The sequence below is a fragment of the Oncorhynchus masou genome, chromosome 8 (genome assembly GCF_036934945.1).
Source record: "Oncorhynchus masou masou isolate Uvic2021 chromosome 8, UVic_Omas_1.1, whole genome shotgun sequence".
Taxonomy (NCBI): domain Eukaryota; kingdom Metazoa; phylum Chordata; class Actinopteri; order Salmoniformes; family Salmonidae; genus Oncorhynchus; species Oncorhynchus masou.
In genome coordinates, this window is record NC_088219.1 from 24,930,259 (window position 1) to 25,066,974 (window position 136,716).

At 42.9% G+C, this 136,716-nt stretch overlaps 2 protein-coding genes across 5 annotated transcripts; both read left to right on the forward strand.

The window, feature by feature from the left end:
• The first annotated feature begins 23,668 nt into the window (after positions 1–23,668).
• Positions 23,669–106,478, forward strand: LOC135544446 (G-protein-signaling modulator 1-like). The gene is made up of 14 exons (XM_064972054.1): positions 23,669–23,875; positions 41,160–41,381; positions 42,077–42,212; positions 42,430–42,572; positions 48,038–48,161; positions 49,994–50,109; positions 50,442–50,597; positions 51,010–51,118; positions 51,907–52,021; positions 71,780–71,850; positions 71,970–72,134; positions 101,730–101,892; positions 102,208–102,413; positions 102,636–106,478. Exons 1-14 carry the CDS (start codon positions 23,817–23,819, stop codon positions 102,822–102,824), a joined length of 1,974 nt encoding a protein of 657 aa, XP_064828126.1. The 5' UTR covers positions 23,669–23,816; the 3' UTR covers positions 102,825–106,478.
• A 1,071-nt stretch (positions 106,479–107,549) lies between these two features.
• On the forward strand, positions 107,550–118,753 carry LOC135544447 (adenylate kinase isoenzyme 1-like). Of its 4 annotated transcripts, none has more exons than XM_064972056.1 (7): positions 107,550–107,661; positions 113,160–113,194; positions 115,539–115,574; positions 115,824–115,987; positions 117,472–117,588; positions 117,879–118,070; positions 118,522–118,753. In XM_064972056.1, exons 2-7 carry the CDS (start codon positions 113,188–113,190, stop codon positions 118,588–118,590), a joined length of 585 nt encoding a protein of 194 aa, XP_064828128.1. In that variant the 5' UTR covers positions 107,550–107,661; positions 113,160–113,187; the 3' UTR covers positions 118,591–118,753. The 4 variants fall into 4 exon arrangements, with proteins under 4 accessions (XP_064828128.1, XP_064828130.1, XP_064828129.1 ...); XM_064972058.1 differs by lacking the exon at positions 107,550–107,661 and adding an exon at positions 112,304–112,375; XM_064972057.1 differs by lacking the exon at positions 107,550–107,661 and adding an exon at positions 112,311–112,380.
• The last annotated feature ends 17,963 nt before the right edge of the window (positions 118,754–136,716 follow it).

Here is a 136,716-nt window from a genome sequence, read left to right on the forward strand (position 1 = left end):
GTTAGAGGCAGATGCTTGGAATTTAGAGTGGAAGAAAGTGGCTTTAGCAGCAGAGACAGAGGAGGAAAATGTAGAGAGGAGGGAGTGAAAGGATGCCAGGTCCGCAGGGAGGCGAGTTTTCCTCCATTTCCGCTCGGCTGCCCGGAGCACTGTTCTGTGAGCTTGCAATGAGTCGTCGAGCCACGGAGCGGGAGGGGAGGACCGAGCCGGCCTGGAGGATAGGGGACATAGAGAGTCAAAGGATGCAGAAAGGGAAGAGAGGAGGGTTGAGGAGGCAGAATCAGGACATAGGTTGGAGAAGGTATGAGCAGAGGGAAGAGATGATAGGATGGAAGAGGAGAGAGTAGCGGGGGAGAGAGAGCGAAGGTTGGGACGGCGCGATACCATCCGAGTAGGGGCAGTGTGGGAAGTGTTGGATGAGAGCGAGAGGGAAAAGGATACAAGGTAGTGGTCGGAGACTTGGAGGGGAGTTGCAATGAGGTTAGTGGAAGAACAGCATCTAGTAAAGATGAGGTCGAGCGTATTGCCTGCCTTGTGAGTAGGGGGGAAGGTGAGAGGGTGAGGTCAAAAGAGGAGAGGAGTGGAAAGAAGGAGGCAGAGAGGAATGAGTCAAAGGTAGACGTGGGGAGGTTAAAGTCGCCCAGGACTGTGAGAGGTGAGCCGTCCTCAGGAAAGGAGCTTATCAAGGCATCGAGCTCATTGATGAACTCTCCGAGGGAACCTGGAGGGCGATAAATGATAAGGATGTTAAGCTTGAAAGGGCTGGTAACTGTGACAGCATGGAATTCAAAGGAGGCGATAGACAGATGGGTAAGGGGAGAGAGAGAGAATGACCACTTGGGAGAGATGAGGATCCCGGTGCCACCACCCCGCTGACCAGAAGCTCTCGGGGTGTGCGAGAACACGTGGGCGGACGAAGAGAGAGCAGTAGGAGTAGCAGTGTTGTCTGTGGTGATCCATGTTTCCGTCAGTGCCAAGAAGTCGAGGGACTGGAGGGAGGCATAGGCTGAGATGAACTCTGCCTTGTTGGCCGCAGATCGGCAGTTCCAGAGGCTACCGGAGACCTGGAACTCCACGTGGGTCGTGCGCGCTGGGACCACCAGATTAGGGTGGCCGCGGCCACGCGGTGTGGAGCGTTTGTATGGTCTGTGCAGAGAGGAGAGAACAGGGATAGATAGACACATAGTTGACAGGCTACAGAAGAGGCTACGCTAATGCAAAGGAGATTGGAATGACAAGTGGACTACACTTATCGAATGTTCAGAACGTTAAGCTTACGTAGCAAGAATCTTATTGACTAAAATGATTGAAATGATACAGTACTGCTGGAGTAGGCTAGCTGGCAGTGGCTACGTTGTTGACACTACACTAATCAAGTCGTTCCGTTGAGTGTAATAGTTTCTACAGTGCTGCTATTCGGGGGCTAGCTGGCTAGCTAGCAGTGTTGATTACGTAATGTTACGTTAAAAGAACGACAATAGCTGGCTAGCTAACCTAGAAAATCGCTCCAGACTACACAATTGTCTTAGATACAAAGACGGCTATGTAGCTAGCTAGCTACGATCAAACAAATCAAACCGTTGGACTGTAATGAAGTGAAATGAAAATGTGATACTACCTGTGGAGCGAGGCGGAATGTTGACCGGGTTGTTGAAGTTCAATTCGGAAGACGTTGGCTAGCTGTTGGCTAGCTAGCTAGCAGTGACTCCTACGTTAAGGACGACAAATAGTTGGCTAGCTAACCTCGGTAAATTAAGATAATCACTCTAAGTCTACAAACTTCTCTTCTCTTTGTTGCTTTATTGAGTAAGGCAGCTCAAAAATGCAGGTGTTTGTGGTGTTAAACGCAACCTAGATGTCACTGTGTCCATTTCAGCTTATGTTCCGAAATAGTATGAATGCTTAGTTCTAAATGTGGTCCTTGGTCATTATGCACTATTAACGCTAGCGGGAGTTTATCGCCCACCCTCTGCTCCGGTATCTGCACTAAGCAAATAGTTTGAGTTAATGCCTAATTATGTAAACTCTGAATTATGGATTATCGGAGATCTCAATCTGGACTGGCTGATGCCAGCATTGTTTAAATTAAAAGATATTTGTAACAAACTAAATCTTACTCAACTAATAACTATACCTACCCGTCCTAATCCAAAAGACCCCCAAAAATCTACATTAATAGACCTTATCTTAACAAATACACCACACAAATATATAGCTAGTGGTATATATAGCTTGCTAATGACATCAGTGATCACTGCCCTATTGCATGTATCAGAGATACTAGGCTAAAAAACCCTGACCCACGTATAATTTTAAAGAGACACTATAAACACTTCTCAGAGCAAGCCTTTATCCATGACCTTTATTATTCAGAGCTTTTATCCGTAAACTGCATAATGGACCCAGTTTTAGCCTTCTCTTTCTTTTCATCAATTTTTACCTCCATGGCTGATAAACATGCCACCGTTAAAGCGACTTAGGGTAAAAAATCGAACTAATCCTTGGTTCTCCTGTGGTTTGAAAAGCTTTTTCTGCAAAAGAATCAAGCATGGTGTTACGCCCGTCGTCGGAATGAGACCAAAGCGCAGCGTGGACAGCTGCCTCTGATTGGGAACCATACCCGGCCAACAAAGAAATAGAACCATACCCGGCCAACAAAGAAATAGAAACAAAGAAATCGCTGGAGACTCTGGACTGCCGACAGTCGCTGGAGACTCTGGACTTCCGACAGTCGCTGGAGACTCTGGACTTTGGATCATTACTGGAGGCTTCGGGCTATGGATCATCACTGGAGCCTTTGTGCCATGGATCATCACTGAAGGCTTCAGGCCATGGATTATCACTGGAGACTTCTTGCCATGGATCATCACTGCAGACTCCAGGCGATGGATCATCACTGCAGGCTTCTTGCCATGGATCATCACTGGAGGCTTCGTGCCATGGATCATCACTGCAGGCTCCGGGCCGTGGATCATCACTGCAGCCTCCGGGCCGTGGATCATCACTGGAGGCTTCGGGCCGTGGATGGTCTCCGAAGGTTCCGGACTATGGACCATTTCAGGAGGTTCCGGACTGTGGACCACCTCAGGAGGTTCCGGACTGTGGATCGCCTCAGCAGGTTCCGGACTGTGGACCACCTCAGGAGGTTCCGGACTGTGGACCGCCTCAGCAGGTTCCGGACTGTGGACCGCCTCAGGAGGTTCCGGACTGTGGACCGTCTCAGGAGGTTCCGGACTGTGGACCGTCTCAGGAGGTTCCGGACTGTGGACCGTCTCAGGAGGTTCCGGACTGTGGACCGTCTCAGGAGGTTCCGGACTGTGGACCGTCTCAGGAGGTTCCGGACTGTGGACCGTCCCAGGAGGTTCCGGACTGTGGACCGTCTCAGGAGGTTCCGGACTGCGGACCGTCTCAGGAGGTTCCGGACTGTGGACCGCCTCAGGAGGTTCCGGACTGTGGACCATCTCAGGAGGTTCCGGACTGCGGACCGTCTCAGGAGGTTCCGGACTGTGGACCGTCTCAGGAGGTTCCGGACTGTGGACCGTCTCAGGAGGTTCCGGACTGTGGACCGTCTCAGGAGGTTCCGGACTGTGGACCATTGTTGGAGGTTCCGGATTGTGAAACTGTCGCCGGAAGCTCTGGACTGGAAACTGTCGCCGGAAGCTCTGGACTGGGAACTGTCGCTGGAAGCTCTGGACTGTGGAGGCGCACTGGAGGCCTAATGCGTGGGACTGGTACAGGTGGCACGGGATGATGACACGCATCTCAGGGCGAGTGTGGGGAGGAGGCATAGGACGTCCTGGTCTGTGGAGGCGCACTGGAGGTCTGGAGCGTAGAGCTGGCACAACACATCCTGGCTGGATGCTCACTTTAGCCCGGCAAGTGCGGGGTGCTGGCATAGGACACACTGGGCTGTGAAGGCGCACTGGAGGCACGGTGCGTAGAACATGGTGCCTGAACGGTGACACACACCCCAGGGCGAGTGCGTGGAGGAGACACAGGACGCACCTGACTTGACACCGGACTGGTGTCACACTCCTCAGCACGCCCGCTCTGCAGCGCTCTCAATGCCTGCATCTCTCTCCGGAATCATGCGTCGAGCCCCTCACTCGACTCCCTGACTGGCTCTGGTTCACCCCTCGGCTCTGCCGCCCACTACATGTGCCCCCACCAAAATAGTTTTGGGGCTGCCTCACGTGCTTGCGTCATTGACTTAACTCCTCGTATCGTCACCGTTCCTCTCTTGCTGCCTCCATCTGCTCCATTGGACGGCAATACTCTCCGGGGTGCGTCCAGGGTCCTTCTCCATCCAGGATGTCCTCCCATGTCCACTCCTCCTGGCCACGCTGCTTGATCCGTTTTTGGTGGGATCTTCTGTTATGTCCGTAGTCGGAATGAGACCAAAGCGCAGTGTGGAAAGTATACAACTTCTTTATTTAAAATGAACACCAAATAACAACAAAAGAAAAAGGAACGTAAAGTTCTGCAGGGCTATACAGCTACTGTGCAAAAACAAGATCCCACAACATAGGATGGAAAACAGGCTGTCTAAGTATGATTCCCAATCAGAGACAACGATAGACAGCTGCCTCTGATTGGGAACCATACCGGGCCAACAAAGAAATAGAAAACTAGAATGCCTACCCAAATCACACCCTGACCTAATAGAGAAATAAAAAAGGCTTTCTAATGTCAGGGTGTGACACATGGGCCTTGGCGAGGAAAACTGGTGAAACAGCTGATTGGCTGCTTTTTAGGCAATTGAGAAATAAATTGACCCGAGGAATAAAAAAGGCTAAATCTAGGTATTTTCTTGATGCTATGACAGTCGGCTGGTGATCCAGCTAAATTCTGGAAAACTGTCAACTCACTTAAACAAGGAAACTCCTTGACATCCCTGCCGAAGCAAATTACATCGGAATCTGGGATCATCAGTGACCAAACTGAAATTTCTGATGTTTTTAATAAGCATTTTATTTCTGCTGGTTTTCTTTTTGAAATAAAAAATGGCCAACATGATCCTGACTGGTCTATAGTTTCAGCCCCTCAGCCTTTATCTGATGTGGAAAACAGTAAGACGGTTTTCAATTTTCAAAAAGCCACAGAAGATGAGGTCTTATCTGCACTATCTGCTATAGATTCAAAGAAATCATTAGGCGCTGACAAACTGGATCCATATTTACTCAAGTGTGCGGCACCTATTATTGCTGGTGTAGTGATACATATTTTTAATCAAACATTTGTCGTAGGAAAGATTCCTAAATCTTGGAAAACAGCTTTTGTTTTACTACTCCTCAAGGGAGGTGATAGTAGTGAGTTGGATAATTATCGGCTCTCCTGTTTGGCTAAGATTCTAGAGTCACTGGTGAATAGGCGATTACAATCTTTTTTAACTGTTAACAATATTCTTTCTAGTAATCAATCTGGCTTTAGACCTAAACACAGTACTATTAAGGCCACTGTACGTGTTGTAAATGATATTACTAATACCCTAGAAAATAGAAAGTACTGTGCCGCCTTGTTCATAGATTTATCTAAAGCTTTTGACACTGTAGACCATGCAATACTTTTGGGTAAGCTGTCATCAATAGGACTGGGACTGGATCCCTGTCGTTGGTTTCATGACTATCTAAAGAATAGAAGTCAGGGTGTTACAGTTGACGGCATCCAGTCAGAGCCATTGGAGTTGGTTAAAGGGATACCACAAGGTTCTATACTTGGTCCATTACTGTTCACTCTCTACATAAACAATATTGGTGATGAGATAAGAAAGTGTCAAATTCATTTTTATGCTGATGACACTGTCATGTACTCTATCGCTTCAACGGCTGACCATCTATAGAAACAGGACATGCTTGTCCTCTACAAATAGAAGACAAATTGTGCAAGCTACTTTTATGTCTGTTATAGATTATGGGGATATTATTTACATGCATGCTACGACATCGACACTTAAATCGCTGGATGCTACTTATCATTGCGCACTTAGGTTTATTTCGGGTGCTAGCTACAGAATTCACCACTGTGTTTTATATCATAATGTGGGTTGGGCTTCGCTGTCCGTGAGATGAGAACAACATGCTCTCGTGTTTGACTATAAAGCACTTCTGTATAAGCTACCATCTTATTTTCATCACTCATCAATATTAGAATCAGAATTCCTAAAACCTTTTTCTGTTACGCTCCTTGCATATGGAATAGCCGGCAGACTAAACTTAAACTTGAGACTCTTGTCCTCCTTGCTCATTTTAATTTTTGCATTGCTGTTTCGGGTAATGCAGGTTCTTGTGCTGTTAATAGAATAACCTATGTGTAAATGAAATCTGTTGGTGTATTTTTTTTTGCATTATCTGTGATCGTTTTGTTTGTCTTGTTTCGTTTTTTAAATCATTGTGCCTAAACTGTATGTGCAAACATGTATACGCAGGGCCCAGCTGTAAAAGGGACCTTGGTCTCAGTCTGTGCTCCTTGTTGAAATAATGGTATAATAAAATAATAATAATAATTAACCCGCTGTTCCCTGGTAGGCTGTCATTGTAAATAAGAATTTGTTTTTAACTGACTTGCCTAGTTAAATAAAGGTTACATAAATAAATAAATATAATAAAGATGCATGTTAGAAGGTTGCCCCCTGCTGGATAATACATGTAATAATACATTCATAAAATTACTTTTTAACTCCAAGAACAAGATCTCTCCCAGAGGGACATTCTTCTGGAATGCATATATTACTGAAATTGAATGGAAGAAAGCTTGGTTGTGCCCTCACAAATTTTGTTTATCAGAAATTTACTTTGTAATAACTTGTTGAGGACATGCCTTTTCTGTGATAATGAAGGGGAAACTATTATACCCATTTATTATGAGTGTGACTTGCTCACTTAGGTTAAGTATTTCCATTTTTTTATTTCATTAATAAGACCCATGTATTTACAATGAAAGATGTAATATTTTATTATTCAAATGAAAACAAAACTACTGAATTAGTCATTCATTTTTTTATTATCTCTGGTAAATTGTGTATACATAAAAACAAATATTTGAAATCTGTCCCCAAATCAAATAAATATTTTTACTTGAAATCCAATATTTAATAACATCTCTAGAATTTTTCAATAACAAAAAACCCCGGTATTCTTACAACTCTATCACAGGTTTTCTCTGCACCTGCAATAACATCTGCTAATCACGTGTATGTGACCAATAAAATCATAGCATTTTGCTACACCCGCAATAACATCTGTTAATCACGTGTATGTGACCAATAAAATCATAGCATTTCGCTACACCCGCAATAACTTTCTGCTAATCATGTGTATGTGACCAATAAAATCATAGCATTTCGCTACACCCGCAATAACATCTGCTAATCACGTGTATGTGACCAATAAAATCATAGCATTTCGCTACACCCGCAATAACATCTGCTAATCACGTGTATGTGACCAATAAAATCATAGCATTTCGCTACACCCGCAATAACATCTGCTAATCACGTGTATGTGACCAATAAAATCATAACATTTCGCTACACCCGCAATAACATCTGCTAATCACGTGTATGTGACCAATAAAATGTGATTTGATTTTTACAACTGTAACCCCTGGCCTTTATTTTATTTTAGGTAATTTAACTTTTGAAAGAAAATTCTTGTGATTTTTTTCTTTTAATGTTATTTTATGTTTATTCAGAGAAAACATACTGTTACGTGCAGTGATGTCCTATGTTTTTTGTTATTGTATTGTAATTTGAAATACACTGCTCAAAAAAATAAAGGGAACACTTAAACAACCCAATGTAACTCCAAGTCAATCACAATTCTGTGAAATCAAACTGTCCACTTAGGAAGCAACACTGATTGACAATACATTTCACATGCAGTTGTGCAAGTGGAATAGACAACAGGTGGAAATTATAGGCAATTAGCAAGACACCCCCAATAAAGGAGTGGTTCTGCAGGTGGTGACCACAGACCACTTCTCAGTTCCTATGCTTCCTGGCTGATGTTTTGGTCACTTTTGAATGCTGGCGGTGCTTTCATTCTAGTGGTAGCATGAGACGGAGTCTACAACCCACACAAGTGGCTCAGGTAGTGCAGTTCATCCAGGATGGCACATCAATGTGAGCTGTGGCAAGGTTTGCTGTGTCTGTCAGTGTAGTGTCCAGAGCAAGGAGGCGCTACCAGGAGACAGGCCAGTACATCAGGAGACGTGGAGGAGGCCGTAGGAGGGCAACAACCCTGCAGCAGGACCGCTACCTCCGCCTTTGTGCAAGGAGGAGCAGGAGGAGCACTGACAGAGCCCTGCAAAATGACCTCCAGCAGGCAACAAATGTTCATGTGTCTGCTCAAACGGTCAGAAACAGACTCCATGAGGGTGGTATGAGGGCCCGTCGTCCACAGGTGAGGGTTGTGCTTACAGCCCAACACCGTGCAGGACGTTTGGCATTTGCCAGAGAACACCAAGATTGGCAAATTCGCCACTGGCGCCCTGTGCTCTTCACAGATGAAAGCAGGTTCACACTGAGCACATGTAACAGACGTGACAGAGTCTGGAGACGCCGTGGAGAATGTTCTGCTGCCTGCAACATCCTCCAGCATGACCGGTTAGGCAGTGGGTCAGTCATGGTGTGGGATGGAATTTCTTTGGGGTGCCGCACAGCCCTCCATGTGCTCGCCAGAGGTAACATGACTGCCATTAGGTACCGAGATGAGATCCTCAGACCTCTTGTGAGACCATATGCTAGTGCGGTTGGCCCTGGGTTCCTCCTAATGCAAGACAATGCTAGACCTCATGTGGCTGGAGTGTGTCAGCAGTTCCTGCAAGAGGAAGGCATTGATGCTATGGACTGGCCCACCCATTCCCCAGACCTGAATCCAATTGAGCACATTTGGGAGATCATGTTTCGCTCCATCCACCAACGCCACGTTGCACCACAGACTGTCCAGGAGTTGGCGGATGCTTTAGCCCAGGTCTGGGAGGAGATCCCTCAGGAGACCATCCGCCCCCTCATCAGGAGCATGCCAAGGCGTTGTAGGGAGGTCATACAGGCACTTGGAGGCCACACACACTACTGAGTCTCATTTTGACTTGTTTTAAGGACATTACATCAAAGTTGAATCAGCCTGTAGTGTGGTTTTCCACTTTAATTCTGAGTGTGACTCCAAATCCAGACCTCCATGGGTTGATAAATTTGATTTCCATTGATAATTTTTGTGTGATTTTGTTGTCATTACATTCAACTATGTAAAGAAAAAAAGTATTTAATAAGAATATTTCATTCATTCAGATCTAGGATGTGTTATGTTAGTGTTCCCTTTATTTTTTTGAGCAGTGTATATCTAAAAAAGGATGTGATGGGACAAGACTACAGAACGTTCATATGCCCCCATCATTTTAACAGGAAGATTTCCAAGTTTGCAGTTTAACACACAAGGGCTATGCATTAATCTTTCCATATGATGTCATGGGTCATATTTGGGTCAGCATAATAAAATAATCACTTTTAAAAAATCTAATAATATTAACTACATTCGTATGAGGCAGTTTAGTTTAACATTAATTCAAAGATAATTCTGACAATACATACCTGTGTAAATATCTTTGTTGAAGAGTTGTGAATGAGAAGTAAACACTTGAACACAGATGTTAAAATAGCCCTTGATTCTTCTCTTCGTTCCTGACTTCCTGGTTCTACTTGTTTCTCTCCAATCAGGATATAGATCTTTGGTGCCTCCCTGTGGCGTTACATATTTACACAGGTTTTATACATCCAGAAATGGAAGTGAATACCATTTCTGCCTGTTCTATTTGTGGGTTCTATTTCGATTCTCAAGTATTTGTTCAGATTAGAATGGTAGAACATATAGATAGGCCATGTGAGTCATATTTGAGACTAGCTTATATTGTTTGTTTATGTTGTTTCAGCTCACCAAAAAGAGGATTGGCCATACTCACTAAAATAAAAAATGTATAATGTATTACACCTCTTATCGCTTGATTGTTACACTGAATTATTACATGTTTACATATTGTAGTTTAATGTCTGTTTTAGTACAAATGACTTTAGGTTCTCACATCATATGCTGGTATCCCATGAAATAATCATGACTCATGATGCCATGTCTTTGCAATTTCCTCATTGTATCCAGAGATCCATGGAAATAACTGAATGAAAAGTAGGATGAGGAGAAGAGAAGAGGAGGAGGAATGGGGAGACTGTTAGCATGAGTCACACTTGTCATGCCACGCAACATCTCGCCAAGAAAGCAACAGTCCCTTGAATCTAATGCTGGCTTCACGTGCTTGTGAGAAATGGGAAACTAGGAAGTGGGAAGACATCAATCCAACATGATTGTGTTCAAGTGTTTTTGAAGTGGGAACAATTCTTCAACGATAAGAAGTTAGATAGTTTGCTTAACATTGACAATATGTTCAAACTAGCTACATTATCCATATTGATAAGGTAGTTGTCAAAAACAGATTTGTTGTCATCTTTTGTTTGAAAAGGTGAAAGGTCAGTGGGGAAAAGTCACAAATTGGCAACAACATTTTCTCAGAGTTCCCCACTTGTAACTCCATCTTGGAAGGTCGTTCAAGTGAAACTACTCAGTCAACGTGACATAATCCATTCTCTGTAATGGTGACTTTGACCCCTGAGCCCTGATCCAGGGACTGCCAAGAGACCAGAGGTTGAGTGCTCGGTTGGGATGTATGGTTTAAGCATAGCCTGAAGGCAGGGAGGGGAAGTTCCCCTTGCTGCTATGTAGGCAATTACCAAGGCAAGCACCAAGCACCAGGGTTATCTGCCAGTAAGGCACCCCCACCATTGTCCCAATTCACACCCTTCCCCTCAACCCAATGAGGGGATTCGATTAATGCCCCGGGCCTACTACCCCTGGTGAACCGGGTTAGCATGGATTGCATTCATTTTGTAATTGAGCTGCCTCCCCGGCATGAGGCAGGTGTGTTACGCCCTGACCATAGAGAGCCTTTTATTCTCTATGTTGGTTTGGTCGGGGTGTGACTTGGGTGGGCCTGGTATGGTTCCCAATCAGAGGCAGCTGTCTATCGTTGTCTCTGATTGGGGATCATATTTAGGCAGCCATTTCCCCCACTGTGTTTTGTGGGATCTTGTTTGTGTGTAGTGGCCTGTGAGCACTCCATGACTTCACGGTTCGGTTAGCTCTTTATTGTTTTTGTGAGTTTCGTTTCAATTAAACATGTGGAACTCTACGTACGCTGCGCCTTGGTCCATTTATTTCAACGATCGTGATAAAGTGCAGTGTTTTGGCAGAAGGCGACGTAGCTTAAGCTTGTGCAGTAATCAATAAGATTGTGTTTTCACATGCAAACGTGAATGATTTATCCACCTACCCAAATGAAAAATAGCTACAAAATTAAAACATATTTTTGTGTAAAAGAGATATCTTTCTGAATCTATTTGAGAAGGGTGCTCCTCCCGCACTGCTTTTGCCTGTTTACGTCACGGAACGTAGCCCGCCGCACAGTGGATCAGCTTAATCGATTTCCCAAAGTGAATGCGTGATGAGCGAAATGAGATTAATAGTGGCATTGATGCTTTGGAAATATTTAGCTATATGGTGGTATCATTAAATTAAATTAATTTTATTCAGAATTTGTTATATCATTTCATAAAAGGAGGGGGGCAGATTTTCCTACCACACAGGCCTAAGTCATCAAACCATAATGAATGTTGTTGTGTGGACCCCAGGAAGAGTAGTTGCTGCTTTCGCAACAGCTAATGGGGATCCTAATAAAATACCAAATACCAACATTATTTATGCATACACTAAATTCCTGCCCACTAAGTCTCAAGGGCTTGTTTTGTTCCACCACAGCATTTCAAACAATGGCCTCTATATCCTTCCCCCCGTCATTCCAAAGCAATGTTACTAAGCGGGGCTCATAAGCGCAATCCTGATGAGGAAACCATGCTGAGGCTGGAGACACAATTAGTGGCATAAAAAACAGCCCTGGAGCTCATTGGCACTCTGCTAACCACGGAATAACCTGTCGCCAAATCTATTTAACTGGTTTACTATGGACCAAACCCCTGTTTCCCTGGGTGGAGCACATACTGTATCTCAGATTCGTCAACAAGACAACAACAACTATGAGAGAGCTAACCACAACTATAAGAGTGCTAACCACAGACATTCAATGTCAGAATATTTGTGCAGTGTAGCTACTAGCTAGCCTATGAGCCCTCTAAAATACTACCCACCTGAAGCCTCCTGCTCAAGCGTTTACCTCCTTCGTTCAGAATGGAAATGAGCCAGACTAGGCTCTAGGTTGAATGAACCAGAGGATTTTAAAGCTCACCTCAACCATACTTTTGTGTAGCAAGCCTGTAATGAGCTTTGGATGACTTTTCCAGCAGACCTAAAACTCATTCAGTGACAAAATCACTGGTGATGATTTAGTATTTGGGTGGGAACCTGTGGGTCATTCTTAATGGACAGCTTATTTGCAATCCATTATTTTGTGAATCGCAACACATTCAAATATAAAAGTCTGTTCTCAAGCACTTTTAACCATATAAGCAAACACATCTCACATGCTCCTCATGAGTCCAGTCCTATTGTTAGTTTGTGTTTTCAGTTTATTCAGTTTTCCATATTCATTGAGAACAGATAGCATTTAGTCACGAGAAAATAGAAGCAATACTTGTGAAAAAGGTACCGGTGGATAAACAAACACACATTCAGTGTGTCAACATACATGGCTGAGAAAAGAACACACATACCCATTATGTTTCATATATAGTCTGTCAACATAGCAAACGGGACACATGCACAAAATACTATTATTAGTGAGATCTACAGTGTGTCAAGACCCGAGGAAACTCTTTTCCACCATCTCCTACCTCCTTAATCCCTCACCCCCTCCCCCTTCTTCAACCTCTCCACTGGTCCCACTCGCACAGAACTACCTTATGCCTTGAACTTTTCCTCCTGTCTCTCTTTAGAGGTATCGGCCACACGGCCACCCGAAAACCTACCCGTTCGACCCATCCCCTCCTCGCTTGTCCAGACCATCTCTGGAAACCTTCTCCCATTCCTCATTTCCCTCATCAATTCAGCCCTGCGTCCCCTCTGACTTCAAAATGTCGCTCCCCTCCTCAAGAAACCAACACTCAGTCCCCCCAACACCAAACGTTTAAAAAGCGTTGATAGGGGACAGAATGAGGTCGGACCATCACATAATTGGCATATACAGTGCCTTGCGAAAGTATTCGGCCCCCTTGAACTTTGCGACCTTTTGCCACATTTCAGGCTTCAAACATAAAGATATAAAACTGTATTTTTTTGTGAAGAATCAACAACAAGTGGGACACAATCATGAAGTGGAACGACATTTATTGGATATTTCAAACTTTTTTAACAAATCAAAAACTGAAAAATTGGGCGTGCAAAATTATTCAGCCCCCTTAAGTTAATACTTTGTAGCGCCACCTTTTGCTGCGATTACAGCTGTAAGTCGCTTGGGGTATGTCTCTATCAGTTTTGCACATTGAGAGACTGACATTTTTTCCCATTCCTCCTTGCAAAACAGCTCGAGCTCAGTGAGGTTGGATGGAGAGCATTTGTGAACAGCAGTTTTCAGTTCTTTCCACAGATTCTCGATTGGATTCAGGTCTGTTAGAAGTGTACACGTTTTGGGTAGCCTTCCACAAGCTTCCCACAATAAGTTGGGGGAATTTTGGCCCATTCTTCCTGACAAGAGCCGGTGTAACTGAGTCAGGTTTGTAGGCCTCCTTGCTCGCACATGCTTTTTCAGTTCTGCCTTTGAATTTTCTACAGGATTGAGATCAGGGCTTTGTGATGGCCATTCCAATACCTTGACTTTGTTGTCCTTATGCCATTTTGCCACAACTTTGGAAGTATGCTTGGGGTCATTGTCCATTTGGAAGACCAATTTGCGACTAAGCTTTAACTTCCTGACTGATGTGTTGAGATGTTGCTTCAATATATACACATAATTTCACCTCCTCATGATGCCATCTATTTTGTGAAGTGCACCAGTCCCTCTTTCAGCAAAGCACCCCCACACATGATGCTGCCACCCCCATGCTTCACGGTTGGGATGGTGTTCTTCTTGTACTTTTTGGACATTTCTCCAAAAAGTACGACCTTTGTCCCAATGTGCAGTTGCAAACTGTAGTCTGTCTTTTTTTATGGCGGTTTTGGAGCAGTGGCTTCTTCCTTGCTGAGCGGTCTTTCAGGTTATGTCGATAAAGGACTCGTTTTACTGTGGATATAGATACTTCTGTACCTGTTTCCTTCAGCATCTTCACAAGGTCCTTTGCTGTTGTTCTGGGATTGATTTTTCACCAAAGTACTTTCATCTCTAGGAGACTGAACACGTCTCCTTCCTGAGCGGTATGACGGCTGCGTGGTTCCATGGTGTGTATACTTGCGTACTATTGTTTGTACAGATGAACATGGCACCTTCAGTCATTGGAAATTGCTCCCAAGGATGAACCAGATTTGAGGTCTACAATTTCTTTTCTTAGGTCTTGGCTGATTTCTTTTGATTTTCCCATGATGTCAAGCATAGAGGCACTGAGTTTGAAGGTAGGCCTTGAAATACATCCACAGGTACACCTCCAATTGACTCACATGATGTTAATTAGCCTATCAGAAGCTTCTAAAGACATGACATCGTTTTCTGGAATTTTCCAAGCTGTTTAAAGGCACAGTCAACTTAGTGTATGTAAACTTCTGACCCACTGGAATTATGATACAGTGAATTATAAGTGAAATAATCTGTCTGTGAACAATTGTTGGAAAAATGACTTGTGTCATGCACAAAGTAGATGTCCTTACCGACTTGCCAATAAATTTGTGGAGGAGGTTGAAAAACTTGTTTTAATGACTCCAATCTAAGTGTATGTAAACTTCCGACTTCAACTGTAACTGTAAAGACCTGAATCAAGGATATGCAAATTATTGATAACATTTGAAAGGAAACACTTTGAAGTTTGTGGAAATGTGAAATGAATGTAGGAGAACATAACACATTAGATCTGGTAAAAGATAATACAAACAAAAAAACATGTATTTTCATTTTTTTTTGTTACATCTTTGAAATGCAAGAGAAATGCCATATTTTCTGATACGAGTCTAGGTGTAATTTAGATTTTGGCCACCAGATGGCATCAGTGTGTGAGCAAAGTTTCAGACTGATCCAGCAAAGAATTACATTACTGAACAATATTTTGTATCAAGTCTGCCAGGAGTTTGTCCAGATGTGCTGAATTGGTCAATTGATGCTAAGATGCTAAGATGGCGCCGAAGAGGATGGCTGATGTTTTACATGCTCCTAACCAGTTTTGCTATTTTTGTGCCTTATTTTTTTACATTGTTTCTACCTTTTTAAATGTATTATTATTTTGTACATAATGTTGCTGCTACTGTCTCTTATGACTGAAAATAACTTCTGGACATCAGAACAGTGATTACTCACCACAAACTGGAAGAAGCATTTTCCTTTAACGAGTCCGACGAGAAGGATATACTGCTCTCCCGGGAACAGGCCCAAATCCCCGTCATTTGCGTGAAGAAAAGACGGAGGAAAAGAGGATGCAGATTGGGCTGCCCTCTGATAATCCATAGGTGAGCAAGTAAACTCTCACGGCCATCCATTCTACTTGCTAACATGCAATCATTGGAAAATAAAATTGATGACCTACAATTACAAGTATCCTACCAACGGGACATATAAGATATTACAGTTCTTAGTTTCACCGAGTCGTGGCTGAATGACGACACAGAAAATATAGAGCTGGAGGGATTTTCCATGCACCGGCAGAACAGAGAAGCTACGTCTGGTAAGACGAGGGGTGGGTGTGTGTGTCTTTTTGCCAATAACAGCTGGTACGCGATGTTTAATATTAAGGAAGTCTCAAGGTATTGCTTGCCTGAGGTAGAGTACCTTATGATAAGCTGTAGGCCACACTATCTACTAAGAGAGTTCTCTTCTATATTATTCATAGCCATCTATTTACCACCACAGACCAATGCTGGCACTAAGACCACACTCAACCAACTCTATAAGGCCGTAAGCAAACAAGAAAATGCTCACTCAGAAGCGTTGCTCCTACTGGACTTTCATCTAGGCAAACTTAAATCAGTTTCACCAAATTTTTACCAGCAACACATTTACTCCACACACAGAGATGCATACAATGCTCTCCCCTGCCCTCCATTTGGCAAATCTGACCATAATTCTATCCTCCTGTTTCCTGCTTACAAGCAAAAACTAAAGCAGGAAGCACCAGTGACTCGCTCAATATGGAAGTGGTCAGAGATTTTCACGTTCCTTGGTGTCCACCAACAAACTATCATGGTCCAAACACACCAAGACAGTCGTGAAGAGGGCACTACAACACCTTTTCTCCCTCGGGAGACTGAACATTCGTGGCATGGGTTCTCAGATCCTCAAAACGTTCTACAGCAGCACCATCGAGAGCATCCTGACCGGTTGTATCACCGCCTGGTATGGTAACTGTGCGTACGCAAGCGTTACCAGAGCGCGAAGTCTAGCACCAAAATGCTCCTTTACAGCATCTACCGCCAAACCATAGGACTGCTGAACAATTAATCAAATGGCTACCGGAATATTACATTGACCCCCCCATTTGTTTTGTACATTGCTGCTATCCACTGTTTATTGTCTATGCATAGTCACTTTACCCTTACCTACATGTACAAATTGCCTCAACTAACCTGTACCCCCGCACTCTGACTCTGTACCTGTACCTCCTGTATATAGCCTTGTTATTGTTGTGTTATTGTGTTACTATTTACTATTTTTATTTTTTTATTTAGTTTATTTGGTAAATATTTTCTTAACTCTTCTTGAACTGCACTGTTGGTTAAGGGCTTGTAAGTAAGCATTTAATGGAAAGGTCAACAGTTGTTGTATCTGGGGCATGTGACAATTAAAGTTTGAAAGTACATAACTATAGAGAACATATAAAAACGCTATAGTAATAAAATATTTAAGTTTACACACTCCCAGGATTGTCATACGTGATAGATGATACACTAACTTTCTCACATCTAGAGGTGGGGTGGGTGTGGAGCCAGAGACAGCAGTGGGTTCAAACTGTAGACCCAGTTCCTACATTTGAACATAAAAATTGATTTTATCAAACAAAACTATACCACATTTTCAGGGACCTTCAGGATGACAAATCAGAGCAAGATGACTGAATGTAAGTAGGCAATTTACCTTCAGAGGTGAATGTATCAAACCAGTTGCCGTGATAAAAGTTCTTTGTTGTTGTGCCCTCTCCTCAAACAATAGCATGGTCTTTATTTACTGTAATAGCTGCTGTTCATTGGAAACTGCAGTTAGATTAACAGTAATTGAATCTTTCTGCCCATATAAGACATGTCTCTGTATCGGAAAGTTAGCTGCTGTATACAATGTCATTTGAGTCACATTAGCGCATGTTAGCAACAACCATCCCGGTTTAGGTACACTGTTACCGTAGAGGTTAAAGAAAATTGTGATAAACAAAAATATATACCCGTTTCATTTCAGGACCAAAAAAATGACATTTGTGTCATATAGATTACAAAATATTTGGGAAGAGATTTTCAATGTAACGATTCCATGGCACATGGTTTATAATTTGACATGCAAAATAATACCAGATTCCAAACTTAATTTAAATGATTATACAAAAGTATTGCAACCAATAGAATGTTAAATATATGGGGGATACAACCTTCCCAGCTCTGCAGATTCTGCTGTGAGGAGGCAGAGTCATTAGATCATTTATTTTGGTAGTGTCCATATGTAGCTCGTTTTTGGTCACAGGTCCAGGAATGGCTGAAGAATTGCAACACTTACCTGCAGCTGACGCTGCAGATAGCAATACTGGGTGATTTGAAAAGTCATAGACAATCAATCAATAATATAATAATACTTTTAGCAAAAATGTTTATCTTTAATTTACAATCTGTAGAAACTATGAGAATATAAAGGTTCAGAACATTTGTGAAGCATCACAGCACAGTTGAAAAATATATGTCAAATATATAAACTGGATGGACATCAGACGTAAAGGGGAGATGTGGAGGTTAGAAGAAGGCCAAGAATAAAAACATTTTTTTTTTAACTATTGTTAAATAGATTGTGTCAGTAAAATGTATATAGTATGTATGAGCTGGAAGTAGAAGCCAAAGTGTTGTTGTTTATTCGCTTGCTCCAATTAAGGGAGGGGTTATAGGGTTTGTGGGAAATAAGAAAGAAAAATATATTTTAACAAGATATCTAAACTCAGCAAAAAAAGAAACATCCTCTGTCAACTGCGTTTATTTTTAGCAAACTTAACACGCGTAAATATTTGTATGAATATAACAAAATTCAACAACTGAGACTTAAACTGAACAAGTTCCACAGACATGTGACTAACAGAAATGGAATAATGTGTCCCTGAACAAAGGAGGGGTCAAAATCAAAAGTAACAGTCAGTATCTGGTGTGGCCACCAGCTGCATTAAGTACTGCAGTGCATCTCCTCCTCATGGACTGCACCAGATTTGCCTGTTCTTGCTGTGAGATGTTACCCCACTCTTCTACCAAGGCACCTGCAAGTTCCCGGACATTTCTGGGGGGAATGGCCCAAGCCCTCACCCTCCGATCCAACAGGTCCCTGACATGCTCAATGGAACTGAGATCCGGACTCTTTGCTGGCCATGGCAGAACACTGACATTCCTGTCTTGCAGGAAATCATGCACAGAACGAGCAGTATGGCTGATGGCATTGTCATGCTGGAGGGTCATGTCAGGATGAGCCTGCAGACAGGATACCACATGAGGGCAGAGGATGAATTCCCTGTAACGCACAGCGTTGAGATTGCCTGCATTGACAGCAAGCTCAGTCCGATGATGCTGTGACACACTGCTCCAGACCATGATGGACCCTCCAGCTCCAAATCGATCCCGCTCCAGAGTACAGGCCTTGGTGTAATGCTCATTTCTTCGCAATACATGCGAATCTGACCATCACCCCAGGTGAGACAAAATCGCGACTCATAAGTGAAGAGCACTTTTTGCCAGTCTTGTCTGGTCCAGCAATGGTGGGTTTGTGCCCATAGGCGACGTTGTTGCCGGTGATGTCTGGTGAGGACCTGTCTTACAACAGGCCTACAAGCCCTCAGTCCAGCCTCTCTCAGCCTATTGCGGGCAGTCTGAGCACTAATGGAAGGATTGTGCGTTCCTGGTGTAACTCGGGAAGTTTTTGTTGCCATCCTGTACCTGTCCCGCAGGTGGGATGTTCGGATGTACCGATCCTGTGCAGGTGTTGTTACACGTGGTCTGACACTGTAAGGACGATCAGCTGTCTGTCCTGTCTCCCTGTAGCACTGTCTTAGGCGTCTCACAGTACGGACATTGCAAATTATTGCCTTGGTCACATCTGCAGTCCTCATGCCTCCTTGCAGCATGCCTAAGACAATTTCACTCAGATGAGCAGGGACCCTGGACATCTTTCTTTTAGTGTTTTCAGAGTCAGTAGAAAGGCCTCTTTAGTGTCCTAAGGTTTCATAACTGTGACCTTAATTGCCTACCGCCTGTAAGCTGTTAGTGACTTAACAACTGTTCCACAGATGCATGTTCATTAATTGTTAATAGTTCATTGAACAAGCATGGGAAACAGTGTTTAAACCCTTTACAATGAAGATCTGTGAAGTTATTTGGATTTTACAAATTTCTACGATTTTTACAAATTATCTTATCCTTCAGGGTCCTGAAAAAGGGACGTTTCTTTATTTGTTGAGTTTATATACATATATGTACAGTTGAAGTTGGATTACTTCACTTATAATTCACTGTATCACAATTCCAGTGGGTCAGAAGTTTACATACACAATACACTGTGCCTTCAAAAACTTGGAAAATTACAGAAAATTATGTTTTGGCTTTAGAAGCTTCTGATAGGCTAATTTAAATAAGTTGAGTCAATTGGAGGTGTACCTGTGGATGTATTTCAAGACCTACCTTCAAACTCAGTGCATCTTTGCTTGACATCATGGGAAAATCAAAAGAAATCAGCCAAGACTTAAGAAAAAAACGAAAGACCTCCACAAGTCTGGTTCATCCTTGGGAGCAATTTCCAAATGCCTGAAGGTACCACGTTCATCTGTACAAACAATAGTACGCAAGTATAAAAACCATGGGACCACGAAGTCGCCATACCGCTCAGGAAGGAGACACATTCTGCCTCCTAGAGATGAACGTTATTTGGTGTGAATAGTGCAAATCAATCCCAGAACAACAGTAAAGGACCTTGTGAAGATGCTGGAGGAAGCAGGTACAGAAGTATCTATATCCACAGTACAACGAGTCCTTTATCATCTTAATCTGAAAGGCATCTCAGCCTTTCAGAGCACTGGTCCAAAACCACCATAAAAAAGCCAAACTACGATTACCAAATACTAATTGAGTGTATGTACACTTCTAACACACTGGGAATGTGATGAAAGAAATAAAAGTTGAAATAAATCATTCTCTCTCCTATTATACTGACATTTAACATTTTTTAAATAATGTGGTGATCCTAATTGACCCAAGACAGGGAATATTTACTTGGATTAAATGCCAGGAATTGTGAACAACTGAGTTTAAATGTATTTGGCTAGGGGTGTATGCTCAAAAAAATAAAGGGAACTCTTAAACAACACAATGTAACTCCAAGTCAATCACACTTCTGTGAAATCAAACTGTCCACTTAGGAAGCAACACTGATTGACAATACATTTCACATGCTGTTGTGCAAATGGAATAGACAACAGGTGGAAATTATAGGCAGTTAGCAAGACACCCCAAGAAAGAAGTGGTTCTGCAGGTGGTGACCACAGACCACTTCTCAGTTCCTATGCTTCCTGGCTGATGTTTTGGTCACTTTTGAATGCTGGTGGTGCTTTCAGTCTAGTGGTAGCATGAGACGGAGTCTACAACCCACACAAGTGGCTCAGGTAGTGCAGCTCATCCAGGATGGCACATCAATGCGAGCTGCGGTTGGCCCTGGGTTCCTCCTAATGCAAGACAATGCTAGACCTCATGTGGCTGGAGTGTGTCAGCAGTTCCTGCAAGAGGAAGGCATTGATGCTATGGACTGGCCCGTCCGTTCCCCAGACCTGAATCCAATTGAGCACATCTGGGATATCATGTCTCGCTCCATTCACCAACGTTGCACCACAGACTGTCCAGTAGTTGGCAGATACTTAAGTCCAGGTCTGGGAGGAGATCCCTCAGGAGACCATCCGCCACCTCATCAGGAGCATGCCCAGGCGTTGTAGGGAGGTCATACAGGCACGTGGAGGCCACACACACTACTGAGCCTCATTTTGACTTGTTTTAAGAACATTACATCAAAGTTGGATCAGCCTGTAGTGTGGTTTTCCACTTTAATTTTGAGTGACTCCAAATTCAGACCTCCATGGGTTGATAAATTTGATTTCCATTAATAATTTTTGTGTGATTTTGTTGTCAGCACATTCAACTATGTAAAGAAAAAAGTATTTAATAAGAATATTTCATTCATTCAGATCTAGGATGTGTTATTTTAGTGTTCCGTTTATTTTTTTGAGCAGTGTATATTTAACCCAAAAATATATGGGGGATTGGAAATGATGCAGACATTTGCATTGATGAAAGCTACAATCTATCCGCAAAGTTAAAGCTGATCGACCCCAACATTTCAAAAAAAGAAAATAGAAATAAATACTTGACCCCTCTGAAATAAAAAAAACTTTAGACCAATATCCCTTCTTTCTTTTATTTTTAAAATACTTATGCTTATGAGTATGCTGTCTCTGACTAACTCCCTTTCTATCTCTCTCAGAATGATCCTCTTGACCGTAACCAGTCAGGTTTCAAGATTGGTCACTCAACTGAGTCTGGTCTTCTCTGTTTCATGGAGGCTATCCGCACTGCCAAAGCTGACTCTCTCTCCCCTGTTATCATCCTCCTAGATCTATCCACCCACTGCAATGCCGTGAACCATCAGAACCTCCTCTCCACCCTACCAAGCCTGGGCGTCTCAGGCTCTGCACACTCTTAGAATGCATCTTACCTGGCAGGCTGCTCCTACCAGGTGACGTGGAGAGGATCTGTGTCTTTACCATATACTCTCACTACTGGTGTCCCCAAGGGCTTTGTTCTTGGTCCTCTCCTCTTCTCTCTATACACCAAGTCACTGGTCATATCCTCTGTAATATCCTCACATGTTCTCTCCTATAATTACTATGTGGATAACACTTAACTACTATTCTCCTCCCCCCTTCTGACACCCAGGTGGCAACACGCATCTCTGCATGCCTGGAAGATAGATTAGCTTGGATGTCGGTCCACCACCTTTAGCTCAACCTAGGAAGAAACCTAGAGAGGAACCGGGCTCTCAGGTTTGGCCAGTCCTTTTCTGGCAGTGCCGGGTGGAGATTATAAGAGTACATGGCCATTAAGGCCAGATCTTTCTTCAAGATGTTCAAACATTCATAGATAACCAGCAGTGTCAAATAATAATCACAGTGGTTGTAGAGGGTGCAACAGGTCAGCACCTCAGGAGTAAATGTCAGTTGGCTTTTCATAGCCGAGAATTCAAAGGTTGCGACAGCAGGTGCGGTAGAGAAGGAGAGAGAGGGAGGGAGAGAGGGAGAGGGAGAGAGAGGGTTGATAACAGCATGTAGCACGCCCGGTGAACAGGTCAGTTATGACAAAGCATGGATTAGCCTTTCTGCATCTTTGCTGCATCTTTTTTGCAATTTTTGCAGTTAGGGGGCTGCCATAATGCGGCAGGTAGCCTTGTGGTTAGAGCATTGGGCCAGTAACCGCAAAGTTGCGAGATTGAATCCCTGAGCTGACAAGGTTAAAATCTGGCAGTTAACCCACTGGTCCTCGGTAGGCAGTCATTTTAAATAAGAATTTGTTCTTAACTCACTTGCCTAGTTAAATAAAATAAAAATACAAATCAATGCATACATACTTGTTACTAACCTGCCATAAACACAGACTGACAACTCAGTAAGCAGTGATTACTGGAGTGTAACTTGTCTATTGACATGTTTCTCAAGAGATAATGACAGTTAAAAGGAAAATAACCTGAAATGATTTTATATTATGTGGGGAAACGATTAAATTGAACATGTGAAAAGATGGTGAGAAAAGGAAGCTGGAAAAGCATAGATGCAAGACAAATTGGGGAAGGGACCCTGTGGGAAACACCCAGGTTGAGCTATGTGCTTTCAAATGAGACCAGAAAAACGCTATCGCTCAGCATACAGTAAGACAGAGTAAGAGAACAAAGAGAAGAGTGAGAAAAAGAGCCTCTGTGTGTGTGTGTGTGTGTGTGTGTGTGTGTGTGTGTGTGTGTGTGTGTTTGTGCGCGTGCTTGCATTCATGTGAGTGTGTGTGCCCATAAGTGTGTACGTGTGTGACCTATGTATCAGACAGAGACATTGGGATTTCCCCTTTTGCAGTCAGCAGCCCTGCTTGTTCCCTCCCTCCCTCATACTCACACCAAACATGCATCACGCTCTGCTCTGTGATGTCAGCAACAGGGGAGGAGCTTGCCCTATATGGATGTATTTGCACAATACCTCACTTCCTCAGCAGCTGCCATTTCTGTGCTGAGAGAGAGGGAAGGAGAGAGAGAGAGAGAGAGGGAGGGAGAGAGAGAGGTAGAGAGAGCTGCTGGGAAGGACGCAGTTGCAGCACTGGGAAGTCTTGAGCAGCTGGAGGAAATATTTGTGAAGGGTTAGCTACTGGAGGAGGCTGCCCATGGCTCAGTCTGCTAACACTGTTGACCAGGATCTGGCCAGCAAGAGGCTACACTCGAGGTAGGAACCGACCCAAGGGGGAAGGGAGAGGGTTAGTGTGGTGTTGATTCCTGGACGGTCAGCACAGCCTGTTCTTAGTGGGGGAGGAGAGAGGAAAGTCCGGGAAAGAGGAGCGACTGGGCTGAGAGACAAGGGCTACCGGCTCTCTGCCGGGCTGCCTAAGAAGGCGTTAGACAGGGCGAGCTAACCTAGACACAGCTCCCTGTGAGTAGGCTACAACTCTAGTCAAAGCTTCAGTCCCAAGCCTCATTCCTGGCCACAGCCCTAGATATCTTAGCCTCTCCTTTCCCAGACTAACATTGCTGCTGCTGTGGGCTCTAAGTGAATGTGCAGACTGAAAGGAGCCACATAGGACCAGGATAAGAGTGGAGCTGGCTGGCTGAGATTGGGCACACACACACACACACACACACACACACACACACACACACACACACACACACACACACACACACACACACACACACACACACACACACACACACACACACACACACACACACACACACACACACACACACACACACACACACACACACACACACACACACACACACACACACACACACACACACACACACACACGGTCAACAGAGCACACAGCTGCTCAGTAAAGTCTGTATTTGTGGTAGGTGGATTTGTATACGTGACAGTAGGGAGGCATTCATTTTCCTTTGTCTTTGCATGCATTTTGAGACAGCTAAGCCTTTCTCTCTTCCTTCCCTGTGCTCTCTCTACTGCTGACTGTACTATATCAATTGAGGGTAAACATTATGTGCAGTTGAATTATAGACAGCACTGAGAGTATGACAGTGGAAAGAATGATGTGTAGGTTTTATTGTAGACTTGAATGTCCTGAGTTAATAATGGTTACACAAAGTGTGTGTGGAGCTCAAAATCCCCTCTAGTAGTAACACCAAGTTAGATTGATTAGCTTAAAAAAATGACACTGAGGACAAATCTGGATATACAGTATAAAGGATGACCACCAGACTTCATATGTGACCGGTGGGCCGTGACAAATCAAATTTTACTTGTCACATGCGCCGAATACAACCGGTGTAGACCTTATAGTGGAATGCTTACTTACAAGCCTTTAACCAACAATGCAGTTTTAAGAAAATCCCTAAAAAAGTAAGCGATAAATAAAATAAACTGCTGCTGTTTAAATATTTGTTTTATTTTAATTTAACCAGGTAGGCCAGTTGAGAACAATTTATCATTTACAACTGCGACCTGGCCAAGATAAAGCAAAGCAGTGCGACAAAAACAACAGCAGAGTTAATAACACAAAATAAAAGAAAATTTGAAAAATCTATGTACAGTGTGTGCAAATGTAGAAGAGTATGGAGGTAGGCAAAAAATAGGCCATAGAGGCGAAAATAATTACAATTCAGCATTAATACTGGAATGATATATGTGCAGATGATGATGTGCAAGTAGAGATACTGGGGTGCAAAAGAACAAGAGGGTAAGTAATAATATGGGGATGAGGTAGTTGGATGTGGTATTTACAGATTGGCTGTGTACAGGTACAGTGATCGGTAAGCTGCTCTGACAGCTGATGTTTAAAGTTAGAAAGGGAGATATAAGACTCCAGCTTCAGAGATTTTTGCAATTCGTTCCAGTCATTGGCAGCAGAGAACTGTAAGGAAAGGCGGCCAAAGGAAGTGTTGGCTTTGGGGATGACCAGTGCAATATACCAGCTGGAGCGCATGCTACAGGTGGGTGTTGCTATGGTGACCAGTGACCTGAGATAAGGTGGAGCTTTACCTAGTAAAGACCTGGAGCCAGTGGGTTTGGCGATAGATATGTAGTGAGGGCCAGCCAACGAGAGCATACAGGTTGCAGTGGTGGGCAGTATATGGGGCTTTGGTGATAAACTGGATGGCACTGTGATAGACTACATCCAGTTTGCTGAGTAGAGTGTTGGGGGCTGTTTTGTAAATGACATTAACGAAGTCAAGGATTGGTAGGATAGTCAGTTTTACGAGGGTATGTTTGGCAGCATGAGTGAAGGAGGCTTTGTTGCGAAATAGGAAGACGATTCTAGATTTAATTTTGGATTGGAGATGCTTAATGTGAGTCTGGAAGGAGAGTTTCCAGTCTAACCAGACACCCTAGGTATTTGTAGTTGTCCAAGTCTGGCAATTTCCAAATGCCTGAAGGTACCACGTTCATCTGTACAATCAATAGTACTTAAGTATAAACACCATTGGACCTCGCAGCCGTCATACCGCTCAGGAAGGAGACGCGTCCTGTGTCCTACAAATTAACATACTTTGGTGCCAAAAATGCAAATCAATCCCAGAACGACAGCAAAGGACCTTGTGAAGATGCTGGAGGAAATGGGTACAAAAGTATCTATATCCACAGTAAAACGAGTCCTACATCGACATAACCTGAAAGGCCGCTCAGCAAGGAAGAAGCAACTGCTCCAAAACCGCCATTAAAAAAAGCCAGACTACAGTTTGCAACTGCACATGGGGACAAAGATCGTATTTTTTGGAGAAATGTCCTCTGCTCTGATGAAACAACAATAGACTATTTGGCCATAATGACTATCGTTCTGTTTGGAGGAGAAAGGGGGAGCAGAAGAACATCATCCCAACCGTAAAGCACGGGGGTGGCAGCATAATGTTGTAGGGGTGCTTTGTTGCAGGAGGGACTGGTGCACTTGAAGCAACATCTCAAGACGTCAGGGAAGTTAAAGCTTGGTCGCAAATGGGTCTTCCAAATGGACAATGACCCCAAACATACTTACAAAGTTGGCTTAAGAACAACAAAGTCAAGGTATTTGAGTGGCCATCACAAAGCCCTGACCTCAATCCTATAGAAAATGTATGGGCAGAACTGAAAAAGCGTGTTCGAGCAAGGAGGCCTACAAACCTGACTCAGTTACACCAGCTCTGTCAGGAGGATTGGGCCACAATTCCCCCAACTTATTGTGGGAAGCTTGTGGAAGGCTACCTGAAACATTTGACCCAAGTTAAACAATTTATTGGCATGCTACCAAATACTAATACTAAGCAACTATACTAAATAAAATGCATTATTATTCCCATACTATAATTACAGAGATTTTGACAAATTATGCCACCCTCTGCCTATTGGGTACCTAGCTTATTTAATCCTGTCTCAAAATACAACACAGCCTCTTTAAAACCTGTTTGGGATAGGCGTGCCGCTAGCGGGACACCTCGACAACATCCGATGAATTGGCAGAGCGCCAAACTCTAATTAAATTAAATATTAAACTTTCATGAAGTCACAAGTGCATTACATCAAAATAAAGCTTAACTTGGCGGCAGGATTAACAACGTTTCAGATTTCAAAAAGGCTTTACGGCGAAAGCATACCATGCGATTATCTGAGGACAGCGCTCCCAGCACACAAATGCATAACAAATCATTTTCAACCACTGAGTTGCGACAAGAAAGTCAGAAATAGCGATATAATATATGCCTTATCTTTTGAAGATCTTCTTCTGTTGGCCCTCCAAAAGGTCCCAGATACTTTACAAATGGTCCTTTTGTTCGATAATGTCCTTCGTTATATCCATAAAAACTCAGTTTAGCTGGCGCGCTTCAGTCAATAATCGACTCAGTTTCCCTCCATCAAAACGCATACAAAATAAATCCCAAACATTCCTAATAAACTTTTCCAAACAAGTCGAACAACTTTTATAATCAAACCTTAGGTATCCTAATACGCAAATAAACAATAAAATTTAAGACTGAGCATAGTATGTTCATTACCAGAGATAAATAAGAAAGAACGTGCTTTCCTTCACACGCCTAGAAACAAACACTAAAGCCAAAATAGGAGCCACCTAAAAAAAACTACAATTTCTGGGTAATTTTTCCAAAAACCAGCCTGGAACTCTTTCTAAAGACTGTTGACATCTAGTGGAAGCCCTAGGAACTGCAATTTGGGAGGACTTGGGCTTATAATTATAGTACTAGCCATTGAAAACAGTGGAAAGGCAAATTTTTTTGGGGGGGGTGGTTTGTCCTCTGGGTTTCGCTTGACGTATCTGTTCTGTTATACTCAGACATAATTTGAACAGTTTTAGAAACTTTAGAGTGTTTTCTATCTAAATCTACAAATTATATGCATATCCTAGCTTCTGCGCCTGAGTGACAGGAAGTTTACTTTGGGCTTTTCATCCGGATGTGAAAATACCACCCCCTATCCCAAATAAGTTTTTAAGACAAAAAAAGCTCTTTAACCTCTCTGGGGTATGTAGCGTCCCACCTAGCCAACAGCCAGTGAAATTGCAGGGCGCCAAATTCAAAGCAACAGAATTCCCATAATAAAAATTCCTCGAACATACAAGCATTTTACACCATTTTAAAGATAAACTTGTAAATCCAGCCACAGTGTCCGATTTCAAAAAGGCTTTACGACGAAAGCACACCAAATGATTGTTAGGTCAGCACCTAGTCACAGAAAAACAGCCATTTTTCCAGCCAAAGAGAGGAGTCACAAAAAGCTGAAATAGAGAGAAAATTAATCACTAACCTTTGATGATCTTCATCAGATGACATTCATAGGATGCTATGTTACACAATACATGTATGTTTTGTTCGATAAAGTTCATATTTCTTTCCAAAAATCTCAGTTTACATTGGCGTGTTATATTCAGTAGTTCCAAAACATCTGGTGATTTTGCAGAGAGCACATCAATTTATAGAAATACTACGAAAAGATCAAGTGTTATGCATGGAATTATAGATCCACTTCTCCTTAATGCAACCGCTGTGTCAGATTTAAACATTTTTTACGGAAAAAGCACACCATGCAATAATCTGAGTACGGCGCTCAGACACATAAACAAGCCATGCAGATACCCGCCATGTTGTGGAGTCAACAGAAGTCAGAAATAGCATTTTAAATATTCACTTACCTTTTGATGATCTTCATCAGAATGCACTCCCAGGAATCCCAGTTCCACAATAAAGGTTTGTTTTGTTCGATCAAGTCCATAATTTATGTCCAAATACCTCCTTTTTGTTTGAGCGTTTAGTACACAAATCTAAACTCACGACGCGCGGCAAGTCCAGACAAAAGTTCAGAGGAAAAGTCATATTACAGTTTGTAGAAACATGTCAAACGAAGTATAGAATCAATCTTTAGGATGTTTTTATCATAAATATTCAATAATATTTCAACCGGAGAATTCCTTTGTCTGTAGAAATGCGATGGAACGCAGCTAACTCTCACGGGAGCGCACGAGACTGAGCTCATGGCACTTTGCCAGATACCTGACTCATTCAGCACTCATTCCCCCCTCCTTCACAGTAGAAACCTCAAACAAGGTTATAAAGACTGTTGACATCTAGTGGAAGCCTTAGGAAGTTCAATATGACCCCATAGACACTGTATATTCGATAGGCAATGACTTGAAAAACTACAAACCTCAGATTTCCCACTTCCTGGTTGGATTTTTTCTCTGGTTTTTGCCTGCTATATGAGTTCTGTTATACACAGACATCATTCAAACAGTTTTAGAAGCTTCAGTGTTTTCTATACCCATCTACTAATTATATGCATATTCTAGCTTTTAGGCCTGAGGAGCAGGCAGTTTACTCTGGGAACCTTTTTATCCAAGCTACTCAATACTGCCCCCAGTCCCAAAAGTTAACTGACTCGCTTTTCAAAGAATTGTACACAATTTGTGCTCTTGTTGGAAGCAATCACTCCCCTATTACTGATGACAAAAAAATCTATAACTGGGCTAATAACTCACTAACTAGTTTAGGATTTGAACCAAATGTTCACACGTGGCTACATGCAGCTCTTGCTTTGATACCAGAACAAGCGCATCTATTCAGGACCACAGCTGTAAGCACAGTCCAGTTCAAGGTAAATGGCATAGATCCATATGTGGCAATGGTCTATTTGCATATAGGCCTGCTGCAGCTCTGGTTGGTTGTTCCGCACCGGTCTGTGTAGAGTATGGGCTGAGTTGTGTGCAATAGAATCCAACTCCGAAGCATTCCGCCTATAGCAAAATCTCTTGCATATTTTGTTTTGGTATGTTGCATTGAAAGTGGCTAATATTGTGTTGATCCGATCACAATTGCACAGTAAAGGGAAACATTTGTAGTGTTAACTAACAGGGAAAACTCTAAAAAGTACAATTCAATCTAGTGCTACTCTCAGTGGGCTGATATTTCTTCCATGTGCTGCACGACAGTCTTGGAGCGATTGCTCGCCTGCGCGCAGCTTAGATGGAACATTGATTACAATGAGCAAAGTGATCATGCTGTTTGTATGTGGCTGCTGTGAAAGATCATTTTGTTTGTGTGTGGTCAGGAGTGTATTCAATCCGCCGATTCTGTTGAAGAACGTTTCTTAAATAGAATCAAATGGATCCAATAGATACCCATGTTTGGAACAGTTGGTCTAATGATTACACCGTAAATCAGCTAAATGCAGGCAAGAGTGTGCAAAGCGTTATTGAATGTGTCACTGTCTGCCACCTTGATTACTATATCTTTTCTCTCGACCTGTGCACCTACGTTGTAAACTTCCATTCATAGGCAAGGTTGTAGCATCGTCATGATGGGTAGATGGAAAATTACAGTATCATGTAGTAGACTAAACCTAACAATCTTACATTGAGCTGGATGAATGGGAAATCTAATGACAGTCAATCAATATGCTGTAATAGAAATAAGATCACGTTCATAAAAAAAAAAAAATCATCCTCATTTTAGACGGCACGACTGCCACTGGTGGGTGTATGTATGTGTTTGTGAGTAACGGGACAAACACAGATGAGTCAATAGCAGGGTTTTGTCTAGGGTGACTTTTTCATCACAAGCCAAACAAACCCTACCTCTCATCTGTCCATGTTGTCTGTGTGGGTCTGATTGACAGGGCTCCATTCATATGCATTCAAGGCTTTGTGGGCAGTGCAGACACAACGATGCTGGAGTATGGAGAGGTAAAACTCTAAAGAGGTGCTTCAGACCCTCTCGGTTTTCTAATGATACAGTAGATGACTATTCATTAGTCCCAGAGCTAATGTTTGTGATATTACACAGAGCTGAAACACTGGCACTCAATCTGTCTCCGTGATCAAGAGGTTTTCCTCTGTCAGAATAGGAATGACAATTCTTTTTCCATTATCTATTGCATTCAATTGATGGGGATAGACTACAAGAGGATTCAGTTGACCTCTATATGGCCCTGTAATATCCTCAATCAAAGTGTGCCAGAGCTTTTAGATCAGTCTGATTTGAGAGGCATTGAAAATATGGCAAATTACTATTGCTTTAATGTGATGTGGTATTGTTTTTTTTTGGTTACATTCCTTTCATCTTTATCCCATTTCCATGCACAGTAATATCTGTTGACACCATGTAATAATATGTAGCGAGAGAAAGAGTGAGAAGGAGAAAACAGGGATCAGCCAAAATCGAGACATGTAATGAGGCGAAAAAAACATTGAAGAGTTTCCCTTTGGTCACCCTTTGGTCACCCTGACAACCAGCCTTGCCTCTGTAATTATGGGTGGATTAATACTCGGAGCACAGAGCTCCTTAGCCAAGCAAGGATCCAGCAAAGAGAACAGTACATTATCATAACACCCAGATTCATCTTAAAACCCATACATGCTAATAATGTAAAATATATTTCAGTGCATTTCTCTTGTTTCTTTACCACCTTTGTTTCTATTAGTCCTGTCTGTTGCTCTCTCTCTGTCTCTCTCTGTCTCTCTCTGTGTGTGTGTTGGAAGGTCAATGTTAGTCACACACATTTTTTTGTTAGGATTTGGCATGGCTTTCTCTCTCTCACTAGTTCAACTCAACTGTCACTGATGACTCTTTTGCCTCCTTTCCAGGGGAAAGGTCATGTAAAAATAACTCTGATTATGCAAACAAAACAAAGACTTATTCAATTTTTATTGGCATTATAATGCTCGACTACTGCTGGGGTGTGGAGATGGAGCACATAGATGAAGCATCTACCTATTTAATTGGAAACAGTGTACATACATGATATATTCAAAAGTATGTGGACACCCCTTCAAATTATTTAGCTATTTCAGCCACACCCGTTGCTGACAAGTGTATACAATTGAGAACACAGCCATGCAATCTCCTTAGACAAACATTGGCAGTAGATTGACCTTACTGAAGAGCCCAGTGACTTTCAACGTGACATCGTTATAGGATGCCACCTTTCCAACAAGTCAGTGTGTCAAATTTCTGCCCTGCTGGAGCTGCCCTCGTCAATTGTAATTGCTGTTATTGTGATGTGGAAATGTCTATGAGCAACAACGGCTCAGCCGCAAAGTGGTAGACCACACAAGCTCACAGAACGGGACCGCAGAGTGCTGAAGCGCGTAAAAGTTGTTTGTCATTGGTTGCAACACTCACTACCGAGTCCCAAACTGCCTCTGGAAGCAATGTCATCACAAGAACTGAGCTTCATGAAATTGGTTTCCATGGTCAAACAGCCACACACAAGCCTAAAATCACCATGCGTTGGCTAGAGTGGTGTAACGCTCGCCTCCATTGGATTCTGGAGCAGTGGAAAAGCGTTCTCTGGAGTGATGAATCACGCTTCACCATCTGGCAGTCCGCCGGACTAATTTGTGTTTGGCGGATGCCAGGAAATCTTAACGCTATAGCATACAATGACATTCTAGAAGATTCTGTGATTCCAGCTTTGTGGCAACAGTTTGGGGAAAGCCCTTTCCTGTTTCAGCATGACAATGCCCCCGTGCACAAAGCGAGGTCCATACAGAAATGGTTTGTCGAGATTGGTGAAGACAAACTTGACTGGCCTGCACAGAGCCCTGACGTCAACCCTATCAAACACCTTTGGGATGAATTGGAACACCGACTGCGAGCCAGGCTTAATCGCCCAGCATCAGTGCCCACCTTCACTAATGCTCTTGTGGCTGAATGGAAGCAAGTCCCGGCAGCAATGTTCCAACATCTAGTGGAAAGGCTTTTATTTTTTTTTAATTTAAATAACCTTTATTTAAATAGGCAAGTCAGTTAAGAAGAAATTCTTATTTACAACGATGGCCTACCCCGGCCAAACCCTATCCCGGACGACGCTGGGCCAATTGTGTACCGCCCTATGGGACTCCCAATCACAGCCAGTTGTGATACAGCCTGGAATCAAACCAGGGTCTGTAGACTGAGATGTAGTGTCTTCGACCGCTGTGCCACTCGGGAGCACTGTGGAAAGCCTTCCCAGAAGAGTGGAGGCTGTTATAGCAGCAAAGGGGGACCAACTCCATATTAATGACCATGATTTTGGAATGAGATGTTGGACGAGTAGTTGTCCACATACTTTTGATATAACTTGTCTTCAGGGAAGGGCAAGCATACTGTAGATAGGACTTGTAAAATTCACAGCCAACATCTGGGAACTTTATGCAAGGCAAGAGACATCCAAGTAACCATATTGTTTCCGGGAAAGAGGAGATCATTTGCAACAACATTAAAAGCCTGTCATATTAAATGAAGTGCCCTTTTAATATAGACCACATGGAGAATTCAATAAATCTGATTTTCTATATGAATAATGACTTGCTAAAGTTTTCACCATAATTGTAAAGCCCTGGTTATTGTGTTGCTTTGACAGTCATTCCTGAAGATAATTATTTATTTAATCTGATTAGGGATTAATTTACATCTGAGTGTCATTTTTAGGTCAACCCTGTTACTTGAACTGAACTTTTGTTTTAATATAGGGAAAGTATTCCTTTTTAAAATGTCTTTCGAAAGGAACATTGAACATCTAAGAGTCAAATGATAGTGTGAAAGCAGGTGACCTTTAAAATACTACTCTTTTTGGCCATTTTCTGGTGTTTTGTTTTGGGAAACTGAGTGGGTCGAGCATAACATGTTAACCCTGTTACCGATAAATAGACAGGCTAGAAATGTTTTAACAATTGCATTTTTTTGTGACGCTTTACATTCAATTGCCACTTCCTGTTGTACACAACAAACTTCCATTCCCCCTGTCACAAGTGGATTCATGGCTGATTCAAGATGAAATCGTCAACCCTGTTACGGTCAACCCTGTTACGGTCAACCCTGTTACTTTATTTGGTAATTAATAGGCCCTTTTTAAAAAATTAAATTTTACCTCTTGAGATGGGAACTTGTTTTTTATGAAGTTGAATTTGTGCTCTTTATGACAATGTAAAAGTTTTGTAAAATCGACTTATCAAAAGTCGCCGAATTGATGGAACAACCCTACTGCTTTCTGGCTGAGGCATGATGGTGTTTTATGACACATGCTGTGTGATTATTGTTTGTCTGGAAGGTTTCTAAATTCAGTGGTATAAGCTAACATGCTTCTCTCTGTGTGCGTTGTAGTTTCTTCATCCTCAACTATAATAGAACGTAATTCATGAAGACAGCCAATGTAAAAAAATAATAATTCAATGACAAGAAACATGCTAAAATAACAAATTCCCTCCCTTTCCAGACTAAACCATAATTCCACTACCCATTTTAGCACACCGAATCACAATATCTGCAATAAGACCACATGACAGATTTCTCTACTGGGATATTATGGCGACTCAGTATTGACTTAGTGTTACTATGCAGAGACCAACCGTCACCGAGGGAAAATATTATTATTCCTTTTAAAATACTATCTTTGGCCCTGAGTAACCATGGCTCCCCTTTTGATCACACCAGAAACTAAATGTCCTTCTCTCTGGTGTACGTCTGAACTTTCTTTGGATCTCACTCCTGGAGAGGACTTTATACTATTGGACTGTTTCAAAGTTCATCTTTGGAGGTTTATCCTGGCTCAGATTGGGTCTGTGTTTAGTAACCAAACAGTGTGGGACGTTGCAGATAGAAATCCTATGTATAGAGCTGATGTGATTCCTTGTTCTAACAGAGAGGCGTGTTTATGCTCCATAACATACTGTATCTCTGTCTGAATGTAACAAAATGTTGCGTCCTGCTGAATGCACCCGTGGCTGCTTCAGTAACCTTACAGTGCAAATGACAATTCGGATATCAAATGCCTGGGTAAATATTAAACTAAACCTTGCCTGTGTTATAAGTTATAATATTTTTGTTAGCTCCCTCGGAACCCTCATAGTCTTAACTCATTTTATGATCTGTTTGTCTTTGAAAAACATAATTCACTTTTTCCCCCCTGTGCTGACTAAATGTTCAGGCCACACAGCAATGCGAGAAAACCAATATACAGTAACTACTGATATATGGTTTAATGAGTGTCATATGTTTGTTTATAACTTCATTTGGCCTGAATGGTGACTGTCTGACTGATCTACAAATAATAATAAGTAGATCTTTAGGATGCAAGGTGATTTGTAGATCAGTCAGTCTTTAGTGACTACCTGGTAAGTCTACTTCCTGGTTGGCCTACTTGGTCGTAAGTCTCCAGGCTGTGTTTTCAGGGCTCTGACCTGTCTCTGACCATACGGACAGTCAGTAGCACAATCGTCTCAGCACTCTCAGCTAATTGTCTCTCTTTAATCCCACTGGACTCCAATGCTAATGTGGCATCATTTGAGATTAGGCTAATTACAAGCATGAAAGGCTGTGGTAATGCAGTGTAGGTTGCAGTTTACGATTTTTAAAGAACGCAAACAAGACAAAACCAAACTCTTGCCTTTTCACTGGCTACATTTTTAAACTGTGTTCCAGTAAGGTGGTGGTTAAGGGATGTTCCTAATTCTACCATTTTACTAACCAAGACAAAATAAGAAAGTTAGGGCTACAACAGTAGCTAGCCTATGAAAAAGTGGAAGGATTAAAAACATTGAGAGGAACCTGAGTGGTGTACTACGAATCTAACTAGATGTACTCGGGGAACTTCAGAAATGCCAATCTATAGCTTCACATTCCAGCTCAGGCTCCATCCATATTACGAAGGTGGATATTGCTCGTCCGTCTGTCGCTAACTCTAGCAGGCTTGTAACTGCGTGTACATGTTAAACATGGCTAGTCGAACGCCAAACTCTTTCATTGTGACAATACTGAGCCATCAATCTACGGGCGAATCAGTGCCACATTGTTATTTTAGCTGAAAGCAACATGAAAGAAAAGTTATCTTGCAAATTCAGGAAGCTATGGTGTGAAATAGGCTATTATAAGTGCCGTCTGTCTTTTCTTTTATTCACTTACGTATCGTTAAGTTAAAGCCGTCTTTGGTGTGCATATCAATGCAGGAGCACCTTTTCCCCCACATTCCTATTGAGGAAACACTTGTATAAAGTTTTACTGTGCGTGAAGTCCTGTCATTACTAAATGTGTACTGTGATAGGTATTTTAATGTTACTATATTTTTTTTACACAAAAAACATTTGAATGAAATATTTAAAGCTGCATTATGTACATTTTTGGGGGACCCTACAGAATTCACATACGAAATGTTAGTTATAGATCTGTCATTTTCATTGAAAGCAAGTCTAAGAAGCAGTATACTTCTCAGTCTTAAGTTTTGTTTCAGCTTCAAACAGCTGAAAATACAATATTTTGGGTTATTGAAAAGATACTGTATAAATTCACAGCGGTTTAGATGGTACAATGATTCTCTATACTAAACATTGCTTATTTTGTCACAAACTGGAAAAATGAATAGGAAAAAAATAAATAGGAAAAAATAGGAAAAGCGTTTGAATTTTAGCAAACATGAAATGGGCGAGCGATTTTCTGCATATTGCACCTTTTAATCAGTTGTCTTCCTCACATGAAGTGGATGATGATGCAATATTTGCGATCGGGAGGGAATCTTATTTCATTGGTCATCAACTTGCTGCTCCACACTTCATTCTGGCTAAGTGGAGTTAGCCTGCGCTGTAGGTGGTTAGTTCTGAAAGATTCATTGCCATAAAAATGTACCTGGCTAAAAGCTAACTACTATTGTGTCACTGGTTGTCCTGAGTTGAACTCAATTGACCAAAGTTAGCTTGCTAACTCCTTAAACCAGATTCGTAGTACACCACTCAGACCTTTTTGAGAGGGATCCCATCCTCCTATGGCTGGCTAGGCATAGCCATCAAAGTCAAACAATTGTCAGGTCAGTTTTAAGTGCACAGGGTTTCCCTCTCACTCTGATCTTGACCTCCAGCCATGAGAGCCCAAAGATCAAAGACAAGGCTCTGGGGTGTGGACATGGAGCTAATAGAGAGACACTGGCCTGGTAGAAACCATAACCTAGCCTACCCAGAAGCCAGTGCTGTGATCAGACACTCAGGTCACTGCCCCTTTGTGATCACAATACAGCGGGAGTGCTCAACCCCAAAGGCCCAGCTGTCTGTGAAGATTTGGTAATTCATTGATCTATTACCATCATTTGTTGGCTTAGGGCCTGAGACTGTGGACCCCTATGTCACAGTATACCAGAGGTTTGAAACCCGTTTTTGCGTTTTCACTTATGTTTCTTCTTCTAAAAGGAACAAAAGGATATATGAAAGTTGAATGTAGATTTCTCTCTAATCCTCTTCAGACTATAGGGGCTAAAGGATCCATCTTAGCTAAAACTTCTTAGCCCTCTTATCTTACCCAATTCTAACCCAGTAACCTTGGGAGACCAACAGCCAGTGTGTCCTGTTTTCCTTTCGAGGCCTGTACTTCTCTCTCTCTCTGCCTCTCAAATGAAAACTGATAATAGAACTCAGGCTCTTTTACTCATCAAAAGCACCCTAAAGCAAGAAATGGAGCAGCCGAAAATATAATGCCAAATATTCCAAATTTAATAGGATCAAAACCAATTGTGTACTGACTGCAATTTGTTTCGGATTTGTAAACCTGTGTTTATCTTTTAGTAAATATTTCAAGGTTATGGGTGTGTTGAGGGAATGCAATCAAACTTTCTTCAAATATATTATTCCCCATGTCACCTCCCTGCTTTTCACCTTCTACCTTTGGGGCTGGTCAGTGTGCCAGACCATGTGCTGTGGGCCTGTTAGAATATATGTCAGGGTCAGCAGATAGCTGGATTAGACCAGACTGCCTGGATCGCTGTGTCTCCTCCACAGAGGAGCTGCAGGTCATTGGATTAAGGTTCGGATTAGATTCTCTCACTCACTGGGGAATTGGTTCTGCTGAGACGCTGGTGTCACACTGTCGTCACACGCTGTTACCCAGGATCCTCGCTCCAAGACACTTCCTCTTCTCTCAGTGTGGCTCAGCAGAAATAGATTACAGCACTCAGTCACTCAGTGCTGGTTGAGAGATGAACCATAAAATACTACCTAGGCAGGACAACACTATACAGTCATTTACTGACTCACCTGTTAACCTGCCTCTTACAGTGCTTCTGAATTTTACTTTTGTGGATATCCATAGACATCTGCGGTGTTGAAAGGAGTAACTTTGTGCTTTGTTAGGCGTTTATGGCTTCAAATTAGATTTTTTTTGGAATCCTTGTCATTGTTCGGATCGCTTCAGAGGTTCATCATTAGTTATTGGGCAGCTTTTGAGGACACCTGAGGAACAAATGTTATCCTTTGCTTTAAAGCGTGCAAAGTATCTCCAATGGGTTTCTGTCCTAGTGGTCTGGCTGCACTGTTGCTGACATTGGCGTATTCGACTACTGGAATAATCAATTGAATCTGACGTGGCTGTTGGACATCTGCTTGCATATCGACTTATCGGGAACACAGAAAGCCATCTCAAACTTTTTATTTTGTGTGTGTGTGTGTGTGTGTCCTGGTTGGAGCAGAGTATTGCTATGTTTTTCTCCTGGATTCTCTAGCAGAACTCTAGGGTAGTACATTCGCATATGTGACATTTTGCATTCACGTTCACCTCCACCCTAAAGGTTAACCTCACAACAAATATACCTTAGGCTAAGGAGGGCCTTTCAGTGCCTTAAGTTGACCTGGTACCCCATGTCGTCTGACTCTGGCCATCTCACCGGGGCCCAGAGAGCTGTGTGCAGGCTGGTCCACCGGGGCCCCAGACCGCGGGCCCTGCTGAGGCCCATAAGGCTGGAGCTGGGGGTGTATGTGGAGAAGACCTGCACTAAACAGAAACACAGGTATTGGTGTCCTGCCGACAGCAGGCTCAGACGTAGCACTTTATTTCACTGTACTATTATGCTATTTCCTCAAGATAATAGAGTAGATGCTGACTGATACTGTATCGGTTGGCTACTTATTTCAAGTTATTCCATTTCCAACCTATTTGGGGCAAATCCGTGTCAGGTGGTGTCATACATCTTACAGAACTTAATTAACAAGTTGTTTATGCCAATGAATCCCTTGATGCAAAGGAGTAATGTTTTGATAAGAATACCACGTTATTTGTAAGTAAATAGAAGCAAAGTGGTGTACTGTCAAATAAATAGCTGATTAAACTGTGGGGCTAATCTATACTCAACTCCACAGTGAGCTGGCTGAAGAAGCAGTGTCATGTCTTTTGCGTTTTTAACGATAACAGAATCCACATTGGCTGGTATGTTAATTTCAGTTGCTTTCATCATACTGTAGCAATGATTATCAGATGACTGCGGGGGAAGGTCTTGGAATGAACTCAGGAATGAGGCTTGCTGAGCGATTATGCCAGATTTCTGTGGTATGGACTTCAGACCACGTGTGCTAAAAGAATGAAGTAGAACTAGTTTTCCTTGAAAACAAATGTCTGTCACTGCGCTGTATAATCATATTAGGCTTTAGGCAGTGGAAGTAAGATATATTTAACTTTGCAAATATTCTGGACAGTTTTGTATGGCAAATACTGCTATATGAAATCCAGGAAGAGGCTAGGCATATTATGTAACAATTGTAACTAAACTAAAGCATTCTGGAGGGTGAGAGGGAGTGGAGTGACTGTGTACATCAGAGCCTTGTGACCTGGCTCTACAGCAGTTATTTCTGGCATATACTGTAATTCTAAAGGGAATAGATTGACTAAACCCAGAATCTTGATAATTGTACTCTTGGGCTTCATGTTGCTGAATGATATTTAGCTTGGACAAAAATACAGTGTTTGATTGGGCAAGGAAATCCTCTGTAAATTTCTCCAAGGAGCATGTTCATTGGGCATGAGGTTTTGTGTGTAGTGTCACTCTCCTTCCTTAATGTCAGTGTGGAGATGAGGTGTTTCCTATTGTTTCACTCTAATCACTCCCACTGAAGAATTTAAGACCTGCATCACTATGTGTAACCTTTATTTAACTGGGCAAGTCAGTTAAGAACAAATTCTTGTTTACAATGACAGCCTACCGGGGAGCAGTGAACAACTGCCTTGTTCAGGGGCAGAACGACAGATTTTTACCTTGTCAGCTCAGGGATTCGATCCAGCAACCTTTCGGTTACTGGCCCAACGCTCTAACCACTAGGCTACTTGCCACCCACAGCTGGACTGAAATAGAGTGTGTGGTCCGAACAGCTCTGGGAGGATGAGACACTCCTTCTCAATGCAGGGAAGGAAATATGTCAGTTATCTTTACCATATAAACTGGACTTTAAACAGTAGCGTTTATGGAAAGATAGACGTGATAAAGGAGCTGAAAGGACAATGTCTCCAAGGTGCTCATGACAGTGATTCTTCTGACACTCTTGCTGTGGTAACTGCAGTGACATGCATTCAGATACTGTTGCCATGGAGACATTTCGGGAATAAACTTTTCATTGTCATAAACCAAGTTTCCATCCACAGTTTTTATGCGAGTAAAGTCATACTGTACATTTTTTTTTATCATGACATCTGTGATGTAAACAGGTCATATTGCTACAATTTTATAAATGCAGACAGATCAGTTGTTTGTTCGACATGGTGATATCTTTTTGTGTCGGTAAAATATATTATGTGGGAAATGTTGGTGGAAACACCTATGTGCAAATATTGATATAATAACCATCATATCGAAATAAGTTTGGAGCCACGTGATGGTGTAATGTGTGGTCCTTCCACTATGACTGAGGACACCATGCAGTTTATTAGGCTACAAATGAGTTATGATGAACTTCCCGGGTTGGTGAAAGTGCACGATGATATTGATGTTCCTTTCGAATAAATATTGAGGGTCTTATTCTGGTGACATGATGATTGATGCTTGACTGCCTTATCCATTATCCTAACCACACTGTATCTATTAGCTGTTGGCCAGAGCACAAGCACCATGACCAGAGTGGGCACATTTACTATTTAACACAAGTTTGTGACAAAATTATTAGTGGAGTTGAAAATGCAATAGAAACACATTGATCTTTAGGTTTTTATTTGCTGGTAACGCCAGAGGCACACTGTTTCGGACTTGCTATAATATGGATGTTATTTCTCACTTTTCTCTGTGTGTGTGTGTTCAGGATGGAGGCTTCGTGTCTGGAGTTGGCGCTGGAGGGAGAGAGGCTTTGTAAGGCGGGGGACTTTAAAGGTGGGACAGCGTTTTTCGAGGCGTCTGTGCAGGTGGGAACAGAAGACCTGAAGACCCTCAGTGCCATCTACAGTCAGCTGGGCAATGCCTACTTCTACCTGAAGGAATATGGCAAGGCCCTGGAGTACCATAGACACGACCTCACTCTGGCCAGGTGAGGCCACGGAATACCAGGAAACATCATGTCTGATCATGGATTCAAATTGTAGTTGAAGGATTTCAACCAATGGTATTAACATGTTTTAAAGATAAATTGTATAGACTGCAATGAATGTATATTTATACTGAAGTCATTCATAAAGCATAAGAGAATAAACAGTTATCATTCATTGCACACTGTGCAGAGTGTACTCCTGTTGCCCTGCTAGAAAAATACAAGGGATTGATAATGCTAATGTTGATCAGACCCCCTTGGTATTTAACTCAGATGGCTAAGCCTCTCATGTGGAGAGGGGGGCAGTTGGTAGCCTGGCAGGGGGGTGATTACAAAGCCAGGGGGCTGCTGCCTTGATAAATTACAACAACAGCAGGACAACTGGAACCCTGTCCTAGGAAGGAAGCTACATCTCAAACAGTTAGATAATCAAATCAATAAAGCTAATATAATATTATTGTAATAATTATCCATTTAGCAGATGCCTTTGTCCAAAGCAACTTACAGTCATGCGTGCATAAATGTTTCATATGGGTGGTCCCAGCAGGAATCAAACCCACAATCTTGGTGTTGCAAGCACCTCTAGCTGTGTAACTGTACTGACAATGACCGCAATGGATTTGGCAAGACAGCATAAACAGATCTGGATCTCAGGCTATGTATGACTGATAATGAGATACGGTCTCTATTCTCAGGACAATAGGGGACAGGATAGGGGAAGGGAAAGCCAGCGGTAACCTTGGAAACACGCTGAAGGTTTTGGGCCGCTTCGACGAGGCAGCAGTGTGCTGTCAGAGACACCTGGACATCTCTCAAGAGCAAGGGGACAAGGTTGCGTACACGCACACACCGACATCCCATGGATTGGGGATTGCATCTGTTTAGTACCTTTCACCAGATTTTGAAGAACAGCCTGTTGTATTGAAAATAACTATTGAGTGTGGTCCATGCTATTTTAGTTGAAAAATTCCTTAATGTCTTCCAATGTCTCTCATTGTATTCTAAAGTCACTCATTTCTTTTTCTCTTTTCCCTTTGTTTCTGACCAGGTGGGAGAGGCCAGGGCTCTGTATAATATAGGGAACGTGTTCCATGCCAAGGGAAAGCAGCAGTTATGGGGCTGTACCCAGGACCCTGGGGACCTCCCACCAGACGTCAGAGATACACTGCAAAGGGCTACTGGCTTCTACGAGTGAGTGTTATGCTGTATACAAGTGCAAATGTGACAGACCGCCTCGAATTGGTCTTTTGTAGCAAAACTCAAAATTGTGTTTTTTACATTGGATAAAAGTAGAGACTCAGAGATACATTTAAAAAATGGTATATCATATACGGCAGTTGAGGAATAAATGGAAAAGTAATTCTGCTTTGAAAGTTGATAAACTTGTAACCCCACTTTTGAGAAAATGTCCCTTTAATGTTTTGGGACACCTACTGGAGAACTCTTCTTTTTCTACAACCATTCAACATGGTTCACACTCTCTTAAGCCTTAGCCCCACCCATCTCTTCAAGGATTCACATGTGAGGCCATGGGCTGAACAGTGAGTATGGTAGTGTACAACCAAAGATTTCAAGACTAAAGGCTGGTTTATACTAGAGGTCGACCGATTTATGATTTTTCAACGCCGATACCGATTATTGAAGGACCAAAAAAAGCCGATACCGATTAATCGGCCAATTTATTAAAGAAAAAGGAAAATAGAAAGAAGAAAAAAAGAACAAAGTATTTGTAATAATGACAATTACAACAATACTGAATGAACACTTATTTTAACTTAATATAATACATCGATAAAATCATTTTAGTCTCAAATAAATGAAACATGTTCAATTTGGTTTAAATAATGCAAAAACAGTGTTAGAGAAGAAAGTAAAAGTGCAATATGTGCCATGTAAGAAAGCTAACGTTTAAGTTCCTTGCTCAGAACATGAGAACATATGAAAGCTGGTGGTTCCTTTTAACATGAGTCTTCATTATTCCCAGGTAAGAAGTTTTAGGTTGTGGTTATTATAGGAATTATAGGACTATTTCCCTCTATACCATTTGTATTTCATTAACCTTTGACTATTGGATGTTCTTATAGGCACTTTAGTATTGCCAGTGTAACAGTATAGCTTCTGTCCCTCTCCTCGCCCCTACCTGGGCTCGAACCAGGAACACATCGACAACAGTCACCCTCGAAGTAGCGTTACCCATGCAAGAGCAAGGGGAACAACGACTCCAAGTCACAGAGTGAGTGATGTTTGAAACGCTATTAGCGTGCACCCTGGTAACTAGCTAGCCATTTCACATCGGTTACACCAGCCTAATCTCGGGAGTTGATCCGCTTGAAGTCATAAACAGCGCAATGTTTGAAGCATTGCGAAGAGCTGCTGGCAAAACGCACAAAATTGCTGTTTGAATGAATGCTTACGAGCCTGCTGGTGCCTACCATTGCTCAGTCAGACTGTTCTATCAAATCATAGATTTAATTATAGCATAATAACACACAGAAATACGAGCCTGAGGTCATTAATATGGTCGAATCCGAAAAACTATCATCTCGAAAACAAAACATTTATTCTTTCTGTGAAATACGGAACCGTTACGTATTTTATCTAATGGGTGGCATCCATGCGTCTAAATATTCCTGTTAAATTGCACAACCTTCAATGTTATGTCATAATTATGTAAAATCCTGGCAAATTAGGCTGCCCAAACTGTTGCATATACCCTGTATCTGCGTGCAATGAACGCAAGAGAAGTGACACAATTTCACCTGGTTAATATTGCCTGCTAACATGGATTTCTGTTAGCTAAATATGCAGGTTTAAAAATATCTACTTCTGTGTATTGATTTTAAGAAAGGCATTGATGTTTATGGTTAGGTACACATTGGAGCAAGGACAGTCCTTTTTCGCGAATATGCACCGCATCGATTATATGCAATGCAGGACACGCTAGATAAACTAGTAATATCATCAACCATGTGTAGTTAACTAGTGATTATGATTGATTGATTTGTTTTTTTATAAGATAAGTTTAATGCTAGCTCGCAACTTACCGTGGCTTACTGCATTCGCGTAACAGGCAGGCTCCTCGTGGAGTGCAATGAGAGGCAGGTGGTTAGAGCGTTGGACTAGTTAACTGTAAGGTTGCAAGATTGAATCCCAGAGCTGACAAGGTAAAAATCTGTCGTTTTGCCCCTGAACAGGGCAGTTAACCCACCGTTCCTAGGCCGTCATTGAAAATAAGAATGTGTTCTTAACTGACTTGCCTAGTTAAATAAAGATTAAATAAAGGTGTAAAAAAAAAAATCTGCCAAATCGGTGTCTAACAATACCCATTTCCGATTGTTATGAAAACTTGAAATCGGCTCTAATTAATCGGCCCTTCCGATTAATCGGTCGACCTCTAGTTTATACTACTTCTATTGACATGTCTGTGTACAGTTGTTGCAGTGACATCATGAACATTCTATAGTCATTCGACTTCAAACTCGTCATTGTTGTTATGAAATAATATTTTTTTGTATAAACACAAAAAGACATGCTGAATGACATCAGCAGCCTCAGAGTCCAAAATAGCATATCTCGTGCATAATAACACCAATAAACCAATCCTTTAAAAAATTAATTGAGTACTTGTCAATCTAGCAAACCAGGCAACTAAAAGCAACTTTCTAAACAATGTTTTTGGTTTGTTTCTAGTAAATTGTACACTGAAATGGTTACTTGCATAGTAGAGTATTTTGTTTAGACATGTAGCTAGCTAGCTAGCAAAATAATGAATCATAATCCCAACTCATAATGTTAACACTCTGCATGAATCTACAGGTAGATAAAGCTAACCAACTAGCTAGGTTCGATGTTAGCTAAGCTAGCTAACATTAGGCTATAACTAGAAATGCAAATAGCTGTGAGAAATTAATAACATTACTACACAGATCATACACGTAACTTTAGCTAGTGCGCCAGACAGCCAGCTAGCCTGCCAGCTAACGTTAGCTAGCTAGCTAACAGTATGCTGTAACTTGGAATAAAAATAACTTTCTGACAAAATTAGAAACTTATAATACCTGAAAATGTAGCGAGCTAGCCCATATCAATAGATGAACACTTCTCCTTCTCTCTCACGGATGTCATGGTTGCCCTTGAAGATGTATCCAGACAGGTGTTTTTATACAACAACCTTCTGTGTTCTCTTTTCGACTCCCTCCGCATTTGCAATCAGAAGCCTACATTTTCTCCATCTCGTTAGCTATCATACTCTGATTCCACCGGGCATTCCACTGATTTCAAAACTCGGTCCTCCAGAAAGTGAAGAGCCATAGCAACACTAGCGCAGTTCTTCATGATATCTTTAAAAGAAAAACGCTACTTTAGTAAGGATTCCCTACACATACTAAGCAGCTCATGTTATAGACAGACGCGTGCTACATGGCAGACCGATCCGAACTCATCTCTCACATGTCCAGCCCATCCATTATCTCAGCCAATCATGGCTAGTGGGAAGGTTCCTGCCTTTTTCCGTGGCTAAACCAACTAGGCTCGTAATTTAACAAGTTTATTTGTATTTACAGATGGCATACACATTTGTTTTCTAGGCACATGAATGTTCACATCTTCCAGAAGGCATTTGTGCTAAATGTTAAAAAAAGTATGTTCAAATGCCTCTCCTGTGAAGTAGGGATGAGCGACATATACCTAGTTTCCTGAAATTAGTCACAAATGAACACATACATACTCATATAAATATAAATAATATACACACACAATACATATATCCCACGGGGCTATTAGCACCTTCAAAATCCTTCTCTGTGGGCAATTAACACTACTTTAATCCCTATGTGAAGGAGAGGCATAAAAGTAAATTGTCTTTACAGCAATTACTGTCGTACTCAATCCCTTGTGGACACCTACTGAGATGCTTCCACTGGCCTTTTGTTTGGTATGGCAACATGGTGACAGGCCAGTTGTCTATGTCATAGCTTTCATAACTACTGATGTACTATAGGCTGCTGTAAACATTGTGTATCCAGGATGTACAAAACATACAGTGCCTTCAGAAAGTATTCATACCCCTTGATTTATTCCACGTTTTGTTGTGTTACAGCCTGAATTCAAAATGGATTGAATATTATTTTCTCTCCCATCTACATTCAATTCTTTTGAAAATAAGATGCAAATATACATCATTTACATAGGTATTCACACCCCTGACTCAATACTTTGTAGAAACAGTTTGGGCAGCAACTACAGCTGAGTCTTTCTGGGTAAGTCTAAGAGTTTTCCACACACGGATTGTGCAACATTTTCCTATTATTGTTTTCAAAATACTTCAAGCTTTGTCAAATTGGTTGTTGATCATTGCTAGAGAACCATTTTCAGATCTTGCCTTAGATGTTCAAGTAGATTTAAGTCAAAACTGTAACTCTGCCACTCAGGAACATTCACTGTCTTCTTGGTAAGTAACTCCGGTGTAGATTTGGCCTTGTGTTTTAGGCTATTGTCCTGCTGAAAGGTAAATTCATCTCCCAGTGTCCGGTGGAAAGCAGACAGGATTTTGACTGTGATAAGCTAAATTGTGTTTCCTTTTTATGCTGAAAAACTCCCCAGTCCTTAATGGTTACAAGCATACCCATAACATTATGCTGCCACACTATGCTTGAAAATATGGAGAATGGTGGTCAGTAGTGTATTGTATTTGCCCCAGAAATAACACATTGTATTCAGGACAAAAAAGTGAATTGCTTTGCTACATTTTTTTTGCAGTATTACTTTAATGCCTTGTTGCAACCAGGGTGCACGTTTTGGAATATGTTTTATTCTGTACAAGTTTACTTTTCACTCTGTCAATTAGGTTAGTATTGTGGAGTAACGACAATGTTGTTGGTCCATCCTTAGTGTTATATAACAGCCATTCAAATCCATAACTGTTTTAAAGTCACCATTGGCTTCATGGTGAAATCCCTAAGCTGTTTCTTTCCTCACAGGCAACGGAATTAGGAAGGACACCTGTATCGTTGTAGAATGGGTGTATTGATACATCATCCACAGTGTAATTAATAACTTCCCCATGTTCAAAGTGATATTCAATGTCTGTTTTTTTTACCCATCTACCAATAGGGGTCCATCTTTGCGAGGCATAAGAAAACATTCCTGGTCTTTGTGGTTGAGTCTGTGATTTGAAATTCACTGCTCGAGTGCGGAATGGTACAGATAATTGTATGTGTGGGGTACAGAGATGAGGTAGTCATAAAACAATCATATTAAACACTATTATTGCACACAGAGTGAGTCCATGTGACAAAATATTTGACTTGTTAAGCAGATTATTACTCCTGAACGTATCTACTTAGGCTTGCAATAACAAAGGGATTGAATAGCTATGGACTCAAAACAGTTCAGCTTTTCATTTTCTATTAATTTGTAAAAATTTCAAAACACATAATTCCACTTTGACATTATGAGGTATTGTGTGTAGGCCAATGACAATAGTGTTTTCCATTTAATCCATTGTAAATTCAGGCTGTGCTACAACAAAGTGTGGGTAAAGTTGAGGTGTGTAAATACTTTCTGAAGGCACTGTAGAATGTTCACTCCAAGACAACAAAAATGTGACTTTGTGTAAAACACAATTTTGTAACAAACTCAAGTCCTCTCTACTAAAGGTTGAACCTGTGTCTGGTCAAAGAGCTGGGGGACAGAGCCGCTCAGGGGAGAGCCTTCGGTAACCTAGGCAACACCCACTACTTGTTGGGAAATTTTGTGGAGGCCATCAAATTCCACAGACAGGTGAGATACATATCCCTGGGATAGTAGTCAACGTCATATGATGTACCAGTAAAGATACACACACACACACACACACACACATACAATAGTGTGACATAACAATTAATGGAAGGTGTTTTCACACTAGATCATTTCGCCCCTGGGTGAAAACACATAAGAGACACTTGCCTTTGTCTTTGTGAATGACCTCAATGTAAGTTTATGACGTACATACAAGACGAACAAGTATCAGTTTCGCAACACAATATTTTTCCGTCTATAGGGTAAAAAAAGAGTTTTGAATGACACAAATATTAATTTTCACAAAGTCTGCTGCCTCAGTTTGTGTGATGACAATTTGCATATACTACAGAATGTTATGAAGAGTGATTAGATGAATTGCAATTAATTGCAAAGTCCCTCTTTAACATGCAAATTAACTGAATCCCCCCAAAACATTTCCACTGCATTTCAGCCCTGCCACAAAAGGACCAGCTGACATCATGTGAGTGATTCTCTCGTTAACATAGGTGTGAGTGTTGACGAGGACACGGCTGGAGATCACTCTGTCATGCTGATTGAGTTCGAATAACAGACTGGAAGATTCAAAATGAGGGTGGTGATTGGAATCATTGTTCTTCCTCTGTCAATCATGGTTACCTGCAAGGAAACATGTGCCATCATCATTGCTTTGCACAAAAAAGGGCTTCACAGGCAAGGAAATTGCTGCCAGTAAGATTGCACCTAAATCAACCATATATTGGATCATCAAGAACTTCAAGGAGAGCAGTTCAATTGTGAAGAAGGCTTCAGGGCGCCCAAGAAAGTCCAGCAAGCGCCAGGACCGTCTCCTAAAGTTGATTCGGCTGCGGGATCGGGGCACCACCAGTACAGAGCTTGCTCAGGAATGGCAGCAGGAAGGTGTGAGTGCATCTGCATGCACAGTGAGGCGAAGATTTTTGGAGGATGGCCTGGTGTCAAGAAGGGCAGCAAAGAAGCAACTTCTCTCCAGGAAAAACAGGGACAGACTGATATTCTGCAAAAGGTACAGCGTTTGGACTGCTTAGGACTGGGGAAAAGTCATTTTCTTTGATGAATCCCTTTTCCGATTGTTTGGGGCATCCGGAAAAAAGCTTGTCTGGAGAAGACAAGGTGAGCGCTACCATCAGTTCTGTGTCATGCCATCAGTAAAGCATCCTGAGACCATTCTTGTGTGGGGTTGGGCTCACTCACAATTTTGCCTAAGAGCACAGCCATGAATAAAAAATGGTACCAACCAACACGTCCTCTGAGAGCATTTTCTCCCAACCATCCAGGAACAGTTTGGTGACGAACAATGCCTTTTCCAGCATGATGGAGCACCTTGCCATAAGGCAAAAGTGGCTTGGGGAAGAAAACATCAATATTTTGGGTCCATGGCCAGGAAACTCTCCAGACCTTAATCCCATTGAGAACTTGTGGTCAATCCTCAAGAGACGGGTGGACAAACAAAACCCCACAAATTCTGACAAACTCCAAGCATTGATTATGCAAGAATGGGCTGCCATCAGTCAGGATATGGCCCAGAAGTTAATTGACAGCATGCCAGGGTGGATTGCAGAGGGCTTGAAAAAGAAGGGTCAGCACTGCAAATATTGACTCTTTGCATCATCGTCATGTAATTGTCAATAAAAGCCTTTGACACTCATGAAATGCTTGAAATTATGCTTCAGTATTCCATAGTCACATCTGACAAAAATATCTAAAGACACTGAATCAGCAAACTTTGTGGAAATTAATATTTGTGTCATTCTCAACTTTTGGCCATGTCTGTACAGTACATATAAAATATATAAACTTTATTTTGTTCACAGAGGCTTTCCATTGCCAAGGAGTTCGGTGACAAAGCAGCAGAACGTAGAGCCTATAGTAACCTTGGCAATGCTCTGATTTTCCTGGGCCAGTTCAACACTGCCACGGAGTACTACAGGTTAGCAGAGACTACAACATTGACACCTAGTGGACATAATGTGTATCAACCAATGATGCTCAGAGCGCCATATGATATAGACTTCATTACCTGCATGCATGCAAATGTAATAATGTTTTAGATCAATATAATGTATGAAATTAATTTATAATTAAAATGTTTCATTTAAAATAAATGGTTGGAATTGTGTGTGGGATAGTAAAAAACACATGATCAAACTTTAAATATCACTGTTCTCCTCTTTTTCCATTCATCGCCCTCTCCCCCTTTGCATACATCTCATTTCCTCTCCCTCTCGCTTTCTTTCTCCCCCCTCTCCCTGTTCCATTCAGGAAAACTCTGCAGCTGTCTCGTCAGTTAAAGGACCAGGTGATGGAGGCCCAGGCGTGTTACAGCCTGGGGAACACCTACACTTTGCTGCAGCAGTACGAGAGAGCCATAGACTACCATCTCAAACACCTCCTCATAGCCCAGGAGCTCACTGACAGGTACACACACACCTATATGCACACTCGCATGCAGTCACACACACACACACACACACGCACGCACGCGCACGCACGCACGCACACACACACACACACACACACACACACACACACACACACACACACACACACACACACACACACACACACACACACACACACACACACACACACACACACACACAAGCACCACAGGAGGTTGGTGGCACCTTAATTGGGGAGGACAGGCTCGTGGTAATGAATGGTGCAGAATCGATAGAATGGTATCGGATACATCAAGCACATTGTTTGATGCCATTCCATATGTGCCTTTCGAGCCATTATTATGAGCCGTTCTCCCCTCCGCAGGCTCCACACACATACCTTAAACCCTTAACATGCTTATCATTATGCTGTTTGATTTGTTTGATAGGGTTGGAGAGGGCCGTGCCTGCTGGAGTCTGGGAAATGCCTATGTGTCTTTAGGGAATCATCGCCAGGCCCTGCACTATGCCCGCAAACACCTGGATATCTCCAGAGAGGTAACCACTGTGAAGTTCATTTTCAGACCAATATAAATCTGTAAATATTTGTATGAACATAAGATTCAACAACTGAGACAAACTGAACAAGTTCCACAGACACGTGACTAACATAAATGGAATAAAGTGTGTCTGAACAGGGGGGGGGGGGGGGGGTCAAAATCAAAGGTAACAGTCAGTATCTGGTGTGGCCTTCAGCTGCATTATGTACTGCAGTGCATCTCCTCCTCATGGACTGCACCAGATTTGCCAGTTCTTGCTGTGAGATGGTACCCCACTCTTCCACCAAGGCACCTGCAAGTTTCCGGACATTTCCGGGGGGGAATGGCCCTCACCCTCCAATCCAACAGGTCCCTGACGTGCTCAATGGGATTGAGATCCGGGCCCTTCGCTGGCCATGGCTGAACACTGACATTCCTGTCTTGCAGGAAGTCATGCACAGAACGAGCAGTATGGCTCGTGGCATTGTCATGCTGGAGGGTCATGTCAGGATGATAAACTGTTAGTGTCTTAACGACCGTTCCACAGGTGCATGTTCATTAACTGTTTATGATTCATTGAAAAGGCATGGGAAACAGTGATTAAAGCCTTTACAATGAAGATCTGTGAAGCTATTTGGATTTTTACAAATTTTTATCTTTGAAAGACAGTGTCTTGAAAAAGGGCCATTTCTTTTTTTGCTGTGTTTATTTGCCGCTATTATCAGACTAACAATAATCAGACAGTGAAATCCCATACATCCGCAGTCAACAAGGTATTTTTCTCTCTCTCCCTTCTCCCTCTCTCAGATTGGGGACAGGAATGGCGAGTTGACTGCCAGGATGAATGTGGAGCAGCTGATGGAGGCTCTGGGGGTCAACGAGAGTGACCTTTCACCCTGTGGGTCAGAGTTTGAGGTGCAAGGTATGAGGGAGATTTCCTTCTATGGTTCTACCTTGAACTTGTATTTTCAGTGTGAGAGGGAGACTTAAGGTGTCCGCAAACACAGGTTCGGTTTGCTGCTAGTGGTACTAGGCTCGGCAAAGTATTCGTTTGTGCTCGCATACTCCCTTAAAATGCTTTAAAAATGAGAAGAAAGCGTCAGTATTACTGTTTATCCCTCTTGAGATGCCATATAAATAACATAGCCAGTACACTTCCTCAAAATAGACAGAATTAATCTAACTCAAGAAATCTGTTATGAATTTGCATGTTTTTGCAATTTTACGTCGAACTAAGATGTTTGGTACAGTGTTTCTCAAGTGAATTTTTTTACATGAAAACTAGTCTGTCATTGAATGACAACAAACACTTCATTGGGGAATCCCTGCTGTTGACCTATCCCAGAAAAAGAGTCTAATACTTTCGCCCACCCGAACTTCGGCTTGCCATGTGTGTTTGAACAGCCCCAAAAAGAACCTGCCGAACGCCGAAACAAACTCTCTCCAGAAGTTCAGTGAGGATCTCTGAATGATCCACTGTTGACCTAAATGACTAATGATGATAAATACAATCCACCTGTGTGTTATCAAGTCTCTATATAAATGCACCTGCACTGTGATAGTCTCAGAGGTTCGTTAAAAGCGCAGAGAGCATCATGAAGAACAAGGAAAACACCAGGCAGGTCCGAGATACTGTTGTGAAGAAGTTTAAAGCCGGATTTGGATACAAAAATATTTCCCAAGCTTTAAACATCCCAAGGAGCACTGTGCAAACGATAATATTGAAATGGAAGGAGTATCAGACCACTGCAAATCTACCAAGACCTGGCCGTCCCTCTAAACTTTCAGCTCATACAAGGAGAAGACTGATCAGAGATGCAGCCAAGAGGCCCATGATCACTCTGGATGAACTGCAGAGATCTACAGCTGAGGTGGGAGACTCTGTCCATAGGACAACAATCAGTCGTATATTGCACAAATCTGGCCTTTATGGAAGAGTGGCAAGAAGAAAGCCATTTCTTAAAGATATCCATAAAAAGTGTTGTTTAAAGTTTGCCACAAGCCACCTGGGAGACACACCAAACATGTGGAAGAAGGTGCTCTGGTCAGATGAAACAAAAATTTAACTTTTTGGCAACAATGCAAAACGTTATGTTTGGCGTAAAAGCAACACAGCTCATCACCCTGAACACACCATACCCACTGTCAAACGTGGTGGTGGCAGCATCATGGTTTGGGCCTGCTTTGCTTCAGCAGGGACAGGGAAGATGGTTAAAATTGATGGGAAGATGGATGGAGCCAAATACAGGACCATTCTGGAAGAAAACCTGATGGAGTCTGCAAAAGACCTGAGACTGGGACGGAGATTTGTCTTCCAACAAGACAATGATCCAAAACATAAAGCAAAATCTACAATGGAATGGTTCAAAAATAAACATATTCAGGTGTTAGAATGGCCAAGTCAAAGTCCAGACCTGAATCCAATCGAGAATCTGTGGAAAGAACTGAAAACTGCTGTTCACAAATGCTCTCCAGCCAACCTCACTGAGCTCGAGCTGTTTTGCAAGGAGGAATGGGAAAAAAATTCAGTCTCTCGATGTGCAAAACTGATAGAGACATACCCCAAGCGACTTACAGCTGTAATCGCAGCAAAAGGTGGCGCTACAAAGTATTAACTTAAGGGGGCTGAATAATTTTGCACGCCCAATTTTTCAGTTTTTGATTTGTTAAAAAAGTTTGAACTATCCAATAAATGTCATTCCACTTCATGATTGTGTCCCACTTGTTGTTGATTCTTCACAAAAAAGTTTTTTATATCTTTATGTTTGAAGCCTGAAATGTGGCAAAAGGTCGCAAAGTTCAAGGGGGCCGAATACTTTCGCATGGCACTGTAAATTATGACCACGTGCCAGAGTCTGGTGTAGTGGTGAAAGCTCCCATCTCTGGACCACATATGCCTCCTGGAACCTTAAAAAAAGGAGAACAAATAAATACATAAATGATGACCCCTGGAGTTTTTTTGGAAAAGGATAAGGTTAACTCATAAATATTGGTTTGAGTCTTGATGTGTGTTTGTCCCCTTGATGGTTTAGTGTAGGATTTGAGGGTAAGATGATTGTAGATACGAGCCTTATAGGGTTAATTCTACCTGACGCGCTAAAATCATAACATGCTGAACTAACATTCCAAATTAATCAACCTTTGCTGTTTATTTGAGTACATTTGACATTTTACCCATGTCTGCACTTTTTTAAACATGAGTTCATTCCTATGTGGATAAAAAATACATATACAAACTAAAGGGGATGGTTCTATTTCTTTTGATAACCGACCCTGACATACTTTTTCCGGATGATACTAATGACCATAGTAATAATAATTATCAACATGGAAAGCCCTATATAGTATTTTCTGTTTTTGACCAGCCCTGGTTCACATGCAGAGGCACTGCCCAGCTCGCTCTCCATCTCCATACCACACCCCTTCCTCACACAATCCCGGGCACACTCTCGCACGCACACACACGCTCAGAAGGAAAACATCCCACCACTCCTCCAGCCAAACTCTTGAGTTGAGAGAGAGAGAGAGAACCTGTGATGGATTCTCACAGGATACTTATTGGATGCTGCAAATGGAATTTAACTCTAGACTATTAACAATTATAGCAACAGTTTATTTTCAATTTATGTGACTGACAATAATTACTTTACCATAGTTCTTCAGAGTATGAGGTAAGCCTTTGAATGTACGGTAAATGGTATTGGATGCTTTTTCCTTCTCGTTGCTATGGATCTGTAAAGAATAGTCAAGCGGTTTGAATGGATACTTGAAGGCTTCTGTGAAATTCTAATCCATTCTCTATTCAATTGGTTGAGGGAGATGTATGTATATGTCAGAGGTGGATTGAGTTTTGCAAAGCGCAGAATAAGCTTTAGAGAATGCATACATTTGTCCTTCGCAGAGCCACGGGCTTAGATAAATTATGTATGCAGAGTAATGTCTCATTGTACTTCTGTCAACACAATCCTTCTCTGCTGATAATGCATCTTAGTGAATGCATTATGTATGACCCTCTAAAAGGACGTCTGTAGAAGTATAGAGTCATCACTTCAGCTCGATCGTTCTGAGATTGGATTCAATCCATCGCGGATCAGAGGATGGAGTCATTTAGCAGATGCTCTTATCCAGAGTGACATAGTTAGTGCATTCATCCTCAGTTAGCTAGGTGGGACAACCACATATCACAGGCATAGAAAGTACATTTTCCCCCAGTAAAGTAGCTGTCAGTAGAGTCCGAGCTAGAAAGGGGCTGGGGGGGTCAAGATACTTTTTGAAGAGGTAGGGTTTCAGATGTTTTCGGAAGATGGGCAGGGACTCTGGTGTCCCAGCTTCAAGGGGAAGCTGGTTCCACCATTGGGATGCCAGGACAGAGAAGAGCTTTGACTGGGGTGAGCCGGAGTTGCCCTCCTGTAGGTGTTGGAGGGCCAAGAGACCTGAGGTGGCAGAACGGAGTGCTCGGGTTGGGGTGTAGGGTTTGAGCATAGCCTGAAGGTAGGGTGGGGCAGTTCCTTTTGCTGTTTCGTAGGTAAGCACCATGGTCTTGTAGTGAAGGCAAGCTTCGACTGGAAACCAGTGGAGTGTGGGGAGGAGCGGGGTGACATGAGAACTTCGGGAAGGTTGAAAACCAGGCAGGCTGCAGCTTTCTGGATAAGTTGCAAGGATTTGATGGCATCAGCAGGGAGCCCAGCCAACAACGAGTTGCAGTAGTCCAGATGGAAGAGGACAAGTGCCTGGATTACGACCTGCGCCGCGTCCTATGTGAGGTTGGGTTGTACTCTATGGATGTTGTAGAGCATGACCCTGCAGGAGCGAGTCACTACTTTGATGTTTGCAGAGAATGACAGGGTGTTGTCCAGGGTCACGCCAAGATTCTTTGTACTCTGGGAGTGTGACACTGTGGAGTTGTCAACCATGATGGAGAGGTCTTGGATCGGGCAGGCCTTCTCCGGGAGGAAGAGCAGCTCTGTCTTGTTGGTGAGCTTGAGGTGGTGGGCCGACATCCAAGTTGAAATTTCTGCCAGGCACACAGAGGTGTGTGTCACCACCTATGTGTCAGAAGGGGGAAAGAGAAAAGTAGTTGTCATCCACATAGCAATGATGGGAGAGACCGTGTGAGGATATGAGTGAGTTGGTTTATAGAGAGAAGAGGGCCGAGAACCGAGCCCTGTTGGACACCAGTAGCGAGAGTCTGTGGTGCAGACACAGATCCTCTCCACGTCACCTAGTAGGAGCAGCCTGGCAGGTAGGATGCAATCCAAGAGTGTGCAGAGCCTGAGATGCCTAGCCCTGAGAGGGTGGAAAGGAGGATCTGATGGTTTACAATGTCGAAGTCAGCGGTTAGGGTCAAGAAGATTGTTCTGAGAGATAACGAGAAAGTTGATCAGAGACAGCACGCTCAAGTGCTACATGTCTATAGTTTTTGACATTCAATGAGTCGAGTGTTAGTTTCTTTACGAGGGGAGCAACTATGGCCATTTTGAAGTCAGAGGGGACACAGCCAGTGGTCAGGGATGAGTTAAGGGAAGTGAGGAATGGGAGAAGGTCTCCATAAATGGTCTGGAGAAGGGGATAGGGTCGAACGGGCAGGTTGTCGGGCAGCCAGACCTCACTAGTCACAGGATGTCATCTGGAGAGAGAGGGGAGAAAGAGTTCAAGGCGTAGTATTGTGTGAGTGAGACCAGTGGACTCAATAGGTGATTGAGTAGCGGATGTTGTCAACCTTCTTTTCAAAGTGATTGACAAAGTCGACTGCAGAGAGGGAGGAGGGAAGGGTGGATGGTTAAGGAGAGAGGATAAGGTAGAAAAGTGTCCTAGGTTTAGAGGCAGAAGCTTGAAATTTAGAGTGGTAGAAAATGGCAAGAGCTGTGGATACAGAGGAAGAGAAGGTAGAGAGGAGGGAGTGAAAGGATGATAGGTCCTCCGGAAGTTTTGTTTCCTCCATTTCCGCTCAGCTGCCAGCAGCCCTGTTCTATAAGCTCGCAATGGGTCACTCAGCCACTGAGAAGGAGTGGAGGGCTGAGCAAGACAGGAGGAAAGGGGACAGTGTGAGTCATAGGATGCGGAAAGGGATGAGAGTAGGGTCAAAGAGGCAGAATCGGGAGACGGGAGGGAGAAGGATTTAGCAGAATGGAGAGATGATAGAATAGAAAAGGAGAGAGTGCTGGGAGAGAGAAAGTGAAGATTGCAACAGCGCATGACCATCTGAGTGGTTAAGGTTGGAGGAAAGGGTGACAGAAAAGGAAACAAATGAGTGATCAGAGAACTGCAGGGGGGGTTGCAATGAGATTAGTAGGCTAGAAGCCTCTAGTAAAGATGAGGTCAAGCGTATTACCTGCCTTGTGAGTTGGAGGGAATTGGGAAAGGGTTAGGTCATAAAAGGCAAGGAGGGGAAAGAGATTTGGAAATAAATAAATCAAAGGCAGACATCGGGAGGTTGAAGTCGCCAAGAATAAAGGAAATAAGTTAACCCATTGTCGTGTCTTAACATACCTTAAGGGAACATTTCAACATTTTCTGTATGGTTAGTGAGAAAGTCCATATTGCAAATGTACCGTCCCTTACTAGACATCCGAAAACATTTGTTAAATTCGGGGACGGCGTCGGGCCGAGCGGCAGGGCCAGACCTACCGGGAAGTCATCAAATGAACTTTGTCGGACATTCGGTTTTCGTTTCATAAAATAATCAAATTTTGGTCATTTTTCCGCTATCCCGGAAAATCCCACAAGAGGGCATAAGCAATCATACTGCAATTTGACAAAACATCACGAATCACGACGGGCCTTATCTCGAAAACTGAAAATATTTCGAAGCCGAAACTTGGTGAGCATAGGTTTGGCATGATGGGCAGTTGGCCCCGAACAAGATGGCGTCTAGGCCTCAACGGTTTTTGAGTTATGGCCATTTTTCTGGGATTAAAGGTCCAAAATGAAAATAGAGAAATTATTTTTTCACTTCACGTCAAAGTCAAGGAGCCTCCGGTGTCAATAACAAAAAAATCAGCCATTTATCTATCGTCATTTAAGAGAAATCGCACAATGACAGATTTGTGATGTTCAAATAAAGGTTTTTTTTTTTCAACAGTTACAGATCCAATTGCAGGGTGTTCATACGAATATTTTTAAAGTGTGCTGCGGAGCTCTGCGAGATTTCTGTGATTTTCTATGATTTTCTGAAAAATCACACCTTCTCACTAAACCCTCCGTAAATAACTCAGTTCTTAACGTAAAGACTTAAAACTCAGGATTCTGTAAAAGCATACCCCAATGAGGATATGTGTTGACTTATAGCTTCCTGTGTCAATCTGAAGTGCCATAATTGGTGTCTCAGGGGCTGTTTCAAAGGGTTAAAAAAATCAGATCTGTCCAAAACTTCATATGTGTGATTAGGCAACCCCCATGAAATGTAAATCAGTCATTTTTCCCATAAAAATTCAAAGGAAAACTAAATCACACAGATACACAACTTGGAAGGAGGGATGTATTGGGGTGCGTAGAGACTGACACTGCCTCCAATAGTTAGCTTTGTTCGAGCTAAAAAAGAACTGTCAGACCTAGAGTTCCGAAACTTTAGAAACTTGTTCTAGACCTCAGGTCGATAGTGCGTGGTGAGTTAGGTGGCTCCAGAAGGTTCTCGGACCGAGAAACAGCCTCGTACATTTGCAATGACTTCAATTAATTTTGACCATTACAAAAATGGCGACATTTAGAAAAGTCTCAGAGACACAAGACTAGGTGCATTGAAACCGGCTCGGCCCATAGACACGGACCCCAACGTTTCTGTTCGATAGCTCATTCAAGGACCCCATAGCAAGGCATGGAAAAAAGTGGATTTTCAGCACCAATTAGGGTTTTACTCGGGCACCGAAGGACCTATCGAGCCGAAACTCGGGATTCGGGGTCGCCTCACATAGGACTACACATAATGTCCGAACTGGACCCGCAGCTATAACGTAACTATGTGTTTTACGTTTTTATTATGTTTTAAACTAATTGCGCTGTGAATTATGGGCCTGCTCTGACATATGTGATAGTTGGCTTCTAAATGAGTTGGAAAAAGTGGGTTTGGTGTCAATTGGTACCAGTTTGGTGTCAGAATGACATCTAATTGACTGATGGACACTGACTTGCTAGTTGACTTTTGTTAATTTGCAATATGTTTAAGCGGAGAGGGACCATCACCAAAATGGCATTCTGAAATCAACACAAAAAATGGCATCACCATAGCGTCCAGACTGTGCCGAGTTCAACGAGGCGCCCCGCTTGACCGTAGCTCGCTCGGTCTGAGCGCAGCGACCATGAGAAAAATAGGCCCAAAATGAAGCCTGCACCAGAACGTCATTTGATTTTGGGTGACAGCGGCGGAACCGTTAGGTTTAGAAGGACAATTCAAACACAGGACTGTTCCTAAGGTCCTCCCGATCTGTGCAAGCCTAACCTTGACAGTGTGGCATTAACCCTTCACAGTTAAAAGAAGGTGTTTACATCAAACAGTTTGCATTGACTTCTCTCCCCATAGGAATACATTGCCTTCACCTCTAAATTCAACCTGAAGCCTATGTGGGTTATGAATGCCTTATGAACCTGTCTTCTATGACAGTCCATCAGACAACTATGAGGTCTACCTGTGTCAATTCTAAGCTTCCTGGAGCAACCGGAAGTGGTTAAATTCACCCAAAAGGTATTTGGATGTACATCACCAGCAAAGGTGAAAATGACTCTGCATTCAACCCTGTGTAGATCAGTCAATTCTCAACTTAAAGACTTAAAACTCAGGATTCTGTAAGTGTCTATGTCAATCAAGACATGTGTTTACTTATAGCTTCCTGTGCCAACCGGAAGTGCCTTTTATTGGGTCACACTCTCTGTTTTGAAAGGTTAGAAAAGTCACATCTCTCCAAAACTTCATATGTGTGACTAGGTAACCCTCCTGAACTGTAAATCAGTCATTACACCTAGCAGATGTCAAAGAAAAGCTCCCTCACACACACACAGCAAGGATGGAGTAAAAAAGTGTGGTGCCTAAAGACACAGAGAGCGGGCAATGGCATAAACATAATCCCTAGGCCGTGCCGAGTTCAACGAGATATCCCGCTTGACCGTAGCTCGCTCGGTCTGAGAGCAGCGAGCATTAGAAAAGTAGGCCCAAAATGAAGCCTGCACCACGTCATTTGATTTTGGGTGACAGCGGCGGAACCATTAGGTTTAGAAAGACGATTCAACCACAGGAATATTCCTAAGGCCCTTCCGATCCGTGCAAGCCTAAGTTTGACCGTGTGGCATTAACCCTTAACAGTAAAACAGGGTTTTTTGATCTCATAGAATACAATGATATCTCTCCCCATAGGAATACATTGCCTGCTCCCATAAATTCAACCTGGAGCCTATATGGGTTATGAATGCTGTATGAACATGTCTTCGGTACCAGTCCATCAGGCCACTATAAGGTCTACCTGTGTCGATTCTAAGCTTCCTGGACCAACCGGAAGTGGTTAAAATCGCCCTAAAATGTATACCCATACCCTGCCTGCAGTTTGATAGACATAGTGAATTCAACCCTGTGTAAATCAGTCAGTTTTTATAGTAAAGACTTAAAACTCAGGATTCCATAATAGAATACCCCAATGAGGATGTGTGTTGAGTCATAGCTTCCTGTGCCAACCGGAAGTGCCATAATTGGTGTCTCATGGGCTGTTTCGAGGGGTTAAAAAAATCAGATCTTTCCAAAACTTCATATATGTGATTAGGCAACCCCCATGAACTGTAAATCAGTCATTTTTCCCATAAAATTTCAAAGGAAAACTAAATCACACACACACACAGCTTGGAAGTAGGGACCCATTGGGGTGCGTAGAGACATACACTCCCTGCATTAGTGAACCTTGTTGCAACTTTTAAAGAACCGTCAGACCTAGAGTTCCGAAACTTTAGAATCTTGTTCTAGACCTCAGGTCGATAGTGCGTGGTGAGTTACATCATTCTAGAAGGTTCTCGGACCGAGAAACAGCCTCGTACATTTGCAATGACTTCAATTCATTTTGACCATTACGAAAATAGCGACATTTAGAAATGTCCCAGAGTCACAAGACTAGGTGCATTGTGACCGTCTCGGCCCATAGAGACAGAACCCAACGTTTCTGTCCGATAGCTCATTCAAGGACCCCGTAGCAAGTAATTGAAAAAAGTGGATTTTCAGCACCAATTAGGGTTTTACTCGGACACCAAATGACCTATTGAGCTGAAACTTGGGATTCGGGGTCGCCTCAGCTAGGCCTACACATAACACAAGAAATGGACCCGCAGCTAGAACGTAACTACATGTTTTATGTTTTTTTTTATGGTTTGAACCGAAGGCGTTGTGAATTTTGGGCCAGCTCTGAAGTATGTGATACTTGGCTCCTAACCGAGTTGGGAAAAGTGGGTTTGGTGTCAGTTTGTATCAGTTTGGTGTCAGAATGATATCAAATTGACTGATGGACGGTGACTTGCTGGTGACTCTTGTCCATTTGCAATATGTTTAAACGGTGAGGTACCATCACCAAAAGTGACATTCTGAAATCAACCCTAACGGGCGATGGAGAGGTACCAGAATCACTGCCCAGCCATCCCGATTTCATCGGGCCAGTCAATTTGGCATTCCCGAACGATTTTTATAGCATTACAAATTCGTGATGGTGAATGCCCAGTTAACCATATTGCAAATGCACAGTGACTTTGCAAGAGTGAGAAAACATAAACAAATGGACATTCTGAAATCAACCCTAACGAGCGATGGAGAGGTACCAGAATCACTGCCCAGCCATCCCGAGTTCATCGGGCCAGTCAATTTTGCATTCCTGCATGATTTTTATAGCATGACAAATTCGTGATGGTGAATGCCCATTGAACCATATTGCAAATGCACAGTGACTTTGCAAAAGTGAGAAAACATAAACAAATGGACATGATGAAATCAACACCACGAGTGATGGAAAGCAACAACAATCACTGCCCGGCCATCCCGAGTTCATCAGGCCAGTCAATTTTGCATTTCTGCAGGATTTTTGAGCATGTCAAATTTCTTATGACATTTGGCCCCCACAAAACATATGCCTTATGCACAAGTAAAAAAAACAAAAAAATAATGATAATAAAATATGACTAAAGTATGTTGATACAGTTCTTATATGTGTGTAATTGACATAAAATTCTAAAGAATTTCGAAAACGGTCCAGAAAGCACTTTTTAAGGGTGTGTGAAGTTTTTTAAATAAAATTTAGTTATTTTTGACTTTTTACTTCCTATGAAATCATATTCCAAATGGAGAAAACATATGCCTAATGCACAAGTAAAAAAATAAACAAATTATGATAATAAAATATGACTAAAGTATGTTGATACAGTTCTTATACGTGTGTAATTGACACAAAATTCGAAAGAATTTCGAAAAACGGTCCAGAAAGCACTTTTTTAGGGGTGTGTGAAGTTTATGAAATTTTGCAATTTTTGACTTTTGACGTTTGACTTCCTATGAAATCATATTGCAAATCGAGAAAACATATGCCTAATGCACAAGTAAAAAAAAAAAAAATTCTGATAATAAAATTGGACAAAAGTATATTCATACAGTTCTTACACATGTGTAATTGACAAAAAAAAGCGAAAGAATTTCGAAAAACGGTCCAGAAAGCACTTTTTTAAGGGGAGATAAGTTTTTGACAAAAAATTCATTTTTTCAAAATTTGGCTTTTGGATGTTGACTTGGAGTCCATTTCCTATATGAAAAACCACGGTGGAGTGCACACGCCACCTGTTGGATTTTTGAAGTGTTACAACTGGCAATTGCCATATGGCATTTGCAAAACATTTTGCATGAATCAACGCCGATTTGGGTGGTATTGTCCATCGTGTACATGGTTTGTACTATGCCAATGTTTTCCCATTCATTTTTGTCCATTTCAGGGGGGAATTCCCTTACCATCATTAAATTGAAGACTTTTTTTAGTTTTATCAAAGATTCTCTGTAATTAGTATTACGTGATTAAACTGATTAATCATGTAACTGTAATTAACTAGGAAGTCGGGGCACCAAGGAAAATATTCAGATTACAAAGTTATAATTTTCCTAATATAACTTTTCAGATATTTTCTATCTGATAAATTAGTCTTCTAATTAATTAATTAATTATTTACTTTAACTCACGTTAGTCTCATTCCAAACGTTATAAATTGTTGGTTATCTGCACGAACCCAGTCTTCACTATGAGTCCTCCATCAATTCACAGAAATGCATAAACAAACAGTTGATAGTTACAAGGAAATGATAACGGAGTTTCCCTAGTGGGCTAAACCGGCATGGCGGCTTGTTGTACAAAAAGGAAGTGGGGGTCGACTGAGAAAAGACCACACACAGTTGATAATTATAACAATTGAAATGCTAATCCTTTGCACATGAACGCTCACTCATTCAGGAACAATTGCAATCAATATATATATATTTACGCTCAGTGTGTTGTCGGGATCTCTGCTGAAAAGTTAGTTTCTGTTGGAGAGTTTCCGTCCTCTCTCTCTCTCTCTCTCTCTCTCTCTCTGTCGTGGTTAGAGTGGATAGTTCAGAGTGACATTCATTCATTTCTTTATCGGTCTTTATCGGTTTCGGCGGTCTTCGTTCTTCACGTTCAATGATACCGAATTCCTAGCTGCAGACTAGTAATTCATATCAAAGACTTGTTCTTATTCTGTCGGTATCGATAGTCTAAAGGTTTAACCACGGGTGTGGTTAAAATATTCAGCAATCATCTCAAACCTTGGCATTCTCGTTATCGAGGTAAGCTGGTCTGCAACCTTTGTCCTCTAGTGATTGAGAGAAAACATGGTCTGTTGAGAACTTTTATTCAGGAGTTTATTCAGGAGTTGCAGAAACGGGCTCATGGGTGGTCCTCTGATTTAGTTAAACTCAAAAGGGAATTGGAGTTTCCTTCATTAAACAGTCCAAAATCACACACAATTTTACAAACAGTATCATCCTCACTCATTCATCTTATACAACAATTAGATGTAAACCTCACATCTGAGGCTATTATATAAACAGCGTTATGGTAATGTGGCCGCATCGTCTCCCATGAGCTTCCCCAAGTTGTAACAAACGGACCAGTTTGTAGCTGGATTCCTCACCGATCTTTTATACCTTCACCGGAACATGAATGTTGTTCGGACCTCAAGTTCTGTGAGGTGGACGAAATTCCTTTGTTCTCTATGAAAATTCACTCGGTCTCTATACTGTGGCCATGAGGAGATCATCTCCTCAGGAATTTACGACCTCTCTGACCACAGCAGCCTAGTTGTAGGAGGCAGGGAGAGGGGGATGGGGCTTGCTGTCCCCACAGAGGGCAACGTCATGACACCATTCATGTCCATAACGGAAATGTAGAATTTCCTTTAGTACACGTGTTCTCTGAACTTAATGATGGACAAATCTGAAGAAATGTTCTAAATCGGCCAAAGCATTTGTCTACAATGTGAGTTTTTGATATTGTAATGAATTTAGTCTTTGGAGACATGAGGCTACTGTCTTTGACACATTTCATGAATTAAGTCCTGTGAATACATCTTCAAATGATCAAATCGTAATTTTTGGTATGTAGATAGTCAGGACCATTATATATATATATATATATATATATATATATATATATATATATATATATATGTATATATATATATATATTTATATATATATTTTTTTTTCATACATACATGCATGCATCCATCCATCCAGTACCAGTACCAGTCAAAAGTTTGGACGCACCTACTCATTCCAGGGTTTTTCTTTATTTTTACTATTTTCTACATTGTCGAATAATAGTGAAGACATCAAAACTAGGAAATAACACATGTGGAATCATGTAGTAAAAAAAACAAAAAGAGTTAAACAAATATATTTGAGAATCTTCAAAAAGCCACCCTTTGCTATGACAGCTTTGTGCACTACATATATAAATATCAAAATAAATCCTCTCTCTCTCGCTCCATGGATTTACATTGGATTTGCGTATGCTGTGAATACATATTCAATACATGTTCAAATGGTCAGATCTTAATTTTTGATGTATAGCTTGTCCGCATTCAGAAAGTTTTCAGACCCTTTTACTTTTTCCACATTTTGTTACATTACAGCCTTATTCTAAAATGTTTTAAATAGTTTCAATCAATTTTAATTTTATTCTTTACCTTTATTTAACAAGGCAAGTCAGTTAAGAACAAATTCTTATTTTCAATGACGGCCTAGGAACAGTGGGTTAACTGCCTGTTCAGGGGCAGAACGACATATTTGTACATTGTCAGCTCGGGGGTTTGAACTTGCAACCTTCCGGTTACTTGTCCAACGCTCTAACCACTAGGCTACCCTACACACAATACCCCATAATGACAAAGCAAACACAGGTTTTTATACATTTTTGCAAATTTGCTATAAATCCCCCCCACAAAAATATTAAATTTACATAAGTATTCAGACCCGTTACTCAGTACTTTGTTGAAGCACCTTTGGCAGCGATTACAGCCTCGAGTCTTCTTTGGTATGAAGCTACAAGCTTGGAGTTCATCCCATTCATCTCTGCAGATCCTCTCAAGCTCTGTCGGGTTGGATGGGGAGCGTCGCTGCACAGCTATTTTCAGGTTTCTCCAGAGATGTTTGATCGTGTTCAAGTCCGGGCTCTTGCTGGGCCACTTAAGGACATTCAGAGACTTGTCTCACAGCCACTCCTGTGTTGTCTTGGCTGAGTGCTTAGTGAACCTTCGCCCCAGTTTGACGTCCAGAGCATTCTGGAGCAGGTTTTCATCAAGGATCTCTCTGTACTTTGCTCGGGTTCATCTTTACCTTGACTAGTCTCCCAGTCCCTGTTGCTGAAAAACATGCCCACAGCATGATGCTGCCACCACCATGCTTCACCGTCAGGATGATGCCAGGTTTCCTCTAGACATAACGCTTGGCATTCAAGCCAAAGATCTCAATATTGGTTTCATCAGACCATACAATCTTTTTTCTCATGGTCTGAGAGTCCTTTAGGTGCCCTTTGGCAAACTCCAAGCGTGCTGACATGTGCCTTTTTATTGAGGAGTGGCTTCCGTCTGGCCACTCTACCATAAAGGCCTGATTGGTGGAGTGCTGCAGAGTTGGGAAAACCTTCCAGAAGGACAACCATCTCCACAGAGAAACTTTGGAGTTCTGTCATATTGACCATTGGGTTCTTTGTCAACAGCATGACCAAGGCCCTTCTCCCTCGAAAAGCTCAGTTTGGCCGGGCATCCAACTCTAGGAAGAGTGTTGGTGGTTTCAAACTGATTTCATTTAAGTATAATGGAGGCCACTGTGTTTTTGGGGACCTTCAAAGCTGAATAACATTTAAGTAACTTTAAGTTATCTTCCCCAGATCTGTGCCTCGACACAATTCTGTCTTGGAACTCCACGGGCAATTCCTTCGACCTCATAGCTTGGTTTTTGCTCTGACATGCTCTGTCAACTGTGGGACCATATATAGACTGGTATTTGCCTTTCAAAATCATGTCATTTAAGTCAACATTGGATCATTCAGAGATCCTCACTGAACTTCTGGAGAGAGTTTGCTGCACTGAAAGTAAAGGGGCTGAATAATTTTGCACGCCCAATTTTTCAGTTTTTGATTTGTTAAAAAAGTTTGAAATATCCAATAAATGTCTTTCCACTTCATGATTGTGTCCCACTTGTTGTTGATTCTTCACAAAAAAATACAGTTTTATATCTTTATGTTTGAAGCCTGAAATGTGGCAAAAGTTCGCAAAGTTCAAGGGGGCCGAATACTTTCGCAAGGCACTGTATGTTAATGTGATATATTGTTTAAAAAATATTCAGGGAATATACTCTGTATTCCAAGAGAATGGCAATGTTCTAAGGCTACGACAGGAGAAAGATAAAGGGACCATGTGAGAAATAATCTAATGAAGATAGACTGATAGATGGAATGTTGAGTGGTCATTGTTTGAGGTCACTTGAGAGAATTCCGGTCAATTGCATCTTCTATTGAGTCCGGGTTAGGAGGAAAGGGTTAGTCAGGTGGACACAGCCCTGCTCTGTGTATGGAGAGGACATGTTGGATGTTTATTTGAGACAGAGACGGTCTGTTTGGATCAGCAGGCCCATGCTGTACAGACTGTGGTTAGGTGGGACCCAGCCCTGGCGGCCCTGGCACTGCCGCCTCGCAAAATGGAAATACAATGAGAAGACGGACATTCAGGTTGTTATAATGGTGATGAAGTTTAGAGTATTGTAGTTTGCGATCCATTGGTGCTTAGCGTTTTCTATGCAAGAATAACTTTATGCCTTACTATTTACAAATTGTCAAACTAGTATGTAATTTAGGACTGTGTTGTGCCTATTCATTTGGGGGGAATTCCAATCTGAGTTACGCCACTGTTAAATAATTCCCTTTTTAATGCACTTTTCTCTCTACGCATTTTCTGACCTTGCTATTAACTTGCTATTAATTTAGGGTGGCGATTAAAAAAATAAGGTGTGGCAGTGTGTCTTCAGATATTCTGTCCTTGATTTAATTCCCTCATAATTTCACCACATGATGAAAAGATGTAGTAAGGTTGAGCAACCTGTCAGTTCCAAGTGGAACAACATCTACTTTATTTTTTTCCGATAGAAATAACAGCATTCTCCATAAACTGTCATTTATAAATTCATAAGAACTATCGATAAGAGCTAGGTAAATGAGTAAGCCTTTTGGATAAGGGGATTGTAAATAGAAATGACAATTGTTTTAGATATATTTGACCTTTATGATCGCTGGAGACAAATGTGAAACAAGTCATATGGCAGCAAACTGAAGCATATCAACAGACTGTATCACCTTTTCCACAGTGAAGTTTATGATTATGCTGGCCTTACAATTTGGGATGAAATTGGGGGACCCAAGCTATCAGCTTCTGTAGCCATGAGCAAATGACAGTATAGCACCAAACCTACCAGTTTGATTTATGATTTCCACAATGTTTTAATTATATGCCCAGACTTTTCAGTTAAAAAAACAAACAATTTGTATCCTGTTAAATATTAGCCTCTATCGGTAGTAACCGTCAGTTATACTCACATACATTTAGAACTGTCAGTGACATTAGTGTTAGTTTCCTTACATATTACATCATTACGTTGTTATTTAACTGTTCATGCCTCTGTCACGTTTGTGTAGTTTTTTCCTGAGGATCTCTAGCAATAGTGGATCATATTAGGCTAACGTATTATAAGTTGTGCAGTAATTTGGGACTTGTAGTCTATTTGAATCCTGATGGAACGCAAAATATAGGTAAGTTCAAAACTGGAGCTTGTCGCACGGTCCACCTCCACTGGACCGTTGTCAAAGTTCCATGATTATTGAGGATTATTATGGTAGATTCATAGGCCTACTGTTCAACCCCTTTTGTACACTTTTCTCACCTTCCAATATTTTATGGATTGGACTTGAATATGGCAATTTTCAGGGGGAATCAAACCACTATTTCTGATTCATCAAAAAATTTTGTGTACATTTTTGTGAGTCTGTTGAACTATGTTTTATTAAAAGGTACACCAAATTTAAAGGGGTGTCTTTAAATAAATGTACTGAAAACCCTATTGAATGAAAACTCCATGAGAAAATCTGTTGGCCAGCAAGTGGGAGGGTTTTCAGCAATTTAATTAAATGTATTCAACGTGCGCAAGGGAACCACTCCTGCAAAGTCTGTTACTCACCTCCACACTGTAAATCTGAATCCCAACTACTGAAGTGCATAGGAATGGTGTACATTTCCTAATTTTGAATCGGGCCCTTGATGTGCGTGTCTGAGATAACTAGGCCTTCAGTGAGTCCATACACTGGACACGTGAGAGCCGAAGGAAACCAGTGTAGATAGATTTGGGATGGCCAAATCCAGCAAGAAACCAACATATGTTTTTAGATAAATAAAGTGAGGTGATTATGTCCCAGTCCGGACGGACATAACACAGACCATGTATGACAACAAAATATTTGGTTGTGTACACTTGGGCACGGTGTAGAGTGAGTGATGGTAATCGTCAATTACATTTTCACGTCCAAACAAATACACAGATGGGTTCTCTGATGCACATAACAGAAACACAATGAAAATAGAAATGTCAAGTTTTGAAGAATTAGGCTCCAGCCACATGGTTAAAATCATCTATTGGTCATATCATGAAGCAAAAATACAAATGTTCAGAATAATGATAATGACATAACTTTCTAAATGTAATTGCTAATCCAATCCAAACAATTCTATAGCTAACGATACAACCAAATACATAGTGTTTTATATTTTTTTATTTTTTATTTTTTTACTTTCCAAGTGTCACATGACTGATAGATCTCATGCTGGTTCTATCTACGTAGAAGTGGGCTGCAGAAATGGACATACAGGGTACATCGGTAGGGCTGTGACGTTTGTGGATTTTTGGGTAACGATTGTCATGCAAATGGTACGGTATTGTCAATTTTTGTTGAAAAATGTTGTGAGCTTGTAATAAATACAACACAGCCCTGATGACACCTCTATCTCAAAAACAAATGGTTTTAACCGCTTGGAACTTTTGTAAATGATGCTTCTCTTCCAGACCGTTCTGCTCGTAAAATGATTACCAACTCTAACCACTTCAAATGACAGATTTATATTATGTAAACTATATCTACTTCAATATGAAGTTGAATCCCCCTTCCTCAAAAATAAATGTAATAAGATGATTATGAAGATAATTTTTTTTTAATTCACAGTTATTGTCGAATACACAATTATAGAATAATTGTGCCAGCCCTACACATTCTCCATATCTCAGTGCAGGCCGTCCAGCTCACACACTGGCCCAACATTCCCTATGGGTTCATGGCTCGTAAAGGGCCCGTTAACCACAGTCTTTTTACTTGGCTGTCTGACTGAACCGCGTCCTCACCACGCATCACAATACCATCTATTTGAGCTGTATGGGAAACAGTCTAGATATGTGTTTTGGATTTATGTTCATATAGGTTTATCGGTTGAACAATGTAGATTTTGAATGGTCATCCTACAGAACCTTGTGTAATACATCAATGTTAGAGACATTGGTAAGATAACGGTATTGCACCCTTTTATAAGGGGTTTGTAAACTATTTTTTATACTGTTTAAACCTCTTTAGATGTAAAGTCCCTTGTCTAGTGGACTCGCGTTGTTCTGGTACCGGTTCCGACTGACATTTTTGCTTAGAAATGGATCTATGGACACCGTAGATCAGAATCGGGGTAGCCCTGGTAGCGTTAGTACTGGTTCCCACGGACTGTGAGAGGTAGGATGTGAAATCTAAGTAGCACATTCAGAGATAAAATAATTCATAGATTAAACAAAAACACTTTGTTTCATATGAGATGAAAGGCAAGTTCTTAACGAGTTCAGGAAGCCAAGCTAGAGCTATGTGTGACGTTCACAGTTGTGGGAGCAGATCAAGAGAGAACTTTAGAAAATATGCACAGTTTCTCTAACACTAAACATACAAATATTGTATTTTAGAGTTATAAGGAATCTTATAGTGGTTTAATAATTTTATTATGCTATATTTATAAAACACATGTCAATTCAAGCCGTATCCATACATTTTTGTTGAATAGGAAATACATCATAAAATATTTTGTAGTTTCATATTTGTACTTGAGTTTGTGTCCTCAAAAGTGACTACACCTCAGCAATGTATAACTATTTTTACCAGAAAGGTGAGATTTGGACCTTTTCTTGGCATATGCAGCATTACTAGTTGTTTGTTTGTTTATGGTCCTCTCATAATAAATATTTTTCAGGGATTACGTAGATTACATTTTAGATTACATGTATTAATAGATTGCGCGGATCATCCAGATTCAATCAGAAATTAATACATATTGTATTAAGACCAAGGGTGTGGGGTTTCCACGTCACTAAGGTCATTAACAAACCAGGCACAAATAGAATGCAAAGGGGAAGTTTATTAGGGATTTTCATACACGGGGAAAGAAGGGGGAATTCACCAATCACCTAACAGTCCACAAGCCATTCCCTTTGTCAGTTCCGTTTTCCAGGGGTAATCCGCACACTTGGGTCCTCAGCCAATCCGGTCCGGTACACAAGGGCGTTAGTCCGACAGTCCAGGTCACAAAGTGTAATCTCACACATAGTATTCTGTCTTCTCCCACTCTTCATAACGCTCTTGGTTCTCTCCTACTCTGCCCTGTTATGAATGTTGCTTCCCCCTTTTATCCCCAAACACTCCCAGACTTAACAAGTTAGTCTTTCTTCTTTGGGGCAGGAAGTCCACATAAGGCCCAGGGGTGAAGCCAACGGACTGCCCAGATATCTCCCCTCAATCACCACTCCTCTCACCTCTCCCTGCCCGCTGCCACAATATTTATGAAATACCTGTACATACTTTAACGATCCTAGCCTTGATTAGTGTGTTACTATGTCTCTGAAGTGGGATTGTGGATAGGGTGTTTGTCTTGGGTCAGGTGACCCGGGTTAAAGCCCCCCTCAGGGCAATACTGTCCCCCCATTCATTACAGTACTAAATGACACTAAACCATCCATACACACTAAACCGTCCATTGACAAATTTACAAAGGGTATCTTATGCTTTGAGGTCCTCTTTTGCTCTCCTCTTTGTTCTAGGAGCCCGACCCAAAATTACCAAGAGAAACAGTATGGACAGTGTCGAACTGTGGAAGTACTCGTCAGATAAGGTAAAAACAGTCATTTTGTTGATTAATTGAGATTTCGTTTTCTCACCTAAATTCTGACATTTTATAAAATGACAACATACACATGTAAAATCAATGAAAATCCAATGGTATCCCTGCAGAATGGAGACAGCCAGGAATTGGACAGTATATCTCGAAGATCCAAGAGTCAGCAGTCTCAGCCAAGTAGAGGGAAGGGCTACCCCGACAGCCAGTCCTCAGATGAGAGGCAGTGGTTTGACTCCCCTGTGGACGCCGATGAAATCACAGTCAAAGTCCCACCTCCGGTGAGTAGCCATATTTTCATTTTCAATATTTATTTAACCATTATTTAACTAGGCAAGTCAGTTCAGAACAAATTATTATTTACAATGACGGCCTACCCCGGCCAAACCCAGACGACGCTGGGCCAATTGTGCGCCGCCCTATGGTACTCCCAATCACGGCAGGATGTGATGCAGCCTGGATTCCAACCAGGGACTGCAGTGATGCCTCTTGCAACTAAGTTCTGAAAAATGTAGTTAACCAGTGCATAATTTTTCCATTGATCATCCTTGAGATGTTTCTACAACTTGATTGGAGTCCAACTGTTGTAAATTCAATTGATTGGACATAATTTGGAAAGGCAAATACCAGTCTACATACGGTCCCACAGTTTACAGAGCATGTCAGAGCAAGAATCAAGCTATGAGGTTGAAGGAATTGCCCGTAGAGCTCCAAGACAGGATTTTTTTGTGGCACAGATCTGAGAAGGGTAGCAAAACAATTCTGCAGCATTGAAGGTCCCCAAGAACATAGTGGCCTCCATCATTCTTAAATGGAATAAGTTTGGAACCACCAAGTCTCTTCGTAGAGCTGGCCGCCTGGCCACACTGAGCAATCGGGGGAGTTCCTCTGTGGCAATGGGAGAACCTTCCAGAACGACAACCATCTCTGCAGCACTCTACCAATCAGGCCTTTATGGTAGAGTGGACAGACGGAAGCCACTCCTCAGCATAAGGCACATGACTGCCTGCTTGGAGTTTGCCAAAAGGCACCTAAAGACTCTCAGACCATGTGAAACAAGATTCTCTGGTCTGATGAAACCAAGATTGAACGCTTTGGCCTGAATGCCAAGTGTCACGTCTGGAGGAAACCTGGAACCATCCCTACGGTGAAGCATGGTGGTGGCATCATCATGCTGTGGTGATGTTTTTCAGCGGCAGGGACTGGGAGACTAGTCAGGATCGAGGGAAAGATGAACGGAGCAAAGTACAGAGACTTCCTTGATTAATACCTGCTCCAGAGCGCTGAGGACCTCAGACTGGGGAGAACATATACCTTCCAACAAGACAACAACCCTAAGTACACAGCCAAGACAATGCAGGAGTGGCTTCGGGACAAGTCTCTGAATGTCCTTGAGTGGCCCAGCCCGAGCCCGGACTTGAACCCGATGGAACATCTCTACAGAGACCTGAAAATAGCTGTGCCACAACGCTCCCCATCCAACCTGACAGGTCTTGAAAGGATCTGCAGAGAAGAATGGGAGAAACTCCCCAAATACAGGTGTGCCAAGCTTGTAGCGTCATACCAAAGAAGACTCGAGGCTGTAATCGCTGCCAAAGGTGCTACAACAAAGTACTGAGTAAAGTGTCTGAATGCTTATATACATTTGATATTTCCTTTTGTTATTTTTAATATATGTGCAAAATATTCTAAAAACCTTATTTTGCCTTGTCATTAAGTGTAGATGAGGGGAAAAAACAACTTAATCAATTTTAGAAAAAGGTTGTAACATATAACAAAATGTGGAAAAAGTCAAGGGGTCTGAATACTTTCTGAATGCACTGTATAACTTCACTTCCTCATTATATCCCTGCATAACAACAACATGCGCCTGGTGTTTACTAGTCATGTTCATTTAATTGATCTCTTAACGTGGAGAGTATACCAGAGGAAATTAGAATGGTCAAACTCATCCCTATGTCAGCTCCACTAAAAGGCATCAGTTACAAAGAATATTGTTTTCAATGTGTAGCCTAGTTCCATAATGGGCTCAGAGACACAATGGCTTGAAGTGTGTTAGCTTTAGGAGACGGCAGCGATAGCACCTCTTGAGTAGCTTGTATCTCCTTAAAGCCCTAATTAAATCTGACACTTTCCTCCTAGTATCAAAGTGTTTTATTGAAAGGCATTATCTACCGAGTCAAGCTTCAGTTTCCTCTCTGCATTTTAGGAATGGAAGCCTTTTTAAAAAATCAATGGAAGCTAACCTGACGGATAAAATGAAATAAATGTGATTAGCGCACTAAAGCTGGTGGTCAGGAAGACGCTTCTGAAGCCTGTAGGGTCCTTGCATCTTTGCACCTTTAGTCTGAGATTTACATCATGATTATAGAGGCAAGGGAAAGTGCCATAGGTGAGACATGATGTGATTTAATGAGGGTTATTGGACAATCTAGATCTCCAGGTTAATTCCTGGTAGAGACGGGAGTGCTGTGTCTGATGGCGTCAGAATAAATCAATGTCCAGGAATAACACAAAGTAAACCTGCAGGCCTTTCTGACTGCTCTAGATTGTTCACAACAATAGTCCTTTGTGCTTCCGTTATCCTTAGGGCATCCTCGACCAGCGTCAGCCAAAGCGGTTGTGCTTTGCTGTCACTTGGCATCTGAGGCGGCCAACCATGTGTCCCGGTTCTGTGATGCTGTTAATTGTTGCAATCAGTGGCTTGGCATGGAAAAGGGCGAGGAAGCCATTGTATGAAGGAAGCCTGTTATTTAACTGACTGACTAAAATAGCGGTTGTGCAATTTGGGGTTGAAATGGAGACAAAGTGGACTTCATCTGGCTAATCTTTCTCTTGTCTACAGAAATAAGGTCAATAAAAATGGTATTTGAACTTTGGTCTATTTGTTTCACACCAGGTCACAAGTTGTTCTTCAAAAAAAAATGCGAGTTGAAAAGGTCTGTGTTACAGTCTTTGGTTTTTCTCTGGATTCTGTTTTTGGTTGGTTCTGTTTGGGTGTGGCACACACAGATTAGAATATTTTTCTTTGGTGGAGTTTAACGGTGGTTGGCATCCAATATGTTGCATTGCCACCCCCAACTGAACTATAGTATAAATTCATTACACTTTGTGAAAAAAAAATCATTCTCTCTACTATTATTCTGACATTTCACATTCTTAAAATAAAGTGGTGATCCTAAAACAGGGAATTTTTACTAGGATTAAATGTAGTAAAAAGGTGTATGTAAACTTCTGACTTCAACTGTACATATATACAAACAAACAATTATACAGTTGAAGTCGGAAGTTTACATACACCTCAGCCAAATACATTTAAACTCAGTTTTTCACAGTTCCTGACATTTAATCCTAGTAAAAATTCCCTGTTTATGATCACCACTTAATTTTAAGAATGGCTTGCCATGGAAAATTAACTTTATTAAAATCACCACTTTATTTTAAGAATGCGAAATGTCAGAATAATATTAGAGAATAATTTATTTCAGCATTTCTTACATCACATTCCCAGTGGGTCAGAAGTTTACATACACTCAATTAGTATTTGGTAGCATTGCCTTTAAATGGTTTAACTTGGGTCAAACGTTTCAGGTGGCCTTCCACAAGCTTCCCACAATAAGTTGGGTAAATTTGTCCCATTCCTCCTGACAAGAGCTGGTGTAACTGAGTCCGGTTTGTAGGCCTCCTTGCTCGCACATGCTTTTTCAGTTCTGCCCACAAATTTTCTATACGATTGCGGTCAGGGCTTTGTGTTGGTCACTCCAATACCTTCACTTTGTTGTCCTTTAAGCCATTTTGCTACAACTTTGGAAGTATGCTTGGGGTCGTTGGTCATTTGAAGACCCATTTGTGACCAAGCTTTAACTTCCTGACTTGATGTCTTGAGATGTTGCTTTAATATATCCACATCATTTTCCGTCCTCATGATGCCATCTATTTTGTGAAGTGCACCAGTCCCTCCTGCAGCAAAGTACCCCCACAACATGATGCTGCCACCCCCGTGCTTCACGGTTGGGATGGTGTTCTTCGGGTTGCAAGCATCACCCTTTTTCCTCCAAACATAAGGATGGTCATTATGGCCAAACAGTTATATTTTTGTTTCATCAGACCAGAGGATATTTCTCCAAAAAGTACTATGTCCCCATATGCAGTTGTAGTCTGGCTTTTTTTATGGCAGTTTTGGAGCAGTGGTTTTTTCCTTGCTGAGGGCCTTTCAGGATATTTCGATATAGGGCTTGTTTTACTGTGGATATAGATACTTTTGTACTTGTCTCCTCCAGCATCTTCACAAGGTCCTTTGCTGTTGTTCTGGGATTGATTTGCACTTTTCGCACCAAAGTATGTTCATCTCCAGGAGACAGAACGCGTCACCTTCCTGAGCGGTATGATGGCTGCGTGGTCCCATGGTGTTTATACCAAATCAAAATCAAATCAAATCAAATTTATTTGTCACATACACATGGCTAGCAGATGTTAATGCGAGTGTAGCGAAATGCTTGTGCTTCAAGTTCCGACAAGTAATCTAACTAACAATTCCAAAACTACTGTCTTATACACACAAGTGTAGGGGGATAAAGAATATGTACATAAAGATATATGAATGAGTGATGGTACAGAGCGGCATAGGCAAGATACAGTAGATGGCATCGAGTACAGTATATACATATGAGATGAGTATGTAAAAAAAGTGGCAAAGTTGGCTAGTGATACATGTATTACATAAAGATGCAGTAGATGATATAGAGTACAGTATATACGTATACATATGAGATGAATAATGTAGGGTATTTAAACATTATATTAGGTAGCATTGTTTAAAGTGGCTAGTGATATATTTTACATCATTTCCCATCAATTCCCGTTATTAAAGTGGCTGGACTTGAGTCAGTGTGTTGGCAGCAGCCACTCAATGTTAGTGGTGGCTGTTTAACAGTCTGATGGCCTTGAGATAGAAGCTGTTTTTCAGTCTCTCGGTCCCAGCTTTGATGCACCTGTACTGACCTCGCCTTCTGGATGATAGCGGGGTGAACAGGCAGTGGCTCGGGTGGTTGTTGTCCTTGATGATCTTTATGGCCTTCCTGTAACATCGGGTGGTGTAGGTGTCCGGGAGGACAGGTAGTTTGCCCCCGGTGATGCATTGTGCAGACCTCACTACCCTCTGGAGACCCTTACGTTTGTGGGCGGAGCAGTTGCCGTACCAGGCGGTGATACAGCCCGCCAGGATGCTCTCGATTGTGCATCTGTAGAAGTTTGTGAGTGCTTTTGGTGACAAGCCGAATTTCTTCAGCCTCCTGAGGTTGAAGAGGCGCTGTTGCACCTTCTTCACGATGCTGTCTGTTATGTGTATGCCGAGGAACTTAACTTACTACCCTCTCCACTACTGTTCCATCGATGTGGATAGGGGGGTGTTCCCTCTGCTGTTTCCTGAAGTCCACAATCATCTCCTTAGTTTTGTTGACGTTGAGTGTGAGGTTTTTTTCCTGACACCACACTCTGAGGGCCCTCACCTCCTCCCTGTAGGCCGTCTCGTCGTTGTTGGTAATCAAGACTACCACTGTTGTGTCGTCCGCAAACTTGATGATTGAGTTGGAGGCGTGCGTGGCCACGCAGTCGTGGGTGAACAGGGAGTACAGGAGAGGGCTCAGAATGCATCCTTGTGGGGCCCCAGTGTTGATGATCAGCGGGGTGGAGATGTTGTTACCTACCCTCACCACCTGGGGGCGGCCCGTCAGGAGGTCCAGTACGCAGTTGCACAGGGCGGGGTCGAGACCCAGGGTCTCGAGCTTGATGACGAGTTTGGAGGGTACTATGGTGTTAAATGCTGAGCTCTAGTCGATGAACAGCATTCTTACATAGGCATTCCTCTTGTCCAGATGGGTTAGGGTAGTGTGCAGTGTGGTTGAGATTGCATCGTCTGTGGACCTATTTGGGCGGTAAGCAAATTGGAGTGGGTCTAGGGTGTCAGGTAGGGTGGAGGTGATATGGTCCTTGACTAGTCTCCCAAAGCACTTCATGATGCCGGAAGTGAGTGCTACTGGGCGGTAGTCGTTTAGCTCAGTTACCTTAGCTTTCTTAGGAACAGGAACAATGGTGGCCCTCTTGAAGCATGTGGGAACAGCAGACTGGGATAGGGATTGATTGAATATGTCCGTAAACACACCAGCCAGCTGGTCTGCACATGCTCTGAGGGCGAGGCTGGGGATGCCGTCTGGGCCTGCAGCCTTGCGAAGGTTAACACATTTTACTCACCTCGGCTGCAGTGAAGGAGAGGCCGCATGTTTTGGTTGCAGGACGTGTCAGTGGCACTGTATTGTCCTCAAAGCAAAAAAGTTATTTTGTCTCCCTGGGAGCAAGACATTCTGGTCCGTGACGGGGCTGGTTTTCTTTTTGTAATCCGTGATTGACTGTAGACCCTGCCACATACCTCTTGTGTCTGAGCCGTTGAATTGAGATTCTATACTGACACTTAGCTTGTTTGATTGCCTTGCGGAGGGAATAACTACACTGTTTTTATTCGGTCATGTTTCCGGTCACCTTGCCCTGATTAAAAGCATTGGTTCGTGCTTTCAGTTTCACGCAAATGCTGCCATCAATCCACGGTTTCTGGTTTGGGAATGTTTTAATCGTTGCTATGGGAACGACATCTTCAAAGCACGTTCTAATGAACTAGCACACCGAATCAGCGTATTCGTCAATGTTGTTATCTGACGCAATACGAAACATATCCCAGTCCACGTGATGGAAGCAGTCTTGGAGTGTGGAATCAGATTGGTCGGACCAGCGTTGGACAGACCTCAGCGTGGGAGCTTCTTGTTTTAGTTTCTGTCTGTAGGCTGGAAGCAACAAAATGGAGTCGTGGTCAGCTTTTCCGAAAGAAGGGCGGGGCAGGGCCTTATATGCGTCGTGCAAGTTAGAATAGCAATGATCCAAGGTTTTGCCAGCCCTGGTTGCGCAATTGAAATGCTGATACAATTTAGGGAGTCTTGTTTTCAGATTAGCCTTGTTAAAATCCCCAGCTACAATGAATGCAGCCTCAGAATGTATGGATTCCAGTTTGCAAAGAGTCAAATAAAGTTCGTTCAGAGCCATCGATGTGTCTGCTTGGGGGTGAATATATATACGGCTGTGATTATAATCGAAGAGAATTCCCTTGGTAGATAATGCGGTCGACATTTGATTGTGAGGAATTCTAAATCAGGTGAACAGAAGGACTTGAGTTCCTGTATGTTGTTGTGGCCACACCACGTCTCGTTAGCCATAAGGCATACGCCCCCGTCCCTCTTCTTACCAGAAAGATGTTTGTTTCTGTCGGCGCGATGCGTGGAGAAACCAGCTGGCTGCACCGACTCCGATAGCGTCTCTCCAGTGAGCCATGTTTCCATGAAGCAAAGAACGTTACAGTCTCTGATGTCCCTCTGGAATGCTACCCTTGCTCGGATTTCATCAACCTTGTTGTCAAGAGACTGGACATTGGCGAGAAGTATACTAGGGAGTGGTGCACGATGTGCCCGTCTCTGGAGTCTGACCAGAAGACCGCTTCGTTTCCCTCTTTTACAAAGTCGTTTTTTTGGGTCGGCGGCTGGGATCCATTCCGTTGTCCTGGATGAAAGGCAGAACACAGGATCCGCTTCGTGAAAGTCATATTCTTGGTCATACTGATGGTCAGTTGACGCTGCTCTTATATTCAGTAGTTCTTCTCGACTGTATGTAATGAAACCTAAGATGACCTGTGGTACTAATGTAAGAAATAACACGTAAAAAAACAAACTGCATAGTTTCCTAGGAGCGCGAAGCGAGGCGGCCATCTCTGTTGGCGCCGGAAGTATATACTTGCGACTATTGATGGTACAGATGAACGTGGTACCTTCAGGCATTTGGAAATTGCTCCCAAGAATGAACTAGACTTGTGGAAGTCTACAATGTTTTTTCTGAGGTCTTTCCTAATTTCTTTTGATTTTCCCATGATATCAAGCAACAAGGCACTGAGTATGAAGGTAGGCCTTGAAATACATCCACAGGTACACCTCCAATTGACTCGTATGATGTCAATTAGCCTATCAGAAGCTTCTAAGGCCATGAAATAATTTTCTAGAATTTTCCAAGCTCTTTAAAGGCACAGCCAACTTAGTGTATGTAAACTTCTGACCCACTGGAATTGTGATACAGTGAAATAATCTGTCTGTAAACAATTGTTGACAAGCTTACTTGTCATGCACAAAGTAGATGTCCTTACTGACTTGCCAAAACTGTAGTTTGTTAAACAGACATTTGTGGAGTAGTTGAAAAACAAGTTAATGACTCCAATCTAAGTGTGTAAACTTCAGACTTCAACTGTGTATATATATATTTGTGTGTGTGTGTGTGTGTGTGTGTGTGTGTGTGTGTGTGTGTGTGTGTGTACAGTCGTGGCCAAAAGTTTTGAATGACACAAATATTAATTTCCGCAAAAAATGCTGCTTCAGTGTCTTTAGATATTTTTGTCAGATGTTACTATTGAATACTGAAGTATAATTACAAGCATTTCATAAGTTGCAAAGGCTTTTATTGCCAATTACATGAAGTTGATGCAAAGAGTCAATATTTGCAGTGTTGACCCTTCTTTTTCAAGACCTCTGCAATCCACCCTGGAATGCTGTCAATTAACCTCTGGGCTACATCCTGACTGTTACAAATCCCTTTTGGCCCGACAGTCTAGGGGGGATGGTAATGAGACCCGTAACATAACTCATGCAAATTATAATTGTGACAAAGTAAAAGTGTGAACGAAATAACCACGACAACTGAAATCTACCGTCAAACTCAGGGTTTATTAATAAACACACGGTAATGGGGGGGGGAGAAGGAAAAGGGGCTGAGCTGGACCCAAGGAAAGAAACAATAAGCATCCAAAACACCCCTGAGATAGACTAGCCTACTTTAACAACAGCTAACTAACTAACCAAAATACAGTGGGTGGTCCGCCCAGTTCTAACTAGTGTATTTAACAAAGTTTACCTACGGGTAGTGTATGCCCATGGGCGACTTGTCTTGGTTCCCCCTGTTCCCACCAGCAAACAAACACAAACACCATAACAAAAAACAATACTCACAGGTGATGAGAAAGTGCTATGGAGGTGATCAAACAAAAGAGAGGTTAATTAATACACAAAGAGAGAGTGAAACACAGAGACCTACAGACATGGCATTTACAGAGAGATTGAGCTCTAGAGCAAACAACTGACAGGATTTTTAAACCAAGGGAAAGGAACTGTGATAGGGTAGGAAACAGGAGGAGGTGTGTCTTCTGATTGATGATTGGATTGGTGACTGATTGGGGTGTGATGATTTTCACCTGTGGGGGAGAAGGAGAGAAAAGAACACAGGATACACACACGCACAGGATACACACAGAGGATACTGGTATCCGTAACACTGACTGTTGGCAGCCCATTCTTGCATAATCAATCCTTGGAGTTTGTTTGTCCACCCGTCTCTTGAGGATTGATCGCAAGTTCTCAATGGGATTAACCTGTTGCGTCGCGCAATCCCGGATCCGGGATTCTATTTATAGCCTCAAGCTCATTAGCATAACGCAACGTTAACTATTCATGAAAATCGCAAATGAAATGAAATAAATATATTTGCTCTCAAGCTTAGACTTTTGTTAACAACACTGTCATCAGATTTTCAAAATATGCTTTTGAACCATCGCTATTCACTAATTTGTGTAAGAGTATGCTAAGCTAGCTTAGCATTTTGAGTAGCATTTAGCACGCAACATTTTCACAAAAACCAGATAACCAAATAAATAAAATCATTTACCTTTGAAGAGCTTCGGATGTTTTCAATGAGGAGACTCTCAGTTAGATAGCAAATGTTCAGTTTTTCAAAAAATTATTATTTGTGTAGGACAAATCGCTCCGTTTTGTTCACGTTTGGCTATGAAAAAAACATGTATACAGTTATAGCCTCAAGCTCATTAGCATAATGTAACGTTAACGATTTCTGAAAATCGCAAATAAAATGAAAATAATGCGCCTGCTCTAAACCTTAGCCTTTTCTTAACACTGTCATCTCAGATTTTCAAAATATGCTTTTGAACCATCGCTATTCACTAATTTGTGTAAGAGTATGCTAAGCTAGGTTAGCATTTTGAGTAGTATTTAGCACGCAACATTTTCACAAAAACCAGATAACCAAATAAATAAAATCATTTACCTTTGAAGAGCTTCGGATGTTTTCAATGAGGAGACTCTCAGTTACATAATGTTCAGTTTTTCCTGAAAGCATCTTTGTGTAGGAGAAATCGCTCCGTTTTGTACATCACATTTGGCTACCGAAACGAACCGAAAATTCAGTCACCAACAACGTCAAACTTTTTCCGAATTAACTCCATAATATCGACCGAAACATGGCAAACGTTGTTTGGAATCAATCCTCAAGGTGTTTTTTCACATATCTCTTCATTGATATATTGTTCGTGGAAGCCTGCTTTCTTCTCTGAATTCCATGGAAAAATACTTGCAGCTGAGGTTTGCGCACCAATTTCGGCGCAGGACACCGGGCGGACACCTGGTAAATGTGGTCTCTTATGGTCAATCTTCCAATGATATGCCTACAAATACGTCACAATGCTGCAGACACCTTGGGGAAACGACAGAAAGGGCAGACTCATTCCTCTCGCATTCACAGCCATATAAGGAGACAATGGAAAACGGAGCCTCAAAAATCCTGCTCATTTCCTGGATGCCGTTTCATCTTGGTTTTGCCTGTAGCTCACGTTCTAGGGCACGCACAGAAAATATCTTTGCAGTTCTGGAAACGTCAGAGTGTTTTCTTTCCAAAGCTACCAATTATATGCATAGTCGAGCATCTTTTTGTGACAAAATATTGTGCTTAAAACGGGCACGTCTTTTTATCCAAAAATGATATAGCGCCCCTAGAGTTAAGAGGTTAAGGTCGGAGGAGTTTCCTGGCCATGGACCCAAAATATCGATGCTTTGTTCCCAGAGCCACTAGTTATCACTTTTGCCTTATATCAAGGTAACATCATGCTGGAAAATGCATTGTTCATCACCGAACTATTCCTGGATGGTTGGGAAAAGTTGCTCTCTGAGGACGTGTTGGTACCATTCTTTATTCATGGCTGTGCTCTTAGGCAGAATTGTGAGTGAGCCTTTTCCCTTGGCTGAGAAGCAACCCCACACATGAATGGTCTCAGGATGCTTTACTGATGGCATGACACAAGGCTGATGGTCGTGCTCACCTTGTCTTCTCTGGACAAGCTTTTTTCCTGATGCCCCAAACAATCGGATAGGGGATTCATCAGAGAAAATGACTTTACCCCAGTCCTCAACAGTCCTGTACCATTTGCATAATATCAGTCTGTCCTTGCTGTTTTTCCTGGAGAGAAGTTGCTTCTTTGCTGCCCTTCTTGACACCAGGCCATCCTCCAAAAGTATTTGCCTCACTCTGCGTGCAGATGCACTTACACCTGCCTGCTGCCATTCCTGAGCAAGCTCTGTACTGGTGGTGCCCCGACCCCGCAGCTGAATCAACTTTAGAAGACAGTCCTGGCGCTTGCTGGACATTCTTGGGCGCCCTGAACCTTCTTCACAACAATTGAACCGCTCTCCTTGAAGTTCTTGATGATCCGATAAATGGTTGATTTAGGTGCAATCTTACTGGCAGCAATATCCTTGCCTGTGAAGCCCTTTTTTGTGCAAAGCGATGATGACGGCACGTGTTTCCTTGCAGGTAACCATGGTTGACAGAGGAAGAACAATGATTCCAAGCACCACCCTCCTTTTGAAGCCTCCAGTCTGTTATTCAAACTCAATCAGCATGACAGAGTGATCTCTAGCCTTGTCCTTGTCAACACTCACAACTGTGTTAACGAGAGAATCACTGACATGATGTCAGCTGGTCCTTTTGTCGCAGGGCTGAAATGCAGTAGAAATGTTTTTTTTGGGGGGGTTCAGGTCATTTGCATGGAAAAGAGGGACTTTGCAATTAATTGCTATTCATCAGATCACTCTTCATAACATTCTGGAGTATATGCAAATTGCCATCATACAAACTGAGGCAGCAGACGTCTTGAAAATTAATATTTGTGTCATTCACAAAACTTTTGGCCATGACTGTATATCCTTTTTTTTTACCCTACCCTCATTAAAACCCACCACCTTATTCCAATGCTTTATCCCTGTTTGATTCTATTCCATGCCTGAGAGGACTGGACACTACCGCTAACACACCCTGTATCTCTTCTGAAGTGAAATCTCATATCCTTAAGTACTTTTCTGCAGCTGCCACCACAACATCTATTTTCTTACGTACCATGTCTGCAGTACAGTTGATAACCATTGCTATGAACACAAAGAAGCCAACCTTACTGAAACATATCACTCATTGGCCTATCCCCCTGTTCTGTCACAGATCTACTATTCAGAATCCCTCACCCTTGATCCACCCTCCTACTTTCTTCACTGCCTCAGAATATGACATCTTCTGCACTACTTTGACCCTGGCCACCTCAAACTGCCTCTCTGACCCTGGCCACCTCAACCTGCCTCTCTGACCCTGGCCACCTCAACCTGCCTCTCTGACCCTGGCCACCTCAACCTGCCTCTCTGACCCTGGCCACCTCAACCTGCCTCTCTGACCCAGGCCACCTCAACCTGCCTCTCTGACACAGGCCACCTCAACCTGCCTCTCTGACCCTGGCCACCTCAACCTGCCGCCTCTTTTACCGGACAACTCTGATCCCCAGAAACATGGGCACCCCTACAGTTGACAATGTTTTCCACTAAAGCAACACATTCCTCTATTCTACGTCTTCCTGCACACTTCCCACAACTTGGAATCTCCCTCCTACACACTGCTGCAACATGCCCATAAACATGACACCTGCAACTCTGCAGTGGATTTGGCACAAAACCTCTAACAGAATAACTCATATATCTTAACATTACTTTGTCAGGTAAAGACCCTGAATCAAAGCTCAAAAGAACAGACTGCGTCACCTCTGTTTCCCCACACTCACCACCGGATCTGCATCGCACCAAACAGCGAGCGTCACAAACACCAGGAATCAAGGGTTGCTACCTACATTAATGAGCACAAGGTTATCATGCTTTAGAAAGCTGCAGTCCTTGCAGATGAGTATGAGTTTGTGTTGACCTAAAAATACCTTCAAACAGTGCAGAAAGTATTAATATCCCAACACAAAAAAACTATCCAGAGAAGTCCTCTCTCACTAACAAGGTTTGTCTTTTCCACCAGCACCCAGAGACAAGGATGGACAGAATGGTAATCCGTATTTGCCAGTTTGACTTTACTGCCATGAGAAAAGCCATATTTGTCTCTGTGTCTGTCCTAAGTTGAAACTGAACATTTTGAGAGAAAAAGCTTTCTTCTTGTGGGAGCCCTCCAGCGCATTAAGTCTCTGGTTGGGACTGGTTTATCTCCTAAACAAGATCAGATTTGAATGAACCCTTTGTTTCAGAAGGGTTTGTATCTCTGCAGAGTGGTGATACTGTTAAACAGCCAATGAAGATACTGGAAGACACTGGGGCCGCCCAGTCCTTCATTTTGTTTGACACTTCAGCAACTGGTGACTGTGTTGGTTAAAGGCATGGAGATGGGTTGCTTGTAGAATGTGGAACTCAAGTCTGATCTTGTTTCTGGTCGCATGCTCGTTGGAGTGAAGCCTACCCTACCTGTGAAGGGACTCTTGTTGATTTTAGGCAATGATTTGGCGGGAGGGAAAGTTGTGGTGAATTCTGTTGTTTGTTAGGTGCCAGAGTAGAGGAACCTGATGGGTTATCAGAGAAATACCCTAGAGTGGTCCTAGCTGGTGCTTTTACACGTGCTATGTCTAAGAAGATTGCTGAGAGCAAGTCTAGTTTTGAGGAGGATGTCAGTAGTCTCACCATATTTGATCTGTCTGAAACATTTCTGTGTGGTCCTGACTTTGCAGCCTGGTCTCAGTGACTAGACGTAACGTAGTAAATGTTATCCGGGACACACAAATATTATATGTTCAACTCCTGAGTTGACCGCTCCTTTGAAGACCCCAAAGGAGAGCGGGTTGGTAGGACCTCTGAAAAGAGAGAGGATCCTTACAGTTGACACTGTTTAGGAATCAGCTGATTGCTGAACAGAAAAAAATATGCTTCTCTCTCCCTTCTTTTTGCGGAGATACTGTACATCCAGTGAATGAGTTTGAGTGGGTTACTTTGACAAAGATGACGTTATGAGGTGAGAAAATAGTATTCCCACGACACTTTTAGTCAAGGCTACAGGCCCCAGTGTATCTCAAATTGTCGTTCCAGTAACACTCCGACAAGAGATACTGTACTTATGAGGGTAGTATTGCAGGCCATCTTGGGGTCAAGATGTATGACCGTATCTTGCGTAACTTGCAACCTAGGAAAGGTAGTGGGTCAAGGAAAAGTCTGACCATTCATGGCAAAAGTGGAGGCCATTATTAAGCTTCCTGTGCCAAGGGCGAGGTGGCGAGAGTGGGAGGTGGCGGGAGGTGGCGAGGGGAAAAGGGAAGGAGGTGGCTAGAGAAGGAGGTGGCGAGAGTGGGAGGTGGCGGGAGTGGGAGGTGGCGAGAGCGGGAGGTGGCGGGAGGTGGCGAGGGGAAGAGGGAGGTGGCGAGGGGAAAAGGGAAGGAGGTGGCTAGAGAAGGAGGTGGCGAGGGGAAGAGGGAGGGAGGTGGCAAGAGAGGGAGGTGGCGAGAGGAAGAGGGAGGGAGGTGGCAAGGGGAAGAGGGAGGTGGCGAGGGGAAGAGGGAGGTAAAGAGTGGGGAGGTGGGAAGGGAGGCAGGTGGAGAGAGGGAGGGGGGAAGAGGGAGGGAGGTGGCGAGGGAGGCGGGCGGAGGGGGAGGCACAGAGAGAGAGAGGTGGCGAGGGGGAGAGAGAGAGGTGGCGAGAGAGAGGTGGCGAGAGAGAGGTGGCGAGGGGGCGAGAGAGTGAGAGAGGTGGCGAGGGAGAGAGTTGGAGGGAGGGAGAGAGAGTCGGAGGGAGGGAGATGGTGAGGGGAAGAGAGAGAGGGAGGGAAAGAGAGCGAGAGATGGTGATGAGGGGATGAGAGATGGGAGAGAGAGGGAAGTGGTGAGGGGAAGAGAGGGGAGTGAGTCAGGCGTGTGGAGAGTGAGGGAAGGGGAGAGCGCTCGGAGAGAGAGAAAGGGATAGATCGGAAAGAGAGGTGCTTGTGTGGTAAGTCACTTCATACTCTTTATCAAAATGATTGTTTGATGGATGATAGACTATTTAGATAGCAACACTAAGTCTTAGCCTAAATGTCTGTTTTTCTTGCTTTGCCAGAGAGTCAGACACATTTAAATGCATTTATAATACCCAGTAAAGCAACGTTTGAAGGGAAGTCTAATTTTGTTATGAGGTTTTCACAAGAAAAGTTGCTGCTGAAAATGTGACCGCCTATAGCAATATCAGTGTATCGTACTACTGAACATTCTTGTCTCTGACCTGATTATCTTGTTCACTGTGAGTTGCCCTTTATCGATATCACGCTGCACCAAATTGAGTTTTAAAGGTTTTCAATTATCAAAGCAAATGTTTAGTCAATCTAATTTGCTACCAGAACGTAATGGGATTGTACGTTGTGTATCCAGTTCGATTTGTTTGGCGATAATGCTTGGTGTTGATTGTGCCATAAATGGGGTGTCATTATGGTATGACATCCAGGGGGAGAATAACACCATCAGCCATTACTGATACATGATGTGTCCTATGGTTTACCGCCTTTGATGTCTACCATTAACCTGCCAAGGCATTTATCATCAACATGGAGGCAGGATCACACACTTCTTCAGTGCAGAGAATCATGTTAATGTATCTTGAGGGTGGAAATTGGAGATGGCTATACTGTATTACTGGGATGTTGATTCTGGATAATTTATGTGCACTGTATAAAGAGGTTGTGCTATGTTTGACCCAAATAAACAAACGTGATGTAAATAGTGATGAATAATCATATTTACATTTGGAATTAGCTCGTTATAACAGTATACATTATTTGTAACATATTCATCAACATATTAACACTGAGGTGTTGATAGCTTTGAAAGGTCTAGTTTTGTTATTCATGTGAAATTTAGAGTGGGCAAGAAAGGAGGTTTATTTTTACATTATGTCAGGTGATGGATTGAGCAACCTTGAAGATCTAGGCCAAGGTATATACCCTAGGTAGGGCATTCTCAGCACTGAGGGACATAATTGGTCAGATTGTGAGAACACTGTTATGCTGTTAGTGGTGCGTACTGGCGGCAGAGAAGTCAGACGCTGGAGAGCAAAAACTGTTTCCAAACGGCGCAGTTTAATAACAAAACCCCCCACCGGAAAACAGAACAATCAAATAATGGGTATATAACCCGACAAACACCAGGACAGATGTGCACAAGCACTTACAACAAACAATCACCGACAAGGACATGAGGGGGAACAGAGGGTTAAATACACAACATGTAATTGATGGGATTGTAACCAGGTGTGATGGAAGACAAGACAAAACCAAATGAAAATTAGGTCGGTGACTTGGACCGCCGAACGCCGCCCGAACAAGGAGAGGGACCAACTTCAGCGGAAATCGTGACATATGCGCTATTCCAGGCAGTACGCTATTCCAGGCAGTATTAAAGGCATATTGTATCCAAAGTGCTAGGAAAAGGTTAAGAACAACGCGATTTTTAATGCAACACACAGATCACCAAAATTACGTAGAGGCAGTGCTGGAAAAAGTACTCAATTGTCATAGTTGAGTAAAAGTTAAGATACTTTAATATAAAATGACTCAAGTAAAAGTCAGTCACCCAGTAAAATGCTACTTGAGTAATAGTCTAAATGTTTTTGGGTAAGTATCAAAAGTAAATGCTGCCAAACATACCCTCGTAAAACTGACCATCCTACCGATCCTTGACTTCGGTGATGTCATCTGTAAAATAGCCTCCAACACTACTCAACAAACTGGATGCAGTCTATCACAGTGTCATCTGTTTTGTCACCAAAGCCCCATACACTACCCACCATTGCGACCTGTATGCTCTCGTTGGTTGGCCCTCGCTTCAGACTCGTCGCCAAAGTCTCTGCTAGGTAAAGCCCCGCCTTATCTTCGCTCACTGGTCACCATAGCAGCACCCACTTGTAGCACTCGAGCAGGTATATCTCACTGGTCACCCCCAAAGCCAATTCCTCTTTTGGTCGTCTTTCCTTCCGGTTCTATTCTGCCAATGACAGGAACGAACCTCCAAAAATCTCTGAAGCTGGAGAATGATATCTCCCTCACTAGCTTTAAGCACCAGCTGTCAGAGCAGCTCACAGATCACTGCACATGTACATAGCCCATCTGTAAACAGCCCATCTATCTACCTACCTCATCCCCATACAGTATTTATTTATTTATTTATCTTGCTCCTTTGCACCCCAGTATCTCTACTTGCGCATTCATCTTCTGCACATCTACCATTCCAGTGTATATTGTAATTACTTCACCACCATGGCCTATTTATTGCCTTAACTCCCTTATCTTATCTCATTTACACTCACTGTACATAGACTTTTTGTTTTCTTTTGTTCTACTGTATTATTTTATTTTACCTTTATTTAGCCAGGCAAGTCAGTTAAGAACAAATTCTTATTTTCAATGACGGCTTGGGAACAGTGGGTTAACTGCTTGTTCAGGGGCAGAACGACAGAATTGTACCTTGTCAGCTCGGGGGTTTGAACTCACAGTTCGGGGGTTTGAACTCACCAGTTACTAGTCCAACGCTCTAACCACTAGGCTACCCTGCCGCCCCAGGACTATGTTTTGTTTATTCCATGTGTAACTCTGTGTTGTTGTGTGTGTCGAATTGCTATGCTTTATCTTGGCCAGGTCGCAGTTAAAAATGAGAACTGGCCTACCTGGTGTAACGGTTTTGACTTGAGGTTATTATTTATAGGGGTGCCAGGTAGGTTTTGCCTACCAGAGATAACATTGGTTTCTAATTTTTGGTTTGGGAGGGAATGAGTCCCATCTGGTCCGTCAAGTCTACACCAATACAAAGGACTTATGCAAAAGTCAGGATGGAAATAAACTTTTCATAAACCCTTAAAACATTGGAAAGAACTTCAAAAACAACTATATTATTTTGCGTGGGTTGTATTAGCAACATCAATGATTACACACACATATTATTATATCACAATGAGTTCTGGTTCTTCTAGAAATGTCCTGTACCTCGGGTCTAAAAAGAGTCCAGCCCGGTAAAGGAGTTCAGGGAACTCAAGTGACTTCTGTTACGCAATGTTTGTCCGTTCATTCAGTGTAGCGTAAACCCAGTTGTACCGGCTTTCGTCTGGTGGAAGAGAAGCGGACCAAAATGCAGCGTGGTATTTCTGATACATGTTTAATGACGATGAAAATGACCAATACAAAGACAACAAACGGAACATGAAAACCTATACAGCCTATCTGGTGACAAACAAACACAGAGACAGGAACAATCACCCACGAAATACTCAAAGAATATGGCTGCCTAAATATGGTTCCCAATCAGAGACAATGATAATCACCTGACTCTGATTGAGAACCGCCTCAGGCAGCCATAGACTATGCTATACACCCCAAAGACAAAACACACCACAAAAAACCCATGTCACACCCTGGCCTGACCAAATAAATGCAGACAAACACAATATAATATGACCAGGGCGTGACACCAGTGTTAATCATACAATCCATGTAACAATTATTTTACCACAGAACATTAAAGCGTATCAACTCTTACTAAGTCCTCAACTACAACTACCTACATAAATCATCACCGTATACATGACATCAAAACAAATTAAATACTGTATACAAAAAGGTGGTAGTCAGTCGGTCAGTAAGACAATCCAATCCGCCAATAGATCTCCAGCGGAGAAAGGCCACAAAGAACGGAGAGGTGTAGTCCACGGACGCAAAGAGTGGATCCGATCCTGGGTAAACTCAATTAGGCTACAAAAAACACGTTTAACGGCAACAAAACAACGGAATAGAGAAGCGTCGGGAACTGAGGGTTGAACACATCCTCATTCACGTCTCCATCACAACCCCACTTTTGCGCAGCTGATGCTGGGTATTTAATTGGGAATTAAAGGGAAAGCGCCCTATTGGAAGGAGCTGCACCGAGACGGTTCAGAAAATTTCAGGGCCGTCACACTCCCCCTCCCCTGGAAAAAGCCGACCCTTGCACTGGAAGGCACATCTTGGTCAGGGAAACCGAGAAAGGTCTCATCACTTTCCTCTACAAAAATATTCATTACTTTTTGGAGCTCATGCTCCTCAGCTGAGGGGGTCACAGGCCTTACGGTGTGAGACTTCTGGGTCTGGGAATCCGAGAAAAGTCTCCTCACTTTCCTCTTCAAAGATATCCAGGACCTTGCGGCGCTCAATCACCTCCAATTCCTCAGCCGAGGGGTAACAGGCCTTAAGGCGTGAGACATGGACAACGCGTATATCATCACCCGTGTCCTGTTTCACCACTCGCTAGTTCAAAGGGCCCATCTGCTCCACAATGCTATATGGTCCTCGCCATTTAGGAGCGAGCTTGGCCGAGAAGAATTGTTCAGCTTTCGAGTAAGGATGAGAGCGAAGCCACACCCGATCACGAAGCTGGAACAGCATGTCTCGTCTGTTCTTATCATAATTTCTCTTCTGCTTGAGTCGAGCCTGGATCATGTTCTTTGAGACGAGCTCTCAAGTCATGGAGCTGGACTACCTGGTCATAGCAAGCAGTGTTTGGAGTAAGCTGCTGGGGCTGTAGCACCATATCCAAGGGTCCTCGGAGGGGACGACTTAGGTTCAGCTCTGCAGGTGTGACTCCAGTGGACTCTTGCACAGCAGAATTCAGGGCAAATCGAAACTCGTGAAGGTGCTTGTCCCAGTGTTTGTGCTGGGTTCTACATAGGAGGCAATCATGGTCTTCAAGGTTCGATTTACTCTCTCAGTGAGATTGGTCTGTGGGTGATAGGCCGTGGTCAACTTCTGTCTCAGGTTCCATCTTTGGCAGGTCCCCTCAAAGAGATCAGAGACAAATTGGGAACCTCGATCAGACAGGTTGTAATCAGGCACTCCCCAGCGAGTCAGGATCTCTTTCGTAAGGATGTTAGAGACGGTCCTTGCTGTGGCCTGACGCAGGGAAAAGAGTTCCACCCACTTTGAATAATAATCAACAAAAACAAGCATGTACACATTCTGATTGGAGCTTCTAGGAAATGGACCCATCAAATCCATTCCTAACATTTCCCAAGGTCGGGTAACCACCGTTTGCTGCAACTTGCCAGCAGGCTTTCTACCTTCTGGATTGTACATTTGACAAACCTGACAGTTTCGGATGTGTGACTTCACATCCATGCTCAGATGTGGCCAGTACAGTAACGCTTGCAACCGCTTGTAGGTTTTGAACCTGCCCAAATGACCAGCTAATGGGTCTTCATGAAAATGTTGAAGCAGTTGTAGACGTAGAGTTTCAGGTATGTACAATTGGTAGAGGGTTCTGTGAGGTAGTTGTACAACACGGTAGACTTTGTCTTCCATGATGGTCAGCTTTGTGGTAGGATTGACCATCTTTTCTCAATCTTCCAGAATAGTCTGGTACAACGCCTGTACTTCTGGATCATCCTGTTGGGCTTTCCATATGGCCTCATCAGAGATGGGAAAGTCCGTTTTGGGCGAGTCTCGCCTGCTTGACAGGACAGTAGCACATGTAAGATGAGGGCCACCGTTATCACAAGCAGGAGCTCTGGACAAGGCATCTGGAACAGTGTTGTATTTTCCTTTCCTGTATTCTACTGCAAAGGTGAACTCTTGCAACCCTAGAGCCCATCTTATGAGTCTGGTACTTGGTTTGTTGGTCTTGAACACCCACACAAGGGAGGAATGGTCAGTGACCACAGTAAAGTGTCTTCCCTCCAGGCAGTACCTCCACTTTTCCAAAGCCCAGACAACTGCAAGGCACTCTTGCTCGGTTGTGGATTAGTTCCGTTCTGCTCCATTCGATGTCCGACTGGTGAATGCTAGCACTTCTTCAGTGCCAAGTCCAGTCTGTTGGACTAGGACAGCACCAAGTCCAACATCACTTGCATCAGTTTAAACAACAAAAGGGCAATCAAAGTTGGGATGACCTAAAATGGGAGGTATGACGAGGTGTCGTTTCAGGGTTTCAAAGGAGGTCTGGCACTCTGCCGTCCATTGGAATTTCGCTCATTTTCGCTTCAACACGTTGAGGGGTTCTGCCACCTGGGAGAAGTTTGACACAAACCGATGGTACCATCCAGCCATACCAAGGAACCGTTGAAGGGCCTTGAGTGTGGTTGGTACAGGGAAGTCTTGTACAGCCTTTGTCTTTTCAGGATCCACATGAATGCAGTCAAAAGACACAATATGCCCAAGGAACTTCAGGGAGGTTTGGCAGAAGTTGCTCTTCTTCATATTCAAGGTCAGACCAGCTTCTCTTAGCTTGTCCAACACTGCTTGAAGATCTTGAAAGTGTTGTTCTCTGTTCTGGGAGTAGATAATTATATCATCTAGGTAGACGAAACAGATCTTCCCTTTGAGCTCACCTAACGCAATCTCCATGAGTCTTTGGAAAGTGGCAGGGGCATTCTTTAATCCAAAGGGCATCACCTTAAAGGAAAACAAGCCCTCAGCACAGACAAAAGCAGTCTTGTCCTTGCTTTCCTGGTCCATCTCAACCTGCCAATAACCACTATTGAGGTCAAGGGTAGTGAACACAACAGCGCCAGACAATGACTCCAGGATCTCATGGATGGTGGGTAGAGGATAGGCATCAGTCTGGGAAACATTGTTGGTCTTCCTATAGTCCACACAAAATCTAAGACCACCAGTCTTTTTTGGGATGAGGACAACCGGAGCAGCCCAGGGAGAGGAGGAATGTTATTATATATTGGGTTAACATATCATTAATGAGTCCCTTTTGGATGATTAGCGTCGCTGGGGACAAACGATATGGCTTTTGCTTGATCGGCATTTCCTGTGTAAGGAATATTTTGTGCTTCAGGAGCCCGGTGCGTCCCAGCTTTGAAGTACATACATCAGCATTATTCTGCAGCGGTTCCAACATCCTTAACTCATCTGGCTGTTCCAGCTGAGCTCTTCTCACAGCCTGTAAAAGGAAATCGTCAGAAGGTTTATCAAGGGTTAGTTGTACCGGAGCAACGGCAGAGAAGACTGCCCCATTTGATCTCCAATCATGGAACTTTGTAGCTTCTAATTGGAAGACATGCTTCTTGCTTGGATTGTATGGAAACCAGTAGCAATTGTGTGCGATATCAATCAGGACACCACTGAAGTACATGAAATCAATTCCCAACACGACAGGAAAAGCAAGGTTCCTGGTTTGTAGGATAACAGAAGGAATCATATAGGAGCGGTTACACAGGCGGAACTCTACCTCACTCCATCCAAGTGGTTGTCTAGCCTCACCATCAGCCAGATAGAGTGGACCTTCTGTCCACGCCTTCAAGTTGTATTGTGGACCTTTAACCTTCTTCCACAGTTTCTCATTGAGCAGTGTGTAGGATGACCCGGTATCCAAGATGGCTCTTCCTGTCCATGGGCCTATGGACAGGGGTAACACCAGTTGGTGCAGTATTAACTGAAAGGAAGGGGATGTCGATGGGGGGGGGGGGGGCGTAGGCAGTGACTCTTGGGATATCAGCTCTGGTTAAAGCACCCAGAGTAGGATGGTCATTCCTGTGAAAAGAGTTAGGTGTGTTGGCCTGTTGTGATTTGTGGTTTCAGGAGGGTTTACTTGATACGGTCTTGTACATGTAGCTGAAGAATGTTCCTTTTGGCTACATCTCCAACAGAACGAGACGGGTCTTGGCTGGAGACTCTGGCTGTTGTTGATGGTCTGTCTTGGGTGTCAGTTTCTTTCTCTGGTCATATTGCTGTTGGCATTCTCTGTCCTTCTCAAACTGCTGTCCCAAGCGAACCAGTCCATCGACAGTGGTGACTCGTTCTCGGAGTTGACTGGCTAGTAGTGGGTTGATGTTCTTCAAGATCAATTTAATGGCCTCTTCCTCCTCAATGCCAGGTTTCCACCTTCTGCACAGGGAGTGGTAACCATATGCAAAGTCACGGATACTCTCTTGCTCTCTTTGTACTCGATTTCTGACTCTGTCTGCCAATTCATCTGTGTAGTCCTCAGACAGAAATGCAGAGGAAAACTTGGCCTCAAAGTCAGCCCAGGAGGTAGTGGTGAGACGTGCCACATCCCTCCAGTCTCGAGCTGTCCCATGCAACACATTCCTCAATGTGGCAAGGAGCTCTTCGTCAGCCAGGGGATTGAGGGCAAGAAAGTCACGACATCTTTCTAGATACATTAGCGGATCAGGACTGTCATTTTTTTTCCCAAAGGTGGGAAATTGCAATTTAATGGGCATCGCCCCCACATGACGTCTACTCAAATCACCATGAACAAACGAGCTAGGAGGGATTGAGGAAGTAGGGGGGGGGGGGGCGTTAACGGACAATGAAAATGAACACCAGGATGCATGGTGGATTGCATCCTGCAAGGGGTGTCTGCAGCATGGCCTGGTCTTGGCTGTTCAGAGGTGCCAACTTGGCCCTCAGTGGTCTGAACAGAAGTGGATACCAGAGAAACTCTGTGTAAGGTGTTGGGCCTAATGGAGGCCATGTCCACAGACACGTCATCCAACATTTTAACACAATTAGAGAGCTCTGTCTGCAAGTGGTCTTCAGTGTTAACCATGGGAGAAAAAACAGAATTAACGTCCTTGAGGACCTCAGTGTGATGATGTTGCAGGCGCCATTGGAGAGTGGCAGTGAGTTGGTTTCATTGGTAGTCAAACTGCCTGTCCATGGCACCAGTAAATTCCCGTCTTCCACTCTCACTGAGCTCTGTCAGCGTGTGGGTTAGAGTGCTCATTGAGTTTCTGAATTCCATGGCAATCTGTTGTTGCTCTTCCCTCAGACATTTGAATTTATGGTGGATAAGAGTTTGGAGTTTGGAGATGTTGTTGAGTCACCTTAAAGTTGTAAGACTACAACCTCTGGAGATAAACCAGACAATGGAGGAAGGTTGGGTGTCAGAGGGAGGGCTAGCCCAGTACTTCCACACAGATCCATGTCAATAAGTGAGTAACTGGTTAGACCTCCTGTGGCCTGTGGTTCAGACCGAGCATTCAGATTCACAGGGCTCTGGCCCAAATCAACTCCATTATCTCCATTCCCATTATGATTTGTATTGTCAGCTTGATGGTCAGAATGGCCCTGTATATTCCCATTGACAGGTATGACATGGATGAGTACATTGTCTTGGGGTGAATCCATTGTTTTAATTCCACACAAAAGATTTGCTTTGGTTAGTTCTCAATGTTGAGCGGTCCCATCTGGGGTGCCATTTTTGATGTAACGGTTTTGACTTGAGGTTATTATTTATAGGGGTGCAAGGTAGGTTTTGTCTACCAGAGAAAACATTGGTTTCTCCTTTTGGTTTGGGAGGGAATGAGTCCCATCTGGTCCGTCAAGTCTACACCAATACAAAGGACTTATGCAAAAGTCAGGATGGAAATAAACTTTTCATAAACCCTTAAAACATTGGAAAGAACTTCAAAAACAACTATATTCTTTTGCGTGGGTTGTATTAGCAACATCAATGATTACACACACATTATTATATCGCAATGAGTTCTGGTTCTTCTAGAAATGTCCTGTACCTCGGGTCTAAAAAGAGTCCAGCCCGGTAAAGGAGTTCAGGGAACTCCCGTGACCTTAGTCACGCAATGTTTGTCCGTTCATTCAGTGTAGCGTAAACCCAGTATTAATCATACAATCCATAACAATTATTTTACCACAGAACTTTAAAGCGTATCAACTCTTACTAAGTCCTCAACTACAACTAACTACATAAATCATCACTGTATACATGACATCAAAACAAATGAAATACCGTATACAAAAAGGTGGTAGTCAGTCGGTCAGTCAGACAATCCAATCCGCCAATAGATCTCCAGCAGAGAAAGGCCACAAAGAACAGAGAGATGTAGTCCGTGCGCAAAGAGTGGATCCGATCCTGGGTAAACTCAATTAGGCTGCAAAAAACACGTTTAACGGCAACAAAACAACGGAATAGAGAAGCGTCGGGAACTGAGGGTGGAACACATCCTCATTCACGTCTCCATCACAACCCCACTTTTGCGCAGCTGATGCTGGCTATTTAATTGGGAATTAAAGGGAAAGCGCCTTATTGGAAGGAGCTGCACTGAGACGGTTCAGAAAAATTCAGGGCCATCACACTGGTTAAATAAAGGTGAAATAAAAATAAAATAAATGGAACTGCTAAAATATACTTGAGTATGAAAAGTAAAAGTAAAAAACCTTTAGCATTCCTTATAATAAGCAAACCAGACAGCAGAATTTTCCATGGGGCACACTCTAACACATATTTTTACAAATGAAGCATTTGTGTTTAATGAGTCCGCAAGTACATATGCAGTAGGGATGACCAGCAGTGTTTTCTTGATAAGTGTGTGAATTGAACCATTTTCCTGTCAGAATGTAACGAGTACTTTTGGGTGTCAGGGAAAATGTATGGAGTAAAATGTACATTATTTTCTTTAGGAATGTTGTAAACTAAAAGTTGCCAAAAAACATAAATAAACTCAGCAAAAAAATAAACGTCCTTCACTGTCAACTGCGTTTATTTTCAGCAAAATTAAATGTGTAAATATTTGTATGAACATAAGATTCAACAACTGAGACATAAACTGAACAAGTTCCACAGCCATTTGACTTAACAGAAATGGAATAATGTGTCCCTGAACAAAGTGGGGGGTCAAAATCAATAGTAACAGTCAGTATCTGGTGTGGCCACCAGCTGCATTAAGTACTGCAGTGCATCTCCTCCTCATGGACTGTACCAGATTTGCCAGTTCTTGCTGTGAGATGTTACCCCACTCTTCCACCAAGGCACCTGCAAGTTCCTGGACATTTCTGGGGAATGGCCCTAGCCCTCACCCTCCAATCCAACAGGTTCCAGACTTGCTAAATGGGACTGAGATCCGGGCTCTTCGGTGGCCATGGCAGAACACAGACATTCCTGTCTTGCAGGAAATCACACACAGAACGAGCAGTATGGCTGATGGCATTGTCATGCTTGTGGGTCATGTCAGGAAGGGTACCACATGAGGGCGGAGGATGTCTTCCCTGTAATGCACAGCCTTGAGATTGCCTGCAATGACAACAACCTCAGTCCGATGATGCTGTGACACACTGCCCCAGACCATGACGGACCCTCCACCTCCAAATCGATTCCGCTCCAGAGTACAGGCCTCGGTGTAACGCTCATTCCTTCGACGATAAATGCAAATCCGACCATCACCCCAGGCTGTCTGGCCCAGCGACGGTGGGTTTGTGGCCATAGATGACGTTTTTGCCGGTGATGTCTGGGGAGGACATGCCTTACAACAGGCCTACAAGCCCTCAGTCAAGCCTCTCTCAGCCTATTTCGGACAGTCTGAGCACTGATGGAGGGATTGTGCGTTCCTGGTGTAACTCGGGAAGTTGTTGTTGCCATCCTTTACTGTCCCGCAGGTGTGATGTTCAGATGTACCGATCCTGTGCAGGTGTTGTTACACGTGGTCTGCCACTGCGAGGACGATCAGCTGATCAGCTGTCCGTCCTGTCTCCCTGTAGCGCTGTCTTAGGCATTTCACAGTACGGACATTGCAATTTATTGCCCTGGCCACATCTGCAGTCCTCATGCCTCCTTGCAGCATGCCTAAGGCATGTTCACACAGATGAGCAGGGACCCTGGGTATCTTTCTTTTTGTGTTTTTCAGAATCAATAGAAAGACCTCTTTAGTGTTCATAAACTGTGACCTTAATTGCCTACCGTCTATAAACTGTTAGTGTCTTTACGAGAGTTCCACAGCTGCATGTTCATTAATTGTTTATTGTTCATTGAACAGGCATGGGAAACAGTGTTTAAACCCTTCACAATGAAGATCTGTGAAGTTATTTGGATTTTACGAATTATCTTTGAAAGACAGGGTCCTGAAAAGGGGATATTTATTTTTTTGCTGAGTTTAGTAAAGTACAGTACAGATACACCAAAAAACTCCTTAAGTAGTATTTTAAAGTATTTTTACACTACTGTGTCGAGACAATAATTCTACTGCCAATGATTGCATTGGGCTAAAACTAGAGAATCACACTAATAGCCATTCCACAAACAGCTTCCTCATATTGAGTTGCACCCCACCAGTACAGCCTCAATTCGTCAGGGCATGGACTCTACAATGTGTCAAGTGTTCCACAGGGATGCTGGGCAATGCTTCCCTATAGTTGTGTCAAGTTGGCTGGATGTCCTTTGGGTGGTGGACCATTCCTGATACACACAGGAAACTGTTGAGCATGAAAAACCCAGCAGAGTTGCAGTTCTTGACACAAACCGGTGCGCCTGGCATCACTACTATACCCCGTTCAAAGGCACTTCAATCTTTTGTCTTGCCCATTCACCTTCTGAATGGCACACAACCCATGTCTCAATTGTCTTAAGGCTTAAAAATATCATTCAGATTTTTTTTGTCACGGGCCTATACAAAATACCCCAGAATGTCAAAGTTCAATTTTGTGTTTAGAAATTTGTACAAATTAATCAAAAATGAAAAGCTAAATACTGTAGGTATTCAACCCCTTGGTTATGGCAAGCCTAAATAAGTTCAGGAGTAAAAATTTGCTGAAGTTGCATGGACTCGCACTGTGTATTTTCTAATGCCCACCTCATATCTCTATGCTATACATACAATTATCTGTAAGGTACCTCAGTCGAGCAGTGAATTTGAAACACAGATTCAACAACAAAAATCGGGAGGTTTTCTAATGCCTCGCAAAGAAGGTTTGTCAGAAGAGTGAAAATAAAAAAGCAGACATTGAATATCCTTTGAAGCATGGTGAAGTTGTTAAGTACACTTTGGATGGTGTATCAATACACCCAGTCACTACAAAGATGCAGGTGTCCTTCCTAACTCAGTTGCTGCAGAGAAAGGCACTGAAGTAAAACAGCAAAAAATGTGTCAAAGAAATGCACTTTATGTCCTGAATTCAAAGCATTATGTAAAGGGAAAATGTAACACAACACATCACTGAGTACCACTCTTCATATATAAAAAGAAAATGAATAGAGCTAGGCTCAGGCAAAATCATAGAGGAAAATCTGGTTGTCTACTTTCCAGCAGACACTAGGAGACAAATTCACCTTTCTGCAGGACAATAACCTAAAACACAAGGCCAAATATACACTTCAGTTGCTTACCAAGAAGGCAGTGAATGTTCCTGAGTGGCAGAGCTACAGTTTTGACTTAAATCTACTTGAAAATATATTGAAAGACCTGTAAGGGGTTGTATAGAAATTATCAACAACTAATTTGACAGAGCTTAAAGGTATTTTAAAAATAATAATGGGAAAATGTTGTGCAATTGTTGTGCAGTTGTGTGGAAAGCTCTTAGAGACTTACCCAGAAAGACTCACATCTGTAATCGCTGCCAAAGGTGCTTCTTAGATTAGATAGATAGATATCTGTATTTCTATCTATCTACACTACCAAAAGTATGTGGACACCTGCTCGTCAAACATCTCATTCCAAAACCATGGGCATTAATATGGAAGTTGGCTTATCAACAGCCTCCACTCATCTGGGAAGGCTTTCCACTAGATGTTGGAAGATTTTTGCAAGGACTTGCTTCCATTCAGCCATGAGCATTGAGGTCAGGCACTGATGTTGGGCGATTAGGCCGGCGATGTGGTTGCGGTCAGGGCTCTGTGCAGTCCAGTCAAGTTCTTCTACACGATTTCAATAAACCATTGCTGTATGGACTTCACTTTTTGCAAGTGGGCATTGTCATTCTGAAAAAGGAGAGGGCCTTCCCAAAACTGTTGCTACAAAGTTGGAACTACAGAATCATCTAGAATGTCAATTTATGCTGTAGCGTTAAGATTTTCCTAGCCCGAACCATGAAAAACAGTCCCAGACCATTATTCCTCCTCCACAGAACTTTACAGTTGGACCTATGCATTGTGTCAGGTAGCTTTCTCCTGTCATCCACCAAACCCAGATTCGTCCCTCGGACTGCCAGATGGTGAAGCGTGATTCATCACTGCAGAGAACGTGTTTCCACTGCTCCAGAGTCATTGCACATGGTGATCTTAGGCTTGTGTGCGGCTGTTCGGCCATGGAAACCCATTGTTTCCCAACAACATTGTTTCCCAACAAATAGTGCTTGTGCTGACGTTGCTTCCACAGGCAGTTTGGAACTTGGTAGTGAGCGTTGCAACCGTGGACAGACAATTTATATGCGCTAAGTGCTTCAGCACTTGGTCTGTGTGCTCGATTTTATACATTTGTCAGCAACGGGTGTGGCTGAAATCAATCTCTCATCTGAGAAGGAGACGGTGATCTCAACTTGACTTGCTGTTTAAATAAAATTCAGAACACCACTCGCCCCAAACAAGGTATCATCTTATACAATATTCTTATTTTTTATTTTTTATTTAATCTTTATTTAACTAGGCAAGTTAGTTAAGAGCAAATTCTTATATACAATTATGGCCTAAGAGCAGTGGGTTAACTGCCTTGTTCAGGGGCAGAACGAGATGACTTTTACCTTGTCAGCTCGGGGACTCGATCTAGCAACCTTTAAATAACTGGCCCAATGCTCTAACCGCTAGGCTAACCACCGGCCCACGAGCCGAACATGAACCACATAAAAGGATATAAGAGACAATTGAGTCATTGTGTGTGGGATGAGGGGTTGTGCTGCCTATTCTATCACTTAGCGTCCATGTCTCTCTGTTTCAGAAGCTAAGTCGTGACCCCTCTGATGAGGACTGCTTCTTCGACCTCCTCAGCAAGTTTCAGAGCAGCCGCATGGACGACCAGCGCTGCCACCTTGACGACTCGAGTGTAGAGAACGGAGAAAACGGCGAGAATGGAGGGGCTGTCTCTCTTAATGAAATGCTAGGTAGGTTAGCGAATTAGTGCTGCTGTTACGACAGTCTAAAGCTAGAGGATCCCTGATACTACTTCCATTAAGGATCTGTTGTGAATCGGTTTCGGTTTGAAAGGTGTACAAATCCAAATTCTAGGAGAAATCTATGTGAATGAGGATCCCTGAATTCCATTACTTCCATAAACTACCTTTCACGTCAATGCATGACTCAATGCATAACTCAAAGCACACATTGCCGGACATCTCTAGTCAGAAATTTGTGGCATAGATTTTTTTGGGGGGGTCAATTACAGTAAAGGAATATAATCCAACTCCCTTTTCTCTCAGATCCAGCGCTCATCACCTCGCCCCAGACAGAGGAGCTGTTTGACCTGATCGTCAGCTCCCAGAGCCGTCGCCTGGATGACCAGCGGGTCAGCGTCAGCAACCTGCCCGGCCTCAGGATCACCCATAACAACCTGGGCCACCTGTGTGTTGACACAGACCCCCAGGAGCCCAGCGATGACTTCTTCAACATGCTTATCAAGTGCCAAGTAAGGCCATGTCTCACTGCCTCAGCATCTCTATGGGTTGAATCTTAACCTTAGTCTCCCATTGACATCCATCGATGCGTAATTTAGGTAAAATACACAAATATTTGTGCTTATCTCAGGTTATGCAGGATTCATGAATTGCAGCACTCATGAATTGCAATTTTAGATGTATGTCTCTCCTTCTCTCTCACTGTCTCTCTCACTCTCATGGTCTAAACCAAGTCCTCCAGGATTGATGACCAGCGGTGCTCCCCACCAGAAGGGGGCCCCCGGGCTCCCACGGTGCCTGACGAGGACTTCTTCAGTCTGATCCAGAGAGCACAGGCCAAGCGCATGGACGAGCAGCGGGTCCACCTCCCCTCAGAAGAACATGACGGGCCCGACTCTGACCCATCCGGAGACTCCAGCTAGGGGCCCAAGCAATCAGCCCTGGGGGCAGGGTTTGAGACTGCGACCATTTGACTTGGCAATGCAAAACCAATTTTTAATTGGTCGCTAGGGTGTCATTGAAAATGTTTTGCTTGTCATCTTAGTTTTTGGTTCACAATTTGCTTTTTTTCTATTATCAAGATTTATTCTAATAGCAGTGGGCAGCAACAATGGGTATGCAAACCAGGTATTCAAAAGTTTAGTCCGGAGTCTTGGTTGAATCTTTGCGATGTGCAATTCGGTCATCATCCACTGTTTGAATGAACGTGTCTAAAGGTTTTCCTAAAACACCTTTCCAATTAAATGTTGACTGGAAAGTAGGACTATCTGACAGAATGTGGGGTGGCAGGTAGCCTAGTGGTTAGAGCATTGGACTAGTAACTGAAAGGTTGCAAGATCAAATCCCCAAGCTGACAAGGTTAAAAGCTGGTGTTCTGCCCCTGAACAAGGCAGTTAACCCACTGTTTCTAGGCCATCATTGAAAATAAGAATTTGTTCTTAACTGACTTGCCTAGTAATAAAAATGATATCATAATGATTTGTATCAATCGCAGAGTATTTTTCTGCTAACTCTTGTCAGTGTAGCCCACACTGTACATTGCACAGTACAAGAACACTGCTAGGCAATTAAATTAAATGCAACTTAATTCTCTAATTATACTTTTTTATTGTTCCCAGACCTTAAATGTGGTCTCCTGATGTGGTTTAAGCATTGTTGTGGACTTAAAACATCCAAGATGTTGTAGTTTTCCTATTAAAAACAGTGTGATTTTGACAGTGAGAACCTGGAAAAAACAAGGAAAACTATTAAATTAAACCGGGAAAAATGAATTTACCAAAACTGATTTTATAGGGCTCTACACCTGTAGACTGACTGTTCAAAATCACTAACACTACCCAGGTTTCCTTCCAACCTTTTTACGTGAGTAAAGTACATGTCAGATGAGACGTTTCATGACAGGCCAGATGTAAACAGCTAATATATCGGTAACCTTTCCAAATATTGACAAAACAAAATACGCAATACAAGGTGTGATCTTTTTGTGTCTGTAAAATGATGTGAGAAATGGCGGTGGAAACGCCTTTATGCACAAATATTGATTATCATATCAAAGTAAACTTGGAGTCACGTGGTGATATGTTGTGGGTTGCTCCCACTGCGACTTGGGAAACCATGCAGTTTATTACAGATGAAATAGCTTATGGGCTGGTGAAAGTGCACAGTAATGAGCTTGATGCTCCTATACAATCCATATTGAGAGTATTATTCTGGTGACATGATGCTTGGCTGCCATTTGACTAATAATCTGCCATTTGTCTATAATAATCTCATCATGTAGGCTATACCCGCACTGTTTCTGCAAGCTGTTGGCTAGAGGGCACGAGCCAAGACCAGAGTGGGCACATTCGCTATATAACTCAAAAACAAAATGTCACAGAACCATCAGTAGACTTGAAGACGTGATGGAAACCCATTTTTTTTATTTGGTAACCTCAAAAATAATGTGTATGGGCCGCACACAGCCTTTTATCCACATCAAGTCAATTTGATGGAAACTCATCTCTGGTGGGAAAAGTTTTGAGTATTCGCATGTTGGATGGAAACCTAGCTATTAACACAATGTTTGAGATTTTGCAAAGGTTTTATTTTCCCCTCCAAACAATCAATGTTAATATGATGTTGTCAAGTTAAAATTGAATTATTTCTGTATGGAGGGTAGAACATTATAAGCTACTTGCTCAGCGTGCATCATCCGCTTTGCCAGGACATTATTCTTTTCATTGGAGCCAGTAGCTCCCAGTTGGCACTGGCCCGGTGTGTCACTGGCAAATTTACCTGAATGTCAAGCCCTGCCCAAGGCATGCTAATTTACCAGATGGCTTTTCATTACTTGCCTGGTTCTGTATGGAATGCAGCTACATTATAAGTCACAGGTGAGGTCATTATCATGGGGTGTGACCAAATCATGTACTGGTGCCATCAACTGGTCTGCAACCCTGCCTGGGCCACCACTCGAGGAGATCCTTGAAGGGATAGGTGTGCAATAGGTGGCACCCTTTCAGCTGTTGTGAATCTGTTTAGATTTGAAAGGTGTACAAATCCAAATTCTAGGGGAAATCTATGTGAATTAAGTGTTTCGCTAGGGTTTGAGACGACAACAAGATATTTACTGTACCCCATCTACTGCCTTAAATCCGTTTTTTTTGTTTCAAACTCCGATTGTATTACTAAGTATCAGGGGTCTGTGATTTCAAAGCGTATAATGGAGAAGTGTTTGGTTTGAAGGATGACGATGATTGCTGCTGGTATTTTTGGTGACAAACAGTATTAGCTATAGTTTTCAGTGTCAATTGCATTCGGTATTAGACAACAGCTCGAGACTACAGGAATAATTATAAAACAGCACGGTTAGTCAAGGTCTAGTCATTATAGAGTTCATGTCTTCTGGAGTACAAACAGGTTTAAAACAAAAAATTATACATTTCTCAAAATAAATGGTATGTTTAATAGTATACAACATGTCAAGAATATATTGTTTTAGAGAGTTGAATCAAGCTCAAATCAAAGTGCATCTCTTCAGTTAGGCCATGGAAGTGCCAATAGTGCAGTATATAGGCAGTATACTGATTGCAATCAACAAATGTCTAATGGTAACCCCCACAATGCCATCAACTTGATCAACCTATCTCTGACCAATGACCTTAGAGCTGACAGTCCAATGGATCGGGGACTTTTTTTTAGGACGGCACAGGAGTAGATGTATAGCCTATGCATACACAATCCTGTGTTGCAGGGATCTCCTTCTACATTGCCACAGCTGTTAGTTTTCAGTTTCCAATTGTCTCGGAGGGGTTAGTTTTATATTCTGCTTGTATACTATCCCTTTGTGGTGAAACATGTGTACTACAGCTGTCCTGTGTGTCCTATTGGAAATGAGACTTTTGTCATTCCTGAGGATGAGGATGTAATCATGTGAGCAAGTATAATGCTTTTAAGCACTTTTTATTATTTCAGTGACAAGCTATACATAACTGTACAGTATATACTTTGCATATTTGTTGCAGATCATTTTGTAAAGGATAGAGTATATTTGCAAAACAATGTTAGTGCCTTTTGTATTTCTGTTTTCTTGTGGTTATCAGAGTTATCCTGTAGCAGACCCAGTGGACCAGAGACAGGTGTATACTGAAGAAATGAAACAAAAACAGCTTGTAGTAAGATCTAAACATACAGTAACGTGTTGCCTAACTGATGATCCATAATGGACATTTTTGTTGCTCTTCCTCTTTGGGACTCCATTTGTAAATGTTAGTTTTACCGTGTAGCTCTACTTTGTACCTCAAGAGTCATGACCCTATCCCAGAGTGGGCCATAAACCTAACTCTGGATGGGTCGTGATCTATATGATTCATCTCGATCTCTGTAATAAGAGGCTGACAAGGTCCCCACTGTTCCAAACAGAGCTCATTTCCTCTATTTTTCCATAACTTATAAGGGTAAACTTGGTCCAGATCTATCCGGTACGCTTCTATTTGTCACTACCATATGTACATATATTTCTTTTGTATTTATGTTCCATTTGAGGACATAAATATGTCCCGTTCTGCTTTTAATAAAATATTGATTCCAATGTTTTATGTGCTTCTGTTGTCATGTCCCATCAAGTGTTCTACACATTACCATAAGAAAGTCTGCTTTCAAACAACCGGCTTTGCTTCAACTTCAACACATTGCACGTAGGTATTGTTGTGGCTACCTTTTTGTGATTACACCTCATACTATATTGCAGAACCATTCTTAAGTCCACAAGCAATTGGTGCAGTGTATGATTCAATTCCCCCCCCCACCGAAAGACCTGGATAGTCTTTAGATATCCGATATGTAATGTTTTACATCATCATTATCAAATGAGTCTCCTCGCCCAGACAAGAACGACTCCTTATGTCAGCAACTAAAATCAAGGTCATAAAAAAGGATGGGGAGTGTCATTGACTTGCCCTTAGTTGGGCGAGGCACAGTGAACCGACCAAACATGTTGGTTTGCTTTTCTCTGTTTTCCAAAGGAGATTACAACAGTGACTAGAATGCAAAGAAAGGCAGTGCTCTTTATACAGCTTGAGTTGTGGTTCACCTTAGCACAATGGCTCTTTTCCTGTTTATTGCAAAGAAACAGATGCAACATTGTTATTTTATTGTTTGAGAGTCATTTGATAATTCTTGGCATTTCCTGCACATAAACAACATCCCCTCTATGATGTTACAGCTGAGGTTCACGATGGGATTTTTTATTTATTTATTTTTTAGCAAAGGCAAAGTAATTCCCATGCATCTCAAGTATTCTGCTGGAACAGACCACAATCCTCCTACATAGCCTCCCCCCTCCCCAGCAGTTGGTTCATTCCATATTAAAAGGAACAGCATATCAATCTGCAGTTAGCTAATAATCCCCCTCTGACTTCCTCATTAGCTTGGTCTCTCCCTAGCTTCCTAGCTCACTCTCTCTCTTCCCCTCGATTTAACAACCTCTCCTCAAGGATGTAAACTGTAAATGCAAAAGCAAAGCTTTCGTGGATCGAACACACAACACATGATGACAATAATACATTCTCACAGTAGTCGAAGGCACACTGCCCCCAAACTCCCCTCTCCTCCTCTCTCTCCCTCTTTTCCCAGAATGCACTGGTGTCTGAGCAGGCTGAGCTGTGCTATAAAAAGTGGAGGAGGGGGAGAGAGTGCTGCCGTGCAGCAGGGACACTGCTCAGACACACACAGGATCCAGAGACACACACTTGTGGACAGAGCCGCAACGTTACAGAGGTCAGTACAGAGGACAGACAGCCACACAATGGCAGCGGTGCAGAGGAATAAAAGCGCAGGAAGCGGGGCTTGGGGGATAATTGTGCCGCAGGAACACAGAGAGGGGCTTGTGAGGGAATAGTGGGCAGGGCTGCTTGACTGGCGGGAGAGAGGGTGGCACTGTGAAGTGCCGCCTGACCCTAGCTGCCACTGCTTCTTTGATGCAATGCATTTAAAGGCTATGGAAGGCTGAGGAAAAGGGTAGCTCAGACACTTGCGTACTGTATGTAGCATTGTCCTCATTCTGCTATGGTGTAAGAATGTCATAGCCAAATGAAGTGTGTGTCACTTGTGTGAGTGGACTAGACCATGCCTGGACTGCATGCACACTATTTTTTTTCATCCTTCATTGTCCATGGCAGAAACAACGTGTTGCTATGCCTGTCCGGTTGCTCATTCCCACCAACCCACTAATTTGCAATATGCCTGTGTTTACAGCATGCTGCATTGATGCGGGGTGATGTATGTCTTTTATGCTATTGGTTCTTATTAGTTAATGTTGAAGATCCAAACACGAAAAGCCCCACCGCCTGGAAGTCACACACCACACAGCTGCAGTACACATCCTTCTCTCCCTTTCTCCCCAACCATATCTCTGCAAAGACCATAGAATATCTTAACTCAGACTGGGCTGATGATGTCAAAAAGTTATCCTGCTTTACCTTAAAGGCATATCACCACTATTAAAGGAGCAGGACCCCAAGAGGACCACATACAATACAGTTCATCAACTGCTTTGCATAAGAGAGCTGTGGACACTGCAGTTGTAATGACAGATTGTGCTTATAGTTAAATACTCTATGCTACACTTACATTGGCTTTACCAGCTAAGCTAGTGCAATCGAGCCTTCCATGTGCTTTCTGCGAATGGTTGACATGGTATCTGGGAACAGCTGCAGAGAGGACAGACAGGGTCTTTTAATAGCTGAACTGCATGACTGGGGACACCAATAACACACGCCTGGGAAAGAGAGAGGTGCATTGGATATGCACAGACTTGAGATAGGGGCGAGTTGGTTACCAGATGCTTCTTGGTACAGGTTTTACGCACGTGGCTTACATGAGGAAACTGAATGGGTTGATTCTGGAGCATTCAGATGATGCTGCCCTTGGTACTGAAATGTTAATGTCTGTGGAATCATGTTGTATTCATTGAAAAAAGTCCATTGCAGGAAAGTAGTGCAATATTTTGAATGTATGCTTCTTTCGTGCGTTCTTGATGTCCTTTATCCTGGAGAAAGGAACGTGTTTGGGGATGTGGGCGAACAGACATTGAAGTCAGCATGCCAATTGCACGCTCCCTCAAAATGTAAGACGTCTGTGGCATTGTGTTGTGACAAAACTGCACATTTTTGAGTGGCCTTTTGTCTTCAGAACAAGGTGCACCTGTGTAATGATCATGCTGTTTAATCAGCTTCTTTATATGCCACACCTATCAGGTAGATGGATTATCTTGTCTTATTTATACTTGTCCCAAATGCAATGCCTTTAGTTTTAGAAATATTTAGGACTAATTTATTCCTAATTATTCCTAATTTAGGACTGATTGATTCCTAATTTATTCCTTGCCTCCCACTCTGAAACTAATTGCAGCTCTTTTATCTGTTGCAGTCATTTCAGTCACTGTAGTAGCTGACAAGTATAGTGTTGAGTCATCCGCATACATAGACACACTGGCTTTACTCAAAGCCAGTGGCATGTCATTAGTAAAGATTGAAAAAGGAATGGGCCTAGACAGTTGCCCTGGGGAATTCATGATTCTACCTGGATTATGTTGGAGAGGCTTCCATTAAAGAACACCCTCTGTGTTCTGTCAGACAGGTAACTCTTTATCCACAATATAGCAGGGGATGTAAAGCCATAACACATTTTTCCAGCTGCAGATTATGACCGATAATGCCAAAAGCCGTACTGAAGTCTAACAAAACAGTCCCCACAATCTTTTTTTAATCATCAATCTATCTCAACCAATCATTAGTCATTTGTGTACGTGCTGTGCTTGTTGAATGTCCTTCCCTATTTCATGAATGATGGAGCCGAGTTAGCTTTTTTTCCCAAAATTGTATTTAAGGTGCTCTAAGGCTTTTTACTATCATTCTTTGTCATTTATCTTTGTTTCATAGTATAGTTTCTTCTTCTTTTTATTCAGTTTAGTCACATAATTTCTCAACTTGCAATACGTTTGCCAATCGGTTGTGCAGCCAGAATTATTTGCCATTATTTTTGCATCATCCCTCTCAACCATACAATTATTCAATTCCTCATCAACCCACAGGGATTTAACCATTTTTACAGTCATTTTCTTAATGGGTGCTGCTTATTAGTAACTGGAATGAGCAATTTCATAAATGTGTCAAGTGCAGTGTCTGTTTGCTACTCATTACACACCACAGACCAACAAATATCTTTAACATCAAAACCATAGGAATCACTACAAAACGTATTGTATACCCTCTTATACACTATATTAGGCCCAGTCTTTGGAACTTTGGTTTTCCTAGATATGGCTACTATATTGTGAACACTACATCTGGGGGATCTGGGAGTACAGTGAGTACAGTGTAGTTTAATTCCGTAGAGTACATTAGAGTAAAGTAGGATGCAATACAGTACACTATACTTTACTGTATTGTAATATAGTGTACTCTGCTGTAATGTACTGTGAGGCACTGCCCAAACGTGCAAAACATAGATGTCTATGATTGCTTCAGATTTGGTCCGGTCTTTTATTGTACCAAATCTGAACCATGTCTATGTTTGGGCCAAATACAGTCAGGACTGGACCAGAAATCAACGTCCTTGGACGTTGAAATCAAAGCTGGCCTGGACTGCACCGAAGAAAGACCAAAAAAGACATCCGGTTTGGACAGGACCAAAAAGACATACAAAGATGTGGCCATTGGGAAATGGTTAGTGTAAAAAACATAACAGTCAACGTAATGGTCAATGTAACACATAGTGCTGTGTACCACAATATAGCACACGTTACACCTCATGTCAAGTTAACCATACTTCATGATATAATAATAATTTGGCGGGTGCTTGTGTTTGTCTCATTTCACACGCGAATTATATGCATGTGTGAATTGGAAATGTGTTTTTTGCATATCCAAACTCCACTTGAGACATCCTCGGAGAGTGGGGTCATGGCCAGGGTCTGCCATGATTAACGGTCGGTAACCCCAGCTGCTTGGGCAGTGCCCGATCCTCTCCTGATTGGAGGAGGTGTGTGTTTGGCATGCCAAGGAGGATGCACAGCCTAGTGAAGGCACCATAATAGGCCAGGGTGGGTGTCCCAAAGGGGCATAGAGCTGACTCAGATGCCTGGGTGACATTTACAAAGGACACGGAGTCAAGAGCTCTACATAAAACCTGCCACCCTGGACCTGGACTACTGAGTCTTCAGAAAAACCAAGGTAGAGTAGGGTAGCAGGATGGTGAAGAGGTTCAGTGAAACTTTACCACTTGTTTCTTTCTCCTCTGTGAGTGGGGTGAAATAATCCTATCAAACTCTGGCTGCCATATTGAAATGCTTTTCCAAGGGTGAAATGTACAGTATACTTGAGCCTGTCTGTGGAACAGGTCTGAGCTGTGGTTTTTTTAAATGGTGGATTATAAACAAATCACAAAGAAAATGAAAGAACATCTTCGCTTAGCAACTTAAGATGCTACTAGTTACCTGCCTACCTGTGTCTTTGGCAGTGTCACTGCAACATGAATCATAGGATATTTAAAACCAGAAATGCCCTTAGTGTGTTGTTGGTAACCTGTGAGTTTATGCACTGAAAATGATTACCATGACACGAGCAAACATTCAACCATTATTCTACTTAGTCTCTAATGAACCTAATATTCTGAGAGATTTCCTCTTAGATAAGCCAGCTGCAGTCAAAATTGTCTATATTGTAAAAATTCACCTTAATTTAAGGTTAGGGTTAGGCATTAGAGTTAGCAGTGTGATTAGGGTTAAGGTCAGGTTTAAAATAATATTGTATGACTTTGTGGCTGTGCCAGCTAGTGACCACTCTGCAGAGTTTCCTTCAGAACAGCTACTCTTCCTGGGGTCCAAAAAGACTATGGTAACTAATCTACATTAGTAGAGTCACTTAGCAGACGGTCTCTTATCCAGAGCGACATACAGGAGCAATTAGGGTTAAGTGCTTTGCTCAAGGGCACAGACAGATGTTTTACCTAGTTGGCTCTGCGATTCAAACTAGTGACCTTTCAGTTAATGGCCCAACACTCTTAACCGAACGAAAGCAGACTTCTTACTTTCTCGCTGGCTTATTGTAGGGTCAGCTCCTCCTATCCCAAGACACATTGAGTTTTACACTTATCCCTCAACAACTGATTGAAAAGCACCCTCCCTACCGCCGCCTTTGTTTCAGCCAGTCAATCAGTGATTCATGGTCAGCTCATGTCAGACCTTTTCATTTATTCCACAACAATTAATACAGGATCAGCTTTCTCTCCAACTTTTTATCCAGTTGTTTCAGGCATCATTCAAAAATAATCACACGGCTAGGCTTCACCCTCATCACATGACCCAGACGGGCAGCCACTTGAGCTGAGAGATCTGTTTACACATGCCATCCTGACGCACCCAGAAATGATTCTCCATCTTCCTCCCTCCCTCTGGCTCTTAGGAAGGCCGGAAGAAAATGCACAGGGAACAGTAAGGTTGTTATTTTATTTGGTAATATTAACTCATATTTACTGCAATCAGATATATTCAGATTCCATTCCATCATACAGTTTTTGCACAGGGATGGTACTATGCTCTGGTCGTGATTTTTTGGGGGTGTTAAGGAACATCAGGTTCTACTATAATTTCTGGTTGAGTGGTATAACCAGCTGCTGAGTGATCAGATACTGTAATGTTACTGTCATTGATTCTGTCTATCTTGAGATATGTGGAAGTAATGCTTTTGACTTTACTTGATGCTGCATTCTAATGATTCCCTTCTGTGGACTGGGTTTATTGTTCCTAAGTTAAGTTACATTCAAGTTACATAATATACAAATGGTATTGTGTTTGTTCTGAGGAAACTTTATTCTCACAAATTTTGAGAAGGTAACAATTTCAGGCGATAGTGGTTTAGACATATTCTCTTTTGCTTGGACATCAACTGTCTTAATGTCATAACTGATTAAGAGTATAGGCTTTACTGTATTACTATGAGAATTCATTCAGATTGCGTAATTTGCTGTAATTCTTTTGATATGGATAAGTAAGTATACTAACACATCATTCACCCAAAATCAATTGCTTTGGAGGACACAACAATATATATATAAAAAAAACTAAAGCTACTGACTGATATTACTGTCTTTGGTTCTCTTCAAAATAGGAAAATGAGACTTTGCATCTATTTGCATGGAGTTAAATGCAGGCTAAGAAGTGGTACTAGCTTTGAAATGTACAAGCTAACTTCTGTTTTATCTGTCTTCTATTTCAGTTAAAAGGAATAACCCTTATAGATCAAGATGGCAGGTAATTATAACAAATGAAAAATACGTCGATCTCCTTTAACATAAAACTTTTCTCATGGGGGGAGTACTTGTGTTCTAAGCATCTTGACACTCCCCCACATTGTAGAAAATATTTGGAAAACTATAGAAATGCATTTATTAATGTCTTCATTCATCCTTGTAATGGTTTTTCTATTAGACAGCTTAATGAATACATTGATTATATTGTGAGCTAAACATAATACAATTAATAAAATATATATAAAACCATTCTTAAATGATCACTTTTTGAGATTACTAATGTTACTGTCCCCAGTACAATAACAAATTCTTAAATATGTAATTTTGTCCTTATAATTGAAATACAGTAGAATTCCATTCATTCCTATGAAGGAAATCACCTCCTGGGGAGTGCCAATATGGCCGACCGGTGGCTTCAAAGCCTCTCAATGGCCAATACATCGCATGGTAATCCAGTGTATATTTACATCATTGGTCCTAAGTGTGTGCTTAAGCTATGGTGACCTCTTCTGGTGATTTACAATATTGCCACTGCTGAAAGGAACATACTGTACTGTACCTTCATAGTTTGCACAACACTCAAATGGGAAAATACATTATATGAGTTTGTAGCTATATATTGTATTGTTGTTTATTATCAGATGAGGGAACATTCAAAAATAAAGGGGTTTCTTAGCTACTACTTATCAGTGAATGATTCAGTGCCTTAAGAATGTATCCAGACCCCTTGACTTATACCACATTTTGTTGTGTTCGAGCCTGAATTCAAAATGGATTAAACAGATGTTTGTTCTCACCCATCTACACACAATACTCCATAATGACAAAGTGAAAACCTGTTTTAAGAAAATACTGAAAATGTATTGAAAATGAAAAACAGAAATATTTAATTTACACAAGTATTCACACCCTTTTGGTATGACACTCCAAATTGAAAGAAACACACATCTGTCTCTATAAGGCCCCATAGTTGACAGTGCATGTCAAAGTAGAAACTATACCATGAAGTTTAAGGAATTGTCTGTAGATGAAGCATAAGTATAAGACAATTTCTAGAGTCTTGAAAGTTTCAATTTCCCATCATTGGGAATATGGAACTTCCCAGACTCTGCCTAGAGGTGTCCAACAGGACAATGACCCCAAGTATACAGCCAAAGCAATGCTGGAATGGCTTCAGAACAAGAATGTGAAAGTATTTCAGTGGCCCAGCCAAAGCCCAGACTTAAATCCCATTGAGAATCTGTGGCAAGACTTGAAGAGTGCTGTTCACTGACACTCCCCATCTTATTTAACACGAGGTTGAAAAAATCTGCGAGGAAGAATGGCAGAAAATACCCAAATCCAGATGTGCAAAGCTGATACAGAAATGCCCAAGACGACCCAAAGCTGATACAGAAATGCCCAAGACGACCCAAAGCTGATACAGAAATGCCCAAGACGACCCAAAGCTGATACAGAAATGCCCAAGACGACCCAAAGCTGATACAGAAATGCCCAAGACGACCCAAAGCTGATACAGAAATGCCCAAGACGACCCAAAGCTGATACAGAAATGCCCCAAACGACCCAAAGCTGATACAGAAATGCCCAAGACGACCCAAAGCTGATACAGAAATGCCCAAGACGACCCAAAGCTGTAAATGCCGCCATAGGTGCTTGTACAAAGTGTTGACTCAGGGGTGTAAATACTTACATAAATGAGATCTGTTTTTCATTTTCAAATGTGCAAACATAAAAAACAACAACATGTTTTCACTTTGTCATTATGGGGTATTGTGTGTAGATAGGTGAGATTTCTATTTATTTAATCCATTTTGAATTCAGGCTCTAACAACAAAAGGTGGAATTGGTCAAGGGGGTGAATACTTTCTGAAGGCACTAGAGAGATCGGTAGGTTTACAGTGTTTTTGATGGACTCAAACACTGCATATTCTCATGTGGAATAACTCGGACCATTATGCAGAAACACCCCAAATTGCTACAAAATGTGTGACTACATTGACTTTGGCTAATCTTAGCCCAGTGCTACTGTAGCTAGGGGCCATTTTCTATGTGGTCACAAAGCATTGTAAAGTGGTTGGCGAAGGTTGCCAAGGTAACTCCATTGTCTATAAGTCCAAGAAGGCAGAGAGGTTCCATGTCAAGATGGGTTGCTCATTCAGCTGCTCCAACTCAGCAAGCTGCTCCAGACAAATTGTCCGTTCTGATGATGGTTTGTTACACATCCACAAAAACTTTTAGTCAACTTGGTTTACTGTCAGCAGCCTGCAGGTTTAACCAGTAATCGTCTAAAGTTATTTCTAGAACTACCAGCTATGTTTCTCTGTTGCCTCTGTTCCTTTTAGACAAAATCAAGGACGCCAAGATCATCTTTGTTGTAGGTGAGTGAAATATAATATATCATCTTATTTTAAAATCAACACTATCAGGCAACACAGCACAAAATGTAGGCATATGCACGTTCTACGTCTGATATAAGGTGAAGTCAACACTTCTCTTGAAAGAATACACCAAAGTATAAAGTAACAGCCCTGTGTCATAAACCAACCACCACTAAGGTTATGGCTAGATGGGATTCACCAACCAACCAATCAACACTAACCCCTGTCCTCCTTGTATGTGTCCCCTAGGTGGGCCTGGCTCTGGTAAGGGCACCCAGTGTGAGAAGGTGGTGGCCAAGTATGGCTACACCCACCTGTCTTCTGGGGACCTGCTGCGTGCTGAGGTAGCATCCGGCTCCGAGAGGGGCAAGACCCTCCAGGCCATCATGCAGAAGGGAGAGCTCGTACCCCTGGTGAGTGGCTGGGACAGTGCACATAGTCATTCCTAAAGCAGTTACTATGTAATAACATGTTAACAATGTTGTTACTACAGTAAATATAGTCTAACTACACAGGTTTAATGTATACTGTACCGTTTGTGCTGAATTCCTTGCAATAAGCATGAATAAATCAGGTTAACACTCATTTTAATTTGGATATTGTGTTCACTAGGAGTTGGAACCGGTTCAGGGAACAGAACCAAAAACAGGAAAATAATTACATTATTTGAGGAACAGAACCAATACCGAAAACAAAAGTGATCTATACTGTTCCAGAACAGAATTGTTATTTTAAAAGCATGGGTACCGGTTAATAATGTCCCGGGTATTTTTTTCCAGTCACAACAAAATACTTATGCAAAGCCCTCACTCTGTCACTCACCCAGCGTCTGTCTGTCAGCTGTAAATCTTTGCCAGTCTGTGTGAGAGTGTGTAGGTTAACTTCTCCTCCCCTCTGAAGCATAGGTTACTGTAGCCTACTGATGATGTTAGAAGTGTAATTCAAACATTTGGGAGAGATGTTTAATTAGTGGAGAATGGATTAACTTTTTCAATGCTAGTTAAGAATACTATAGTTTTCACCTTTCACATTGGATTTTTTTAAACACCAGAAGGTAAGACGTGTTTTAAATTCTTGTGTAAGATTGTTAGCTAGCTAACGTTTGCTACTGTCCAACGTTAAACCAACTGGGAAGTGAAAGACATTGAAAGTTATCCCCCAACTAAGAACGGCCGTGCACCACCACCCACAGAATCGAGAAAGAGCTATGAATCTGTCAATCCTTTCCGTGTCCGGGCCGGGTGAGGTTTCCCGTGTTGAGTCAAATTAAGCCGCAGGCTCCTCTCATGGTGGTGCCCCATAGAAGTTGCTACTCCATAGTTATAATTCTGTATAATGCATGTCATAACAAGATGCCCAGCACTTCAAGGAAAGCTTCCTCCATCCTCTCTCCTCACCCTCAAAATTTCAGTTGCATCTCGTACTCTACACTGTGACTAGCAGCATAGTGTGTGTATTTATCTTTCATTATGATATTATGAAACCATGCTGTCACGGCAAAATACAATTTGCTCTTAACAACTTTCCTATATAGATTAAATCACTTACCCGCTCAACAGCAAGCTGCTCCATCCGCACTGATTGGTGAAGTAATTTAATGTCGAGCTAAATGTAAAAACAATATGTATTTTAGAGGATAAAAAGGAACAGAAAGAAACGATATAAACTGGTCCTTTTTTGTTGTTGTTAGAACCGGTTCATAACTTTATTTTGCTAGTCTGAACAGTGAAACGGAACAAATGAAAATGATGGTTCTGTTTGGAAAATAATTTTGGTTCCAACACCTGGTGATCACAAGTTACTTTATGTCACGTTTCGACACAGAAGTGAAATTGTTCCAATATCTTTCTATGGAGGTGTGTTTCATGTCAATAAATAGTACATGTGCCCCCCCCAGGATACAGTCTTGGACATGATCAAAGACGCCATGATTGCCAAGGCCGACGTGTCCAAGGGCTTCCTTATCGACGGCTATCCCCGTGAGGTCAAGCAGGGCGAAGAGTTTGAGAAGAAAGTAAGATGAGACAGGAACATATATTCACATTCAGAAAATCTATACTTTAACATTGCTGGGCAATTAGGTTGCAGCAGTGCAAAAAATCACAGAACACAAGTAGGGAAACCTATGCATTTAAGGAGTCCCACCCTTTAGAAAATCACTATAAGCTCAACATATATCAATTTCCAGCAGTTCTTCTCTCAAAATATATTTTCCTGTAGCACATCCCCTCCCAGTTAAAAGGACTATATAATTTCAACAACCTTTTTAAAGTCGTCCTGACCATTATGTTTGTCTTCTCACAGATCGGAGCCCCCTGTCTGCTGCTGTACATTGACGCCAAGGGTGAGACCATGGTTAAGAGGCTGATGAAGCGCGGTGAGACCAGCGGTCGCGCTGACGACAACGAGGAGACCATCAAGAAGCGCTTGGACCTGTACTACAAAGCCACTGAGCCAGTCATCACCTTCTACACCAGCCGCGGCATCGTCAGGAAGGTAAGACTGGTGCCACTAGTTATAGGCTACTGTCAATGCATGAATCCACAGGAGGTTGGTGACACCTTAATTGGGGAGAGCGGGCTTGTGGTAATGGCTGGAGCGGATGGAGTGTTTAATGCATTCGTTCCGTTCCAGCCATTATTATGAGCCGTCCTCCCCTCAGCAGCCTCCACTGGTTGTATCCCAACATCAGATGTGAGATAGACAGAGAGCGAAAGAGTGTCATCGGACAGTGTTAGATAAACAGTTCTGCTCTTTTAAAAATAAACAAGTGCATTGTGACAAAATATGCATTGTGACAATACACCCAAGTGTCTCACCTCGCAGCTCTTGTAAACTCTGAAAATGTGACTCTCTCTCTCTCTTAATAAAATCCTTATCATTTAAAAATGATGATGCCACTGACATTACAATCACATCTCAGGCCTTTCTCTCTCATTCTCCTCAGATTGACTCTGAGCTGCCCGTGGATGAAGTCTTCGGACACGTTGCCAAAGCTATCGATGGCCTGAAGTAAAACGCAAACATGACTGGATATGAATTTGTTTTGGTCATTTTTTTCAAAATGTCAATTTTATGCCGAAAGAAGCTCAAATCTGCTCAGTCTCCTCCCACTGGGCACACACTGGTTGAATCAACGTTGTTTCCATGTCATTTCAATTAAATTAAGTTGAACCAGAGTGGAATAGACATTGATTGGATGTCTGTGCCTAGTTGGCTTGGCAATAATGAAAGGCCATTAAGGAACAGCACTGCCTTAATTCAACACTGTAGTCTCCTGTTTCAGTCCACAACAGACACCCATATACGGCAATATTCTCTCTCTCTCTCTCTCTCTCTTTCTCTCTCTCTCTCACTCTCTCACTCACTCACTCACTCACTCACTCACTCACTCACTCACTCACTCACTCACTCACTCACTCACTCACTCACTCATGGTTAGTGCTGATTTCAGCTCAATGTAATTACAGGACGGATCTCTCAACACTTTCCCAGACCATACATGTACAATGCCTGCCTGGGGTGGCTCTGGGCTACACTCTGATCCTGTGCCGCCATGCAGACACCGGAGTATATGGGAGAGAATGGAGACATGACTCCTTTATGGCTGGTGCTAAACGCCATGCAGTGACAGACATGGCAGCAGGCCATTACATCATGCAGGCATTCAGGATATAGTATAGTTCTCCCACAGCAGGAATAGAGTACAATAGTAACCAACCATTGTAAAAGAAAATGCAGTATGCCTATGTTCGTAGTAATTTCACTGTCTAACACTTCATGATATGTTTCATTACATCACATAACAGATAAACTGTGTCATATGTGAACAACTACAGAATAGTATGCATAACATAAAAGCTTTGCAGGTGCCTATTTGAAAATGTCACAATGTCTATCATCACGTGATGTTACTGTAGTAGGAGAGTCCACTCCTGAAGCGCAGCGCACTTTGATCGGCTGCCGGCATTCATGTGCTACTATTCCTTATGTCGTTTGTAATCTGACGGCCTGTTGGGCTTATGTGTTTTGTACAGGAGATTTGTTTTCCTTCCTTTTTTATTTCACCTTTATTTAACCAGGTAGGCTAGTTGAGAACAAGTTCTCATTTGCAACTGCGACCTGGCCAAGATAAAGCATAGCAGTGTGAACAGACAACACAGAGTTACACATGGAGTAAACAATTAACAAGTCAATAACACAGTAGAAAAAAAGAGAGTCTATATATATTGTGTGCAAAAGGCATGAGGAGGTTGGCGAATAATTACAATTTTGCAGATAAACACTGGAGTGATAAATGATCAGATGGTCATGTACAGGTAGAGATATTGGTGTGCAAAAGAGCAGAAAAGTAAATAAATATAAACAGTATGGGGAAGAGGTAGGTAAAAGTGGGTACAGCTGCAGCGATCGGTTAGCTGCTCAGATAGCAGATGTTTGAAGTTGGTGAGGGAGATAAAAGTCTCCAACTTCAGCGATTATTACAATTCGTTCCAGTCACAGGCAGCAGAGAACTGGAACAAAAGGCGGCCAAATGATGTGTTGGCTTTAGGGATGATCAGTGAGATACACCTGCTGGAGCGCGTGCTACGGGCGGGTGTTGCCATCGTGACCAGTGAACTGAGATAAGGCGGAGCTTTACCTAGCATGTGTCAGGACCCGGTTACGAACCCGGGTCTCCGGAGTGAGAAACAGTCACTTAACCAACTGAGCCACAAATAGTCAGCAGAACCCAGAAGATGAGGCAGACACAGCAGTACTTGAGACGGTGTATTTAATAAAGTAAAAAGTGAAGTCCTTCAAGAAAACATGTAACTCCACAACCTCAAAAGGAATTCCACAAGAACAAGGTAATCCACAAGGTAATCCTTCAAGACAAAAAGGTAAATCCACAAGGTGGTAGGTAAAGCATAAAAAGCCTCAAAAGATACTCAAAAATAAATAAACAAGAACAAAAAACAGAATTCCACAAGAGCGTCCACCGGGATCAACAAGAGTACACAGAATACTAGGGCTGGGTGCTAACATACAAACACAGAGCAAAGAACTGAGGGAAACTAAGGGTTTAAATACAATCAGGGGAAACGAGGCACAGGTGCAAATAATAATGGGGATCAAGGGAAAGCAAAAGGTCAAAAAGCACAATGGGGGCATCTAGTGACCAAAAACCGGAACAACCCTGGCCAAATCCTGACAGAATCCCCCCCCCTAGGAACGGCTCCTGACGTTCCTACCAGCTCTCTCGGGGTGGAGGGCCCTGAACTGACGAATGAGGTCAGGGTCCAGTATGTCTTTGGCAGGAACCCAGGAGCGCTCCTCGGGACCGTAGCCTTTCCAGTCCACCAGATACTGCCAGGACCGCTGCACCCGGCGGGAATCCAGTATCCGATGGACGGTATAAGCCGGCTGGCCTCCAATGACACGAGGCGGAGGGGGAGGTCTGTCTGCCGGGACAAGGGGAGAAAAACAACAGGTTTTAATAAGGAAATGTGAAACGTGGGATTAATCTTAAGGGATCTGGGTAAGTGTAGGCGATAAGAAACTGGGTTAACTCTCCTGGCAACCTTAAAGGGACCGATGTATCTTTGGGACAGCTTGCGAGACTCCACCCGTAGTGGTAAGTCTCTTGTGGAGAGCCAGACTCTCTGGCCGGGGCGCAGGGTAGGCCCGGGACGGCGACGTCTGTTGGCTTGTTGTTGGTACCTCTGTGAGGAATGCATAAGATTAAGACGGGTCTTCCTCCACATAAGCCAACAGCGTCTGACGAACTTCAAGGCTGAAGGCACTCTGACTTCTGCCTCCTGGTCCGGGAACAATGGAGGGGCATAGCCAAACTGACACTCGTGCGGGGACATACCAGTGGAGGAGGAGCGCAAGGTGTTGTGCGCGTATTCGGCCCAAACAATAAAGGACGACCATGTGGACGGGTTGTTACGAGTCATACATCGGAGGGTGGTTTCCAGCTCTTGATTCATCCTCTCAGTTTGGCCGTTGGACTCCGGATGGTACCCTGAAGATAGACTGGCAGAAGCTCCCATGAGTTGGCAGAAGGCCTTCCAAAACCTTGAGGCGAACTGGGGACCTCTGTCAGAAACCATATCTTGAGGAATGCCGAAGACTCGAAACACATGATTAATTACCAACTCAGCCATTTCCTTGGCAGAAGGTAACTTACTCAGAGGGACGAACCTGGCCGCCTTTGAAAACCTGTCGATTATGACTAGGATAGTAGTATTGCCATGGGATGGAGGAAGGCCAGTAATAAAGTCCAATGAGATATGGGACCAGGGTCTGTGGGGAACAGGTAAAGGGTGAAGGAGTCCTTGAGGGCGGAGGTGAGAAGATTTGCCCTGGCAGCACACGGGGCAGGCATTGTCGAAAGTGGCAACGTCTTCTCTTATGGTAGGCCACCAGAACTTACGCTGGATGAACTCCAAGGTGCGACCTACGCCCGGGTGACAGGTGAGGCGAGAGGAGTGCCCCCACAGAAGGACCTGAGTCCTCACTGCCTTGGGGACAAACAACCGATTGGCAGGACCTCCTTTCGGGTCCGGTTCGATAGCTTGAGCTCGTCTCACGGTATCCTCAACTTGCCACGAGATCGGAGCGACGATCTTATCAGCAGGAAGGACAGGCAGTCCGTGTCATCTCGAATGGCAGGAGGGTAGACTCGGGACAGAGCATCCGGTTTGAGATTCTTCGACCCGGGCCGATAGGTGAGGATAAACTGGAATCGACTGAAGAAGAGAGACCATCTAGCTTGTCTAGAGTTCAACCGCTTCGCCTGCTGGATATACTCCAGATTTTTGTGGTCCGTAAGCACTTGAAACGGGTGAGAAGCCCCTCGAGCCAGTGTCTCCATTCCTTCAATGCCATCTTAACCGCTAGGAGTTCACGATCCCCCACATCGTAGTTCCTCTCAGCCGGGGTAAGCCGGTGTGAGAAGAAAGCGCACGGATGAAGCTTCTTGTCTTCACCCCTCTGAGACAGGACAGCTCCAACACCAACCTCTGATGCGTCTACCTCCACCACAAACGGTTCATCCGTAGTCGGTAGTATCAGGATGGGAGCAGAGAGGACGCGCTGCTTGAGTCCTTGGAAGGCCGTCTCAGCTTCTCTCCCCCACAAAAACCTTGCATTGCCACCCTTAGTTAAAGCTGAGAGAGGGGCTGCCACCAAGCTGAAGTTCTTGATGAACTTGCGGTAAAAGTTTGTGAAGCCCAGGAAACGCTGAACTTCCTTAATGGATTTGGGAGTGGGCCAATCCGCTACCGCCCCTACCTTCCTGGGGTCCATTTGGACTCAACCGGGTTCCACTACAAATCCCAGGAATTGTACTCGGGATGAATGGAATTCACATTTTTCCGGCTTAACGTACAGATGGCTGTCTAGGAGGCGTTTGAGTACTTGTCTGACATGCTTTGTGTGTTCTTGAAGGGAGCTCGAAAAGATGAGGATGTCATCCAAATAAACGAAAACAAATATGTTAAGCATATCCCTAAGCACATCGTTTATGAGCGCTTGGAACACCGCTGGGGCGTTGGTCAGGCCGAAGGGCATCACCAAGTATTCATAGTGACCAGTAGGCGTGTTGAAATCGGTCTTCCACTCGTCACCAGGTCTGATCCGCACAAGATGGTATGCGTTCCGCAGGTCAAGCTTAGTGAAAACAACTGCTTCCTGGAGCAGCTGGAAGGCTGTGGCCATAAGGGGTAGCGGGTAACGGTTACGGACGGTTATGGCATTGAGTCCCCGGTAGTCGATGCAGGGACGTAATCCACCGTCTTTCTTGGCCACAAAGAAAAACCCTGCTCCCGCCGGGGAGGTGGATGGACGCATGAGGCCTGCTTCCAGAGCGTCCTTGATGTAGGTATCCATAGCAGCTCGTTCGGGTGGAGATAGGGAAAAGATCCGACCCTGGGGGGCAAGTGCCCGGAAACAGGTCGATGGGGCAATCATAAGGTCTATGGGGTGGTAGCATGGTGCCCCTCTGTTTGCTAAACACCAGTTTGAGGTCATGGTAACACTCGGGAACTCGGGTCAGGTCGATGGATTCTAAAGACTCGGGAGTAGAACTCGGGGAATTTGGGAAAATACAAGTAGCTTGGCACGTAGGACCCCACTGCTTGATAGTGCCCACAGACCAGTCGATGTGAGGGTTATGGCTGTGAAGCCAGGGGTATCCAAGGACGAGAGGGAACTCGGAACAGGAGATCAAATGAAAGTTCATCAATTCCTGGTGTTGTGAAACTGAAAGTCGCAAGGAGGTAGTGACATGAGTGACAAGTCCAGATCCCAAAGGGCTTCCATCCAATGTAGTAACCCTCATGGGGTCACTTAGAGGTTCAGAGGGAACGCCATTCTCCTTCGCCCAGACACCATCCATGAAGTTACCTGCGGCTCCAGAGTCTACCAAGGCTTGAAGGTGAAGCTTGTGGTTGTCCCAGCAAAGGGTGACTGGAATGAGCAGACGGGAGTTGGACGGATGGGAGGAGGTTATGTTTCCCGTTACAGTTCCTCCCGGTCTGTACAGGACAGAGCGTTTCCCTGGAGCCCGGGACACGTGGAACGGAAATGGCCCGGTTTGCCGCAATATAGACAGCGTCGCTCCCTCATCCGGCGGTCTCTCTCAGCCTGGGAGATGCGTCCAATCTGCATGGGTTCCGGTGGAGCCAGCGAGGATAAAGGTGGGGACTCGGAGCTGGGACTGATAGGGGCTAGAGGTCTACGGTTGAGTTCTCTCTCTCAGACGCTGGTCAATGCGTGAGGCCAACTTGATCAGGGACTCGAGATTGTCCGGTGGTTCCCGAGTGGCCAGTTCATCTTGGATAGTGTCAGAAAGGCCTTTCAGAAAGCACACCGTGAGCGCCTCGTTGTTCCAGCCACTCGCTGCTGCCACCGTGCGGAACTGGATGGCATAGTCCGTCACGCTGCGCCGACCTTGGTGAAGAGTCAGGAGCTGTTTGGCTCAGTCAGGACCACTGCTTGGGCCTTGAAACACTCGTTTGAATTCCTCAGCAAAGGCAGAGTAGCTGGCACAGCAGGAACTATGGGCATCCCACACAGCAGTAGCCCAGGCCAGGGCTTTTTCTGACAGCAGGGTGATGATATATGCGATCTTAGACCGGTCGGTGGGAAAAGACGAGGGTTGCAGCTCGAAGGAGAGAGAGTCTCCTGGTGGTGGGACAGCATGGCAACAAGGTCCTGGGAACTGGCTGCCTCTGGGTTCATTTTTGGCTCTGTGTTTCTGTCAGGACCCGGTTACGAACCCGAGAAACAGTCACTTAACCAACTGAGCCACGAATAGTCAGCAGAACCCAGAAGATGAGGCAGACACAGCAGTACTTGAGACGGTGTATTTAATAAAGTAAAAAGTGAAGTCCTTCAGGAAAACATGTAACTCCACAACCTCAAAAGGAATTCCACAAGAACAAGGTAATCCACAAGGTAATCCTTCAAGACAAAAAGGTAAATCCACAAGGTGGTAGGTAAAGCATAAAAAGCCTCAAAAGATACTCAAAAATAAATAAACAAGAACAAAAAACAGAATTCCACAAGAGCGTCCACCGGGATCAACAAGAGTACACAGAATACTAGGGCTGGGTGCTAACATACAAACACAGAGCAAAGAACTGAGGGAAACTAAGGGTTTAAATACAATCAGGGGAAACGAGGCACAGGTGCAAATAATAATGGGGATCAAGGGAAAGCAAAAGGTCAAAAAGCACAATGGGGGCATCTAGTGACCAAAAACCGGAACAACCCTGGCCAAATCCTGACAGCATGGACTTGTAGATGACCTGGAGCCAGTGGGTCTGGCGACGAATATGTAGCGAGGGCCAGCCGACTAGAGCATACAGGTCGCAGTGGTGGGTGGTATAAGGTGCTTTAGTAACAAAACGGATGGCACTGTGATAAACTGCATCCAGTTTGCTGAGTAGAGTGTTGGAAGCTATTTTGTAGATGACATCGCCGAAGTCGAGGATCGGTAGGATAGTCAGTTTTACTAGGGTAAGTTTGGCGGCGTGAGTGAAGGAGGCTTTGTTGCGGAATAGAAAGCCGACTCTAGATTTGATTTTAGATTGGAGATGTTTGATATGAGTCTGGAAGGAGAGTTTACAGTCTAGCCAGACACCTAGGTACTTATAGATGTCCACATGTTCTAGGTCGGAACCATCCAGGGTGGTGATGCTAGTCGGGCGTGCGGGTGCAGACAGCGAACGGTTGAAAAGCATGCATTTGGTTTTACTAGCGATTAAGAGCAGTTGGAGGCCACGGAAGGAGTGTTGTATGGCATTGAAGCTCGTTTGGAGGTTAGATAGCACAGTGTCCAAGGATGGGCCGGAAGTATACAGAAAGGTGTCATCTGCGCAGAGGTGGATCAGGGAATCGCCCGCAGCAAGAGCAACATCATTGATATATACAGAGAAAAGATTCAGCCTGAGAATTGAACCCTGTGGCACCCCTATAGAGACTGCCAGAGGACCGGACAGCATGCCCTCCGATTTGACACACTGAACTCTGTCTGCAAAGTAGTTGGTGAACCAGGCAAGGCAGTCATCAGAAAAACCGAGGCTACTGAGTCTGCCGATAAGAATATGGTAATTGACAGAGTCGAAAGCCTTGGCAAGGTTGATGAAGACGGCTGCACAGTACTGTCTTTTATCGATGGCGGTTATGATATCGTTTAGTACCTTGAGCGTGGCTGAGGTGCACCCGTGACCGGCTCGGAAACCAGATTGCACAGCGGAGAAGGTACGGTGGGATTCGAAATGGTCAGAGACCTGTTTGTTGACTTGGCTTTCGAAGACCTTAGATAGGCAGGGCAGGATGGATATAGGTCTGTAACAGTTTGGGTCCAGGGTGTCTCCCCCTTTGAAGAGGGGGAAGACTGCGGCAGCTTTCGAATCTTTGGGGATCTCAAACGATATGAAAGAGAGGTTGAACAGGCTGGTAATAGGGGTTGCGACAATGGCGGCGGATAGTTTCAGAAATAGAGGGTCCAGATTGTCAAGCCCAGCTGATTTGTACGGGTCCAGGTTTTGCAGCTCTTTCAGAACATCTGCTATCTGGATTTGGGTAAAGGAGAACCTGGAGAGGCTTGGGCGAGTAGCTGCGGTGGGGAAGGAGCTGTTGGCCGAGTTTGGAGTAGCCAGGAGGTAGGCATGGCCAGCCATTGAGAAATGCTTGTTGAAGTTTTCGATAATCATGGATTTATCGGTGGTGACCGTGATACCTAGCCTCAGTGCAGTGGGCAGCTGGGAGGAGGTGCTCTTGTTCTCCATGGACTTCAGTGTCCCAGAACTTTTTGGAGTTAGAGCTACAGGATGCAAATTTCTGCCTGAAGAAGCTGGCCTTTGCTTTCCTGACTGACTGCGTGTATTGGTTCCTGTCTTCCCTGCACAGTTGCATATCGCGGGGGACTATTCGATGCTATTGCAGTCCGCCACAGGATGTTTTTGTGCTGGTCGAGGGCAGTCAGGTCTGGAGTGAACCAAGGGCTATATCTGTTCTTAGTTCTGCATTTTTTGAATGCAGCATGCTTATCTAAAATGGTGAGGAAGTTACTTTTAAAGAATGAACAGGCATCCTCAACTGACGGGATGAGGTCAATGTCCTTCCAGGATACCCGGGCCAGGTCGATTAGAAAGGCCTGCTCACAGAAATTTTTTAGGGAGTGTTTGACAGTGATGAGGGGTGGTCGTTTGACTGCGGATCCGTAGCGGATACAGGCAATGAGGCAGTGATCGCTGAGATCCTGGTTGAAGACTGCGGAGGTGTATTTGGTGGGCCAGTTGGTCAGGATGATGTCTATGAGGGTGCCCTTGTTTACAGATTTAGGGTTGTACCTGGTGGGTTCCTTGATGATTTGTGTGAGATTGAGGGCATCTAGCTTAGATTGTAGGACTGCTGGGGTGTTAAGCATATCCCAGATTAGGTCACCTATCAGAACAAACTCTGAAGCTAGATGGGGGGCAATCAATTCCTGAAGGAAGTAAATATTATTTAGCAGTTGTAATCTGTTGCTGGAAAACTATACCATAGATAATAATTCAATCTCCTCGAGAGGTAAATTCTTACTTTTGTAGTGGCTAACCTAACCCAAAAATGTACTCCTCATAGTCCAAGGACCTTACATGTTCTCTTTAGAGGCAAATTGGCCCTGGCAGCCAAAACAACCAAACACTCCATGTGAAACGATTCTCTTACATATTATATCAAAATTATTTCACAAATGCCAACAGTTGCAGGCGACAGTACTTTTCAGTGACAACACATTTGTGGCTTCCGTTTTCCGTTTACATACAGGTGTTGGGAGACGCAAATAGCTAATTAGCACAGGTACGCCTCTGTCTTCCGTAAACAAGTGCTGTAACATGGAAATATGGCCATGTGGGAACCCTAACTCTATAAAGGTGTGTAGTAGATGAACCTTTGTTTTAAAAACAAAAACAAATGTATCACTGATATGAAAGAAACATTCCTTATTTTTCCAAAACTACCGCAAGCGATGCGTTTTAACGATCAGAACGAGCTTCGTAGTCTTAACAAAAATTCCCAGGCCAGAAGATACAATCGTCAATAGGCACTAAAGGTAAGTTAGTTATCGTCTAGGAATGGGTTATGGATTACCTAGTTAAACATTCTTGCTAGACACTCTAGCTCAGGTGAGATTGCAATTGTTCATAAATGTGTGCAAAACAACCTGCTTTTCAAACGTGGATATTTGGTTGTGTCTTTTGACCATTTATTAGCAGCATAGATAAAAACGTAACAAGATTTCATACTGGCAGGTGTAATTACCGATAAATCCATATCATAGATCCCAGTGACCCAGCATATAGTACCTTAGAGTCAAATTTGTGAAATTTTGTCAGACAAACTATAGACAACACACATAAGTAGGTCAATTGCTTATACAGTCTGTCTGATTTACAAACAATTTGAAGACAATACTGCACTCTAGTGGGCAAAGACTTGATGATCAAAGCTATTGCCTCATATCCCAGTGTGAGTGCAGTGTAGCTTAGTTGGTAGAGCATGGCGCTTGTAACGCCAGAGTTGTGGGTTTGATTCCCACAGGGGACCAGTATGAGAAAAAGTATGCACTCACTTAGGATAAGAGTGTCTGCTAAATGACTAAGATGTCAAATGTGTTGCAGGTGCTTCGTGTTTTTGGTTTAACTGGCCTGAAAGACCAGATGTGTTGAATTTAAGCAATTACTGGGCCTCCCGAGTGGCGTAGCGGTCTAAGGCGTCACTACAGACCCGGATTAAATCCCAGGTTTTATCACAACCGGCTGTGATCGGGTTAGGGGAAGGTTTTACTTGACTCATCGCGCTCTAGCGAATCCTTGTGGCGGGTGGGGGGCTTGCAGGCTAATAGTGGTTGTCAGTTGAACGGCGTTTCCTCAAACACAATGGTGTGGCGGGCTTCCGGGTTAATCGGCCTGGTGTTTGAAGTGCGGTTTGGAGGGTCATGTTTTGGGGGATGCGTGACTCGACTTTCGACCCCGCTGAGGAATTTCAGCAATGAGACGATCGAAAAAGGGGGTAAAAAAATTATTATTATTTAGGCAATCACTGAACTGATCAATTAGCTCAGTTGGTCAGGTGTGGTCCCTAGTTGTAACAAAATCCTGCAGTACCTGCAGCTCTCCAGGAACAGGGTTGTCTACCCCTGGCATATAGCATAAAAAAACATGCTCTCATAAAATAAAGCAGCTCTTTCAGAAACCATGAAGCATAGTTTCAAGATAGTTTTTCTGTATGACTTTATCCCTGAAACATCTCAACTTTCCCTGGTCAATAACAACCTTTTCAAAATCCATGCGTGGACCCACTTTACTGAAAGTGCTGAAGGTGGCTCTTTTACAACAAAAACAGGGTCAAGGTGAGTGAGCATGTAGACACAACAGGATGTAGAATCATTGCTACACCAGTACATCCAGTGTGTTATTGGAACTCCCCACCTCGTGTACCTCACATCTCACACACAGATCTCAGTAGGCTCACAAACACTTTCTAGCAGGTATCCGGGCTATCCTCCAAGGAGCGCTCTGCTCACGACTCCATGGCTACACTGGAAGGGGGATGAAAAAGAGGAAAGAAGCTTCTTAGGGACAGGATGTGTCCATTGGAAAGCCAATTAGAAAAGGAGTCAGTAAGCACTTTTATGCAGTCAGCAGGAATGTTAAGAATGTCACGACTGTACCTAGTTTAAAGGTAGGGATAACAATAAGGGGGGACGAGGGAGGGGGTGATGGCATGTGTGTGTGTGCCATCACATGTTAGGATACCAAAATGGGCCAGTTCAATCAGCCTTTCACATAGTAGCCTACATTACAGAAAACATATACGACAGAAAAAGTGTCAGGTTGATGTGAGCTGTAATTAACACTTAATTCCTTTCACCAGCCATCATACAAATCAGTGGAGGCTGGTGGAGTGAGAAATGGGGAGGATAGACAAATGCTTGATAGGCCTACCTCACAGGAGGTTGGTGGCACCTTAATAGGGGAGGACAGGTTTGTGGTAATGACTGGAGCGGAATATGTGGAATGGTAATACATCGAATACATCGAACACATGGTATGGAGCCAATCCATTCGCCCCGTTCAAGCCATTATTATGAGCCGTCCTCCCCTCAGCAACCTCCACTGGCACACACATACACTTGCAGCCTTAGGCCAATACTATGATTTAAAAAAAACACAACGAGGGCCTCCATGATTTAACAAATGCACTGTATGACCTCCAGCTCCAGTCTTGCCAATCTCCAACGTCATGTTTCAAAGCCCTTTGCTAACACACTGCCTTGACCCAGAACCCACGAGAGCCATAAGGAAACCTGTGAGCTGGCGCATGGACACTTTCACAAACGTCCCCCTCAGACTGATGTGCTGCTGGCCGGCGACACGGAAACTCGTGGCACCGCGCTGAAACCCGTGTCGACCTGCTGGACCAGCGATGACAGACGATGACCACAGAGCGGCGGATTGTTTCCTGTTATTGAAGGACTACAGAGAAGTAACCCCCCCCCCTCAGTGGCCCACTGCGAATAGAAGGGAAGTGTCGCTCACAGCTTATAAAGGAGACGCACCCTAAATGCCGAGGTGTACGTGCAGACTGTCTGGTGCGCCTGGGACGTTGCTATGCTAGGCTTGTGGGTGCTTATCTATCGAGCTGTCTGTGATGAATGGCCAATGTACTGTAGTCCTCCTGTGTCTACTTACTTGTAGAGGGGTGTCTACAACAAGCTGAGTGTGTGTGCATGTTTTATTTAACAGGATTTGAGTTATGTGATACATTAATGTTTTTCGTTCTTCCCTGGAGTCATGTCATGTCAAGAATGTCATCTTAGGTATCTCCCCTTTAAGTCTGGTGTTAACAATCTGAAATGTATACATTTTCCATAGTATAAACTAGTCATGATCTAGAATCATGAGGCAAGTGTTTTTGTAGGCTACATAGCATACACACAATCCTATAGTTCATTTTTTTTTCTCACAGGACTGGTACTATAGCAAACATGTATAGGCTACAAAACACATTGAGGAATAATCATATTCCCAAATTTACACATACACTACATGACCAAAAGTATGTGGACACCTGCTCGTCCAACATCTCATTCCAAAATCATGGACATTAATAGGGAGTCGGTCTCCCTTTTGCTGCTATAACAGCTTGATGATTTTTTTCCCACTACGCGCTTCAGCATTCGGCGGCCCCGTTCTGTGAACTTGTGTAGCCTACTACTTCGCGGCTGAGCCATTGTTGCTCCTAGATGTTTCCATTTAACAATAACAGCACTTACAGTTGACTAGGGTAGCTCTAGCAGGGCAGAAATTTGACAAACTGACCTGTTGGAAAGGTGGCATCCTATGATGGTGCCATGTTGAAAGTCATTGAGCTATTCAGTAACGCCATGCTTCTGCCAATGTTTGACTATGGAGATTGCATGAGTGTGTGCTCGATTTTATACATCTGTCAACAACAGGTGTAGCCGAATCCACTAATTTGAAGGGGTGTCCACATACTTTTGTATTTACTGTATAGTGTACCATTTATTTTTTTATGTATTTTTTATTTAACCTTTACTTACCTAGGCAAGTCAGTTAAGAACAAATTCTTATTTAAAATGATGGCCTACCAAAAGGCAAAAGGCCTCCTGCGGGGATGGGGGATTAAAAATATAGGACAAACAACACCACGACAAGAGAGACACCACAACAATACAATAAAGAGATACCTAAGACAATAACATAGCATGGCAGCAACATATGACAACACAGCATGGTAGCAACACCACATGACAACATGGTTGCAACACAACATGGTAGCAGCACAAAACATGGTACAAACATTATTGGCACAAAAGCAAGAAAGGAGAGACAACAATACATCACGAGAAGCAGCCACAACTGTCAGCAAGTGTCCATGATTGAGTCTTGAATGAAGAGATGGAGATAAAACTGTCTAGTTTGAGTGGTTTTTGCAGCTCATTCCAGTACTTGTACTGCAGTGGAGGCTTCGAGGGAGGACGGATCATAATAATGGCTAGAACTGAGTGAATGGAATTGCATCAAACACATGAAAAACACCTATTCCAGCCATTACCACAAACCCATCCTCTCCAGTTAAGGTTCCACCAACCTCCTGTGCTGTACTGTCCAATTCTTATGTTTTCATTTAAAATATCCTAAATTCATTTAAAGGTTGCATGCATCACTTTTACAAACATGTTCATCTGCATGCAGGCCAACAGTAGACAAAGTAATTAAAATTATTATTCCTATGCAAATCAAATCTAATTTTATTTGTCACATACACATGGTTAGCAGATGTTCATGCGAGTGTAGCGAAATGCTTGTGCTTCTACTTCCGACCGTGCAGTGTAGTCTTTCCAATAATATCTAACAAGTAATCTAACAATTTGACAAATAACGTATACACACAAGTGTAAAGGAATGAATAAGAATATGTGCATAAAAATATATGGATGAGCAATGGCCGACGGTATAGGCAAGATGCAGTAGATGGTACAGAGTACAGGATATACATATGAGATGAGTAATGTAGGGTATGTAAACATTATATAAAGTGGCATTGTTAAAAGTGGCTGGTGATACATTTATTTAATCCAATTTATAATTATTAAAGTGGCTAGAGATTTGAGTTAGTATGTTGGCAGCAGCCACTCAATGTTAGTGATGGCTATTTAACAGTTTGATGGCCTTGAGATAGAAGCTGTTTTTCAGTCTCTCGGTCCCAGCTTTGATGCACCTGTACTGACCCCGCCTTCTGGATGATAGCGGGGTGAACAGGCAGTGGCTCGGGTGGTTGTTGTCCTTGATGATCTTCTTGGCCTTGCTGTGACATCGGGTGATGTAGGTGTCCTGGAGAGCAGGTAGTTTGCCCCCGGTGATGCATTGTGCACACCTTACTACCCTCTGGAGAGCCTTATGGTTGTGGGCGGAGCAGTTGCCGTACCAGGCGGTGATACAGCCCGACAGGATGCTCTCGATTGTGCATCTGTAAAAGTTTGTGAGTGTTTTTGGTGATAAGCCGAATTTCCTCAGCCTCCTGAGGTTGAAGAGGCTTAATGACGAGTTTGGAAGGTACCATGGTATTAAATGCTGAGCTGTAGTTGATGAACAGCATTCTTACATGGGTATTCCTCTTGTCCAGATAGGTTAGGGCAGTGTGCAGTGTGAATGTGAATGCGTTGTCTGTGGACCTGTGTACCACCCCCTGTGGATTGGGGTGGTAAGCAAATTGGAGTGGGTCTAGGGTGTCAGGTAGGGTGGAGGTGATATGGTCCTTGACTAGTCTCTCAAAGCACTCCACGATGACGGAAGTGAGTGCTACGGGGCGATAGTCATTTAGCTCAGCTACCTTAGCTTTCTTGGGAACAGGAACAATGGTGGCCCTCTTGAAGCATGTGGGAACAGCAGACTGGGATAAGGGTTGATTGAATATGTCCGTAAACACACCAGCCAGCTGGTCTGGGCATGCTCTGAGGACGCGGCTAGGGATGCCAACTGGGCCGGCAGCCTTGCGAGGGTTAACAAGTTTAAATGTTTTACTCACGTTGGCTGCAGTGAAGGAGAGCCCGCAGGTTTTGGTAGCGGGCCGTGTCGGTGGCATTGTATTGTCCTCAAAGCGAGCAAAGAAGTTAAGTTTGTCTGGGAGCAAGACATTGTTGTTCGAGACGGGGCTGGTTTTCATTTTGTTGTCCGTGATTGAATATAGACCCTGCCACATACCTCAGGTGTCTGAGCCATTGAATTGCAACTCTACATTGTCTCTATACTGACAGTTAGCTTGTGTTAGCTAGTGATGATAATCAAAGAGAATTCTCTTGGTAGATAATGCGGTCGGCATTTGATTGTAAGGAATTGTAGGTCAGGTGAATAACAGGACTTGAGTTCCTGTATGTTGGTATGATCATGCCACGTCTCATAAGGCATACTTATTCTTACCAGAGAGATGTTTGTTTCTATCGGCGCAATGTGTGAAGAAACCAAGTGGCTGTACCGACTCTGATAACGTATCCCGAGTGAGCCATGTTTTCAAGAAACAAAGAACGTTACAATCTCTGATATCTCTCTGGAAGGCAACCCTTGCTAGGATTTCGTCTACCTTGTTGTCAAGAGACTGGACATCGGCGAGTAGTATACTCGGGAGAGGTGGGCGATGTGCCCGTCGACGGAGCCTGACCAGAAGACCGCTCCGTCTGCCCTTTCTGCGGCGTCGTTGTTTTGGGTCGCAGGCTGGGATCCGATCCATTGTCCTGGGTGGTGGACCAAACAGAGGATCCGCTTAGGGAAAGTCGTATTCCTGGTCATAATGTTGGTAAGTTGACGTTGCTCTTATATCCAATTGTTCCTCCCGGCTGTGTGTAATAAAACCATGTAAAATAAAAATAAAAATACTGCATAGTTTCCTAGGAATGCGAAGCGAGGCAGACATCTCTGTCGGCGCCGGAAGTCTTTGCAACAACAATATCAAAATGTCTGCTCTTACTCCATACATGGCACAGACTTGTAAACATTGTTTTCATCAAGTCATTACCAGACCACTTCATAACCATAAATGTTCAGTGCCCAAACACATGACAGTGATAGTCTTGTATTTCAGATATGTTTTTAATAAAGATCTTGTCATGTGTGATTCCATGAAGGCTGCAGCTATTGTTGCAGTAGGAAATAATGAATGTGATTTATTTCAGCTTTTAATTCTTTCATCACATTCCCAGTGGGTCAGAAGTTTGCATACACTCAGTTAGTAGTATTGCCTTTAAATTGTTAACTTGGGTCAAACGTTTTGGGTAGCCTTCCACAAGCTTCCCACAATAAGTTGGGTGAATTTTGTCCCATTCCTCCTGACAGAGCAGGTGTAACTGAGTCAGGCTTGTAGGCCTCCTTGCTCGCACAAGCTTTTTCAGTTCTGCACCCACAAATGTTCTATAGGATTGAGGTCAGAGCTTTGTGATGGCCACAACAATACCTTAACTTTGTTTTCCTTAAGCCATTTTGCCACAACTTTGGAAGTATGCTTGGGGTCATTGTCCATTTGCAAGACCCATTTGCGACCAAGCTTTAACTTCCTGACTGATGTTTTGAGATGTTGCTTCAATATATCCACCTAATTTTTGTTCCTCATGATGCCATCTATTTTGTGAAGTGCACCAGTCCCTCCTGCAGCAAAGCACCCCCACAACATGATGCTGCCACCACAGTGCTTCATGGTTGGGATGGTTTTCTTCAGCTTGCAAGCATCCCCCTTTTTCCTCCAAACATAATGATGGTCATATTGGTCAAACAGTTCAATTTTTGTTTCATCAGACCAGAGGACATTTCTCCAAAAAGTATGATTGTTGTGCCCATGTACAGTTGCAAACCGTAGTCTGGCTTTTCATGGCAGTTTTGGACCAGTGGCTTCTTCCTTGCTGAGCGGCCTTTCAGGTTATGTCGATATAGGACTCGTTTTACTGTGGATATAGATACTTTTGTACCTGTTTCCTCCAGCATCTTCAAAAGGTCCTTTGCTGTTGTTCTGTCATTGATTTGCACTTTATGCACCAAAGTATGTTCATCTCTAGGAGAAAGAACATGTCTCTTTCCTGAGTGGTATGACGGCTGCGTGGTCCCATGGTGTTTATGCTTGCGTAGAATTGTTTGTACAGATGAACGTGGTACCTTCAGGCGTCTGGAAATTGCTCCCAAGGATGAACCAGACCTGTGGAGGTCTACAATTATTTTTCTGAGGTCTTGGCTGATTTCTTTTGATTTTCCCATGATGTCAAGCAAAGAGGCATTGAGTTTGAAGGTAGGCCTTGAAATACCTCCACAGGTACTCATATGGTGTCAATTAGCCTATCAGAAGCTTCTAAGGCCATGACATAATTTTCTGGAATTTTCCAAGCTGTTTAAAGGCACAGTCAACTTAGTGTATGTAAACTTCTGACCCACTGGAATTGTGATACAGTGAATTATAAGTGAAATAATCTGTCTGTAAACAATTGTTGGAAAAATGACTTGTATCATGCACAAAGTAGATGTCCTAACCGGCTTGCCAAAACTAGAGTTTGTTAACAAGACATTTTAATGACTTCCGTCACAAATATACAACTGACTGGATAACTTATTAATTAGCCTATCAAATAAGACATTTGACAAGAGGACAATTGTTGGATATCATCATCACATCATACCATTCTATATTAGTAATATGTTTATACATAATTGGTAATGTTCATTCTGAAATTACATCCCTGGTTACATGATGTCAATTTGTTTTCATAAACCAAACAGTCTCGAGGATGAGAAAGTACAGTCTCAAGTCATAACTCCCATAGAGCGACAAAAGATGATTGTAGCAATATTGGCCTCAAGAGGGCGGTGTGGTCCCCAGTTGTTTTTGACAATAATATGTTATACTGAGGTGAGATTCTTCTAAAACCTAGGGTTCATCATCATCATCATCCCATCTGAGATTAGAAAGACACAACCCCTTTACTCTTGATGATACGTAACAGTTTAGGTTATTGCTATGTTATTACAATGTAATAAGCCATGTTGAATGGGTTATGGAAAGACAAAATGTATGCTTCTGTGATTTATACTTTATTTTC

What these genes read in the sequence shown, in the direction of transcription:
- LOC135544446 (XM_064972054.1), top strand. Translation starts at nt 23,817, where the DNA reads ATGGCTCAGTCTGCTAACACTGTTGACCAGGATCTGGCCAGCAAGAGG. An exon ending in CCATCAAATTCCACAGACAG is followed by an intron (nt 48,162 to 49,993) that starts GTGAGATACATA and finishes TTTTGTTCACAG; the next exon opens with AGGCTTTCCATTGCCAAGGA. An exon ending in CAGTCAAAGTCCCACCTCCG is followed by an intron (nt 72,135 to 101,729) that starts GTGAGTAGCCAT and finishes TCTCTGTTTCAG; the next exon opens with AAGCTAAGTCGTGACCCCTC.
- LOC135544447 (XM_064972056.1), top strand. An exon ending in GCGAAGAGTTTGAGAAGAAA is followed by an intron (nt 117,589 to 117,878) that starts GTAAGATGAGAC and finishes GTCTTCTCACAG; the next exon opens with ATCGGAGCCCCCTGTCTGCT. An exon ending in GCCGCGGCATCGTCAGGAAG is followed by an intron (nt 118,071 to 118,521) that starts GTAAGACTGGTG and finishes CATTCTCCTCAG; the next exon opens with ATTGACTCTGAGCTGCCCGT.